The following is a 119,815-nucleotide window of genomic DNA, read 5'->3' as shown; positions in this document are numbered from 1 at the left end:
GCTGCTCCAATCAATGAGGCAGGGAAGATTATGCACATGGCTGCTTCACTATGTTTGTACGAGGACATGACAGATTTATAGTGCATGATGTGATGTTTTGGGCATCTTGTGCCGTCAAACATGGTAAAGGTTGGGCATTTGAAATTTTTTGGCATCTCTGCTTTAGAAATTGCTCAGACAAAATGATCTTCTTTCATAACAAAATATAAAGCATCCTTTTGTTTGAATCTTCTAGCTTTTTCAACTTCTCATCAAGTTCTTCAAACCGCTTATTTACATGATTAGCATGCTTAGTCGAAACTCCAGTTTTATTCCCTTCTTGTGGATCGTTAGTTGGATTAGAGCTACTTCCTTGATCTTCGTAATTGTCACCTAAAGGAGGGTCCTTAGATGCTGCCTCTCATGATGGTCAGAATTTCTCTCCGACCTTTTCATTTCCTTTCTCACAATTTCTCTGAGATGGTCATGATGAACAGTCAGGTTGGAGTGATCGTACCTCCTTTTGCCTCAATGGTCGACCATCTCCATCAACATCTGGGTTACTTGGATTGAACTGTTGGCTGGTTCTCGGCACAGCTACTTGTTGACGGATGTTTGCCCTAATCAGTTCGTTTAGGTTTAAGATTTGTTTATGCAATTCATTAAATTGACCAATTGTTACAAACTGATTGGATAAATCTGTTGGGGTCTCCAATTGAGGAACTTTTTCAATTCCTAGGGGTGCATCCTCTTTGTTAATCTCCTGTTTGCTTCATTCAAGTCATCTCCAACTACTCTTCCTGATCTGGTATGCATGATGGCTTTTCGATCAAGTTACCACACACGGGTGCCAATTGTTAATGCAAAATCCCACTTGACCACCCGAACGAAGGTACCTACAAGCACGTGCTCGACCATGTGGCCGAGTAACGCCTCCAACGATCAAATCAATAAGAAACTATAAGTGAGAAAGCTTAATCTCAATTCCAACCAGAAAAGATGACCTTAGAATATGTGCCTCTCTACAGGGATCCTCTGAATATTTATAGAGTTGGAGAGTTACATTGAAGTTAGAATACTAAAGTCTGAACTGGACTCCAGTTTGGACTCTTTTCCTTTGCGTTGTTGTTATAGAGTTCGATTCGTACTCTATAAGTAATTTGAGTCCAATCTTTTTATCCCTAATTTTTAGGAGACCGGATTACCTACGTTATCCTGGTGAGTCTTTGTTGCTTAGTACATGGTTCGACCATAATGTTGGTTTAGCCAGTTTACAATGAGCTTGACCATGAATCGGGTCGAACCAACTTGTGGAAGTCCAGTCTAACCTGCTCTTTATGGATCGCCCATATCACTGTGAAACCAACCAACAACATCAAATGTGGGTGGGATGGTTCACACATTTGTGAAAGTTCCTCAATTTCATCCAACTAATAATGGAAAAGTTCGGCGATTGAATGATCAAAACAAATTCAAAGAGGTCTTCTGCCTTGCCCAATTTTCATTTTCCATAAGATTTATTCGTTCATGCACCCTATTAGTTAGGGAGAGGCCAGAGAAGGGGTGTCAGTGCCATAAATTAGGGTTGAAGAAGGTGATCTGGTTTTGTTGAAGGTTGGAAAGACTCTAAACAGTTTTAAGGATAATTTGGGTGAGAATCACGGTGTCATGATAGTGGATCTCACGGGGTCTGGAAGGGGGGGTTCACAACAGCAAGGAACTTAATTTCGCCGAAATTCGGTGATTTTGCCCCCCGGTGAACCAAAACCAGGGGGCAAAACGAGATTAGTTAAATATCGCCGGAAAATCAACATTCAGCAAAAAGTGCCGAAATATTGCCGGAAAATCGAGCGAATCACAAGAAAATGGCCGTTGAAAGAGAAGAAGAAAGAAAGAAAGAAAGGGAAAGAAATCTGGATTTTCCGGCGAATCACAAGAAAATGCCGTTGAAAGAGAAGAAGAAAGAAAGAAAGGGAAAGAAATCTGGTAGTCACCGCCGATCGCCAAAATTTGGTGAAATCCGTGCTCGGTTCTGTTTCTTGTTATTGTCTTACTTGCAAGTTGCAAGTAGAACTTTGCTGGAACTCATCCCAAAACACCAAACTTCATCCCTGCAACAAAATGAAGAAAATGCAAACATCTCAAAATGCATTTTGCCTTTTTCTTCTGAACCATCACACGCAAGGTGTCATCTCTCAAGTCTAAATTCTGAACTCTAAAGTTCAAATAAGTTTTTATGTTTTTTATTTTTACATTGAGCAAAATACGTGGTTTATGGAGAACCACGAATTCTAAAAGTAAAAAGATAAAAAATATATATATTAAACTAAACATGAGCATTGATTGAGACGTTTTTGCAAGATATTTCATCTTATTTTATTAATTTTTAAATTTTAGTTTGCAGAGTGTGTAATAATGAAGTGTAACGTGTGACTTATGTGACGTGACTTTTCGTTCCTTGAGTAAAAAGGATATTTTAAAATTTTGAAAGAGGAAATTGGGATTGCGTGTGATAAAAGTAAGAGGGTTTTTTTATTTGGAATCGACACTTGAGAATTAAGTTAAATCGGCGAGATTTCGCTGGATATCACCAGTTCGCCACCAGCGAAATCTCGTTCCTTGCACAGCAGTGGTTGCCAATGATGAGAAAATGGTTTTTTTTTTTTTGGTTGGATGCCAATGATGAGAAAATGACTAGAGAAAGAAATGAGAAGATATATTTTTTTCTTTTTTTAGTAGACGAGCGAAGAAGGAAGATTGACTGAAGGTAAAATAAGGTTTACAGTAAATAGGAACTCTAGCTAAATTAGTGATTTTGGGTGAAGGGAGGTAAGTATGAACCTCATTAAAGTTATTGGGTTTAGGGTAGCGGATTCCCCTTAATCCATTTATATGTGTAAGGTTGAATTTTGAAAATAAGGTCTAAGTTAATAGGTATTTTAGTCATTTAAACATATAAGGGGTATTTTAATTATTTTTAAAAATATCTTTTAAATTTCATAATTTAAAACAATCTAAAATGTGCCTAATAGAGAAAACCTATTTATAGTTTTGAACATTTAAGGACCTGTTTGGTTACATGAATCAAATCTCTGGTTTCACAAATGGGAAATTTATATCTGTTTGGTTGTGTGAATTCTTGAATTCATGAAATCTAAGGACTCTCCCTTTTACACTAAAAATGTGAATTTGTAGATTTATGGGTATAAAGTGAAATCTTTTCACGCATACTATAAAAGCGCTAAACATTTGAACCATGACTCCATAGATGTTTTTTCAAGATGAATTTACAGATTTAATTCCAAAGATTTAGACTAACAAAACAATTAATTTTATGAACCATGACTCCATATAGGGGTGCAAGTTTGGCCCTGGCGGCCTTGACCCGCCCTAAGCCCGAATAGGGCTTGAGCTAAAGATTTTGGCCCTAACGGTTAGGGCCAAAATATTCTTGCCCTGAACTAGGGCCAAGGGCGGGCCTGGGATTACTCTCTGGCCCGCCCAACCCATCCTGGCCCGTCCCTGATTTTAGCCCTAATCTTAGCCCTGATTCTGACCTTGATTCTAGTCCTGATTTTGGCCCTGATTTTGGCCTTAATTTTGGCCCTGATTCTGACCCTGATCTTGGCCCTGATCCTAGCCCTGATCTTGACCCTGATATTGGCCTTAATCTTGGCCTTGATCTAAGCCCATGATTTTGGCCCTGATTTAGGTCCATAATTTTGGCTCTGATTTGAGTCTGGTCCCTCCACCCATATGGAGAGGAATTAATTATAATCCACATGGGTGAATATTTGACACCTGTCAAATTTTAAAAACATGATCATGCTTTGTAAAAAAATAAATAAAAATAAATTATATCTTCATTACCAATATAGTAAGCATCCACCTGATTTTGGCCCGATCCTGACCCTAATTTTGGCTCTAATGTTAATGTTAATTTGACCCTGATCATGCATTAGATTTTTACCCTAATCTTCACATTAAATTGATATAACTATAAATCTCGACTTTGACCTTCAGTCATTTTGATAATATTAGACTATGAGTTCACTTTTTATATTATTTTTATTTTTCGAATTAAGTCATTTTTAGTTCCAAAAAATCATTGATTTTTTTTTTTTTTTGGACTAAGGCGAGATAATATATTATAAATAATAAAAGCTAGTATATAGAGAATTAATATCTAACAAATCTACACCCCAACTTCTCATCATGAATATTGACATCTTTCTTTTGCATCCAATGTGATATTTCAGAGGAAAAAAAAAAACTTATTAAGAATAGATAGCTATGTTTGTAACTAAAATATAATTTTCTTTAACTACGAAAAAAATATCAATACTAAATTATCATTGATTTACTTGTTAACAAAGTTTTGAATATGATTTTTTATTTTTTTTTGTTGAATAAGGATATCAATGGGAGGGGTTTTCAATTTTCATCACCAAAGTAATGGGAGTGGTTTTCAATTTCCATCATCAAAGCAATGAGAGACTTTCAGAGATCAATATAGAATTATGGAGTATGAATTTATTTATGTTTAAAGCAACACTTAATTGACTATTTTTTCATTTTGTATGAGTTTGAATCATCTTATATTTCTATGAATTTTATTTTTAGTTTACTTATGATACTTTTATTTATTATTATTATTATTTTTTTTTATGAATTTACATTTGTTATTTTAGGTCCAATAATATGACCAATTAAGGCTAGAGCCAAGATAGGGTCAATCAGAGCCAAGGACAAGGCTAATTAGGGTCAGGGCCAATTAGGACCAAGGACAGGGTCAATCAGGGTTAATCGGGGCCAATCAAGACTAGGGACAGGGCCAATCATGGCTAGTCAAGGCCAGGGCCAATTAGGGTTAGGGCCGGGGCCAAGGTCAGGGCCAATTAGGGCCAATCAGGGCCAACCCATCCCGACCCGGCCCAATTAGGGCCAATTAGGGCGGGAATGGGCTTGGCTTGGCCCTGTAGAGCTTAGGGCCGGGGACAATAATCCTTGGCCCTGAACCAAGGTCAGGGCGGGAATGGGCTTGGCTTGGCCCTGTAGAGCTTAGGGCCGGGGACAATAATCCTTGGCCCTGAACCAAGGTTAGGGCGGGAATGGGCTTGGCTTGGCCCTGTAGAGCTTAGGGCCGGGGACAATAATCCTTGGCCCTGAACCAAGGTCAGGGCGGGAATGGGCTCAGATTAGAACATATAGGGCTGGGCTTGGGATTGTAAAAGCCCGGCCCAGTTGCAGCCCTAACTCCATAGATTTGAAATCTCTAGATTCAAGTAACCAAACAGCCCTAAATGCACACCCCCCCCCCCCCCCAAAAAAAAAAAAAAACACACGAATTATCTTACGTTCAACTAGGAATCTTGCACACGACTCTAGAGCAATGTAGACTCGCAATGAATTGGGAGTTGATAATCTCTTCAAGGAATGTTTGGAAAGAAATTGGCAAGTGATTGATCAAACAGGTTTACCACTGGAGACACTCCGGAACTAAAATGCCTCATCGATACAGGTAGGCAGTCATGTATAACATAGATGCGATGGAGAGAGATCGTTAGTGTGAAGCATTCAAAAGAAAACAGCGGCAGGCGAGTTTTTTACCCTAGCCCCTTAAGTGGGGGTAAAACTATAACCTGCAAAAATACTGAATGACCATTTTTTACAAAAGCTAAATTGTTCATTACCTAAGGGCCTATTTGGTTATCTGGATTCAAAGATTTCAAATCCCTGGATTTATGAATCAGATATTTATGCCTGTTTGGTTGTAAAACATCATGGATTTCATGAAATCTAGGGGTTTCACTATTTTGCTTAAGAACGTGAATTAAGTCATTCTTGAGTATTGAGTGAAATCCATAAATTCCACCATAAGTATAAAATTGATGAAATTTGCGAATTTATGCAGAGTAACCCAACAGAACTCTATGAACTTGATAGATTTAAGGTTAACTAAACATTTAGTTTTTTGAACCATGAATCCCTAAATTTGAAATCCAATTTCATTTCAATTCCTTGGATTCGTGTAACCAAACTGACCCTAAAATTAAATCTTTTGTTAAGCTTGAATCCAAAATGACAAATTTGACCTTATATGTGGAAAAATGACATTATTGTCTTTTCATTCTCACTAACAAGCTCCTCTTCCTACTCAACCCTTGGGTGAGGTGAAAGGACCAGACCATCTTTTTCCTACACCTCACCAAAAACTATCCACCATTGTCAAAAATTGCCAAGCACCATTACCACCACTTTCTCCCCTCCCCTGCCAGAAATCATTCACCACCCATTCAAATCCGGTTCCTACTTCCCTTAATTTAATCTTCTTCCCACCAGCATTGACTAACATCACAAAAAAAAAAAAAAAAAAAAAAAAAAAAAAAAAAAAAAAAAAAAAAAAAAAAAACAAAAAAAAAAAAAAGGGAAAAAAAAAAAAAAAAAAAAAAAAAAAAATAAAAAAAAAACACCAAAACACCCACCACCACAAAAAAAAAAAAAAAAACACCACCCCCCCCCCCCACCCAAAAAAAAAAAAAAAAAAAACACCACCCCCCCCACCCCCTCCCCCCCCCCCCTTTTTTTAATCACCTCCCCCCCCCCACCCCCCCCGCTTTATCCCCCCGTTTTCCCCTTTTTTACCCCCCGGGGGGGGCCCCCCCCCCTTTTCCAATGCCCAAGTAGGGGTTGTATGGTAACCATTCTGTGCCAAAATTCCCACTTCAGCACAGAATCCATTTTTTATGCTTCTGTGCTGAAGTGGGCAAATTTGGCACAGAATCATTGCCATAATCTTGTATGGTAACCTACAGATGGGCACGTTTCTTTGGCCCATCTTGGCACAGAATCTTGTATGGTATGTACAACTTCTGTGCCAAAATGGGTACATTTTTTTAATAAAATATTTAAAAAGATAAATATAAAAGACATTAAAAAAAACTAAACATGCATGTTCAATTCATACATAAGTGCTTATATAAAATCAAGTGAGATTACAATTGATGTTTTCAAGTGATTAATGGGAGTCTCGCTCTTTCTGCCAATTCATTTGCAATTTTCTTCTTTTTCTCTTCCATTTGTCTTGCTTCTGATTGGGTGTTATCAGGGGGAATATCAGGATCCGATATTACTTCTTCAGATATCCAATGCGGGTTTCCGAATTCTTCAAACTTTTTGTCCGCAATTTGCTCATCGCGGATGAAGTTATGAATAGCACAACAAGCAATGACAATTCTGGCTTGAGTACGTAATGTGAACCCGTGACGCATTTTACTCAAAATTGGGAACCTGCTCTTTAAGCATCCAAAAGACCTTTCTATAATATTCCTTACTGAAGAGTGCCTGTGGTTGAAAAGTTCAATAGCAGTCCTAGGCCCTCGACCTCTCCCCCTGAAATCTCGCAAATGATACCGAGTACCCTTGAATGGTGTCATGAATCCAGATAAAGTCGGGTATCCGGAGTCAACCACATAATACTTACCTACGACAATTTAAGATAATAAAAGTTAGTCCCATAAGTTTAAATATAATGAAGGGATAAAAAAATTATCGATGAAGTAGTTGTATTAAATTTACCTGGAGGAGGACGAGGAAAATTTATCACAGGGTCTGTAATCACTTGTCTAAAAATTCTGCAATCATTTGAAGAACCTTCCCAGCCAGAATAGACAAATGTGAATTTCATGTCAAAGGAACACGCACACATGACATTTTGTGTGGTGATTCCTTTCCTTCCACGATATGGTACTTGTTTTCCAGCCGGTAACATTGCATGCACATGGGTACCATCGATTGCACCAATACAATCCTAGTACAATGAACATTCTCAAACCCATTAATAGAAGTGGTGAGGAGCATAAAGTATGCATATGGGAGATTGTATTCTAAGTACGTAAAAGCTTGTATCATACCTTAAAGTAAGGAAAGTGTTTTGGATTTGTGAGTATCTCTGGCGGAATTGCATCAAGGTTAGGAGGCATTATGTTTTCTTTGCTTAACATCACAAAAGCTTTTAACACTCTCTTGAATACTCTTGTGATTGTCTCAGGCGAACGTTGGAAATCTTCGGCCACATCTCTATATTTAAAGTCTCGACCAAGTAATGTCATAAATATACCAAGTTGCTCATCAACACGAATATACCTAGTATCATCTAACCATCCTCGATGCCGCATCTTCACCTCTAAGTTATAAAACACATGTCGTTCCATCTTGAATCTCTCGAAGACACGATCTACGTGTCTGTCTAATATTTCTCTAACACGTTCCGGTCCCGTGAGTTTACTATCTCTTATTGGCTCAGGGACACGGGTCACTTGTGTTTGATCCGTCAGTAGCAATTCCAAACCTAATAACTCGATAAGATCATCTTCATCAAAAGAGGAAGAACTTGACATATTATGACGATAGTCCCTGAAAATAATCATATAAATCATGTTCAAATAGAAAGCACAATTATTATCTTCACAATGGAATATCCTCCATACCCTATTTAAAAGCAAACACATGCATACACTGCAAATTCAAAGTATGAAGAGCCATACCATATTTCAAAATACTTATCATCCATACAATCCATAACTAAAAATGAAAAAAACACACCAAAAGAGTTCTAGAAAAATATAAGTCCAAACATAAAACACACCAGGTCTGCATATAATATTATCCTCAAAAACATACTAGCAAATATGTCATTAAAAGCAAACACAAACGGTTCAACTTTGAGTAGGATCACGGGGTGGCTGGGTAGGCTGAAGCAACCTTGATAGTGTAAGATGTCTGACTTCAGGGGGGGGGCACATATTATAATTTCTCTGAAAGTTGGATCCGACTTAACATGCAAGATTGCATCGCCTAATGTGTCGGGATCCAAATTCATTGACATCAGAACATCAAAGGTCCTAACAATGCTGAAGTCATTACTAATAGCGGATGTTGCTGTAGTCTGAGCTAGGTACTTGTCCCGCTTTGCCGAACACATCTCTAAGAAGCTCTGAACTGCAGTAGAATTGCTTAATCATGGGCCTGAGCTCTTTCTCTTCCTTCTCTTTGCATTTGGAGTCTTGTCATGTCTTTCATTTGGAGGGACCGGTCCACTGGGTGTTTGAAGCTGATGGGAAGATGACATCTGAGGATTGACATTAGAAAACATATTCATGTTATCTTCATCTGAGCTAGCAACACCCACAATGTCATCATTATCCATGCTCAAGTTCACTGAAGGCTGGTATGCAGTCTCAGGAGTCATCGCTTCCTCACCGGTAGCATAAGTACCTCCAAAAATCTTACACAAGTCTTCCCACTCGGTAAGGCCATGCTTCTTAAACTTAGCCCAGCCTGGATTGTCCTATCATAAACATTGCAAGTCATTGTACATTAGCATACGGTTCATATTCAATTTACGAATTTTAATCAAATATTATAAACAGTGGCACCATAACCGAAATTACCTTGATGTGCATTTCCCATAATGAATCGTCCTCAACAGTGGCAATTTTGGGGACAGGATTCCACCCAAATCCTGATGTTTCCATCAATTTCTTGAAACTAGCATACTGCTGCCTTAATTTGTTGAATTTGTTTGTCAGTTGCTTCATTTCATAATTGATGTTTGATCTACTTCGAAATTTCTCCAAAATATTTTTCCACCCTACCTTGTTGAATGTGGATGTTGTTCTATTCCCTGCCTTAACCTCCTCAACCATTATCTCAATAAAAATCTGTGTATTTTGTTGGCTCCAAGTGGCAGTTTGAGTGTTTGATGTTGCCATTTTTGAAATTACTAATTCATACAAATAATGATGATATGTTATACTACTTAACAACTAGTAAAGGTGCTGACAATGATTCTAACATTTTAAAAAATTACATAAGAATAGTCATAATATCAGTTAAAAGTCCATAACAACATCACAAACTACTACACTGCAAGTGAACCAAATAAGAAAAAAAAAATACACCACATAATACAGCTACTCCTATCACTAAATGTTTAATTAACATTACATCCTTCTCTATGCTCTCCATGTGTTTCATTCCCCTCTTTTGGGACTTCAACAATTCCCTAACTAGTGGGTCATCTTGGCTTCTTTCAATCCCATGTAAAGGAGTTGTTGTCCGCACTTCTCCTATTGGTTCACACCACTGAAAAAAACTACATCCCCTAGGAAATGATGCACATACTTGATATAACCTATTAGGATGTCGGACTGATGTTGAAATTTTGACTGCAGCTAGGTGCCCACAATTGCAATTTGTATTGTTGAACTTCAAATAAGAACTTCTGACATCATTGACACTGGATGTTGACATCCTGATACAAAGTTTTTGTGTTTAAAAAATAGACCATAAAGTAAACATTTCACCCTGTCACCTTCAGAAGCCATAGCTTATATAACCCAGAAAAAAGAAACAATGGAAGGACTACCAGAGAAATTAAAGTCAATTGTGATTGTTTAAGAGCTTCGTTCACATGCAATTTAATATACTTAATAATCAAATATTGTCTTATTCTGTATATATATATATATATATATATATATATATATATATATAATATATATATATATAGAGAGAGAGAGAGAGAGAGAGAGAGAGAGAGAGAGAGAGAGAGAGAGAGAGAGAGAGAGAGCCTATGAAGCTCTCTTATATTTAATTTTATATCTTCTCTTTGATGATCTTACCTACAAGATGACGAACATAAAGAGTTTAAACTAATCATAAGGACAGACCTATAGAACAAAGCCTTGGAGGAGAAGGAACAATAGAGAGGAGAAAGAGAGAGTTAATACTGCCACTTCAAGCTACCCGGAAGGAAGGATTAAGAAAAATAGACCGACTAATTACTTTAATGAAAAGTACATCCAACCTTAAGATGGTGGGTTTCCACGTTAAAGTACTTTTGCCACTGCATGCCCATGCAACATTAAAATTAGGTTAAAAGGGTTCAAGGGAACATAACCTTTTCAATTCTATATGATATTTGGTGAAAAGAAAAGAAAAAGTTGGTAAGTGGCCGTACATAAAAGAAATAACTCACCCCTGATCAAGTATCCTTCATGCCTTTAATTCGTTCTCACCTTTCTTTCTTGATCACATAGTGATTTTTTGGAATCCAAGGGTTCCATTCTTGTGGTGATCAATACCTTAGTTTGAAGTGCATTATTGTTATCAAGCACGACTTGGTCCTATTCTATTCTTGGTGATAATTTCACAACCATTTCAAGTGGACCTTATCAGAAGAAACCATTTAAGTGGATTTATACCAAAAAATGATGATTTTCCTCATAAGATTTTTATCTTTTTAGTTTTCGGTTAATCAAAAATATAAAATTGATGATTCTTATCCTAAAATTTTTTTACATTGTTGGACCTCATAGGGTAAAATCCAAGACTCCAAAAAAAGAAAAAGAAAGTCATTTCATCATGCTCTCAAAATAAACACTAATTTGAAAAACTTTGAAAATGCACCATCTCAGATTAAGCAGGACCATGATCAACTACTGCTGGTCTCAATTTGGATATGTCAAGCTTATTAATTCAGATCTAATATTGATGATTTGAAACTAAGATCACCAAGAATCTTGATTAAGTGGATAATTTAAGAGAAAAAAAATACAGTTTTAACTGGCAAGAAAAGAGAAAAACAGTTTATTAATAGAAACTAGACACAAAATTCCTTAAGCTCATAGTGTATAATCATATCTTAAGACTCAGAAGGGGGTGGGAATTTTGAAACCATGCAGATAATTGAGAGAATCCTTCAATTGTAACAGAGCAATCCTCTCCTCCTTCAAACAGCTTTTAGAACCATAAGCATCAAAACAAAAACATAAGAGACTTACGAGAACTGCTGCAGAAATCACACTAGAAGAAGAAATAAAAGTTCCCATGACTAATCCAATTGCTACTCACAAAAGATTAATTTCCGGTATAACAGAAGATCATTTTGAAGCTACATATATATAGCCAGCCAAGTCAAATCAAGTCATCATAAATTTGTATAAAATATAACAGAAGATTCAAGTTTATCACAGCCTCTTGCAAGAATATCGACCTCAAGTTACACAAGAAACGATCAAAAGTGCAGAGTAACAAGCAACATCAATTTAATTAAGTTAATCAAAGAACATGGAAAAATTCTAGCTTTCTACTGTCCAAATCACACTATTAAAGAGCCGTAGCAGCAGTAGGTACAAAAGCTTAATTCAGAAACAAGGAGCTACACTAGCTCAATAGTTGAGCTGGCACAGCAGAGTCATACACACCTTAGAGTGAGATGAGAGAGACGAGGTGAGAGACCTTGAGAGCAGAATCCACAACCAAAAGCTCTTTGGTAACCTTGCTCGAACTACAACGCAGAATCCACAACCAGAGATTAAGGTAAGCCCTAATTTCACCCCACCCGAATCCGAACATAAATTACGGCGAAAAAAAGGACTAGACAAAAACATACCACGGGCGAGGGCGATCCACGGATGCAAGGGCTCCTCTTACTGCGAAATCGGTCGATGCTGTGTTCTTCAACCTCCAATACAAAGCGAGCGGACAAACTTGAGAGAGTCCAGCAACCCAAATACTTAAGCGAGACGAGACAGAGCCAAAGTGCCATTGATGGAGGGGCAGAGAGAGACGACAGAGTCGAGAGATGGACAGAGACACGAGAGAGACGAGAGGGCTAATCTAGGGCTACCAAAGTGCTGTTGAGAGATGACCGTTGAGAGATGACAACCAGAGTGCAGAGAGATGAGAGAGAGCAGAGAGAGACGACAGAGTCGAGAGATGGACAGAGACACGAGAGAGACGAGAGAGAGACAAGAGGGCTTATCTAGGGCTACCAAAGTGCCGTTGAGAGATGACCGTTGAGAGACGACGAAAACCAGAGTGCAGAGAGACGAGAGTGATGAGGAGCTTTGAGGAGCTTTTAGGGTTATCGTGAAATTACATCGATAACCCTAATCAGCGTCACGGGCTTCACTTGTGCCCCGCAAAATGGTAGAGAATCACTTCTGTGCCAGAGAAGCTCTGACACAAGGAAAAAGTGTGCCCATTGCCTGGTTCGGCACACATTTGCTGAACCAAAGCACGAGAAAATCCGAACCGGTTTACCATACAAGATTCTGGTCATACGTACCAAAACGGGCAAATGGCACAGAATAAGTGTGCCAGAATGGTTACCATACAGGGGGGGTGGTGGGGGGGGGGTGTGGGGGGGGGGGGGGGGGGGGGTGGTGGGGGGTTTTTGGGTGTGTCGCCCCCGCGGGGGGGGGGGGGGGTGGGTTTTTTTTTGGGTTTGGTGGTTTTCTTTTTTTTTTTTTTTTTTTCCCCAAAAAAATTTTCTTTCTGTGGGGGGGGGGGGGGGTTTTTTTGGGGGGGGGGGGGGGGGGGGGGCAGGGGGGGGCGGGCGCACCTATTCGAACCATGCTTCAAAACCCCCTTTACCTCTCATCTTCCTCTTTCGATCTTGAACGCGACTGCAAGCGACACAGAGATCTGACTACTGAGAGCTTGGAATCTTTGACGGTTTTCGGACGGTTTGACACAGAGGTGCTCAATCAGGTTTATTTCTGTTTGTATAGGGGTTTTGGTTTCGTAGATTTGATTTTGTGATGGAAAAGATTTCAAGTTTAGGGTTATCCATTTTCTTTATTTCTACTTGTATTCTCTTTGATTTTCATTCTGTTTTATATTTATCTGAGCATAAGAACAACTAACGAGGAGTGAGGGAAAGGGACCTTCTATCTTTTTGTTGATGTCACAAAAGAGGCTTCTGGGTCATATAACAGTTTGGTCCTTTTATGAAACGATTCCCCAACCCATCCTTCTGAGGAGATCGCTCACTTTTCTGTATGCTTGATTTCTTGTTATCAAATTGCAACATAATAAATAATTAAATATCGTTTTTGTGAATCGAATTGGTTGGGGGAACATGACTACGTAAGTGAGTGGTTTTTTTGTTATATTAGGTGTAGGAACTCCATTGTATCAGTTACTGTCACATTTTAGTTTTGAATGCAGTTAATGAATGGATGTATGTCCATGCTGTTAAGTATCAATATTCAACAATTTTCAGTTTATCTGTTGGATTCTAATTCAGGTAGAAACATGAGTCCCAATTAGAATTGGATTTTGCAGGGAGGTTTGAATATTGTAATCTTGTTTCATGGAGGAAATGATGGGAACAACAGTAGTTCCATTGTGAAAAGCTGAAACTAATTTGTTATGTTTACATTATTGTTATTACCTTGTTTTCCAATTGACCTTGGCTCATTAGTAAAGTTTAGAAATTTGGGCTATCTTCTTCCTTTTAATTAAGATTGAGTAAATGATCAGGGAGCTGATGAAATAACCCATGATTTGACCCTTCTATTTGGCATTCTAAACTGGATAACTTACACTTGTTCTATAGTTGCAGGTCGGTCAGATGATCATTTTTCCCCCTACAAAGGTTCTGTTAGGTTGTTTCCTACAAAAAGCTCGGTATCTCTGGGTGCTTGCTCCCTTCTTTTATTCCCTTTCTTATTGTTTTTTATACCTTTCAATTCTACATCCCTTCCCACATTCCTTTAGAACTGAACTGGTGTTTGTCTTGCTCTAATTATTTCAGTATTGATGAGCTGAAACTCTGTTCAGACATGTTAAACTGAAAATTTAGGACTTTCATGGAGCTGTTGGAAGGGGAGCTCGGTGAAAAGCCTTACTTCAATGGGGACACCTTTGGGTTTGTAGGTGTGAGCTTAATCCCCTTCTAACAGGGCGAAGAGGTGCATGGAAAGGGAGAGTGTGTTCAAATCCTTACCTGAGCCTCAGAAGATTTATGAATATGCTGTCAACATGAAGAAATTTTATGGTATTGAATGAGTGAGGAAGAGTGATATCTGGAATTACAATTCACCTTCTTTGTGAGGAGATGTGTTGTTACATAGCCCTCTTCCCTTAATGGCATGACTATATATATTTAGTGGAAAAAAAACATTAAGCTGGATGTTTTGGATTATAACAACTACTTGTTATTTGATTTGGCAAGCAAGGAACAATACTAAGTATCAAGTGTAGAATTGAACTAGATAGACTAGACTATATGATTACAAATGGTCATATTTAACAAGGGATCTTCTACGCTATGATAATTGGCCATCAGCTTACATTCACACACAAATAGACTCTGGATTGTATAATACAAATAAACTGATTAAAACCTCCTTGCTTGTGGCAGGTATCACAGGGATAAAAATTAAACCGAGTCAACGGATTTTTTGCCTTGTAGATAAAGCTAACTATGCACAGGGAAGATGCGACCTCAAAAGACAGACTACACCTTTTGACCCTTGCTCTTTACGATAGTATCCAGCATGCAAGATTGCCCAATATCAACCTTGAATGGGTTCTCTCAGATTTCAAGGAGTGGGGAGACTTGCCATAACCACTTAAAATGTGGCCTCTGAAATATGTGCCTTTGTTCTTTTCTATATCTAGCTTCCTGTTACAGTCTAAAATTCAGACATCATTTTGTTATGATGAGCATTTTGTGGGTGCTCTGATATCATTTTTTGAATGTAATGCCTGACCTCTATAAATTCGTATCACCTCAGCTTGTAATATAAGTCTTTCTTTTATGGATTTCTTCTTTTATTCTCATAAAAAATAAATAAAATTGGGAGAGCTATCTCTAGATAAACACCAAAAGGATGCATCAATAAGATACGGTAAAATAGAATAGTAGAACAAATTTGACTGCCTGAATATGTCATTTAGGCAATATCTAAATCTGATTGTGTACAAATACAAATGTGGACAAGAATCCATTGACACATGCAAAGTTCTGAACATCAATTTCACTAAATTACACAAGGTCATGCTCTTCCATTTTGTTCCCTGCTTAGCTGCTAAGCTACTACTTGTACTGCCTTTTTCTTGAGTTGAACGATATTCATCAATTAAGGCAATCCAACAACCTAACTGCACTTAAAGGAAAAACTATATTCTCAAAAGCTGTCGATAGCCAAAATATACTTACTTGTAACATATACAGGCCTATAGATCCCAACTATACATTTTCCAAAACAACAACAATTTTAGTTATGATTAGATTCCTCCTCAGATGGTGAATACTTTGAATGATCATCAATCCTAAAAAGCAGAATCATATACTTACTTTGGCTGATCAAAACTAAATTTCACTTCTTCATCCAAAATGGAAATAATAATAATAATAATAATAATAATAATAATAAATAAAAAGTCAGTTGCGGTGTCAGATGACTCAAGAACTACATAGATCAAATGATCCTAACACCAAAGACAATGAGGAAAATTAACACAGTAAGTTGGGCCATATAAAATTTAAAAAAGCTTGAAGTTTTCTTGTCCTTATGCTCTGCTTGCACCAAAAAGCTCTCCACCATTTGAATACCTCCTTCACTGAGATGCCTTTGTATCTACCCCCTCATGCCCAGCTTTAACTCTCTAGTCACCATGTTCTTTTGTGGTTTTCGGTTCTAACTGTTGAGGTACAATTTTGCCTGCAAAAAGGGAAAAGAAAAAACAAAAAATCCTAATGTTAAAACAGCTAGTCAAACAACCAGGATGATGCAATTATAGTCCTAAAATGACAATGTTATAAGCCAAGAAGAATCAATTTCTTTCATGGTGATATGGAGAAATTATGATCAGACCGGGTTCATACGTGGTTCGACCCTCGACTCCGGTCGAGACAGAGGGAACCGACTCGCTCCCGAGCGAACTGGATCCAGAAGATGGCTTGCTGAGGAAGAAAACTTATTCAGCTACAAGCACGCCCTAATCCTACTTATGGATTAGGTTAATTACCCTAATGATGGCAGACTCGAATTGACGGCTGCGGCTAATCATTATCGAAGGGATAATCATCATATAACCTAAAGGTTATCTCAGGAGTCCTCTACTAGTCCAAACTAGTAGAAGTCGATTGCTCAACAGATCTAACTGTTAAGATCCAACGACTACCCGAAGAAGGCTCAAGTGCATCCAACGAAGGAGATTCGAAGGTACACTCTATATAAACCTCACTACCATACGAGGTGAGGGGATGGAAAAGACACAATCTGAGACTCAGGCTCAGATTCAGATACATACTGATAGACGAAAACTATCAGCGGCTTACGATCTAGATCACCTTTCCAAGTTCTTTATTCCTTAGCTCTGTGCTTCTAGCAGAGCCGTTTGTGATTAAGTTCATCAACTGACTTAGCCTTCGGAGGTGGACTCCCGACCCCCGCGGTCGGGCCACATCTGACACTTTCGTTTTGCAGGTCATCACGAGGAGATCTAAGGGCTGAGCAGATTTTGGATGCATCATTTGGCGCCGTCTGTGGGAAACGACTTGAAAAGCCATGGTGACTAGATCAGCAGCAGCCGCTGCACAGCGCAATTCCGGTGTTCAGATCCCTGGAGCGAATAATCCAGATATTCCCCAGGGAAGCCAAAATCCTATCGAGGTAGATGGTGGTCACGGAGGACGTAATCCTCCTGATACATTCCAAGATCAATTGGATCAGGTAAAGATTCAACTTTTGGAGGTGAGCCAAGCACTCCGCCTGCTCACCAGACGAGTGGTTTTACCACAAGAACCTAATCAACGCGATTCAGGGAGACGTGCGTTGCCACGTGATCAAAGATTGGCTGAAGACCGGAATATCGGTCAAAATTTTCGTGAAGGAGACCGAGGACCTAGGAGGATTGACGATCAACCTAGGCGAGACGATCGGTTCGACAGACCGCAAGAGAGTACAACTGATTCAAATACAAGGTTGGATACAGGGGTAAGAACTCAGTCACCAACTGTCAGAAGAACCGTTCGCGATGATCGAGCAGTTCGCGACGAGCGGAATGTTCGGGAAGGACGGGCTGTTCGTGATGATCGGATAGCACCGGATGATCATGTTAATCGAGGTCGTGATCATATCGCTGAAGATCACCCGACCCAGATTGGTCAGGAATTGGCCAACATCAATGAGAAATTAGGGCAGTTGGATAAGGGCAGGATAACTGAGGATATTTACTCAGTCATTCAGAAGACCCCCTTTGCCGAGCCAATTGCGGGATATCAGCTTCCCCATAACTTTCGTTTGCCTACCTTTTCTACATTCGATGACTCCGGAGATCCAACAGCTCACATTGGCTATTACCAACAGACCATGGCAGTTTCAGGTAATTCTGATGAAATCTTATGCACGGTTTTTGGTTCATCTCTAACTGGAGCAGCACAAAAGTGGTTTTCGAACCTCCCCTCTGGAAGGATCGTAAACTTTGATGAATTGGAGCGCAAATTCATAGGGCGATTCCAGAGTGGAATACAGGTCAAAAAGATTAAGGAAACTTTGTTTACTGTCAGACAAGGAAAAAACGAATCAATCAGAGAGTTTCTGAAAAGATTCAACAAAGTAACGATGGAGATAGAAAATTTGGATGAGCAAGTAGCCAAAACTGCTCTATTCACGGGACTCACTAATTGAAAATTCCTGGAGTTATTACTACAGGATATGCCTGCGACTTATGCTGAGTTGGTACAGAGATGCCAGAAGCAGGCTGAAGTCATGGAGATTCTAGATGCGCGCCAAGGAGATAATAAAGTCTCCAATAAGGAACAGTAAGGCTCTGACGAAGCGAAAGCGAAGCCAAAGAAAAATGTCCGTGATCGGGTTGGAAAATCTCAGGCTTGGCGCCAAAGGTCTCCCGGTAAAAGTGAGTACACTCCATTGAATGTTCCTCGGGCTGATATTTTAAATATCATCAAAAGAAAAAATATCTTGAAGTGGCCGCCTAAAATTCTTTTGAAACCCGGAGAGCAGCAGGATCGAGAAAAGTATTGCCGATTCCACAACTGTCAAGGGAGGCTTCGAAGTCTAAGAAGGGCAAGGAGGTGATTGAAGCTACTCGGTCACCGATCCTTACCATCTTCGGGGGACCAGAGCCCGAATCACTCCGGAGTTTGAAAACAAAATCCAAATTTGTCGGAACCGGAGAGACGCAGAAGCGAAAAAAGCTGAATGGTGAAGATTTATCACCTTTAGCGAGGAGGACGAAAGAGGCGTTTGTTTACCTCATGATGATGCCATAGTCATCAAGGTAGAGATTGCACGTCGGGAAGTGCATAGAGTTTTGGTTGATACAGGGTCTGCAGCTGACCTAATTTCTTATGAAGTGTATCAAAAATTGAAGGTGGATCAGGACTTGATGGAACCTTCATCCACACATCTATATGGTTTTGCAGGGTCATCTGCGGTGGCAGAAGGATCGGTCCAGTTGGACTTATCTATTGGAAGTTTTCCTAAGGAAACAACCGTCCGAATCAATTTTTTGGTGGTTCGGGAACTGCCAGCTTACAATATTATCATCGGGCGACCATCTTTATCCAAGTAGGTGCTATTGTTTCGACAAAACACCTGAAGATAAAATTCCAGACTGATATGGGAATTGGTCAAGTCTCCTCTGACCAGAGGATCTCTCGGCAATGTTACGTTGCCTATTTAAAAGACAAGGAGGGCCCGAAGAAGGTAACTGCCCTACCTATAGAAGTTCGAGACGATCGGGAAGAAGCAGAGATGCAAAGACCCGAACCAGTGGAGAAGCTGGAACAAATCCAGCTGTGTACCGATGTCACGCCCTCCCAGCCGGTACCCTATCTGGCATACCCGAGAGTGTGATCCACAGCCCGAAGATCAGGTATCGAGTGATCAACCTCCCACATAAACAATAACATAATCATGAACAATCATAACAAGAGTGCGGAAGATAAATCATAGATCCAATAAAGAAAGAATGAATCATAAATGAATCAGAATAATAGATATAATCAGAGTATCAAACAGATAAGTAAAGTGAGGCAAAAATCCCACTTTACAACCAGCGGAAAAGTAGCTCTAAAGAATAAACTAGACAAAACCTAATCCCAGTAGCAAGTACATTGGGTAACTAAATTGTTCTCCACTTTATAAACAACATCCTTGTAAGTGTAAATCTCATAAATGGCACAAGGACGCTTCCACTCGATGGTCGGACTAAGCATCGTACGGAGCATAACCACTCGCGGGATCTTCAGAGTAATTGTGGTAACCGCAATCACCTTCCTGGAGATATGCCTCTTCGCCTTGCGCTTCTTCATAGGGACCGTCATAGTACTCGGTACTGCAGGATAGTCTAACAACATTGTACAATAAAGGAATGAGTTTCAAAGAAACTCGATGAAGGCGATTAAAATCCATAATAACATAAATGGCAGGACTCCAGAACAAACATAAATGCAATATGATATGAGACAAGCAATGAATGAATGAATCTAACTCTATGTATGCTGGTCTCTATTGGCAGACATGCTTTAAGTCATAGCACCGTACTTCTTTAGGAAAGTCCACTCACATCCTCAACCATTTAAGATATCTTGGATTCTCTCACGGATCATTTCACCGGTCTTGAGCAGCTGATTGGTAATGGGTCCTTCATCCCTCGGGACAAACCATGGCGGGGGTTAAGTCAACACACTCTCTCACAACCATTTGGTATAAATCTTGGCGCATGTCGGGGGTAAAACCTAGCCAAATGCAAGTCTTCTACTTAGTTACATCAAGTCAGATCCGGATACTTCCATTCCTCGTCCCCGACGATCCTTTCCGGTATCCTTCACACTAGAGTCCTCATAGTCCCTGACTACGGACTCACCAACCCTATTGATCATCCACATATGGTAAACGGGAAGCTCTCACGTCCTCTCACGGGTTGGTTACCGGTCTTAAGCGCCCGTGAGCCCAAGTCTAACCATATGCAACCCTACCAATAAATGGCCCCCACAATGTGATTCCTGTCCTCTCACGGGTTGGTTACCGGTCTTGAGCGCCCATGAATCCCCATTGCTACCACGGGTCGTTCGGTCTCAATACCCCTCCGATTAGGGTCGACATAACAGGACATCCTAGCCAAACACTACTAGACAATCCTAGATATGTCATCCAACGAGTTTAGGAAGGTGTCCAGGAGGGCATCTCCGGAAACATCCCATAATATTCCCGTAGTAGTCCAAGAACAGAAGTGTCAAAAGGACACCTCTCCTTTCCAAACCATACTTAAGCATACACATGCATCAATTCATATCATCACATATATGGTAACTTCATATATGGAAAGAAATCAATAATTACAATCACTTTTATAACATTGGTAAGTAAATCATACATGAATCAATTTAATATGAATAAGTAATGCTACTATAATCAAAGTTATGCAACAGTAGTATATCATTGTAAGAATCTAATTTAGGAATCATATCTATGATATTCAAATATAGAAACTAGATTCATGCTATCTATGTAATTAAGGAAATAACCATCCTTACCTTTTATAACTCGCAAAGGAATCCTAAGAAATCAAGTAAGATCTCGGCAAACTTGAGAAGAAGGTCCTAAACAAGTATATACAACATATTAGGAAAGATCCCTAACAGAAAAGATACCAAAACATCCAACATAGACCAATTCGGAGTTGCTTGTACTCATTGGTCGAGTGGATTGGTCGATCGGTCCAATCGACCAATCAATCGACCAATGCGACGATAAGCCTAAAAAAACAGAGTTTTAAGATATGAAATCCGAATTTGGTGGTTCAAAAGGGTACTAGTCAAGGGGTAGATTACATCAGTAGTATTCTAACATATAGGGGACCTCAAAACACCAATCAAATCAAGATATCAAGATCCAAATTAGGAAACAAAAAGTTACCATAATTAAATCAACCATGGATCTTGATGAATTTGAAATAGAAAACAAAGACAAGAACAATAGGAGGATAGATCTTTGCTTCAGGTAAGGGTATCATGAAAACATGCGTAGATCTTCATGGAATAAGGTTTAGAAGCATAAATCTAAATAAGGAAATAAAACCTACCATATATGTAACTACCATGCATCATGAAGAACACATAGTATGGTAGAAGAGAACAACTAAAAATTGATAGATTATGGATCATGGAAAGAAAACACAGTAATTAACTACTAACATGATCAACATAGAAGATCCAAAGAGATCAGAATTCAGATTAGAAGTTTAACAAAGATTAGATCATGGTTTGATCATGATTCCTTCAAAAGCTTGCAATGATCATGGTTAAGATCATTGTTCTAGCCTCAAATCCTTAGGATGATCATGAGAACATGTTCAAAGATGTTTGCAACAGAGAATGCAGCATCTCTTCTACTGTCTCAACTCAAAAAGGAAAGAAAAACAAAGATGGAGGAGAAGAAGAGAGAGTAGACATACCTTTTGATGCAAAAAGAAGAGTTTCGACGAAGATCCGTCAAGAAAACACCAAGGATGCAAGAGAGATGACTTGCAGAGGTCTTTGGTTCGTTCTAGAGAGTTTGGAGGCAGCAAATACGAAGTGGACTCGAGATTGGACTTAAATAGAGCAAGAACAACCTAATTGCCAAAGACAACACTCATTGGTCGAGTGGATTGGTCGACTGGTCCAGTCGACCAATCAGTCGACCAATGCTGACAGCAAGACCAAAACAGGGAATTGAAGGTCCAGATCAAATCCAATCCTAAAGGGGTTTTGCACACAAGTCAAGTGACTTACCTAATAGGTAGAAATGCCTTCAAACCAAGATAGAGAGCACTCCAAGTCCATCAACTAATCAGATCTTCATCAGGATTCAGTTTCCATAAATAGAACTTCATCATCAACTTTCATGGATTCAAAGCCAGACACCAAGTCCTCTACTGGGATGGCCCAAAGCTGACTTCTTACTTTACTTCGGGTCATCGGACCTACAAATAACAAGGTTTCCGGGTCAAGGTTAGGGCTGGGTTTTACAACCGAGGATGAGAAAAAGATTACTTATATCGGGTCTGAACAGCTGGAGGAATTTAAAGATGAGTTGAAGTTATTTCTTCAACAGAATAAAGACGTATTTGCATGGTCTGCTGAAGACATGCCAGGAATCGATCGGGCTGTCGCAGAGCATAAACTCTAGATAGATCCTAAGGTGAAACCAGTGATACAGAAAAGGAGAAATTTCTCCATTGAAAAGTATGAAGCCATTCGTAGTGAAGTTGAAAAACTTAAGAATTCTGGTTTCATAGAACCAATCGAATGCCCAACTTGGTTGGCCAATGTGGTAATGGTAAAAAAGGCGAATGAGAAGTGGAGGATGTATACAGACTACACAGATCTTAACAAGGCTTGCCCTAAAGATTGCTATCCATTGCCTTGGATTGACCTCTTGATAGATGCGACTGCAGGATATGAAACTCTAAGTTTCATGGATGCCTACTCAGGGTATAATCAGATCCTTATGAATAAGGAGGATGAAAAGTTTACAGCTTTCATGACTGATCGTGAAAGCTATTATTATAAGGTCATGCCTTTTGGCCTGAAGAACACAGGAGCAACATATCAGAGGGCCGTCAACAAGGTTTTTAAAGACCTGATAGGAAAGAATGTTGAAGCTTATGTTGACGACATGCTAGTGAAGAGCTTTACAAAAGCAAATCATATTGCAGATTTGATTGAGGTATTCTCAGTACTGCGAAAGTATCAAATGAAGCTGAACCCAGAAAAGTGCGCCTTTGGAGTCTCCTCGGGCAAATTTTTGGGCTTCATGGTATCACAGAGAGGAATTGAGGCTAATCCTGCCAAAATACAAGCTTTGGTTGATATGGAGGCTCCCAAAACTATTCGTGATGTGCAGTGTTTAACAGGGAGAGTTGCTGCTTTGAATCGATTCATCTCCAAGTCTGGAGAAAAATGTTTGCCTTTCTTCAAGGCACTCAAAGACTTGAAGGGCAGCAAGGAAGCAAAATGGACCGAAGAGTGCCAGAAAGCTTTTGAGGAGTTAAAAGAAGCACTTGGACAACCACCGATCTTGTCCAGACCAGAGAAGGGGGAAATATTACAGCTATATCTAGGGACGTCCCTTTCAGCGGTCAGTGCAGTACTTGTTTGTGAAAAAGATAAAAAACAGTGGCCGATTTACTATGTAAGCCACGTGTTGCTAGATGCGGAGACAAGATATTCGCAGATTGAGAAGCAAGCTCTGGCTCTCATGATGGCCGCCAGGAAGCTAAGGCCTTACTTTCAGGCTCATCCAATTGAGGTATTTACAACTTTTCCTCTTAGTAAAGTTCTTAATAAACCTGATTTATCTGGAAGGATGGTGTCCTGGTCGGTTGAACTCAGCGAGTTCCAAGTGAGCTTTAAGCCCAGAACTGCAATCAAGGCTCAGGCGTTAGCCGATTTTGTAGTAGAAACTACTGCACCGGTGGAATCCACCATCGAGGATCCAATTATACCAACCACTTGGGAGGTATATGTGGATGGTTCGAGTAATAAGGATGGAGCAGGAGCTGGAATTCTATTAAAAAGTCTAGTAGGATTTATTATTCGATATGCTTTGAGATTTGCATTTGAAGCAAGTAATAACGAAGCAGAATATGAGGCTCTGATAGCTGGACTTCGGTTGTCAAAAGCATTGTCTATTGCAGATGTTACTATTTATAGTGACTCTCAACTTATAGTCAACCAAGTCCAGGGGGGAGTATGGTATTAAAGAACCACGCTTGCGAAATATCAAGAGATAGTGCGGGCATTTCAAAACCAATTTCGGAATTTGAAGATATCTCAGATTTCGAGGAATGAAAATTCAGTGGCAGATGAGCTATCCCGACTAGCCAATGCCAAAGAAAAGAATCTAGACCCTTCGGTCTATATTGAAGAAATAACTTTTCCAAGTTATCATGAGAAAGAAATTTCTTATATTGAAGCAGAGCGTTGCTGGATGGATCCGATAATCGAGTATCTGAGAGATGACAAATTACCTGAGGATCCGAAAGAAGCAAAGTTGATCAAGATACAATCAGCTAGATTTGTCATTTAGAATGGGAGACTATACAAAAGATCTTATTCTGGACCCCTTATGAGATGCATAGGCCCCAAAGGAGCAAAATCAGCTTTGGCTGAGGTTTATGAAGGAATTTGTGGAGCTCACATGGGTGGACGAGCCCTGGCTCACAAAATTCTAAGACTTGGGTTATATTGGCCTAAGGTCCAAGAGGCTGCTATGGAATATGTTCGTCGGTGTGGTAACTATCAAATTCATGCTACAATATCGAAGCGCCCGGCGGAGACCATGACTTCAATTCTAGATCCCATTCCCTTTGCGATGTGGGGAATTGATATCATGGGCAAATTCACCAAGGCGTCAGGCGGACGGGAATATCTGATAGTAGCAATTGATTACTTCACGAAATGGGTTGAAGCCAGTGCACTGGCAGCAATTAATGAGAAAAAAGTGGAGAAATGCGTGCTTGAGTCAATCATATATCGCTTTGGGATTCCAAAGATTATCGTCACTGACCATGGTACTCAGTTCGACTGTCCGCAATTTGAGCAATTTTGCAGAACATATATGATCGAGCATCGTATGTCCTCAGTGGATACCCCCAGAGCAATGGACAGGTAGAGGTTACTAACCGAACGCTACTGGAAGGAATAAAGAGAAGACTCGAAGCTGACAAAGCTTCTTGGGTCGAAGAACTTCATAATGTACTGTGGGCCTATAGAACTACAGTTCGAACACCCACAGGAGAAACTCCATTCAGGTTGGCATATGGATCCGAAGCATTGGCACCAGTGGAGATAATGGCGGGGACATTACGGGATCGAGAGTTCGAGGAAAAAGCAAATGAACAAGGATTGCTTGATAGTCTTGATCTGTTGGATGAAGTTCGGGCAAAGGCAATAGCATGAACGCAACATTATCAAAGAAGGATAGCATCTCATTATAATACTCGAGTGAAGAATCGAAGGTACTTACCCGGAGATTTGGTGTTGAGAAAAACCTTAGCTTCCGACCCGCGTCACCAAAGAAAATTGGACCCTTCCTGGGAAGGACCTTATATGGTTGTAAAACCAGTTGGTTCAGGAGCTTACAGGCTGAAGAACATCAACACCCAGAAAGAGTTGGATCGGTCGTGGAATGCCAGGCATCTCAAAAAGTTTTATCCTTGATGATGATTTCAATTTTGTTCACGATGTAAACATTTTCAACTCAATCAATGCAATTTTTGGCTTTCAACAAATTATCTTTTAATTGGGGGGCATCATACACCACATTCAAGCACAAGATCCAACTATAAGGCATCGGATGAAAATCCGTGTGGGTCCTTCAACACTTATGGAATTTTTTCAGATCTTCTTAAGTTGAGGCATCGGATGAAAATCCGAGTGAGTTCCTTTTGCAAGGCGTCGGTTTGAAACCCGAGTAAGTTACTTCAACACTTATTGAATTTTCGAATAATCCTTAAGTAAAGGCATCGGTTTAAAACCCGAGTGAGTTCCTTCTCAGACTTATTGTATTTCTCTGGAAATCCTTAAGTAAAGGCATCGGTTTAAAACCCGAGTGAGTTCCTTCTCAGACTTATTGTATTTCTCCGGAAATCCTTAAGTAAAGGCATCTGTTTAAAACCCGAGTGAGTTCCTTCTCAGACTTATTGTATTTCTTCGGAAATCCTTAAGTAAAGGCATCGGTTTAAAACCCGAGTGAGTTCCTTCTCAGACTTATTGTATTTCTCCAGAAATCTTTAAGTAAAGGCATTGTTTCAAACAACTAAGACCTAATGCTACAGCGATTCAAGCGGCTAGCAAAGTTCAAGATGAAGTTAATTTCTTATTTCTTCAAAAGATCGAAAGAGGCCAGTATCAAAACAATTACAAGAGCTAGATACAATCTTCGGTCAAAAAAGAAAGTCATCATCGGTGATTATTAAGTTATACAAGATCGACACAACTTTGCTAGAACAAACATATGAGTCAACCATTGGTGTGGATTCAAGGAAAAGAAGAGGAGAAATGAGGATTACAAAAAACATCTCGGTATGCATAAGATCCTCCGCAATTTCATACTCTTTGTTCAGCTTGTCCAGGAGAAGTATGGTCCTCGACCAAACTTGCATTCAAGATGAGCTCGTCATAATTGACTTCTTCCAGGGGAGAATAAACAGGAGAATCTTCCAGATAATGCATAATATCTGGATCGGAAGGTGGAGGATCAATCTTATCTTTGGTCCAGTCAGGAGGAGGAATACCCAAGTCGGTAAATACTTCAGGATGGCAAACAGCACTGTAGGGAGTCGTATCAAAATGAGGATCCTTCCTTAATATTGATTCCCATACTTCGTTCTCACCATCCCGGTACGCCTACAAGTTATAAGCATTCAGCATATCAACAAAGGGCTTACTGTGTAAATACTTGAAGACGCAGGCTCTGCGAACATCAGTTGGAAGGGATTCGGGCAAAGGAACGACAGCTTGCCTTTGGGGTAACGTTTCAGATCCTTTGGCTCCGACTTTCCAACTGCTCGCTCCGATTGCCGGATCTTCTCCCCGGCATCATCCAAGTCCGATTGAAGACGACCGATCATCAAATTCTTTTCTCCTACAACCTCCCAAGCTAGTTTCCGAAGGCGAGCAATCTCAGCATCTTTAGCTTCAGAGATTTCCCGAAGCCTGGAAACTTCATTGCTCAACCTATTGAGCCTAGAGGCTGCTTCCACTTGGTTGTGGAAGTTACCAGTAAGACTCCTGCAAATAACTTCCAAGTTAAAAAGGAGCAGAAGAGTAATTTTTCATAATCAAAAGATAATGAAGAAAGACTTACATCACCAGTGACTTCATAAAGACTTCATCTGAGAGTTTGGAAAGCACTGCGCTCTCAGAAGTCATTCGAGCAGCAGTGCACCATTCCAATGCTCTGTCAAACTCGTTTGACACTAATTCAGACGAAGGATGAGAAGGATGAGCTACATCAAGAGAAGGATGAGCTGCATCACCTGTCACCCGACGACGCTTCCTGGTGGCAAAATCCTCCAACTCCAAAGGAGAGGAGGAGGATGCCAAACAAGCACTGGAATTGGAAATAAGAGCAGCACCTGCTGGGACCACACCTTCATCAGACGCCAACATAGTTGCCTCAGATGCCCGAAGAGTCTCCTTCGGGGGTGCACCAACGGTCTCTGCAGCAGGGGCGTCAGTAGGGCCATCAACAACGGAGTGATCAAGATCTTCCTGGGAAAGACGAGCGATCACTTCTGGCAAAAGAGGCGTATGGGCGGCATCAATAGAAACTGTGGGAATCTGACTTGAAGATTCACCAACAGTAGTCGCCTTACGCTTGGAGGATTCACTAGCTGAAACCACCTCACTGGCCCCAACCACCGCCGACGGAACGATTTTCTTGCTAGACTTCACTCTGATAAAGTTCGGGTTGATCTTGGGAGCCACTATATAAACAGAAAAGCCGTATCAGTACAGATATCCAATGACGACAAAAAAGAGGGAAAACCCTAGTTCTCTAACACTTATGAAAAACCCGATTAACTAAACCCCAAGTACTACTATTGTGCAGTTTACTCAGGGGGGAAGTGGGGAAGGAGATGAGTAATCAAAAAACTCACTTGTTCAGAAGTTGATAGAGCTAGTGTTGGAGTACGAGGAATACGGGAGTAGGCAGAAGGACGGAATGTCACTTTAGCAAATCTAACTTGCAGATAGCAGGATAGATGGACCCCACGAAGGCTTTAAATAGCCTCAGGTATTAAGACGACGATTGAAAGCTAAGGACAACCAATGGCCCAGATCAAAATGACGCTTCGAAATCCACAGAAAGCAAGATCAACGGTCGGAGGGATGCCACATGGAAACATGTGGAGGCGAGCACCCGATGCAGAGATACCTCCAATCATCGCACCGCCATTATAATAATGGGTGTATTTCCGATTCATTGGAAACAGTGAATGGTATACCAAAGCAAGAAAACGTTTGGACTTCGCAAATACGAGAAGGGAAACGTATGGACTTTGCAGTAAATGAAGTAGTGGGGAAGATTAATGCATCTTTCCGAAACGCATCTTCACAATATCTCTACAAGATTATTATTCGTCGAAGAATGTGAAGTTAAGTGATAAGTTTTATCATTTATATTTTGATATTCAAGACAAGATTTCAGCAGGAGACAGGGAAGGCCAACATGAAAAAGAAGTGTCTATTCATTAGCAAGGAGGTCAATCTTTACAAAAAAAAAAAAAAAAGATAACTCCCTAAGCCTCTTCTTTATTGTTGCCCGAGGGACCCTGGTCGGGAGGACTTTTCTCAGGATCTTGAGAAGAGTCTCCCTCAAGAATGACATTGTCAGAGTCCTCTTTAGCAGCAGCTTGAGACTCGGTTTGTGACTTCTCCTCTGGAAGTGCCGGCTCATCAGCCAGGTATGCCTCATATTGAGGGTCAGCTGGAAAAGGATCATTTTCTTCCCAAGCCCAGTTTGGGAGATCCATGCCTAATTTCCCGAAGACCTCTTTATGACACACCTCACGAAAGGGAGCAGTATTGAAGGAAGGGATTGATGCGAGAATTCGCTCCCAAACGTCATTCTGCCCCAAGCGATAAGCTTGAATGTTGTAGGCACCTAGCAGCTCGGAGAAAGGTACGTTGTTCAGGTATTTCCGAACACACTCCTTCCTAAGCTCTGGCTTGATATGCTCGAGCTTGCTAGGGACCGCCCACTTCAGATATTCTTCGTTCTTCCTACATTGAAATTCAAGCCTGTCACCGAACAACGTGGCAGCTTCTTTTTGCTTCCTGGCCTCGCGCTTGGCAGCAGCGGCACGAGCCTTCGAAGCATCAAAGGCATCCTTGAGGGAGATCACTTCTTCCTCATGTTTTCTCTGTACCTCCTCAGCAGCTGCAGTCAGCCGGTCTATCTCAGAATTGGCCTTGGCCAAATTCTCTTCACAGGTTTGCAGCAAAGAGCTGTTGCGGCCAACCCAGCTCAATGCTTCCATGTGTTGATAGAAGCTCAACACAACATTCCTGGGAAGGCGGAAAATATTAGAAGAAGTCATAAGAAATTATGAAAAAATAAGTAAGCAAGAAGACCGGTACCTTGTGGATTGACTAACAAGGGCAACGTCATCCAGGTTTTCAAATTCCTGGGCGATCGAAGGAACAAGACTGAGGGAGCTCCACTCTGCAGCTTTCTCAGGGTCCCGAGTCACCCTATTGGTCAACTTCAGGGTCCACTGAGGGGTGAGGACCTCCTCGCAATCCGTTGAAGTTTTGGATTTTTTATGGGAGGAAGCATCAATTGTATCATGCCTCCTTTTGGTTCGGGCGGAGGAGAAGACATTAGACCTCTCCACCATTAGCTTCTTCCCTTTACCCGAAGCATCAGCCACGGGCCTGATATTCCTGATATGTTAGTCTCACCTGACTTGAAGACTGAGATGGATACACCTGATCAGAACCCTGATGTGATGGTATTCTAGACACTATTGAACCTTGTGAGGCATCTACTTGCTGTGTATTCCAACAATGTATAGAAGCAATATTATTGTAGTTTAAAGGAAAATATTTTCTTACAACTTAATTTTAAATAACTTTTTCAGAATATACCTGTAACAGTGACATAAAAGTAGACTGTGGCATAACTTCAGGTCCATCATGTAAATCTAATGTGCTCACAAAAGATGATAATCCAGATGATGTTACATTAGTGGAGCCTTGCCCTTCCAACTTTTTTTTTCTTTTATTCTTGTTTGCAACTTTTTCATGCCAGAGCTTTTGCCTTTTTGATCCACCTTTCTGACGCTCTTTCTTTTTGAGCTGTAATTGTTTATATGTTTCAGCAAAATCTTTTGAAACATGTTCAGTAGGTTCCACATCAATAACATCTTGGAGCTCTTTGCATATCTCTTTAGCCTTATTTTGAAGTATCCTATAACCAACTTCTGTATTACAGGCATGGTTAATAAGTTTCAGATATGTGGGACAAAGCATCCTACATCGCTGTAAATGACTTAATTGGCCACCTACCTCAGTACCTTCCCTTTCTCTCCTATCATCCATTGACAAACTTCTTATTGCCTTATTCCATCTCCTCAAAACATATTTCTCAGGAATGCACTTGATTTGAAGAGGTTCTTCTAAGACTTTTATGGCATGGACACATAGGATGCCAAAACTCTCAAATTTTTTACAACTACATATTATGCTCTGCTCAATTGGATTATGCAAGATTTTGTATTCCCTACTTGTATGATGTTCGTGCTCATCCACCAATGACATCACATACTCAATACATCCATGATTTGCATTTTGGCTTTTGAAAATATAAGCATTTATCAACTCATGCTCCTCCATAAATTCTTTAAATATGTCTGGAGTGTATACTTGATAAGCTTGTTTCACCATCGGTATCATTGATTGTGAACTCCCAAGAACTGCATTTCGTGCATCAAACTCTTTTTTTAATTCGTTTGCATGTTTATTCTCCACAACCATCTGAAATTGATCCATAAACCATATAAGATCATAACTGGGTTTTAGACAAGCTTTCAGATCAGCATTGATGCTTTCAGCAAGTTGTGTGTTCTGCACACCTATTGTGAAAGCATCTTTCATATAACAACATGCCCATTTTGCTTTCAATGCATATGTCCGATCCAACCAATTAGTGTCATGGATCCTATAATTCTCTCTCAAACTCTTCCAAGCATTTTCAAATTCATCAACTTCTTCATAATGCCAAATGCATTTTTGCAAAACTCCATAGAATGGAGACTTTTTATGCATCAGATATCCAAGATTTTTTTTTGCATTTTGCCAAATGTGCCAACTGCACAATGCATGCCGCGTGCACGGTGAAACCTCAGCTATAGCCCTTGCCATTGCAGCATCTTGATCGGTGAAAAAGGTCTTCGGCTTCTTTCCACCATTAACTCTGAAGAAGGTTTCAAATAACCATTTAAATAATTCGGTTGTCTCATCATAAAGCAAAGCAGCACCAAAAATAACTGCAGTCTTATAATGGTTGAATCCTACAAATAGACCAAAGGGCCGAAATTCTCTATTTGTACAGAAAGTAGTATCAAATTCAACCACATCACCAAATAGTTCATAATCATATCGCATCCCTGGATCAGCCCAAAATATATTTGTAATCTTCTCCTCATTGTCCATTTGCATAGAAAACACAAATGCAGGGTTTAACTCATGCTGTTTTTCAAAATAGTGCATCAAACTCCCAACATCGCCATAATCTAACTCACGTTGGCGTTTGGTGTTGAGATAATTCTGAAGATCTTTCTTAGTGGATCCAAGGTTTTCTCTACCCCCTGCTTGCAGACCCAATAAATTAAATGTTATCCTAGTCCCCACTCCAGATTTATCAGCCAAATCTATTTCAGTAGCTTGGCTGCTAGATATTGCACGTTGCGACCGCATCAAATGTGTGGTATCTTCTGTGTGAAGATCATGGTTGTGCTTTTCAACAAAATCACGACATTCATATTGTCCATCGTCCAATCTTGATAAGTTCATCTTTGCTTCACAATCAATCCTAGTCTCTGGACAATTGAGCTTTACCTCTTTATCTCCTTTTTTTCGAAGTCCTTGTTTATTACAAGCAAAACACCTTGATGTGATTACACCTTCTAAGTTCTGGTTCTTATAGAATCTCTTCACACTAAAACCAACAGTACGTCCATATTGATTATAAAAGTCATAAGCTTCTTAATCTGACTTAAATCTCATACCTTTTTTAGGCATATAACTATGTTGATGACCATCCATGTTCAACCTGCAAAATGACGTATGACAGAATGAGGTAACTTAAGGGGTATCGGCTAACATTCCATGGTAGAATAAAGAGCAGAAACTTAAAAAGAAAAAGGGTAAGTTACAAATCTAGCCAACGAATATAATTACGATAGGCTTCATAACCTTTTCCATTACATTTCTAGTCCTCACCATGAAATAAAAGTGGGTAAGTTACAAATTTACCTATATTTTTGCAAATACCAAATCAACAACAGAATTTCATTTCAAATGAATGGGTTGATGTTTTGCTCAAAAGGAACTGAACATTTAAGGATATCATCATATAAGGCAATAGAGAGATTAAAGCACAAACAAAAGATGCCTGCAGCAGTTGTTCTAACTCATGGGCTCTATATCATCCCTCATACCATCTTTCAATGGCACATTCACCTAACTTAACCCTTGAACTTTCATAGTTATCCTGAAATAAATCAAAGTGAAGAAATTAATCATTTTTTCATGTGGCAGATTACAGTTTTGGCTGAAACTCACATTTGAGCTGTTGATGTGTCAAAACATGTAGTTTCAGGTTGCAATCTCACTCATTGACACTTTAGTTCTACTACAAAAAAGGCAAAATTAAAAACATTTAGATGATCAAAATTATCATCTCTCTCTCAATCATTTTATAACAGTAACATGAATGAAACATGAATTTATAGTTCTATACCAGGAGGAAGAGATAAACAACCATGATGGTTAGGGCTCAATTTCTGTATTGCCGACGATCAAAACAATCACTTTTTATACTGTGGGTATATAGTCACCTGTGATAATGCAGGGAAGAAATGGAGGTGGGTTTCTTATGTAACTCAGAAATTTATTATTACAATTTTTTTTCTTTGGTTTTACTATCACCTCTTTGTTGTGGGTTTTCTCTCAGGGAAAAGAATGTGGAAGGAGAGAACGATCTGAGGACTGTAGAGTGCCTAAGAGGAAGATTGCTTGCAGAGAGAACGGCTTCAAGGGTTGCTAAAGAAGAAGCAGAGCTGATGCAGAACAAGGTTTATATCGCCTTTCAATCTTTAGTTTTAATTTGTAGAATTTATGCTGGAAATTGACTATAATTACCAATATAATGCTGCAGCGTTTCATTGTTTATTTGATTTGAGTCTTCCTTACTTGATTGGTTCTCTGTCTATAGTTAATAGAGCTGGAAAGACAACTAAAAGCAGAGATAAAATCAAAGAAGAGAGCCGAAAAGAAGCTGAAATTCCTGACAAAAAAATTGGAATCCCTGAAACTTTCAACGATTCTGCATTGACGACGATCGAAACAATCACTTTCTAGTTGCAATCTAAACCGCAAAAAAAAAAGAGGGAGATTGAAAGAGAAAATTTAAAAGAAAAATGAGGAGAACCTGCAATGTTGGAGAGTTCAGCAGTTGGGATGAAGAACAATTGATTTGCAAGTGGATGGCACCTTGCTCAGTAAAATGCAGCAGAGTCTCTTCGACTTCCCGCCCGAACATAGATTAAATGATCCGAATAGTTGTGATTTTGAAAGAGGGAGATTGAAAGAGAAAATCTAAAAGAAAAATGAGGAGAACCTGCAATGTTGGAGAGTTCAGCAGTTGGGATGAAGAACGATTGATTTGCAGGTGGATGGCACCCAGCCTCGCTCAGTAAAATGCAGCAGAGTCTCTTCGACTTCCCGCCCGAACACAGATGAAATGATCCTAACAGTCGTGATTTTGAAAGAGGGAGATTGAAAGAGAAAATCTAAAAGAAAAATGAGGAGAACCTGCAATGTTGGAGAGTTCAGCAGTTGGGATGAAGAACGATTGATTTGCAGGTGGATGGCACCAACCCTTGCTCAGTAAAATGCAGCAGAGTCTCTTCAACTTCCCGCCCGAACACAGATGAAATGATCCGAACGGTCGTGATTTTGGTTGGGAGGAATTAAACAGGAAAGAAGATTTTTATTTTTAATATTTCGTTTGGTTTGAACCGAACTGGTCCGGGTTAAAGCAAGTAAACCGAGTGACTACCACTTAATGTTGCACATGGGTAATATCTACGGTGAGGATTTAATGAAAAACCAAGATTTAATCCTCACCATACGCTGCTTGGAGCAGTGCCACGTAGGAACTGCTCCCAAGTAAAATCCGTAAATTGGGGCTTGTGGATTGCTTTCGTCCTTCCATTGTGTTGACCTATCGACTTGTCCTCTCAAACCGTCGAGATTTAGACATTCAGCAATGGCGGATGTTTGTCCTGCAAGGTTATCGTCTCATGCTTTAGGTAAGACTACCAGAATTCTCCCATTTCAGAATCTTAAACGAGTTCAAAGTTGATTTAGGCTCTTTTTGGTATCAAATCCTTTATTTTTCTTTTTCTTTTTTTTTTTTGGTACAAAGGCGCTTTTTATATATAGGGCTATTATATTACATATGCCACCGGTAGGAGTTGAACCCATGACCTCTCCACTGAGAAGCAGGTTTCTAACCATCCTACTACTCCTCCATTGGCTTTTTGGTATCAATTCTCATTCTCTATTATGAGATTTTTTCATTGTTTCAAATGATTTGGCATCTATTATCATTTTGATTTTTATTTAAAATAATAGAAAAATCTCAAAAATCTATAATGAACTAAAAGTCCATTGTAGATTATGGGGACAATTCATTCTCTTCATTTATGCGGTGGCAAACTTGAAATTTTAAAATCAAGATGGGGGTATAATGGTAAAAATACTATTTTATAAAAGCCCTCCCAAACCCTAACGCAAGCTTTCAATTCCTGCAAAAATTCTTCTCAATTCTAACGGGCGGCTTCTCAAACCCTCCTTCCCTGTCTCCAACAGTTTAAACCTTCCATGGATCACTCGCCATTCTTGTTACCATTCTTTTTTTTTCTTTTTTCTTTTTTGAATCCAAAGAGTTTATATATAGGGTGGGGGAATATTACTAATATAGGTGCCGCCGGATGGGTGCGAACCTAGGACCTCCCCATGGGAAGTTGGGATTTTTTGGTTACCATTCTTTTTCTTTATCTCTATTAGAAAAGTTGCAAAGCACCCATCAATTAAATAAAATCCTCTCTCAGGCTATCATCAACGGCAAGGACATGTAGTTCTTGAGAATCTGGTGATGCTGAATCGAAGAACTCGTTCATCTCCGGTACAGAAACCTGTGGAAGCACATCGCTAGTCGCCATTGCAACCAAAACTCCTTGTTTAGACACAACTGAGTGACCGAGTGACCTAATTTATGGAATGATCTTCTTTTTTTTTTTCTTTTTGCAAATGGAAGCAGAGACTGTATTGGGTCCGAGACTTGGTGTCCTAGAACAATATGATTTCAGGGTATTTACAGGGGGAATTTTGTGGGGAAGCACTGGAATTGTTTGGTGAAATGATTGGGGGTATTTCAGAGAGGCCGAACGAGTGATCGCTAGTCGCCATTGCAACCAAAACTCCTTGTTTAGACACAACTGAGTGATCGAGTGACCTAATTTATGGAATGATCTTCTGTCTGGTTTTTTTTTTTTTTTTTTTTTTTTTTTTTCCTTTTTGCAAATGGAAGTAGAGACTGTATTGGGTCCAAGACTTGGTGTCCTGGAACAATATGATTTCGGGGGTATTTACTGGGGGGAATTTTGTGGGGAAGCACTGGAATTGTTTGGTGAAATGATTGGGGGTATTTCAGAGAGGCCGAACGAGTGATCGCTAGTCGCCATTGCAACCAAAACTCCTTGTTTAGACACAACTGAGTGACCGAGTGACCTAATTTATGGAATGATCTTCTTTTTTTTTTTTTTTTTTTTTTTTTCCTTTTTGCAAATGGAAGCAGAGACTATATTGGGTCCGAGACTTGGTGTCCTGGAACAATATGATTTCAGGGTATTTACAGGGGGAATTTTGTGGGGAAGCACTGGAATTGTTTGGTGAAATGATTGGGGGTATTTCAGAGAGGCCGAACGAGTGATCGCTAGTCGCCATTGCAACCAAAACTCCTTGTTTAGACACAACTAAGTGACCGAGTGACCTAATTTATGGAATGATCTTCTGTTTTTTTTTTTTTTTTTTTTTTTTTTCCTTTTTGCAAATGGAAGCAGAGATCGTATTGGGTCCGAGACTTGGTGTCCTGGAACAATATGATTTCGGGGTATTTACTGGGGGGAATTTTGTGGGGAAGCACTTTGGAATTGTTTGGTGAAATGATTGGGGGTATTTCAGAGAGGCCGAACGAGTGATCGCTAGTCGCCATTGCAACCAAAACTCCTTGTTTAGACACAACTGAGTGACCGAGTGACCTAATTTATGGAATGATCTTCTTTTTTTTTTTTTTTTTTTTTTTTTTTTTTCCTTTTTGCAAATGGAAGCAGAGACTATATTGGGTCCGAGACTTGGTGTCCTGGAACAATATGATTTCAGGGTATTTACAGGGGGAATTTTGTGGGGAAGCACTGGAATTGTTTGGTGAAATGATTGGGGGTATTTCAGAGAGGCCGAACGAGTGATCGCTAGTCGCCATTGCAACCAAAACTCCTTGTTTAGACACAACTGAGTGACCGAGTGACCTAATTTATGGAATGATCTTCTGGTTTTTTTTTTTTTTTTTTTCCTTTTTACAAATGGAAGCAGAGACTGTATTGGGTCCGAGACTTGGTGTCCTGGAACAATATGATTTCAGGGTATTTACAGGGGGAATTTTGTGGGGAAGCACTGGAATTGTTTGGTGAAATGATTGGAGGTATTTCAGAGAGGCCGAACGAGTTAAGTGCAGTTAGTGCCGTAACGGCTTGTTCAAGGATTGGAAACCTAGATTTAGGTCGGAAAGTTCATGGGTTTGTTATAGTTAATGGGTTTGTTCAGGATGTTTTTGTGGGTTCATCGCTGATTGATATGTATGCCAAATGTGGTTGTATACAGGATGCTCAGAAGGTGTTCGATAAAATGACAGATAGAAATGTGGTCTGTTGGAAGTCTATGATTGCAGGTTATACGCACCTGGGTCTGTTTAAGGAAGCAGTTCAGTTTTTAAGAGATGCTGATACAAAATATGATGTCGAAGGAACTGACAATTGCTTGGGTTGCTTCTTCGTGTGGACATTTGGGTGCACTTGATCAGGGCAAGCAGGTACTTGCATATTGTGAAATTAATCAAGTCGAAGAATTCACTTGAAACTTTTCATAAGTTGATTAAACGGGATGTGTTCTCATGGACTGTTATGATTTATGGGCTTGCCATGAATAGTAAGTAGACCTGTAAACGGATTGGATTCGGCTCGAATACACCAGTATCCGAATCCGATTAGCAAAGCGCTATCCGAATCTAGTAGAAATTTAAAGAAGGCATTCGAATTCGGATTCAAAACTTTATCGGATATCCGATAATATTGCGATTCGATAAACTATCCGATTATTGATTGATGAATTTTTTTAATATTTTTTATTTCTGATTACCGATTACCGGTTTCCGAATCCAATTATTAGCCCATTTTTAGAGAAAAAGTGTTTAATCCTTTACTTTAACCAGATAATTTTCGATTTTCGATTATCCAGTTACAGACTACCAGTATCCGAATCCGATTATCATTCATTTTCAGAGGAAAAAATGTTGAATGTTTTACTCTATCCAGATAAAAATTTATCCGAATATTATCCGATCTGATAAGCAATTACCCGAATCCGAATCCAATTTTTTAGCGAACGGATGCGGATATTTTTCGGTAAGAAAAATTCCGAATACGACTACACTTAAATGAATACAAATGTGAATTTGGTAGCAGATTTCGGTTATCCATTTACATGTCTAATTGTAAGTCTCATGAACTGCTGTAATTATTCTTTGATATGTTATTGTCAAGTGAAGTTCGACTGAATGATAGGAAGCATATTGAAAAGAAATTGCAAAACAAATCATGGAAGCTTATTAGGATAGATGATGAATGCATGGATACTTATTTTCCTTATAAGTGTTTGGTGAAGTTTTAATTTTAGTAGACATTACATTGATATTGTAGTTAGTATGATTGTTTTTTTGCAAAACTCATAGTTTATATGAATATTGTTAAGCTAATATTTTGTTTGATGCATTTTTTTGTAATTAGTTAATTGTTGATAATTAGATTAATAGAATTTTTTTTATATTAGTTTTCATTATTATTTTCTAACAAGTTTTCATTTTAACATACCAAACTTATTTTTCATTCCATAATTTATTCTCGACAAATGTCACCAAACCTTTTTTCATTCTGAACCAATAATGAATTCTTGTACTTATTTCTTTTAAATAATCATAATAGAGAATGAGAATTGATACAAAAAAGAGCCTAATTACTAATTTTAGAATCTTAGATTGTGTTTAAAACCCCATTTCAGAATCTTAGACGAGTTCAAAGTTGATTTACTAATTTTAGTAATTTTAGAATCTTAGATTGTGTTTAAGGTTTTAAACAGGCGGAGGTGGGTGACAAAGGGGAGATAGGTGAGGGTGGGGGGGGGTTTGGCGGTTTCAGCGAAGTATAGGAAGAAGTTCACCTAAGGGTTGGGTAAGAAAAGTGGGAGACTGAGTGAGAATAAAGGGCATTACAATCATTTTACCACACAAAAGAACAAATCTGTCATTTCAGCTTCAATCATTTCAGTCATACAAAATATAACTCTGAAAAAAATAATTTTAGCTTTTATAAAAATGGACATCTAATCATTTTTACCACTTAAGTGGACAATCATAATTTTACCTTCACTTAAATGGGCTACTAGTAAATAGCCACATTATTTGAAATATGGGCTTGAAATTGCACTTTTATCAAACATATATGGTTATTGACTTGTTTTGGTGATTATATTCTCAAGGCCCCTAAAGTTGGGTCTAATTCTGGTTCCATAGACAAGCAAATCCCGCTCAATGATGGGATCCCATTTTAGCTAATGACATCTGAAGAACCATGTTTCATCTTCTTACACAGCAAACTGAACCAATCTCTCAAAAAGAGGTTTTTGCTCTCTTCGAAGGTGGAGACATGAAAAGCTTCCGGACTGAAACAATGGGATCATCAGCCTGTCAAAAAAAATTTTGAAAGGTTCAGGACAAGGAGAAAAATGAGGGAACAATTCCACAAATTGTATAGATTTTAACAAGCTAACATACATCAGCGAATCAGTTATGACATACCTCAAACACTGAAGAAGATGGAGAATCTGCAAGCATAGGTTGAGAAGGCTCTTTCCTGCGATCTAAAGCAGACAGTGTTTGTTGCCACCCAGGTGCAGCATTTCCTGTTGACACAATCCAGGGGCAAAAGTGTCTGTGCTGTCTAATTGGGTCAAAGGTTAAAGCTCGATCTACTTGTGCCTGCTTTAAATCCTTTCCTGCAACTGTAAGAGAACCAAAGTCGTGATCACCAATAAATAAGCACAAACTAGTTTTGTTGCAACCTATGAAGTTCTATCAATTTAAATAATAAGACTCCACACAGTACAGAGATCATTAATCTATAAAGGGATTACTTGCAGTCATCAAACTGGCAATTAGATTGTAAACTAAGATACTGCATTAAGTGCTGAAATAATTCAAGCCCTTTAATCCTCCCCTACTACCGTTTTTCAGTTTAATGCAGTTATGGTTCTTTTTCTTGGCCAACCCCACAATTGAGTTCTTGAGTTCAATTCTTCATAGGCACTTGAAACTGTGGATACAACAAGTTGGTTTATAAATAAATAAATAAATAGAAATTACTGAGCAGAAAAATCCGTTTGGTTTTACTTTTGTAGTTTCTATTTGTATAATATAAACAGAAATTTCTACGGATTAAATTCTGTTTTACTAAAATATAAAACAGAATCAATTTTCTGGAACAAAATGGCCACACATTTCTGCAAACTGTGCTGTGCTACAGAAATGTTACAGAAACGTTTCTAGAAGTTGTTGTGTTACAAAAACCATTCCGCAACCTATTTTGTGCTACAGAAATGTTCCTTGAATTAATTTTTGGGACACATTTGGTAAAATTGCAAATGTGCATTGCCATTCATTTGTATTGAATAAAAGGATCCCATCGAGCATCGCCATTCATTTGTATTGAATAAAAGGATCCCATCGAGCAAGCTGATCATGGAAACAAAAAATTTCAATCCACAAAAGAAGCAGTGATATGTGAGCCATGTGGCCAAAGAAACTAGGGTTTCTAAAAACTTTGATTAGGGCAAATTTAGGGTTTGATTGGGGAGGAAAAGGGTTAGGGTTGCTGGTTTTATAATTCAGAACTGTTTCCTATCTTATTCTTCCAACTAAAATACGTTCTAGCTGCGAGAACTTGATAAAATTCAGTTTCTTGCAATTCTGGAATTTGTGCAACTTCAAGGAAGAAGACGAAGTGCAGGGGTTTTACAACTTAGGGTAATATGGCTGTATTTGCAGAATTAAGAGTAGAGATGGATTATTGAGGCTTATGTGATCCTAAAAGGGATGAAAAGGGGCTGAAAGGGGCTGGGTTGAGGGTTTCCTAAATGGGTTAGGACAAGGTATCACTGGGAAGGGGAAGAGAGAAGGATAGGCTACGGTGGTGGGGAAGGGCTGCAACTGTAGGGGATGGGGTGGGGCTTATTAAATTGAAATTGAGGGAGTTCGCTGCAATTCACACAAGGAAACTTGAAGATGAAGCTGGGATCTGATAGCACCCTAGGGGTAGCCACATGGAGGGGAGAGAGGGTTAAGGGAATGGGAGGGGATTATAAATAGAGGGGAAAGGGAGAGGAAAGGTATCAAATGTTATATGAGTGATGTTTGGGCAGCCGTAGGCTGAGGGCCACCGTGAGGCGTTGGGGGTGATTGGCACCATTAAAACCAGCATTATCTTGTAAATTCCTCTGTTTTGTCATTGAATTCCATTGAATTTCATAGAGGATTTGAGGGTTCTTATCAACTGGTATCAGAGCATTAATGATCCCAAGAAGGAGTTATGGCACTGTCTTGGTTTTCTGGTGAAGAACGAGCACAAGAATGGATGACTGAAGTCGAACTCTTCTGTTGACAACATCAGATTGAGCAAGAACATTGGCTTGCAATGGCTGTCGAACATTTGGAAGGATTCGCGTTGGATTGGGTATACGAAAGATCTTTGGCCGGAGTTTACCTGGATGAACTTCAAGAAGGCACTGGTCATCGATTTTGGAAACAGGAAGAATGCAAATATTCCTCATATCGAATCTGCATCGGTCTTTGGGAAGGAGGAATCACAGCACCACATCAATCAAGTGCAAGGAAGTGCGCAGGAAGTGGCTGCTGGTTGTGGCCGATTAGTTGCAGAAGCTATTTCTCACCGAACCACGAGAATAATGCCAAAGAGAGGCTTGATGGTTGAGGCTATTGATTCTAGCAATGGAATGAAAAGTGATGGTCAGAAGGGGAGTGGAAGATGGTCGGAAGCGCCTAGCAGAAACCAACAGGCGGCAGCTAAGGTTTCTGTTCGCAAAAAATGGAGAAGACGATACTAGAGTTTGAGGGTTTTTGGGGTTAGTTTGGCACACCTCAAACCGGTTTACGAGTTTGGTTCACACATTAAGGGCCAAGGGTCATATAATTTGGGCCCAACTCAAGTATGCATAGTATCAAACTTAGAGCCCAAGAGAACCAATTTCAAAGATTGGGTTGTCAATTTCCCCAAGAAACCCCCTTGGGCCCAACCCATTCCATTAACCCCAAGCCCATCTTATTTCATTAACCCAATATCCAACTCATACTTCTTAACCCACAATTTTAAGTGCTTATGCCTAACCCCATTCAAAAGAATTATCTTGGGCCCATTCCATTTTCATCACCCAAAGCCCAATCCATTCCATCAAACCAACGCCCAACCCATTTCTCTTAACCCATGGTTTGTATTTGGAAACCACCCATTTAAAAGACCCACCTCGGGCCCATCCTATTTCATTAACCCAATTTTCTACCCATTTTTCTTAGCCCATGGTTTTAAGTGGTTAGGCTTAACCGATTCAAAAGCAACACTATGGGCCCAGCCCATTCTATTAACCAGCTCAGCCCAGTCCTTTTACTGGATATCCAGCCCATCCTTTTCTACTCTAGGGTTTACGTATTTGAGCCCAACCACTTCAAAAGTCCCACTATGGGCCTGGTCCATTTTGTTACCCCAAAACCCACTTTTTATTATTATTACTTTGGGCCCAAATAACTCAAACAAACCAAGGCTCAACCCAAGGACCAGTTCGAACCAAAGACTCACCAAACCAACGGTCCAACCAAGCCAAGAAAGGGGGAAGCCATCGTCTTCAACCTCTCCATATCGAGATGGAAAGAGAGGAAGTGATGTTGGGGCTGCAGCAATTGAGGTACGTCCTAACCAACAAGGGAAACCACCGTCTTCTACCTCCCTCTTGAGAAAGCCTTCACATCTGGTTGTGCAAAATCCCAAGGCAGAGACACATTGGACGCCGGTGAGTGGAACTCACCTCCTTCGTTTGAAATCTAGTGCAACTCGGGCTTCCAATTGATTTGCTCTCCCAACATCGGCAATATTTACAGGGGTGCGATTTGCACCAACACTTGGATTGGGAAATCTGCCGAAGAAAACCACTGTTCAGTATCGTTTTCTTGATTTTCCGCTGAAAGTCTTTCTCGATTTGCTTGGGGGTCTGTCCTAGGGTGGATTCCGTTCACTTTTTCTTGTTTGTGCTCTGGTGCTTGACTTAGAGGACCTGCGATCCATCACTGCCTGTGCCATGACATCATTGACAGAAATAGCTTACCTCTATGCTGGATTTCAGGCAGGTATAACTTCTGAAGAGTCGCTTCTTGGTCTTCTCTGCGACCCCATTTTGGTAACAGCGGCATTGTGCCTCCTAGGCTCCCATCTACCTGTCTCTAGTGTTTGGCATATTGTTCGAGAGGAACTTAAGTGCGGCATCTCTGATTTTTCATTTGAGGTGTCAGTGGAGAACGCAAAGCATTGAAAGTTGCACGCCATTGGTCAATTGCATCCTTGGAAATGGGCTTGCTGTTGGGTCTCTGAGAATATTGTAGAATTGGCCTAGCTGTGTGGCAAGCATGTGAAGACCAAATTTCAATCTTTCCTTCACCATGAGGACAAGGTGAAATTTAAGGGTGCAGCAATGATAGGACCCTAGGGGTAGCCATGTGGAGGGGAGAGAGAGGGTTAAGGGTATGGGAGAGGATTATAAATAAAGGGGAAAAGGAGATGAAAAGTATGGAATGTTATATAAATGATGTTTGGGCTGCTGTAGGCTGAGGGGCACCGTTAGGTGTTGGGGGTGACTGGCACTATTAAAACCAGCATTATCTTGTTAATTTTTCTGTTTTGCCATTGAATTTCATAGAGGATTTGAGGGTTCTTATCAGGTTCTCGAAGTTGAAGTATGAAAGCACACAAACCAGTTGCAAGGTACCCAAGAGCATGGTGGGAGATCTCGGGATATCTCGCCTTTTTAGAGAGGCGAGACGAGATCTCTGGCGAGATCTGCGAGATTGCAGATCTCGCTCGAAATCTCGCCAATATCTCGGCGAGATCTCGCTAACGTTGGGTTTTTTGCTGCTTTAGGGGCTTTTTAAAGGCCCTGTCTCGCGAGAGAGAGGCATAATTGGCCGGAAAACTCCATTTTTGGCCGGAATTTGTTGGGGATTCAACATAGCAACATCATCAACTCATCTACAACAACAAATTGAAGAATATTTGTAGTGATTCAAGCCTATTTCCAGGGATCTTCAAGAAATGTAAGATTTTCCCCTAAATTTGATTTTTTTCAAATACAAGGTTCTACAATGATTGTATGAGTGTGATATAAATATAAGTTGATGATCAAGCTTTGATCTACACTTTCATGGAAAAAAAATTTAATTTTCTGTTATTAAATTTTTTTTTGAATTTTCGTATTTAAAAAATATATTATCTAAAAAATTAAAATTAAAATTAAAGATTATAAATAAATACTTATGATATGAATGTGATTATTATTTATGTTAAACTACATTTAGAGGGCTACAATCTCATGTATTAATATTTTGATTATCATGCTTGTTGTATTTATTTTTATTTTTTATTTAAATAATTAAATAAAATAATTATGAAAAATAATATTTTATTAAAAAATTTTCTTTTCTTTTTTTTTTATTTATTTATTTTTAAATGATGCTTATATTATGTAGTTTATTTTAAAAATACCAACATGTCTTATTGAGCATTGTATATATGTTATCTTAGAACAAAGTGTGTGTTTTGTTGTTTTATAAATTATTTTTATATAAAATAATATGTTATTAAAAATTTATCTGTTTTTTTTTTTTTAAATGATGCTCATATTATGTAGTTTATTATAAAAATACTAACATGTTTGTTTGAGCAGTGTATATATGTTATCTTAGAACAAAGTGTGTGTTTTGTTGTTTTATAAATTGTTTTTACATGTTTTTATGTATCTAAAAATTATTCTATTGATTATTTGGGAATATTCATGACTCATGTATGTATTTCAGACTTTCAGTGATGTACATTTGAATCTTAAATGGCAACTAGTGGGAGTGGCGGCACTGGTAGTGGGACTCAGGACATTGCTTGACAACATGGGGATCCACTAACTGCTGACAAGAAGAAATCCCAATGCAAGTATTGCCTCAAGATTTTGAATTCTGGTGGTTCAACCAGATTAAAGCAACATTTGGCTGGTGGTTATAAAGATGTTGCCAAGTGTCCCAAGGTTCCTTATGAAGTGCAAAAAACAATTGCAGCAACTTTAAGGGGAGGGAAACAAAAAAAGGAAGAGATGGCACAAAAGTAAAGGGAATTTGAGGATACAATGCTATCTAGACCTACTCTTGATGTTGATGAGGAGTCAAGCGATGATGAAGAGAGGAGGAGGGTTATGGGTGTTGAGTCATGAGCCGAATGGAGACAAATGAAGGCTACAATGGAAGCTAGCAGACAGTCCTTACATGCTGAGAGTGTGAGGCAATATGAACAGACAAGGGGAGCAGGAGGTTCGGGGTCAGGGGCATCCATGCCACCTAGACATAGTTTTCAGGGAACTGAGACTGAGAGGACCGAAAGGAGGAGGAAGACTAGACATTATGATTCCACATTTGACCAAGACCCCTCCCTCTTCAACGAACGAGACATCTATTAAGAAGCATTCCCTATATGTTTGCTGGAGGTAAAGAATGCAGTAGGGAGGAGGAAGCTAGGTTATCAATCACCAAATTCATGCTCTATAACAACATTGCAACCAATGTAGCCAAAACATCATACTATCAGGGGATGATCAATGCAGTTGCTAGGGCAGGTGTAGGGGTTAAAGGCCCAACAGCTTGGGAAGTAATGAATAAATATTTACCCAAGGTAAAGCAGGAGGTGGATGAATACATTGGTTCGTTAAAGGAAAAATGGAGTACATATGGTGTTACTGTGATGGCTGATGGATGGACTGGTCCTACTAGATAGTCCATCATTAATTTCATGGTGAGCTGCAATGGAAATACATCCTTCCTTAAGTTAGTGGATGCCTTAGATAAGATCAAAGATGCTGACTACCTTTACAAGCTTCTTAGGGAGGTGGTCCTTGAGGTAGAGCCAAAGAATGTTGTCCAAATTGTCACAGATAATAGTGCTAACTTCAAAAAGCTAGTGAAATGTTGATGAGGAAGAAGAGCAGCAGGATCCACCTCTTTTGGACACCATGTGCTGCTCATTCGATTGATCTTATGTTGAAGGACTTGGGGAAAAGAAAGTCAATCAATACTGTGGTTGAGAGGGCTAGAAGGGTAAATAATTTTATTTATAACCATGGTTATATGCTGAAGATGATGAGGAACCACTGTAAGGGTGATCTAGTCAAACCTGGATTGACCAGATTCGCCACCAACGATGTAGCTCTGAAAAGCTTTCAGAAGAAAGTGGTGGGTCTTCGGCACATGTTTGCAAGTGATGAGTGGTTTGGTTGGCGTGGATCTAGCTATCCTGATGCAGTACTAGCCCAACAAACCATTGCTGATGATTCCTTTTGGAGGCAGCTGAATAGGACACTGGGCATTATAGAGCCTATTGTGTTTGTTTTAAGGATGGTGGATTCGGAGAAGAAGCCCACAATGCCCCACCTATATGCTGCCTTCCAGCAAATGAAAGAGTTGGTTAGAGCTGCTGCCCCTAGCACCTTCAAATCCTACGAGAGGATCATCGATAATAGATGGTGAGATGCACTTGGCTGGTGAGTCACTTTTAAGTCTATAAGTTTTTGTTGTATACTTTAATTTACATTCTTTATTTGTTATAACTTATAATTTATAAACATGTAAACAACCAAATCATTAAGTCACTAACCAAATTTTTTATTTCCACAATGCAAGCTTACTACCTCAACCCAAAGTACCATTACAAGAATGATCTGGGGCTTGATGTAAAGTTGATGACTGCAGTGCAAGAGGTGGTGGAGAAGCTTGTGTCAAATCCCGTCATGCAAGGGACAATTAATGGAGAGGTGAGAACTTATTCAATTGTTTCTTCAACTTCTTGCATTAGTGCATTAACTCATTAAGCATATACATAATACAATAATTGAAGAATTGGTGTACAGATTAGGGAGTTCAGGGATGCCTCTGGGAGTTTTGGAAAGCCTTCTGCGGTTGTAACTAGGAAAAAAACTGATCCTGGTAAATAGTTCACTACTCTATAAGTCATTAAATCTATAAGTCTATAGATTATAACTCTACAAATGATAACTGATAAGTTATATAAATATAAAGATTTACTTGCCTAATGCATTCTTATTTTTGGTTATGTAGCTGACTGGTGGTTTTTATATGGAACTAGTGCGCCAAATCTCAAGGACATAGCAATTAAAGTACTCTCACAGACTTGATCATCCTCTGGTTGCGAGAGGAACTGGAGCACCTTCTCGCTCATCCATAGTAAGGTACGGAACAGATTGGGGAGTAACAAGCTCGAGGACTTAGTGTATGTGCATTACAACATGAGATTGAGAGTAGGGCACATACAAGATAATATAGATGACGACAATCGTGAACCGATTGAGTTGACTGATATATTCCACGAGCCCCCCGTAGAAGATGAGGAAGATGATGTCATATATCAGTGGGTTAGGGATCGAGGTGGCCCAGTGTTGGATGGGCCAGAAGGGCAGCCTGATCCTACCATTGCTGCTGCTATGGGCCCAGATGCTGTGGCTGAGCACCTATCTTCTGATGAGGGTCAGGCTGTTGTAGCGGCATCAGAAGGATCAGCTGTACCATTTGTGGAGCCACCTGGTCGACTTGAAACAACTGAGGTGACAACTAGTAGTGGGGATTCAGATGATGCTGATGATACCAGACGGCCAAGTGGCCCAAGTCAGTCATTGAGTTCAAGTCATGGAGGCAGTCAGGCTGGTCGTGTTTCTGGTGGAAGTCAGCGTCAACAAAGGGAGTCACCTGACTCACCTCCACCAGGTCCGAGTCATCCGACACATGTGAGCCACAGTTCCCCTATCTCTCGGACTCATAGTAGGAGTAGGAAGATCATATCAAACCAGGGGTAGGGGCAACCGAATGATGATGCGAGCATGCATGATCTTGAATTGAACATCGGAAGCATAAGCCTAAATCAGAGTGATTCACAACAGCAGAGCCTGTCATCGGGGTACCAATACGGGGATCACAGCACCAGGTCAGATTACAGTGGGTATTCTTCTTATGGAGGTCATACGATTCCTCAAGACCCTTCACCTGGAGAGTACGCATATGGGAGTGAAGGTGGGTTGTTAAATGAGTGGTTTAGAAACCCGTACCCAAATACTCAACAACTATATGAACAACAACAACAATGGCTCTTTCACCCACCCACGATTGACGGTTATCCCAGACTGCTATTCCTCCAGTTTTCTAACATGCAGACATATAATGATCATATAAACCGATATGTGACATACTTCATTGATCAATTGACTTGGGAGTCATATGTGGCCACCGTTCAGAATCAATTGATGTGGAATGTTGAGTGATACTCTTAGTCTTGTAAGTTGTAAGTTGTAAGTTGTAATCTTCTTAATTCTTATGGTTGTAAAATTTTGAAGACATTTAACAATTTATTACTTTGAATCTTTAATAGTTTGAACTTTGAACTTTGATCACTTGTTGACTTGAATACTTGATGTGTAATGTTATTGTATTTGTATATTTGTATTTGATACTTGATAGTTGATAAATGATAACTCATTAACTTGAAGTCTTGAATTACTTAATATCTTTACATAATTACATTACATGTTGTCTCTGACTCTCTAAGACTCTAACTCTATATCTATAATCTCTATTCTCTAAGACTCTAACCTTGCATTTCATAGAATTTCGGTTTTACACATAGGGTCGACTTAGGAGACATAGTTAGGGTTATTTTCTCACAAATATAAGGCCACCAATGTGTTCAAAAGGCCTTAAATATGATAAATACCAAGTTTCAGCCCAACCAGAGCCCTAAAACCCACCGAGATGGGCCACCGAGACTACCGCCAATTTTTTGGCATATCTCGACCGAGATCTCACCATCTCGGTCGAGATCTCGGTATTCTGAGTGGCAAGATCTCGCTCGAGAGCGAGATCTCCCACCATGCCCAAGAGGGATCCCACGACCTTTCCAAGCCAATTCTTAATTCAATTCAATTCAATAATCAATTACTGAAGAATTACATGAAAGACTAGACTATTTATAGCCACCACAAACCATTCTAGACTCAACTAATGAATCCTACCAAATTGGGATTCAATTACTACTAAAACAGGACTTAACTAAAATAGAACTCCTTCTAAGATAAGGTTCCTAAAATTAGGGAGCCCTATCCTCAGCTACTAGCAACTCTAACTAACAATCAAATACCAACATTAACTCAACAACTAGGACTCCAAAATAGAAAACAATAACAGAATTAATTTCCTAAAATAAAACTGGACTTGGTCAACCAGGTATGGCTTGATCTAGTGTAGGAAAATGACCATTTTACCCCGCGAAAGATTTGGCCCCTCCAGGTGGGTTCTTGCCCTCGGATAGGCTTGGGCCTTCTTTGGGGGCTGACTAGGGCTGGTTACATCAAGAATGCTCCCTTGTGGTCCCTCCTAGGAGAGTAGGGAAGAACTGTGGAGAGACTGGTGGCTGGTGAATCCCTTCGATGGACAGTACTCTGACTAATGTGGCTGATGTGGTCACCCTATTTCGTGCTCTTCTGTAGCAGTCCTGATTTCTTGTATCAAATTCAGTGAACTTCTGGGAGTATGCTTGTTGGGGACGATGAGTTGTTGGTGTCGCCTGACTGGATGTTCTTGTGGGAAAAATAATTGGCTCAACACCTCTGACATCTCTTTCCAACTGTCGGGTTCAGTGCCTTCATACATCAGTTGCCTCCTTTTGCAGTTCCACCGTTCACAAGCATATCCCACCAAGTGCCTATATGTAAACCCATCTTTCCATTTTCTGAATAATAATGCCATTCAAAATAAAGATCAAGATCAAAAAGCCACTTATAGAATACCTAAAGATATCTAATGCCATCAAAAGTTCTCAACTCATGCATCTCAGGAGGTCTCTATGGTGGTTGTATTCCTCTATAGATACCATGGTGTGACTGGAAGTAGTTTCTAGCTGATTCCTCTGTAGCCCTGGTGACTACTGATTCATCTAATGATTGTGGATTTGCTTGAACCAGCAGCTCAAATACCACTGATGTAACCCCAAAACTAGGATTAAGGGTAATTTGGTAAATTCCTTGGATTTAAGGGTTGCCCAGGACTTTCCAGCAAAAGGGGGAACTGTTACAGAGGTCTTAAGATCTTCTAGGGTTGTAAATACCTTGCTGTAACTGAAAATTAGGTCTGAAGAGTACTGTAATTGAATTTCCAGATTTAAGATTCAAATTTAAACTCAATTTAGGGTTGGGGAAGGTTTGCCATGGTGGGTTTGGGGTTTCTATTGCTGGCACTGCAAGTTCAGAGCTGGTTCAAGGGTTTTAGAGAGTTTAAGGTGGTCTGGTTGAAACTAAATAAGGGTTTAAGATGTTTTCAAAATTTTGCAGAAGTCTTCCAAGGAAGAAGATGAAGTGCAGAAATTTTCTGGGTAAGGGACCTGTTTCGGAAATAAGTGAAGCGGAATGTTCTAAAGCCTACTGCAATCCTACAGGAAGGGAAGGGGAATGGGGTCTACAGGGGATGGGGAAGAAGGCTACGGTCGCTATGGGGAATGTGTAGGGGTTGTACTTGGAGACAGGGAACGAAAGTTCGGGAAGTTCGCCCGGTTCGCTACCCTGGCGAACCGGGCGAATGGCGAAATATCGCCGAGATCTCGGCAATATTTCGCCCCCCCATATATAAAATTTCGCCTCCTTATTTTTTGGATATTTTTATTTAATAAATTTGATAAATTTGATGTCTATCCTAATCTAATGCAAATATGTGGTAAATTTGAATTATTTCCTAAAAATTATTCTATTTTAATTCTCTTACCTAGCCACATTTAATATGTTACCTTCTGAAGCCTACATCATTCAGACATAATTGGAATGATTATCCATTCACTCTAAAGATTCTATTACAAGATTCATTAATAATTTAAATTGTTTCCATAAATTATTTCATGTATACATTCTTCCTAATCACATTTGGCATGTTGACTTTCGATAATTCTTGCCCACGAGTTTTAGGGGTATTTTTGGTCATTTTGAACCCAAATTTGATGCCTATCCTAATTTGATGCAAATATGTGGTAAATTTAAATTATTTTCTATAAATATTTCCATTTAAATCTCCTGCCTAACCACATTTAACGTGTTACCTTCTAAGGCCTAAATCATTCGGATATAGTTGGAATGATTAACCGACGATTGTATTACAAAATCCCTTCATAATTTAAATTGTTTCCATAAATTATTTCATGTATATACTCTTCCCTAACCACATTTGGCATGTTGACTTTTGAGGACTAGATTACTAGAATATAGTTGGTAAGATTGATCATTAATTTTGAAGATTTTGCTATAAAATGTCTTCCTATTTATAAATTATTCTATGTATATTGTCCTCCTATTTACATTTAGCACATTAAATTTTGAGTCTTGAATCATTGGGATAGAATTGGTAAGATTGTGATAGAATCGCGAGAGAAATCGCCTAAAAAGTGCAAGAAATAACATAAAATCACAAATAATAAAATTTCCGAAATATCGCGATATTTCGCGATATATCGCCAGATATCGCCGATTTCTCGGCGATATCTGGTAAATATCGGTTTCGCCCCTGGTTTCGTTTCGCCAGGGGGCGAAACAGACGAATTTCGCCGATATTTCGGCGAATTTCGCTGATATTTCAGCGAAATTCGCCGAAATTTCCTTCCATGCTTGGAGAAAGGGGGGGGGGAATAAAAATAAAAATAATAAACTAGAATTAACTTGGTGCTGAAGTTTGAAGAGGAAGAAGAAGAAATTAATCACAGAAAGCAATGGCCAACTATCCAACCACAAGTCACCCCTTGGGATCCCCACAACTTCTCAAAAGTCTATTTTCTCAACTCATAATTTTCATTCATCAAAACTTAAAACTACATTACATGAATAGGCTATTTATAACCTTAAAACAAGAGGGTTGGGAATCCCTAATAGATAATGATCCCAACTCACCAAAACACTTAAAATAGAATCAAATTACTATAACACCACAACCCTTAGATTGGAATCTTACTATAACACACTTTAAGTTAATCTTAAAAGCACATGCTAACTAAGATAACTTAGGATTCAAGCAACAACTTTAACTCAAAATAGAACTCTTTAAATACAACCAAACTCTTAAAAGTTAAGAACCCCCATAGATAAGGAATCTTATCTTATCCACAACTAACTTATAATGGACTTGAACTCTTCATAACTCAAAATTTATTAACCCAAATAAAATAAAAATTATATCCATGACCCTTGGATCAAGGGGATCGATGTAGACACATATTGAGCCCTAAACGGCTGGAAGATGACCAAAATGCACTTGAGGGGTCAGCCAACTTTGGATTGGCTTCTTTGGTTTGAGCTTTGGGACCAATTATGGGGGGGTCAAGCATGTTAACATCAGTGGGTCTGATGAAACTAGCCAAGGACAGCCCAAGAAGGGCCGAAGGAGTTCCCAAGCCGATTTTAGTTCTTTAGCAAGCCCAGTGGCGGTCGAACCAACAAGGTAGTCTGGTCATTTTCCACACCCTGGATCAAGTCCTAATTATCTGGGATAAATCTAGTTATTTTTTTGGAGTCCTTATCTATTTTTCTTTTGTTATTTGGAGCCCCATTTTGAGAGTTAATTAAGAGTTTTAGTTTCAGTAGAAGTGTGGATAAGATAAGATTCCTTATCCAAAAGGGTTATTATTTTTTTCGAGTTTACTTTTTTTAGAGGGTTCTAGTTTGATTTAAAGTTGTTGCTTGAGTCCTACATTTTCTTAATTAGCATGTGCTATCAAGTTAACTTAAAGTGTGATTCCCATCTAAGGATTGAGGTCTTGTAGTAATTAGATTCCCTTTTATAGTGTGTTGGTTAAGGGGTGGGATCCTTAGCCTTTAGGGACTACCAACCAAGTCAGTCTTCTTTTAATGCTATAAGTAGCCTATTCATGCAATATAAATTTTAATTTGATGAATGAAAATTATGAGTTGAGAAACTAGAATTGAGAGAAGTCGTGGGATCCCAAGGGGTAAACTGTGGCTGGATATTTGGCCATTGTTTTCTGCAATTAGGTTCTTCTTCCTCTTCAAACTTCAGCAACAAGTTAGTTCAAGTTCTCCCCCCCCCCCCCCCCAAAAAAAAAAGTACAGCCCCTACCCATTCCCCATAGTAACCATAGCCTTCTTTCCCAGACCCTTTGATGTATCCAGCCCCAGCCAGCCCCCAATTAGGGCCCAAGCCCACCCGTGAGACAAGGCCCAACTAAGAGGAGACGAATCCATTCCAGGGGTAGAGTGGTCATTTCCTACGCCTGGATCAAGTATTAATGGTGACCAAGTCCAGTTTTATTTTATAAATTAGAGTCTTAGAGGTTGAGTTCTTATTGGTAATCAATTATTAATTAGAGTTGTTAGTTGGTTAGGATAAAATTCATAACTTCAAGGAAACTATATCTTAAGGAGTTTGAGTTGGTTTAAGAGTCCAAATATGGTAACTGTCAGTCTGCTTAAAAGTCAAGATATTTCCTATTATGAAGTCCTACTTTGAGGTGCCTTAAATTAGGAAAGAGTTATTTCCTTTTTGGAAGTCTTGTTGTGAGTTTGTTCAAAATTAGGAAAGAATCTTTGAGTTTAGTTGGGTTTGAGTGACTATAAATAGCCAAAGTCTTTCTTGTAATCGTCAGTTTGGATTAATGAATTGATTTGAGTTTGAGAATTTGGCTTAGGGAAAGTCATGGGATTCCCCTTGGAATCCTGTGGTGGGAAACTCTTGTTTCCAGTTTTGAGATTCCTTCATCATTTTCAAATTCTTCTGCAGATTTCCATAAAGCACACCACCCTTCAAGTAAAAGTCAAGACACACACCCAAACCTAATCCACTCCCTCTCTATCCGAAGCCTTCACAGGCCCATCATCCCCTCAACCTCTGACCTCCAAACCAGCCCCAACCCCAACTCAAGTTATCCTCTTCCCCCTTCCCCTTCCCCTTCCCCTTACCCTTCTGCCCTAGCAGCCCCAATCCCCTGCCCTTGGAGTCGAAAGCCCTCCCCCCTTTCCCTCTCTGTCTTGCGGCAGCAGCAGGCCACTCCCTCTCAAAACATAACCTCACCAACCCCTGTTAAACCCATCCTACCCCTCCTAGGATCACACCTAACCCCTGAGCAAAAGCCCTCATGCAATTGGCCCACTTAACCCCTTTGGACCCTAATTGAAGATTTCTGCATTTCTTCTTCAACCTTAGGAATTGCAAAAATTTTGCAAATTTCAGAATTTGAATTTTATTTGAGCTCCAGCAATTAGAGTCCATTCTAGTTGAAAGGATTCACTAGAATTCAGTTTTGAAGAGCTGAACCGGCAGCCCTAGCCTTCCATACCTCCCCAGCCAAAACCCTAACTACCTTAAAAACCTAATCTGAAACACTAGAAACCCTAATTGAGTGCTGGACCTATTTCAGAAGATCCTAAAATCTAACCTTAAATTTCGAGATTACATCAGTGGTATCAGAGCTTACAGTCCAGCAGTTATTTGAGTTCGTAAGTACCATGGACAATCCAGAAATAGGGCAACAACTGCAGCAGATCTTTGCGTAGCTGACTGAGATGAGCAACAAGCTTACAAACCTAGAACAGTCCAAGGCAACAGATCAAGCACTAACTCCACCTCCTACACCCCCTAAAGTAACTTCGCAAGTATATGTTCCACAAGGGGAAGAAGGAAGTGAAAGAAAGTATAGAGGAGATGATCCAAAGTACGACCATCCTCGGAGATCGAGAGAAAGGAATAGTTACACCAGAGAATCTAGGTATGAGAATCCACTTTATGAAAGGAATGAAAAAGACCATGAGACGTATGAACTAGATAGAGTTCCACCAAGAAGGCAGCCAGCACCCACCCATCAAACCTGTGAAGATTATATGAGGGCATACTTCAATGGCGGACAAGAGCCAAGAAGTGAAGCAAATCTTCACAAGGTAAAGCTTGAGTTTAAGGACTAAAATGGGACCCTTGATCCACAGGAAAAAAAGAAAAGAAAATAAAAGAATTAAAAAGGCTGGCCAAGAAATTTTCCCTACCCTTACCGCAAGCTTCCCTTAGCCTATTCACATAATTTTTTAACGGTACCCAACTATACTAATGACGTAAAGATGCCTTACTAGCTAGTTGAGCTAAAAAACGAGTGAAAAAAGACAGGTTGCTTGCTCAGTACGAGAGCAAAGGAGGACTTGGAGTAGAAGACTAATCATTGCCTAAATTCCTTTGACAAAACCCTGCAACTTTTTCCTTGTCAACCCATCAAGGTTTTTGTTAACCAAAACCACCCCTAAACCATTAAACAACTCAAAATCAACCCAAGTAAACAATTTTCGATGGCCTATCAAACCCACCCTTCCTATTCCCAAAAACTAACAGTGTGCTAGCGAGTATATGTTTTGTACCACACAAATCCCATCCTCCTTGGTTTTCATCAATTGGTATCAGAGATTCTTTTTCCACAACCCATAGTGACACTCATTACGAAGTTCAATAATACTCAAGAAGAGCCTAGTCTGATTTTGAATTCTCAAGTTGACTAGTGTTTGAATAGGTCATAGCCTCATAGGAGTTGTGTTTTGATTAAAATTTGTTTGGTTGAGTCCTTAGTTATCTTAAATTGGCACATGTGCTTAAGAGTTCTAACTAAAAGGGAATTCGGCATATGCTTATTTAAGTTAAAGTCTAATTATTAGCATGTGTCTTTTACTAGATTCCAAATCAAGGGTTAAGGTCTTTAAGTAATTAAACTCCAATTCAAGAGTTTTGGTCAAGTGGTGGGATCCTTGTCTATTAAGGATTCCCACCTAAGTTAAGAGTCTTTTGAAGGCTATAAATAGCCAAGTATTTTATGTAATTTTCAGTTTTGATTATTGAATGAAATTGAGTAGTATTTCAATTCAAGTTGTAATAGGAAGCTCTTTGATTGTTTTAACATTCTTTAAGAGTCCAAATCTTCTTAGGAGTCAACTAGGTGGTTGGGATTGGTTGAGTCTTCTTAGGCCTCTTCTCATTCCTCTTGTAAGTCCCTTAGGACCTCCTTTGCATGACTCACACAGCCTTATTTAAAGCCCTATTGTGGAAGAATTAATTAGCATTTGATTATTTTCACCCAAAAAAAAGGGTAAATATCACTTACCTCCCCTCTTACCTAGCAAAGTTATCAAATGCCTCCCTTCTGTCAGTTTTTTCCATTAAGTTCAAATTTACCGTTAAATTTTTTTTCTAAAATCCCAAATTACCCTAAATTAAAAAGATATTTTAGTTTAAATTCTAAAATACCCTCAAGTAATATTATTGTCAAAATCCAAAAATACCCTTAATTACCTTAGTAGTTAAAACATTAAATTACCCTTTATTAATTTTATTCCAAGACCCACAAATATCCTTATGTCTTTTAATTTAGATGCATATCTTTCATTAAGAGGAAGAAAGAAAGAAAAAAAGGAAAAGGAAACCTAAGAAAGATGTTTAATTTTTTTTTTATTGATTTCCCTTTTCTTTAATTCTAATGAAATTATGAAAAGAACGTATAGATAAAGAACATAAGAGCATTTTGAAATTTTAATAATAAAACTAATTGAAGGTACTTTAGGATTTTAACTATTAAAATAATTGAGAGTATTTTAAGTTTTAACAATAATATTAACTGAGGGTAATTTAAGATTTTAACTACTACAGTAATTGAGGGTAATTTAGAATTTAAATTAAACATATTTTCAATTGAGGGTAATTTGGGGTTTTAAAAAAATATTTAACAGTAAAAATAGAATTTAACAGAAAAAGTTACTTTAAGGGAGGTGTTTGATAACTTTGCCAACTAAGAGGGTAGGTAAGTAATATTATCCAATTAAGAGAGGGTCTAAGTGTCATTTGGTCAAACTAAGAGGGGAGGTAAGTGACATTTACCCCCCCCAAAAAAAATAGCATCTCATTATTTTCATGAAAAAATTAGTATTTGATTATTAGTGAGCTCTCTGGCTGAGCTCTTTATTTCGGTTGCAGCAGTCTAAACAAATTTTTTTCCATATTTGTTCGTTCTTGTGCTTCCTTTCACTTCCTCAGGTCCTTGTATTCGTAAAGTCATGGTTATTTAACTATAAGTTGTTTGTTTGTACCCCCCCCCCTTTTTTTCTCTTTTTCCCTCGTAATAAATTGATTTGAACCTGATTTTAGGATTAGGGTTTCTAGTTAAGGGAACCTACGGGTTGTTACGGTTTTAACAAAATCTATATGGGTTGGGTGTTACAAGGGAAAAAGTATAAAATTAGGGATTGATCAATATGGACTAGATGTTGGAAAATCTTCCTTGGATCTTTTCCTTTCTCTTCTCCTTCCTTTCTTTTCTTTTCTTTTCTTTTCATTTCATTTTTTCTCTTTTCTTTTTTGCTTTCTTTCTTTCTTTTTCTGTTTTCAGGTTTTCTGCCCTTTTCTGCCGCAAGAGATAAGAGAGAGAGAGAGACGGCCGAAGGAAGAAAGAGAAGGGGGAGGGGTGCTGCAAGGTGGGGGTGGGGTTGCTGCCTAGGGGTATTGCAGGGCTGGAGGAAGGGATCTAGGTTGTCGTAGGAGGATGGGGATGCTGCTGCTGTGATGTGGCAGCAAGGGGGAGGGGTCTAGGTTGTAGCACAGAACAGGGAAGAGGAGGGAGGCTTGTGCAGGGTTCAGGGAGGGGCTAAGGTTGCTAAAAATGGAGGAGAAAGGGTGGGCGGCTGCTGGTACTTAAAGTGAGTGCTGAATAAGCAGGTGGATGCTTGCTGGCCATGCTAGAATTGCAAGACTGAATTGATGAAAATAAGAATCTCTAGATAACCGCAAGGTACTACCCAAATAAGACCCTGCCACACCTTCCTTGGCTGCAATTCTTAAATAAATTTTATTAATCTAGACTTAATGAATACGAAGCAAGAATAGGCTAATTATAGCATACTAAAAGACCCTAACTCTAAGCATGGTGGGAGATCTCGCGAGATGGGAGATGGGAGATCTCGCCACATCTCGCCGAGATCTCGCCTCTCTCTCGTTGCAACCATAAAAACTTGCCAGAAACTTGATTTTTGGCCGGAATTTGTTGGGGATTCAACTTCTAAACATCTTTAAGACATCTACAACATCAAATTATCGTCATTCAAGCTTATTTCAACTAAATTTTCAACAAAGGTAAGATTTCCCCCAAATTTGAATTTTTTTCAATCAAATAGAATGTTCTACAATGGGTGTGTAAGTTTAATGTAAATATATGTTGATCCACAAGCTTTGATCTACACTTTCATGGAAACCAATTTAATGTGACATTTAAACCGATATGTGACATACTACAGTGATGAGTTGACTTGGGAGTCATATGTGGCCACCGTTCAGAATCAATTGATGCAGAATGCTGAGTAATACTCTTGCTGTCTTGTAGTCTTGTAATCTTATTACTCACATACTCTTGTGATTGTGAACTTATGGATTATGATTTATGACTTACTAGAAGTCTAAAACTTCTTATGGTCGTAAAATTTTGAAGACATTTAAGTTCTTTGATAGTTTGATGTGTAATGTATTTGATACTTTATAGTTGATAACATGAATTACTTGATATCTCTACATTACATGTTGTCTAACCTTGCATTTCACAGCACTTTGATTTTACACATAGGGTCAACTTAGAAGACATACTTAGGGTTATTTTCTCATAAATCTAAGGCCACCAATGTGTTCAAAAGGCCTTAAATAAGCTAAATACCAAATTTCAGCCCAACCGGGGCCCTAAAACCCACCGAGATGGGCCACCGAGATTACACCAAAATTTTGGTAGATCTCGACCGAGATCTCGCCATCTATGTCGAGATCTCACTATTTTGGAGTGGTGAGATCTCGCTCGAGGGCGAGATCCCCCACCATGACTCTAAGTAAGTGGGATTCCTTTATAGATTAGGATCCCACCACAATGATCACAACCGTTGAAACAAAAAATAAAAGATCTAATGGACCCTAATTTATATGTTAAAACATTGCTTTCTATTTTAGATTAGGTTTCTATTTTTGGTTACTTTCTATTTTAGTTATTTTCTATTTTCGTCACTTTTAAATTTTCTTATTGTTTGGTTGATGATGAGCACATTTATGTTTGAAATCTTAGGGCATAAAGCATGCATTTTATACACTTAGAGTGGAGTTACCTTGGGTTTTATGTTGTTTTTGTAGATTTTAGGACTTTTCAAGATTTAAGCAAATATTTGGAGTTTTGGGCTTGAATCATGCAATTTTACACGTCAAGAAGTCAATTCAAATTCTCAAATGGGCCTGATCTGGAGCATGATGGGCTAGAGATGTGTGATTATGGGCCAACTCCGAAATATTGAAGAGATAAAGAAGGCAAATTTTATCTACGGCTGAGATTATAAATTATCAATCAAATCTACAGAGATATTATTGAGAGAGTCCAAATGGAGAAAAGAGTCCTTGCATACTTCAATATCTTATTTCCTATTTGAGATTTAATTAAAGAAAGAAAAAGAGGAAAAAGAATTATATTTAGAGAAGGAAGAGGCAAAAATCCCGTTTTTGAATGTCTCTGTCCAGTTTTGATCAAGCCCTTCATTGAACAGTCATTCGATGTCCGATCGTGCTGATTTTTGGAGGAGAGCTTCACGACTACTTAAACCTCAAATCCAACGGTGGAATTATGTATTTGATATCTTTAAGTCCATCCGATTGGTACGCCAAAACCCTAATTGGTTGAGTTAGATAAGAACTTTGAGTTTTATTCAAATTCAGTCGTGCCTCATATCTCATTTAACTCTATAAAATGAGAGCATACTCCATCAAGGGAGAACGTGTTCTAGAGCTTAGGAGAAGCAATTTTTCAATTCTCTTTGGTTTATTTAGGCTTTCTCAAGTTTTCTTTGCTTGCATTTGTGAGATTTAAATTTTCTAGATTAAATGTTTAGGTTTAATTTGTCTATGTAATGCAAATCAAGTTCAAGTTTCAAGTTCAATTTTTTCTTTGGATCTAGCAATTGCAGATTTAGATCATTCTAGATCTAGATCTGGTTGTTAGGGTTGGTTGAGATTTGAATTGTTTGTTCAATTCGCAAGTAAGTAACCTTCTTTATTAATCTTCTCTCCTCCCTCCATTCCCGTTTCTATCTACCCCTCCATATTCTTAATTTAGGATTTACTTTCAGCATTAATTTATTGTTCTCCCTTCCCCTGGATACTTGATCAGAGATGCCTACAGTCGTGCCTCTCTTTGGTTAAGGTTTCCATTTTACTTTCTGCAATTTACTTTCTGTTATTTACTTTCTGCAATTTACTTTCATCATTTATTTATTGTTCTCCCTTCCCTTGGGTCCTTAATCAAAAATGCCTACAGTTGTGCCTCTCTTTGGTTAAGGTTTCCCTTTCATTTTATTGCTTTGATTATTTCTTTTCTGCAATTTCTTTTTCTCTAATATCCATTCCCCTGATCGGTGGACTGTAAGCTACGGCAAAGGGTCCACGGACAAAGTCATTATTATTATACTCCCCTTCCCTCGATCCAAAGCTGACACTTGGATCACTTCCCTTTTCCTTTTATTTTTATTGTTTGCAATTGTTTTCCTGTCTTTTATTTACGCATTGATTGTGTGCTTTATTTTTCATTTCAATTCGATTGCATTAGATGTATGGATTAGGATCGTTTAGTTTAGTTAATTAGTTTAACAAAAATTGAATCAATGCACTCTCGCATTACTATTAAGAAGTTGAATTCTAAGTGGCATATCTCCTTGAGATCGACCAGTTAGCTACACGATACCGTATGCTTGCGGTTACTTTTAATTTCACAAACAGTTAACAAGTAATCTCCCAGTGATAGATTTTGGGAGATTCCATGCAATATGTAATTTTCCTTTTTGTTGCAACTCAACTTAGGAATTCCTAACTGGTATTTGATTTTATATTATAAATAAAGTACCAGGAGAGACCCAACACACACATGCAAGCTCTCTCCCTTTTTCTTCTCTTATTCTCTTTGTCTTCTGCTATTCTTCTTCTTCTGTCTAAATTTCTTTTCAGTCCCTAGGCAGATTACAGGTACTGAAATTCTAACACAGTACTAGAGTTTCCATAATCAGCTTAGGGACTGCTTCTTCTCTGTCAACTTCTCAGCCCCTCCCCCCCCCCTCCTAGTGTGCAACTATTGTTGTCCTATCTATGTAGTATAGATCCTTCTAAATCAATGTATGAAGGGATTTCTATCTACCTATTAATACTACTGAAAACCCATAAATCATGGAGAGTTTCAGATTTTGCAACTAATTCATAATCGTGGAACTCTCAGCCCACAGTTTCTGTTCAAATCAAAGGTTTCTTTTCTTTTTCTGTGAATTTGATCTGTCTTCTTCTAGTTCTCTAGGATACTTATTAATTTTCAAAAGTATGGACAGCATATGGTTCGATTATTCAAATAATGTTGCCGCCCTTTTGGGCCTTTTATTTCTCTTGCACTGCTTTTGTGTGCAAATCTGAAGTTTGATCCGTCCTGTGCTCATGTCTTGGGGTTCCTCTTGATTTTTGCAAAGATATGCCCAATAATTGGATTGCAAGACCTAGGTATCATCCTCCATTGTATATGCTATAAATTAGGCAGCAAGTAACATACTAGTACCTATGTTTTATTAATTTTTCTGTTCTGAAAAATTGTACAGGAGCCATATTGCTTCACCACTGCTTCCATTGTTTGTTTCATAATCAAGTTCAGCCTTTTCCTTGTCTAATACTTTAAAAAGACCCGAAGGACTAGGATTATTTTCTCTTCAAATCAAGATCTGTTAGAGTTTCAAATCTAGCGAAAGTTTGTTTCCATGGTCTCAGATACAGCGCAAGATGTCTCTTTTCTTCTGAAAATCAAACTGCACTAGCAAAGACCTGTTGATGTTTTCTTCATGAACTATGAATTTAATTCAATCTGCACTAAAGTGGCTGCTGCTTCTTTTTTCTAGTAAACACATCTGACATTATCTGCTACCATGGCAATTGTTATTGCACTTTGCTGAGCTACTATTGTCTAAGGTTCAAAGCTGGTTCAGTAATATTTTCTAATTTAATTTGCTGCTGCCCTGTTTGAGGGTTATCGGTGGTTCAGAATTTCTTTTTCTCGTAAACAAGACTTTGTCCTGTGAGACGATTTAATGATGCCTGATCAGCTTTATTAGTAAATAATACACTGCTCTATGGCTACTGTTGTTCCTTCTTGGATTTCTTTTGTGCTCATACTTTGAGATGTTGGTCGTTGGTCATAATTATTTGTTGACATGTAATGCTACACGTGAAGGGGAGATTGGAGTCTCTTTCTATATCTACTTAGAATTTGTTAAAGAATATTATTGGTGAAGATCTTTATTCTCCTAGGATGGTATTCTATAGTAACACCTAACCACATAGTTGACTTTTGTCTACCTACTTGGTCCACAATAAGCTATATTGCATTTTATCTACCTACTTAATCCATAGTAACTCATACTACCTTTTACCTACCTACATGGTCCGCAGTAAACCATACTGTCTTTTGTATACATACTTGGTCTACAATAACCCATACTACCTTAGTCCATAATAACCAATATTGTCTTTTACCTATCTACTTGGTCTGCAGTAACCTATTCTGTCTTTTACCTACCATTCTTTTCCCTACACCTGCCTTTTTTTTGCAAAGACCTTATGTGTGACTTTTGGCTACACATTCTATCTTCTTGTGTGGATTCCTACCTACTACTAGCCTTATTTCGATGGCGCCCTTGATTTTATTGTTGCTAACTAGTTGCTATACTTATGGATATGGTTCGGATTCACCACTGCCTGTTATTTTCGTTGTTGGATGGTTCGTTCGACATGAAGATTGTTTACTTAAGTTGCTGTTAATTATTTCTTGGCCGAATCACTTTTGGTGTCTATCAACATCTGTTATTGCTACATGTGCTCAAGTGTAATTTCTTGATATATTCTTGTTATTCCAAGCTGGAACCCTTGATATGCATACACCAGCATGAGGGGGAGTGCTAAAATATTGCTTTCTATTTTAGATTAGGTTTCTATTTTTGTTTACTTTCCATTTTAGTAACTTTCTAATTTTCTTATTATTTGGTCAACAAGTAGTCTCCCTACAATAGATTCTTTTTTAGTATATTTTGGGAGATTCTATGCAATATGTAATTTTCCTTTCGCTGCAACTTAGCTCAGGAAAGTTTTCCTAAATCAAATTTGATTTTACACTATAGATAGAGTACCATAGAGAGCCGACACACACATGCAAGCTCTCTCACTTTTTCTTCTCCTCTTTGTCTTCAGCCTTCCTCTATTCTTCTTCTTCTGTCTAAATTTCTTTTCAGTCCCTATGCTGATTATAGGTACTGAAATTCTAACATGACACATGCTAAAATAAAATTCTAAGTAACTTAAGGAACTAAGGACTCAAGAACTCCTACTCAACTTAAACTGGACTTCTTAACTGACAGAAACTCTTTAACAAATTATAAATAAAATTCTGAAAATTAAACCAGCAACTGAATTAGGTCTAGAATGACCAAAATACCCCCCTAGAGGGTTCGGCCAGTCCTAGAGGGGCCACTTTAGGGTTCAGCCGGGGCAGGAGGGTCAACCCTGTTCAGTGTTCACACCATAAATAGTTTATTTCATCCAAAACAAATTCATGAATCTCATACTGAACCTAAAATCCATGGACCCAGTCCTTCATATGGGTCCTCCAAGAAGATTAACGAGGTCGAAAAAATATGTTCCTGAATGAGTTGCAGACACGGATGATCAATCGCACAACCCAGATTCTTTGGGGCATGTAGATAATGCTCATATTGGTCATCTGATTCTCTACAACAGAACTCCCAATATTGTGGACCAAAACAAGACCAATTAACCAAAGACATTGAAACTTAAGCAGTGACAAGATACATTAATATTAGACATGCAAGCAAAAATTAGACTAACCAAAAAAAACACATTTAAAGATGAATAAAAAAAACCGGGTACCCATATTTCCTACAGTGAAAAATCAATAAATAAACAAATATGAGTAAAATTTTGCATGGGCGTGTTTGAATTCAAAATTTCAACTCCTAACCGGAAAGCATATGCATTGCAAGCGGTAGTGGAAGATCAAAGAAATACCTCTGCTTAAAACAATAAAAAGCGGAAAGCATGAGAACAATTTGGCTTACCAAATCCTCGGGCAGAAACAATGCCATTATTGTTGTCGGTTTCTCTGTTCTCAATATAGCCATTAGCATCTGAAGCTTTACTACAGGGCTCTCTAACTTGACAAATATTGTCGACCTGTATGTCTGCACTAGCCATTCTGGTATTTTCAGCATCTAAAAGCAAGGCATTATTTTGAATTGAACTTTGTGGTGTATTATTTGTGTTCTCTACTGAACATTCAACCCCTGAGTCACAGGAGATTCTAGCTCCCTGAATAGCATGAAGTCCTAACTCAGCAGTATTTCCTTCTGAAAACCCCTTACCATTTTTCTCATATCCAATTGTACCCTCTACTTTACTGGATCCCTGGGTCAAGCATAATCGCTGATCATCTATTTTAGGCAAACTAGTTTGAACCCCATTCCTATTCTGTGAATCAGAACCAACATTCTCTTGCTCCATCGGTGACATGTTAGGCGAGTCATTATATCTAATGTCACAAATAGAAGAGAACCCAACCCTCAGATGTCGGCTGATAATAGGCAGAGACACTGTTGCTCTGAAGTTCTGTTTTGTCGGTGGAGGACCTCCTGCAATACTCAAACTTAAACTTGAAGATCTCTCCTTTAAATTCGTAGCACTGTCATAGTTAGTAGTGCTTGTATCCTTGCTCTGAATATGACTTTCCCTGCCTGATTCATCAGTTTTTGGGGCTACAATGGCACAGTTAATGAAATTTCCAGCATAATTATCAGATTCAATCTGACCATTAACCTCTGAGGATCCAACAAATCTGAACAATTCTAGTGGCCGCGGAACGGTAGAGAAAGCCCATAATCCAACTCTGGCACCACAAATCTTGCATTCTAGAACAACAGAATCTGGATCTGACCGGTGGCTGCCCAAAATTAAGGGGTTTTCTTCCACATTGTTGGCCTCATCAGAGGTAACACTTGAAATCTGTGCACTTGTATGTGTGGGTGGAGGCTCTACAAGATTAGCATCATTTGCAGACTGATTTGATCCATCCTTGCAGTCCACTGCATAAGGTAAGGAACGAGGTTCCCATCCACATAAACTGATAAGCTTTTGTGCCTGCAAATGCTATGATTCTTAGCACTACAAAAAATATATGAAGGTGCATATAGCTTACAAAAATGTCAGAAGGATTCATAACAGGAAAATATTGGTAACCATGTGCAACTCAAATATTTAAATAACTTAAAGAACAGAACATAGAATTTCATTGTGTCAGAGGTAAAGAGAGTAAATATGATGTAACACGATAGAAAGACTCCCCCCATTGTGGTTTCCTTATTGGTTTGGGTCTTTGGTGTTAGTGTTTTCCTTACTGGGTCTATGGTCACTAGTGTCCTAGTCTAAGTTTTTAGTTTCCTACTAAGATATAGGTTTAATTAGGGAAGTATCAAGAGTTATATTTAAGTATCCTTTTGTAATCCTCCTTCAGTTTATTATAAATATGTGTTTGCTGTTACAGTAGAATACACACAGATTCTATTGCCCAGCCTTGTTCTCCAATTAGTCTCTCTTCTTCTCCCTCAATCTCTCTTTCTTCTTCTCTCTACCTAGTACTTGTTGCAGATCTTTACACATTGAAACCTAATAAAGAATATTATTTATAAAAGGCCAAGCCTTGGTGCAATGGTTAAGCTGCAGCATTGCAACAAGGGTAAGGCAGCTGTGGTGTGTAATGCTAGACTACGATTATGAGGTGGTGAATACTGATGAGAGGGAGTTTTTGCAAAGTGATTATTTTAGCCATTCAAGCTCAATCTAAAATACAAATGTGATGCTGGGAATAATGTTGCAAAAAGAACTAAAATAGGATGGATAAAGTGCAGAGGTGCTTATGGAGTGATGTGTGATTGACATAATCCTTTAAAACTTAAAAAGCAAATTTTGTAAGAGAATCATACAATCCGCTTTAATGTATGGTGCGGGATGTTGGCCTGTCAAGAAGCATTATATGGATAGAACTCAATGTGACTGATATGAGGATGATGTAAAGAAGGATGTGAGGTAAAACTAAGAAGGATAAATAAGGAGCAAATCAAACTAGTATCTAATTTAGGATATCAAGGATATGTAGCCCCTTCCATGGGAGACATGGATAAATTCCTTGAGATGGGAAACTAGGTTGAACTTGGAGGGAATGTAGGTAATAATATAAGGCTAACGATTCCCAAATTTGGTTGGGTGTGGATGGTTAAAATAGAAAATATGAAGGTTCTTGTTTTGGGGGTTTTAGAAAGCGAGAAAATTCAAGAAAATATGTATATCATCAAATTTAATGGTTAGAACGGGAACAAACTAGGATCAGAGGTCACTAGGGTTGACGGGAAGACGTAACTAAAGTGTGGGACAGATCTAACAGTTAGATTGATGTAGATTTAACCATGAAGTTTGTGTCTCTCGAAAAGTCTTAAAATTCAAGAAAATTCAAGAAAGATAAAAAGGGTGATATGAGAAGGGGAACAAAGTGTAGGCTACCAGATGCATGGATCAGGAACCTTGTAGACCTTTGAAATGAATGAAATGGCTTCTTGAAGGCCGTTGACACAGCAAGGGTCTGGCTTAACTTTCACCAAGAACCTCAATGGAATACTCAACTCTTGAACCTTCTCTGACCAAATTTACATTAAACAAAACACACACACAAAAGCACTCGATGCTTGAAGGGAAAATAATCTATTAATCACCTGTAGTCTATTCTAATTGATGGGGGCTATTTATAGTTTACATAGGAACTCCCATACCTATATCTATCAACCCTAGGTTGATTTCAAAGAAAAATAAGCCAATTCAGTGCCAGATCTGCATCAGCAACTCCTAGGAATTACAACCTATGTTTGATCCAAGTTTCAGCCCAAACAGAGAACTCTGAAGTCCCCAAACCATCAAATGGAATTTATCCCATATCTCCCACGGGCTAACTATCCTGGAAACCAAAACCTAACCACCCCATATAAGATTCACAGGAGTTTCCACACTAACCACCCATCTCTTTACAGCTCTTAACACAACAACACTCACACTGCCATCACACCCAACCCCCCCCCCCCGCAAGGCAAACCAAAGGAAGAAAACCCCAAAACAAACAGAAAAAAAGAGCCTATAGCCAAAATTTTAAGAAACCCTTTCTTGGACCTGTTTGACACGGTTCTCTCAAACATAGAAAAAATTTCGGTCACAATCATCGAAATATCTGCAAAATTTGAAAACGAAATGAAACTCCAAGAATTTCCCTAAAGTTCAAAGTTTCGACCAAAATTTTGCAAGTTTCAACACTAAAACTTGTTTTTCCTTGGTTTTTGTTATTTTCTATCCCATTTTCACCTTTTCCACAACTACTTTGCCTTCAAACACCTCTTTTGCTCCTTTTTTGCCTTCAAACACCTTTCAAGCCACAACACCTATTCACGGGCCTAAGCCCCTAAACTACAAAGGAAACTCTTCAGCAACAGAATGTAAAGCATAAGCCATACCCAACAGTTCCAAACTTCCATTTTTTTCATTTTTTTCATTTTTTTCATTTTTGTTTTCTTTAAGCCTTAAATGATCTTGTATTGTTTTGAAATTAATTTAGGTGTAGTCTAGGACTATTGATCTATGATTGTGTGTTGTTAAACTTATACTTAGATTATTGCAACTATTTTTTTAATTTTTTGATCTTAAAAACTATTTTCTAAATTTCAAAATACATATGTATACATGATATATGGGCTTGAACTTAATACATGTGAGACACAATCATTTGATTTAGTTAGTCATTGTATTTTGTTGTCTTGTTGTATATATAACCATTCTATCAAACAATTCATGTCTGCTGATAATTCTATATGCATGTATTCAATACAATTTGTACTTCTCGGAACCAATCATTTGTTAGTATTCTTGAATGATAACTTTTGAGTGATCTTTTTGGGGCAAAATACTAGTTTCATTGTGTTTATTATGCTTCAAATATGCAAAAGGCAAGAAATCAGATGAAATGGATGTCATATAAGGCCTGAAACTTGGGGTCGAAATTACAAAATAAAAGTACTAGGTTTCTACCGAAATTTTGGTCGAAACCTGAAATTTTCGGTTTTTTGCTAGGCCAAAACTTAGGTTTCGGCCGAAATTTTCTCCATGCAAAGATCTCAGTTAACTAGCCCTTGTTCATTTACGGCTATTTCACTAAATTTTGGTGGGATCCAATGGCTAGATAAGTGTAGACCTAGGTTCTCAAATGGGAGTTCTTGAAAAGATTATCCCAAGAAAGATGGCTGAATTTTTTGGGTTTTCAACGATGGGAGTGCAACTGGATTGCATGAGAAGGGAAGTGAGAGGAACTTGTGGGCTCAATCGTAAGGTAAATTAATGGTTGATTTGATGGATTGATGGATCTGCAGGTCAGTTCTTGAAAGGGGGGGCTTAATGGGGGTTCTCGGGCTTTAAAAAACCAGAATCTAAAAGGCAACGAAAGGGAATGGGATGGCTGGATCTCCTAACCAAGTTGCAATCCTCCAGTCGCAACTGCCGAGTAGGCCAAATCTCAATTGAAGATCGATTCTAAAACCAGAACAGGAGTTAGAATTTTAAGCACCTCAGACCAAACTCCTGCACTTTAACCACCAGGAAAACCAGCACTTGCACTTTAACAACCAAGCACAAATCAGTAATCTGAACTTTAAATACCAGAAAACACTCGCACAGAGAATGAAGGCAGCAGCCAAGGTTTTCTCCATGCAGAATTCAAATTCTCAGTCTGATTCATTCTTTCCACTATTGAGGGTTAAAAAAAAAGAGGGCTTACCAGCCTGCATAGAAGTCCTATTACTATGTGGACTAACCCTAATTTTGATATTAAAAAAATAAAAATAAAAATAAAGAAGAAGAAGAGAAGAAAGAAAGAAAGAAAGGAAAAGAAAAGAAATTTAGTCCTTGAGTGGAGGCTTAAAGCTGATGTTAGTTACAAGTTAAATAAAGACTGACCTAAATGTCTAAACTTACATTAGACCAAGAAATAGAACAAAGGAACAAACTGTCCGGTGTTCACTTAAAAGATTAAAGGAATAAATATAAACTAAGCATAGAAACTACCATAATACTACCCCTAGTATACTCTTTGTAGTGCCCAATGAAACTACCATACTACTACCCCTAGTATTACTCTTTGTAGCGCCCATTGGGCATCTTGTTCTTGGATTCCTTGCAGATGTAGTTCTTTAAATCTGCATCAAGAACAACTGACAGAATATAATAAAATAAAAAGTGCAAAAAATAGGAGATAGGGACTGGAGGGGTTTGGTATCACAGACCAGGCATTTCAAGCTTGATCAGGTTTTTAAGTTCTATATTGGCTAGAATCTAACCTTCTATTTTATAAAGCTTTGTTTTGTGCCTGGATTTTCTATCGAATGTTTGTGGATTATCATCGTATTTCTGATTGCTAGCCCAGGGTTTGCATTCTTTGATGAAGAAATCAGTCCTATGGAACGACCGTATCAAGTATATCAAAGGTGCGGCATATAGATTAGCCTACTAAAACACAAATATGGATGGACAACAATCAAAGGCTACTACATCCCAGGGTCCTTTTGTTCTACAAGAAGCCTAGCTCCTAATGACAGCCCCCATTAAAGCCTTTTATAGCCTATTTTGCCTATTGCGTCAAGAGATTTCTACCTAGATTGACAAAGTCCATGTGTATTTCTTGCGTGGATTGATGAAATGCACATGCAGTTTGATGGAGGGTTTCATCCAGCGCTAGTGGATTTCTTTGCACGTACTTGATATGAATGAGCTTTTTTTTAGATACTTATTTTACTTTACTCAAGGGTCATAACCAGCCCATGTAATTTTCACTAGACTCTACCTATTAAAAGTTACCAATCTAGGCTTACTTATTCTGTTAATATCTGAAGATTAATTTCTTTTCAGTCTTTGCTTATAAATAACATTGTAACTCACGATCAGGTTTTTAAATCTCGGTTTTGACACTACTTTTGACCAGCATAAATCAAGATGGTTTTGGTTTCAACCATCATTGTCAAAGCGTCCACCTACGCAGCAAAGCGGTTTTTCAACCGCTTTGTTTTGAACCACTTAATTGATGTCCAATCTACAAAGGAACTCCAAGGCCCAAAGTGACATAGAACCTATTTTTTGCTCCAACGGCGCTGCCTCCACAACCCCGCTTGGGCGGCCTCCCTGAACCCCCGTACTCGTTGGCAACAGAATGTAAAGCATAAGCCATACTCAACATCAAGAATCAATGAATCAGTAACTGCCTAGGCGGACGCTTTGACAACCATGGTTTGATGAGATGAACTTATGTTCGTGTTCTTTTTTGAATAATTTTTCATAATTATGATTCTTGAATGCTTTTTTTTGGGGATGATGTGACTATTGAATATTTGTTTAGCTTATTATAGAAAGTAATTGTATTGAAAAGTAGTTTAAAATAATTGTATTGAAACATTTTGACCCAACCGCTTTGATCACCTTTTGCCACCTAGACACCGCTTTGTTGAGCCCCAATCACTTTGGTCGCCTTGCCGCCTTGACAACCATGGTTTCGATTGTATCTCTATGCATTAGTTTCACATGGAGAACCCTCAAAATAGTATGTGGTTTAGACCTAAATTTGATATTGTATATTTTTTATGGATATGGTATCAAATAAGGTTTGACTGGAACATGAGTCTCTAAATACAGATTAGATTCAAGCAATTTAAAATTTTCCCAAAAGCTTGTTGGAAAGCCAATAAATCCAAGATTAATAAAATCTGATTCATGTTGGGGAAGTTATGTTTCAGTCAAATCAAATTTGGTACACACTAATGCTGTCAAAATCAATCTGCATGAAGATGTTTTTAGATATCAAAACAAATAGATATTTTATCATATTAAAATGTATGAAATTTTTATATCTTACTACTATATAAAAGGAAAACCTCTAACACTTGTGGCACGTAAATTAGTTAGACCAAAATACCCCTCCTTAATAGACATGTACCTTTATCATACTATCATATCATACTACTATATAAAAGGAAAACCTCCAACACTTGTGGCACGTAAATTAGTTAGACCAAAATACCCCTCCTTAATAGACATGTACCTTTACATACAACCTAAAACTACCCACCACACTCCTTTCATACTATCATACTACTATATAAAAGAAAAACCTCCAACACTTGTGGCACGTAAATTAGTTAGACCAAAATACCCCTCCTTAATAGACATGTACCTTTACATACAACCTAAAACTACCCACCACACCCCTTAAAAACTGGACAAAAGTGACAAGCTACACAGCCCTTTTGAATAGATATGTACCTATTCACTATTTATTTTGGTTGACCAAAATACCCCCTAAATGGACATGTATCTATTCATAGAAATTGTGGTATATATTTTTGTTAACCAAAATACCCCTAAATAGACATGTACCCGTTCACAAAAGTTGTGGTATCATACTGCTATATAAAAGGAGAACTTTAACATTACCACACTATTACCATTACCATTATTAAAAGAAAAGAAAATGAAAACACACCAATTGCCAACCAGTAGGGGGCGTCCTTGCCCAACCAACCCAACACACAAATGATACCCTCAGAAATGAACCATGAGAAATATTGACCTCCGCCTCTTGACTGATAAATAATTAAAAAAAAAAGGGCTTTTAACAGAAATGGGAGCGTTGTTAGCCATTCAAATACCCCCATTAAACATTAAAGCTCCACAGACACATTCGTTAATGTTTAGTTCTAATACAAAGAGACACGTCTCTTAATTTTGCTTCTAGTGGACAAAACACATTTCTTAACATGGGAGAGTCGTGAAGGGCTACAATTCCATAAGAGACACGTCTCTTGAAATTATTCCATTCAATGGGTTCCAATTCTCCAACCAAGTTCAAATTATGCATTTCATTCCCCAAATTGAATTCTTAGGCAGAACCTCAAAAAGTAGCAGTCTGGATACCAGTTTCACCCAAATGCTGAAGAGCTTCTACGCCATTTCACTATGCTAGTAATGACGAATCCGGATCATCACCCTGTCAGGTGTAGGGGAGCACAGAGTGCTCCCTGACGGTTTTACCACCACAAAATCGGTGGGCCCTACAGGTAAAGAATATTAAAAAAAAAAATTTAAATCCCATCACCCAACCCCTGGGCCCCCCTATAATTTGTGGTGGTAAAGCCGTCAGGGAGCACAAAGTGCTCCCCCGACGGGTTGAGGATCCGGACTCAGTAATGACTTCTCTCAACTGATCAACGAACTGCTATTGTTGCTATGTTTTCCTCCAACTATGTCAGATTGTAATTACGAGCACTTGTGGCTGTTGCGAAGGTTGGGGAACATTATCTCTCTGGTTACTTTCTACAGCCTCTGTAATAGGAAAGTAGGAAACGATTTTCACTCTGGTTTTCTTCTCTTATTTCGCTTAAAACCAAAAAGCATGCGGAAAGGAGTAAAGAGAATGAAGATTTAAACCCTAATTCTCACTTCTCCTACGTTATCTTTGTGAAGGATTTACCATCTGTCTGGATTTAGGTAGCTGTTCAATATCGTTTCCGACGTATTTTTTATCCTAAAATATTTTGCCCTAACCTGAAATTCAACGAAATGGAGATGAGAGCCTGCAATTAATTACTCAATATAAATTCTTCTTTTGGCAATTGTTACATGTCATAATTTTAGTATTTATGATGATATTATCCTTGGTGGGGATTTAAAGCTATGATTCCGGATTCATCCTGTTTATGATGGCTATAAACTATTGATCATTTCCACTGTTTTTGAATTCTGAGTTTGATATTTGAGGTCGTTGTTTCAGATATATTTGCTGAGGTGTTGCTAATCGAGTCTTTGTACTTCTTATGCTATCGATTTGACATTAGGCATCTTCGCTGGAGAGTGATCAATGATACAAATCGTAAGACCAGTCCTTGTGAGACTGTAGTCGAAAGTAATTACGAGCCTTTGTCCATTCTTTGAATTTTACAAATGAATTATCACCTGCTTGAGTAAATTCATTAACGGGTTTCTTCTCAGATCCGACAGACTCCTGTTAAGTTGAAATTTTACTTTCCTCTGTGTGTGATTGTACCATTTACATGTTCACTCTAATATAATGTTTTTCCTACCTGCTAGAACTTTTTAACTTGCTTAATTCTCTCACCTTTCATTAAGACCCATTTATTGGTTCTCTCTAATTCAGTGGTTTCTCTTTTCTTCAACTTTAAATGTTTCCAACTTACCTGGATGCATTTGGATCGCCAAGGCGTTCATCTATAGATAGCATTTTCATATATGTATTTTATTTTTCTGATTTAGTAAATTATATTTCTTTGTTATTTGAAATTAAAAAATTAGACCTTTGATGATCAAGTATATTTGATTCCCACTAGGAGTGTGATAACTGCTGAATATTGGTTCTTTAGACTTTGCATTGCTGATCCAGAATATGGATCAACTGTGTGTTTGTTTTCTGGTAAAGGTGGAATAAGATTTATAGTTTTCTGAGACAAATATTGAAATTTGAAATGTAAATTTTTGATAAAAAAAATTTATTGCATCTGGATTAATTAATGAAATTGCTATATCAATCTTCACTCTTTCAGATTGATCCAATGTCTTGGAGTTTGGAAGAAGCCATTGGTTTGGCTTTCAGATTTGACATTGGGAGAAGCAGAATCCGTCCAAGATGTTAGAACTTACAAAGGAGGTGGCAAAATATAACAACTTTTTTGTTGTTGGATATTGTGGATGAGCATATCAGACTTCCACATAAAACATTAGTGAAAGGTAGTCGAGTCTTTTTTCTTTTTTTTGGCGGGGGGTGTTATAGGTTAAACCTAATTCTTTAGTTTGTTATTGATAGTGTGTTTTTTTGGCAGCTCAGCATAACATCTCAATAGAGTCCTTAACAAACTCTTTTTTTTACTCTTGTATAGCCACACATGCATTTGCACAATCAAAACAAAGCACTCACCCAAGCAACATACCCCCCGGTGCACAAACAACATACCACTCCCCTAATCAGAAATGCCCCCTTGAATAGACATGTATCCGTTTACAAACAATATAACCCTCACTTAATCAGAACAAAGCACTCCCCCAACCAACATACCCCCTCCCTAAATAGACATGTACCCGTTCACAAACAACATACCCCTCCCCTGATCAGAACAAAGCACTTCTCTAAGCAACATACCCCCGTGTCCGTCGGCAACAATATGTGAAGCATGAGCCATACTCAACATAATTGTATAATGAATTGTAAACTTTAGTACATCTCTTTACTAATTGTGTTAGTGTATTTGTGTTCTCTTTGCATATTTACATTAGTTTATATGAATTTTCCAAACTTCCAGTTTTGCCCGCATATAGCCGGACATGTGCCAATTATAAACTTTAGGTTAGGTGATGTTTTAGGTCAAAATAACACTCCCAATGTGTTTATTGGCCTCAAATTAGGTTACACGTCAAATTTTAGGTCAAAATGACTTGAAATACCCTTCGAAACAGGGGTTCGATTTTAATCGAACCCCTACCAAAAGTCGGTCGACTTTCGGCAATATGTCGCCGTGTCGCTGGGGGGCGACACGGCGACATGGGTCGACATTTCGAACTTTGGGCAGCAATAAAACATTTGCAAATCAGGCTATTTTAGATACTCCAAGTACTCCAGCACCTCTTTCCTCATATGAGCATAGTTTGTCAAAGTGGCAGGGAGACTAAAGCGATTGGGGCCCCATCTAGGCAATTAGGCGACAAAGCGGCGCCTAGGCGACAATAAGGCAACCAAAGCGGTTGGGTCCAAATTTTTCAATATAACTACTTTTCAATACAACTACTTTCTATAATAAGCTAAACAAATATTCAATAGTCACATTCATCCAAAAAAAAATTCAAGAATCATAATTATGAAAAATAATTCGAAAAAAGAACACAAACATAAGTTCATCTCATCAAACCATGATTGTCAAAGCGTTTGCCTAGGCATTTACTGATTCATTGATTCTTGATGTTGAGTATGGCTTATGCTTCACATTATGTTGCCTTGGAGCAAAAAATAGGTTCTATGTCACTTTGGGCCTTGGAGTTCCTTTGCAAATTGGTCGTCAATTAAGCGGTTAAAAAAAACAGTTGAAAAATCGCTTTGCCGCCTAGGCAGACGCTTTGACAACTATGCATATGAGGTTCAACACCTTCGTCAATTGATGTCCAAGCTTGATGTATCCTCTTCAGGACAGATTCCCAATGCAAGTGTTGCCTTTGCCATTAAATCCACTATTCATTCCCAGCATTCCATAGGTATTTTGGTTGTCACAGTGTCAAGTCCCTTTATCCCTCCTGGGATAATTGACTCGGGCAACCGACCACATGACAAGCTCATCCTATTTAATTCATACTTACTCAACTATTCCTTTTGCTCAAGACGTTCAAACAACTAATGGATCTCTATCTCTAATCTCTAGAAAGGGTTCCATTATCTATTCTCCTAAACTTACCCATTCTTCTTTTTTGCACAATCCAAAATTTTCAGCTAACTTTTCATCTATTAGTAGCCTAACCCATGATGCATTGCAAAATAACTTTATTTCCTTCTTACTGTGTTTTTAAGACTTGGAAATGGGGCGCACGATTGGCAGTGATAAATAGAAAGGGCGCTACTTATTGGATGGGTCTCAATCAGCTTTTCTACGGCATCTACATCGTCCACTCTTGCATTAGTGTCTTTATTGTAGTGTGGCATAATCGTCTAGGCTGCATTCTTTTACCAGTTTTGTTTAGATTATTACTCGACTTGGTTAAACAATGTAATATGAATGATTTTCATTACAAGAAAATTAGACATGTTTATCCAGTTTTATGATAATTGTAGTAATGTTAATTTTTCTGTTATTAATTTTAATGTGTGGAGTCCCTCTCGAGCTATGTTTACATCTGGTCATCGATGGTTTGTTACCTTTATTAATTGTTGCACTAGAACTACATAGGTTTATCTTCTTCACCAGAAGAGTGATGTGTTTTCCTATTTCCAGAATTTCCACAATATGGTTAGGACTCAGTTTGGGGCTACTAAAAAAATTCTACAAAATGATAACGGGATTAAATACTCCGGTGGGGCTCTTCCATCCTATCTAGCTGATCATAGGATTATGCATCAAACCAATTGTGTGGATACCTGATAAGCATGCATTTATCATTATTTATTTATTTTAATTTCCCATACTTAATTAAAAGAGAGCTAATTGAGTATTTTTGTGTCTTTTTCAGGAATAAGGTGATTTTGGTTATTAGAGATAATGTGGAGCAAAGTTGGCAAATATATTAGAGGATCTTAATTAAAATAAAATCATGGGATGCAATCTTGCTGCCCAAGAAATCATGAATGCTGAGATCCAACTTAATTAATGTAAGGAGAGCATGAATCTTAGCCAAATTGGAAACAGGTGGAGGTCCAAAAAACAAAATTGGTAATAAGATCTGAAAATCGTGTAAACAGACCCACCTTGAGTATTTTGGGCATATATCTCTCGTTGAACTCGGATTGAGGTGATTCAAGATGCTATGGAAAGATGAAAAAAATATCTACAACTTTCTAATTTTGAGTTTTTCCAGAATTCGAACGAATAAAGGTCGAATTGATGGGTAAAGATGACAAATTCATTGTGAGTGGGAGACATAAAAGAGAAGCCAGCCACAGATAACAAGGAGAGACAGCGAACACGGATCTTGGCTCTCATCTCTCTCTCATTGCACAAGAAGAAGACCACAACCCTCTCTCTAAATTTCATCTTTATTAGTTTTATGAGCTTTGTTATAATAAGTAGCTAGTTCCTATTCTTTGGGAAGTAAATGAACCATTGCTTGTTTCATTAAGTTGATTGTTCTATGTCTTCTAGTTGATGTTTTTAGTTGTGTTTGAGTCTGACCAAAGATGCTCTATAGCTAAGCAAACTAAGCATGCCAAGCTTCGGCGAAGGACGATAGTCTTGCGAAGATAGGGCATATCTAGGAAAGACCATCTTAATTTGTTTTTAAGCGTAGAATTATATCGGTTAGTGAAAAGCATTGGGGATTCGAAATCCCAAAGATCCTCATGTATTCATAGTTTTTGCACTGATTAATAGTTTAGTTTCTTTGTGTTTTTCTTAAGTAGGATAAAAACAATTCAAAATGGGGTTGCTAAGCACAAAAATAGACATCTTCTTAAGGTAGCACGATCTCTTATATTCACTATGCATGTGCCTCCTCGTTTCTGGGTGATACAGTTCAAACTGCCACCTATCTGATTAAGAGGATGTCTTCCCGTGTCTTGGATCAGCGCTATCCTCTTGAGGTTCTTTAAGGAACAGCCAACTTTACAGTTCCCCCTAGAGTCTTTGGGGGTGTTGCCTTTATCTACAACCAACATAGTCATGGTAAGTTAGATCCCCAAGGGATACGATGTGTATTTTTCGGTTATCCTACTACACAAAAGGGGTAGAAGTGTTAACATCTTGGCCTTTCAAGAACAAGTTCCTTTCTTTTCCCCTACTCTTCTTTAGGGGGAGAGTGTTAGTGAAGAAGCCCCGGTGTTCATTGAGATTCCTCCTGAAGGTCCTACTGTTGAGACTCCTTTAACAAATTCTCCTTTGGAAGATATAAGAGTGAAGGGTCAAGAAAAGCTAGTGGATGATGTGCGGGGGGAGACTAGACCTCTGAAGATCTACCAAAGGAAGCAGAAAAACCCCCTTCTAAGCCATACTAGTTGGAAGCACTGACTTCTAGTCCTAAAGAATCCATTCCTCCTGGTAAGTCTGTCTCTGACCTTGATTTACCTATTGCATTATGAAAGTAGCCACATACTTGCACTACACACCCTATTTCTAATCATGCCTCATATCAATTCCTATCCCAAGAATTTCAAAGCTTTATTTTCTTTTTTGTCCTACCCCTCTATTCTCGTGGCAAGAGGCACTGTCACGCTCAAAATAGAATAAAGCTATAGATGAGGAAATGTAATCCTTAGTGAAAAAACAAACGTTGGAATTGGTGTCTTTGCCTGCTAAGAAAGTAGACTGCTGGGTGCAAATGGGTGTTTGTAATAAAATAGAAAGCAGACGGAACCATTGAGAGATATAAGGCAAGATTAGTAGCCAAAGGACTCACTCAGACCTATAGCATTGACTACCAGGAGATGTTTGCCCCTATTGCCAAGATGAACACAGTTCAGGCTTTTCTCTCATATACTATGAATTAATGGTGTAATCTATATGAATTAATGGTGGAATCTTCAGCAATTGGATGTGAAGAATGCTTTCCTACATAGAGAGATTCAGGACTAGGTGTATATAGATGTGCCTCCTAGCTATTCTAGTCTCGAGAATTATGGGGAAGTGTACAAATTAAGGAGAGCTTTCGTATGGACTAAAATTAGAATCATGGAGATTAGCTTTGGAATCAAAAGGCTTTAAACTTAGTAGATCGAAGACAGAATATTTAGTTTGTAACTTTAGTCATGATCAGCCAAATGATGAGGTGGTGATACTTGACGATAAAGAGATTTCTTAGAGTGATTGTTTTAGGTACCTAGGTTCAATCATAAGTAAAAGAGGTGATTTGGAAGATGAGGTTTCCCAAAGAATTAAAATAGGGTGGATGAAGTGGAGAGGTGCGTCCGGGGTCTTATGTGATCGGCGTATTCCATTAAAGCTTAAAGGAAAATTTTATAGGACCGTTGTTCGACCAGCTATGATGTACAGGTGCGAGTATTGGGCTGTTAAAAAGAATCATATAGATAAACTCAGTGTAGCAGAAATGAGGATGCTAAGATGGATGAGTGGCAAAACTAGGATGGATAAGATAAGAAGCGATCATATTAGAGTTGGGCTGGGAGTTGCTCCCATAAGTGATAAGCTTAGAGAAAGTCGTTTAAGGTGGCACGGCCACGTTCAACGGAGACCTATAAATGCTCCTGTACGGAGAAGTGATATAATCCATATTGAAGGAACTAGAAGAGCTAGGGATAGACCTAAGATAACCTTAGGAGAAGTGGTGAGAAAGGATATGTATAGCTTAGGCCTTGTATCTAGCATGGCCTCGAACAGAACTGATTGGAGGGCAAGAATCCATGTAGCCGACCCCATTTAGTTGGGACAAGGCTTATTGTTGTTGTTGTTGTTGTTGTTGTTACGTATGGACTAAAACCCTGAGGCATGGTTTGGGAGATTTCATAAGGCTATGACCTTCAACGTATATAAGCAGAGTAATGTAGACCATACCCCATTTGTTAAGCGGGATGGTTCTCATACTATAGTATTTCTAGTGTATATGGACGATATTGTTATCACAGGAAGTAGTGAGGAAGAAATTACAACCTTGAAGACCTTAGTGTGGACTGAATTGTTATCTCTCTCTCTCTCTCTCTCTCTCTCTCTCTCTCTCTCTCTCAAAGGAAGTATACTTTGGACCAACTAGAAGATACTAGGATGTTAGGTGTAGACTTGTTGAGACCCCAGTGGAGCCTAATCAACACTTAAAGGCAAAGGAGATTCAGTTGATAAGACCATGTATCAAAAAGCTGGTAGGGAAGTTGATTCATCTGTCACACACTAGGCCAGATATTACTTATGCAATCGGCTTTGTCAGTCAATACATGCACGATCCTTACTCTTCCCATCTTGATGCAGTACATTGCATCTTGAGGTACTTTAAGGCCTCTCCAAGAAAAGGTATCTTAATTTCTTCTCATGCTTAGAGTTGAAACATACACAAATGTAGACTAGGCAAGATGTCCAGATGACAGGAGATCTACCTCTGATTATTGTGCTTACGTGGGGGGTAACATGGTGTCTTAAGAGAAGCGAGAAACGGCCAGTAGTTGCACTATCTAGTGCTGAAGCGGAATTCAGAGCTTTGGCTCAAGGCATTTGCAAGGTATTATGGTTGATAGGTCTTCTTCAGGAGCTTGGGACAGATCTAAAAGAGCTTATATAATTGCATTCAAACAACAAAACAACCATCAGTACAGCTCATAATCCAGTACAGCATGACAGGACTAAACATATAGAGATTGACAGGCATTTTATCAAAGAAAAGGTCGAGTCTGGTCTGATTCAGATCGCCTTTGTCACATCTGAAAATCAGCGTGCTGATATGTTTATGAAGAGTTTTGAGTCAAGATGTTCACTGGCATCATTAGCAAGATGGGCATGATAGACATCTATACACCAACTTGAGGGGAAGTGCTGTAAGTCAAGAGTTTAAGTAAGAAGGGTAGTTTTGTCGGTTAGGATGCTTTCATTATTTTAGTCCCACATCAGGTATATTTTTATTCTTTCTTGCATACTATTATTATAAATAAAGGCCTGCTATGTCACATTGGCACAAGTCCAACATTCAAATTACATAAGGGGTTGACATTGCTTCCAATTGTCAAAAATCCAATTTAACTATGGGGTTGACATTTTTTCCAGCTAGAATTTGATTCTTTAAAGGGAAATTTCCCAAATCTACTAATTTTGAAAAAGATTTACCTAATAAGATGTTTTTTAAAAAGGTTTACTCAAATGGATTTTTATTTTTGAAAGAAATTATCAAACCCCTAATTTAGTGCTAACTCCTAATTTAGTGCTAAGTTTTCCCACCCAAACAATATTTTACTTTAACCTACCCAAATTACCCCTATACAAAATCAAGCATCAAATGGTTTTTAGCAACTTACTCCTGAAAGTTAGTTACTAGGATTCACAATTTTTTTTTAAATATAAACAACAACAACAACAATAAGTCTTGTCCCAACTAAATGGGGTCGACTACATGGATTCTTACCTTCTAATCAGTTCTATTTGAGGCCATGCTAGATACAAGGCTTAAACTATGCATATCCTTTCCCACCACTTCTCTTAAGATTATCTTAGGTCTACCCCTAACTCTTCTAGTCCCTTTAATCTGGATTATATCACTTCTCCGTACAGGGGCATTTATAGTTCTCCGTTGAACGCGGTCGTGCCACCTCAAACAACTTTCTCAAACCTTATCACTTATGGGAGCAACTTCCAAACCAACTCTAATATGATCATTCCTTATCTTATCCTTCCTAGCTTTGCCACTCATCCATCTTAGCATCCTCATTTCTACTACACTGAGTTTATCTATATGATTCTTTTTAATAGCCCAACACTCTACACCGTACATCATAGTTGGTCGAACAACAGTCCTATAAAATTTTCCTTTAAGCTTTAATGGAATACACTGATCACACAAGACCCCAGACGCACCTCTCAACTTCATCCACCCTATTTTAATTATTTGGGAAACATCATCCTCTATATCACCTCTTTTGTTTATAATTGAACCTAAGTACTTAAAAAAATCACTCTGAGGAATCTCCTTATCATCAAGTTTCACCACCTCATCATCTGCCAGATTATGACTAAAGTTACAAACTAGATATTCTGTCTTCGTTCTACTTAATGCATAGCCTCTTGATTCCAAAGTTTCTCTCCATGATTTTAACTCAGTATTAATCCCCACTTGAGTCTCATCTATCAACACAATAGCATCAGCAGAAAGCATACACCAAGGGACCTTGTCTTGAATGTCTTTGGTTAATTCATCCATTACAAGTGCAAATAAATATGGACTTAAAGTTGATCCTTGATGTAGCCCAACTGTAATTGGGAATTCATTACTTTGTCCCCCCTATTCTTACACTTGTCGTTGAACCATCATACATATCCTTAACTATGTCTACATATTTACTTGCAATACTTCTTTTCTCTAGTACTTGCCAAATTAACACTCTAGGAACTCTATCATAAGCTTTTTCTAGGTCAATAAAATATACTCTTAAAAATTCATTTTTTTCTCACGGCTTCTTTTTTTTGGGTAATTCTCACGAATTTTGTAAAACAAACTTCTAAAAAATATTAATTGTGAATACTATAATTAACTTTTAGGAATTGAATTAGAAAAAAGAAAGTTCTCTCAAAAGGTAAAAATAATCACTAAATTTTTATTTATAAAAAAAAAATTATTAAGAAGGTAATTTGGGTTGTTCAGAGTGAAGTATTGGTTGGCGGGAAAAATTAGCACAAAATTACAAATTTGGTAATTCTTTTCAAAAATAAAATCTATTTAAGTAATACTTTTTAAAAGCATCTTATTAGATAAAAAAATTTCAAAATCAATAGATCTAGGAGATTTTCCCTTTTTTTAACGATAGTATGAAATTTTGGGAGATTTCGGTACTAAAAGAAACGAAACCACAGCCAACATTGAGCCTGCAAAGTTTCACTAAAGTTTCACCAAAAATTTTGTAATTTCGAAAATTTTGTCAATATCTCAAATATTTCACCAAAATTTTGAAAATTACTAGGGGTTGTACTGTACAAGGCTTATGGCTATGGATATGAATATGGCGAAGCATATAATGGTTCATTTACTGATTTCAATAGCATGTCTACATATGGATATGGAGATGGAAGGTGCATCATTCGTGAACTCCGTCTTTGGATATCCATCAAGACTAGCACAGCCAATAATGCAAATTTCATAACCGGGTTACGGTCTATGGCCGTACTACACATTCTCTAGGGTAGAATATCTACTTAATCTTGATGATGCTACCTATAGAAGGGCAACAAAGGACAACATGGATAACTTTATCCCTACCACGTTACGGCCTGCAACTTGCTTATGTCAAAATTTAGAGTACTCCATGGCCCAGGGGATGGATCCAGCAGACACATCCTTGTATATTAAACTCTACTCGTATTTGTTGTTGCATTTTAATGAAAATCTTAGTGTTCTTTTATATAATATCCATATCTACATTCGTGAAAATGCATATTCCAGACTTCGAGTTTCGATCACATACAGGGCATATGCCAATTAAGAACACCACTATGGATTAGGTTTTAGGCAAAAACAACACTTTCATTGTGTTTATTAGCCTCAAACTAGGCTAGACACCAAAAACCAACCCAAAACCCCACCGAAATCTATCATTGAAATTTGAAAGAAAAAAAAATACAAAATTCCAACATTTCGGCCATCATGCCCAAGGGCGAGATGGCTAGATGAACCGAAATTTTGAACTATGCTTTCAACTTTATTTATTTGACTCACGAGAGTGCTTGCTTATTATAAATTACATCTTAAGTAAATGATATACAAATAAATAAATAAATAATTACTATATTACTCATAAATAAGGGTCCAAACAATCAAAACTAGATAAAGACAAGGGAATTTTAAAACTCCGCATACGTTTCATCTCAATTTCCTGGAAAGCAAGATATTTCTGAAATTTCAACCCAACCCAGCTGAAAGTTGTACATGCTTACGGTTGGAGAATGAACTTGAATAAGAAAGAAAAAAAAAAACTCAAAAAGGAAAAGTGATAACTCCACAATTGGAACTTCTCCCTTCCTGCATGAAGCTCCCCTCCCGCAAGGTAATATTTTGCCTTTTTTCTCTTGGTCTTGTTTCTTGCATGAAACAAGCCCCCCCCCCCCGACACAGTTTGGTTGTCTAAAAACAGCTTCAGGTGTTGGGATTCTCCCTACACCAACACCATTAGGAGTTTGGTTGTCTAAAAACAGCTTCAGGTGTCGGGATTTCTCCCTACACCAGCAGCTAAAATCGTGGATTTAGGTTTAGGGTTATTTTAATTTTTAATTATCCTATTTTAACAGTTTTATCCGAGTGTTAATTGGAGTTGTAATCAAGTTTAAAAGTTCATCTCATCTTGATGTCTTGACCATATAAATAAATTTTGGCGAAATGTTCCGGTGGGCTTTCAGTGGTTTCATTGTCTGACTTTTTGTGTACAATCTAATTTGAGGCCAATAAAAACAATGGCACTTTTTTTTTTTCTTTTTTTACTAAAACCTAACACAAAGTGGTCTTCTTGATTTGCACAAGCCCCACTTACGCAGACGAAACTAAATCATGTATTTTCACAACAGTAATCATGAATATACAAGAGAACATGTAAACTTTCATTAGCAAGCTATGTACGGTGACATATATGCTCCAGCTTGAAGTGTAGTGTCAATCATATACGTATAGGTATATAACAGTACCATGGGGATACACTTGGTTATGTACATTTTCCTCTTTACCCCTATTGCTTGGGCACTAAGTCACCAACCTAGGCATGTTAGCATTTCTTTATTTCAGTTATTTACTTCCCATTTGGTGTAACCAATTTAGCGAAGTTAAACTGAAGATATTACATGATATAAATATATGCTACGTGAGAGAAGGACTTTATGCATTCTACACAACCCTCTCCATACTAGATGTAAAACCTAAACTGAAAAATAATCAAATAGGAGCTAGTTCTTCCAAGATCTTGATCAAAACCAGCTTATGGGACAAAATAGGTTAGGTTAGCAAAGGCTATTATGATTAAAGTTGAAATGAGATGGATCTACAACTATTGATGGTGATGGCTAATATATAATAACTTGGATATCTTAAATGGGATTGTTATTTGTTAGGTTAAGCTTCAAAGACATTAAGCGAAGTTTCAAGGCAAAAGGGAGATTTCTTGGAAATGAGATGAAACAGAAATTATTTCTAAGTGATTCAGTTGGGAAACTCTAGTGTAGTATGAGATGGAACTTGGAGGAAATGTCGGAAATGATGTAGGACTGAAGGAGTTCAACAGATCTCTTGATCTATAGGTTTTCTATGACTGAAGAGCAGCCCTACATGACTACTTTGAATGGTATGACTTATCTAAGGACTGGAAGATGTGGCTAGCCAAGACTAAATTAGTTGGCGCTGCCAAAGATTGGTGGAGCATTTTGGAGAGGGGCCTATACTACAAAGGCACCACAGGAAACCAGATTTGCAGAGAACTTACAAAGAGGTACTAATGTAGATACCGAATTTGATTGATCAAAACAGTACCCAAATAGGACCTTTTCATAGGGAGTCAATTGCAAATTTGATGGACTTAAGGTGAAACAAAGTTTAGATGGGAAAGAGGGCTAAAACTAGAATGGTATTATAACAGGTTGAATAGATCTTCAAATAGGGGCAGAACTATAATGAAGAAAGTGACAATAACAATGTAACATGTAACACCCGGGCTTTACACCGCAAGGTGGATCGATTGGACAAACACCAACCTACCTTGATCAAACACAAGGGTTCTCCACAGAGGAGGAATGCTAGCAAGCAATTTGATTTCAATTCATAATTTGTCTTTTAACCTCTTACATAAGTCTCTTTATATAGCATTCTAAATAGACATAAACATTAATGGTAACATTCAACCACTAGCTAACACAACCTACTACAAACATTAATGGAAACATCCAACTACTACCCAAGACCACTAGTCAAAACAATAATGGAAACATCCAACTACTACCCAACACCACTAGTCAAAACAACAATAGAAATATCCACCTACTATACCCCACCACTAACCAACACCACCTACTAGCTCCTTTTGTTGACTTTTCAAAGCTAGACTTGGGCTTAGTTCAAAATAGTGGGCTGATATTCTCCCACTAAAGTAATCCAAGCCCATGAAACCATGGGCTCATTTTATCCCACTACAATAGTCTTAGCCCATGTAAGCCATGGGCTGTTTTGGATCATATCCTTAGACTTTGATGGGCTTGACCATTGGGCTTTTCTCTTCCTTGTATATGCTGCCAATTCTGCATCAGGTACCTTCACAGAACACTACAAGGCCAGGTTGCAAGAAAAATTCCATACACTCAAGAGAGGTACAATGTCTATCGCTAACTACATTCAGCAGTTCGATTCCATAGCTTCCAGAATATGCACAAGAGAAAGCAAGCTCCAAACCATGACTCAAATCAAAATTGGTCTGAAATTTGACATCCAGTTAGCCTAGGGAGTCACAGACATGGTAGATCTAAGAGACCTATTCGATAAGGCCCTCCGTGTAGAGTCCCTTTTAGCAAAAAGAAGCAAGGGCAGTCAAGATTATAAAAGAGACCCACCCACCACCAAACCCTACCGTCCCGCTACAGATGTAACACCTAAGGTAACAAATCCTATCAGAACAAAAAATGTGGGCCCGTGTTCAACTACAACCCTAGTGAGTGTTTTTACTGTCATGAAAGAGGTCACTTCGCCAAGGAGTGTCCTCAGAGTAGAGGACTTGCAGTCCTAGAGGTACCCCAGTCAGATCCAACTTCTGAAGAGACCCACAGGGCCACAAGCGTCCCCCACTAGAGTTCTAGAGTTTGAGGAGGAAGAGTACAATGTAGATAAGATAGATCCATGCACAGGCCATCATGGACAGTGGTAGTAGCATAAATGCAATCTCAGAGAGTTTCATACAAAGGGGAGGACTCAAACCAGAGAAGCATCCCAAACCCATAAGATTGCTTTACTAAACGATTCCAAGTTGAAAGTGGTTATCAGGTGCCTCACCCCATCGCCCTACACTCCTACTCTGATGAGATTTGGTGTGACATAATCCCCATGAAGATGATTGGCATCATATCAGGAAGGCCTTGGCTATACGACAAAAACATAATTATCCCTTGCCAAGAGAACACATGCATCTCAAGCATAAAGGACAGAAGATCATACTCCTACCACTGAACATTGCTGAAGATGCCAAGAAGAGGCAGGCTAGGCGCACCAGGTCCTCATCAAAGTCCTAGTCAGATCCAACAGTCATGATGAACCAGTACAATAGAGTTCCCACGTGGCCCACTGTGAAGACAGTCCAACAGCACCCAGAGTTCCAGTAGAGATCAACCATTCATCAGGGATGAATGCCATCAAGAGGGGGGAGAACTGAAGTAAACACAAATTCTCTCCTTGGCCAAAACCATAAGTGGGGGCCACAAGATCATCTAAGAAGCCTCCCTAGGCTGGCCAAAACCTCTAGGAGGGGTATTTTGGGCAATTTAAACCCTATTTAATTGCTAGAATTAATTCCAGAATTCAGTTGTCCTTTCAAAGTCCAGTTTGGTTACCTAACCTGAGTTAGTAATTGAGTCCTCAATTCTTTTAAATTCTAACATATTCAATTAGAGGTTTACTTAAGATTTATTTCAGCATGTGTCCATTAGGATCCATTAGATCTTTTAATTTATTTCAATGGTTATGACTAATGTGGTGGGATCCTAATATATAAAGAAATCCCTCCAAGTGTTAAGGTCTTTTGGTAGGATATAAATAAGAGCCTACTCTTTCATTGAAAATGAAGTCTGGATGAAAAAATTTATTGATGTTTGCAGCTAAAGGTGCTGCAAGGTCCTATCTGGATAGGACCTTGCGGTTGTTTAAGATCTTTGAATTCTACCTCTTCTTCCTGCGATCCAGAAAGTAATCCAGTGCACTACAGCAGCTCCAAGTAAGTACACACACCTCCACCCTCTTCCCCTGCATCTTACGTCCATCGCAGCCTTTCCACTTCACTCCCCTCCCATCGTAAGGCCTTGGAATCCCCTCCCCCACCATCGCAGCCCACCTCTTTCCCTTCCCCTGCAATTACAGCAGCCCCCTACCCCTTCTCCATCTACCCTAGACGGCACCCCCACAAGCACTCCCCTGCCCCTCCCCTGTTCTGTGCACCTCTTTAGTTCCCTCCCCCTTGCCGCCGCATCACAGCAGCAGCATTCCCCACCCACTGCAACTCCCTTAGCCCCTGCCCCTAACCCCCTGCAACCCTTCCCAACCCATCCCTCACCCTCCCCAGCCCTTGGGATAGCCCCCAAATGCACCCCTCCTGACCTGCAGCATCCCCCCCTAGCGGGGGGGTGGGGGGAAGGAAAGAAAGAAAGGTTGTCCAAGATCTTCAATCCCATCCCATCCCACAAACTGAATTATTTTCCCTCCAAAGTTTTATCTGTTAGGAATTGCTTATTTGTCGAAGAACCAACCCATCCCATAGTGATCCAAATTATCCCATTCTTCTTCCCCATCAATTCTAGGGTAATTTTGGATATCTCAAAACCATCCTATAAAGATTTGGGTAGAATCCTAATCATCCCAAACCCAACCCATGCAAAATTAGTTAAATCCTATCTTCCCTCTGGAGCTCCACAACATTCCAAAACCTTCCCAAATCTCCTACCATTATTTGCTGGAAGATTTTGGATGAATCCTAAATTCTAGGGAAATCCTCTCAAAAACCTAACCCTAGAATTGGGTTCACATCAGTACCCTACCAAGGGCTGAGGCTAACTGAGAACAGAGAAAAGTCATTGATTTTGGGTAGCAAAGATGAGAAATTTCATACAGTGTTCAGTAGTCTTCATTCTTCCCACCACAGGGTATAAATGGGCTAAAAACCCTTAAAACCCACAATAGAAATAAGAAAGGAAACTCCTAAAGAAAATAAAACCTTAAAACCTATTATACCTAGGATTCCTTAAAAACTTATTGACTTGAACACCTAAAACTATATAAAACATAAGAAAAGGCTATTCTGCTCTTAGCCTCTTATAACTTAAGTTGCACAGAATTCACATAATTTAGCCAACTAATTAATTCATGCTTAAGCTAGGTCATCCCATAACAGTCCCATTAAGAGAGGCTCAAAGGCCCATGACCTGTAACACAACCCTAGGCTTATTTTAAAGAGAGAAAAAGTTGCCCAAATCGGTTCTGATCCTGCATCAATTCTCTTCTCCTCTCCTGTTCTTCTTCTCATTGTTCAGCTGATTCTCTGGTTTGCTTGTTGTCACAAAACTTTAGAAAAGAAGCACAAATGGAATAAATATGGTTGTCTAAGCTTTTGTGTAGCATACAATGCTCAAGCTTCACAAAGTGATTGGACTAAATTGGCTGTCTTAATAGAATGCCAAGTGTATGCTGACCATGAAGTCATGAACTATTGTCCATACAATATCATTGGTTCTAGCAGGTGAATAACATGAAGCAGCTGTTAAAATTGTGTGGCAGGTTGAAAGAATATGTTTAAGAAACCAGTAAAATCAAACCCTAAGTAAACAAAAGTGACAACATATTGTTGCAGAAATATCATATGTACATCTTATCCATAAGACTATAACAACCTAAACAATCATATGTTGCCTAATGTGTCATCAAGACATTTAAAAGAACACTATACATGAAGCCACAAATCACAACAATAGCTTGTGCTGGCATACAAGTGTCAAACCTGAAAATACAATCCGGCAGATAAAGTCTCACTGTTGTCTAGGAACTCAATGTGAGAATTGTGAAAAGCTCCAAAACTATAATCTGCCACTGAAGAGTGCTCCAGAAAGCGATCTATCTGAGGAATTTTCATGTAATCAATGGTTGATGGCAAAATTACAGGAAGAGCTGAAAGTCTCAAGAGTGCAGAAGAACGCTCTTGGTATGCATCAACCAGAGCTGGAAGAGGCATCGGGGGAAACTGTGCTAGGGTTTCATCGCAGGCATTGTCAACCCATGGGCAAAGTTGCTTGTGTCCACTATCCAGCTTCAAGCTGAAAACTGCTGCTGCCTTCTCAACTGAGAGGTTGAACGATAAAGTTTCAAGTTAATTTCAACACAAAGAATATTCTAAAAAATTTAATGGCTTTGTATCAGACTGACTACCATAGCATCATGAATACCTTGTTGCTGTGACCATGAAGAGGGAGTAGAAAATAGAAGACGTGCTCCACATGACTCACAAGCTATGATGTCCATCTCTACATTAATCCAACCTCTCCTAGCGCAGTTGACAGCACTTACTACCTGCATAAAATATGATTATCAGTAACATAATAAGTTTGCTTCAAGAAGACACTGAAATAAGGAAATATTTTCTACCACTTCCCATCAAGGCATGGATTATAAACACATAGATAGCACATTACTCAAAAAATCATGTAAGTTTATGCTGTCAACATTTCCCATGCATAAATTGTGGAAGTTTCCTGGTAGAATTCTGACCATCTAGTGCAGATATGAGAAGGGTCTGGTATGCAGGACTTCACTCAAAGAGAAGTAAGAGAAAAAGAAAAGGAGAAAGGAAAACTCTATCACAAAACTCATGTTAGAAAGAACTAAAACTTCAATATTCAAATTCCGTAAGACAGAGTTCCTCATAGGCTGACAAGAATAGGCTTATGCCTTGCCCCAAAAAGTAGAAGCTTCTCTAAAATAAAAACTAGCTGAAATAGGGAACTACCATACTAGGCTATAATACATTAAGTAACTATAATACTTTTAAGTAAACTAATACTAGTGCTATTACTAATTTAGCTGGAGGAATGATCCTGTTGCTTTCTTGAGCTTATTGTTGGGGAGGTCCTTAGCAGGAAGAAACTTCATTGCTTTTTTGACATGTTTAAAACAGTAGGTATTTGCATATCCACAATGTTGGACACTCTTATCGAACAGTCATAGTCACCCAAGATGAATAAGATAGATCTTCAAACAGAGAATGACACACTCCGTGTATCCTTGAATCCCCCAATAGAATAGGTGATCAAACATTTATCAATAACCTTGTGGTTAGTGTTGTTCACATAAGAAACTTAGTAGGGTTTGGAAGTGGCTCTGCCAGCAATCCCAACTCACAAACAGCTTCTTCAAAGTCAAATTTAGTGCAACTACCACTATCAATTACTAGACTGTATAATTGATCCTTGAACTTCACAAGGGTTCAGAAAATGCTGCTACAGCACCGATAGGTAGTCATCATTATCATTATTGGCTGCTCTACGTGTAGATCAACTCTCTTAAATCAAATCGATGATGCTCATTTGGAACATAAGGAATACAAGTATCATTATCAACATAAGTTTCCAAACAGGATGGACACTAAGCACTGATAGGTCCACAGTCCTCACAAGTAAAACACTTAATGGCAGCCACAGACACCACAAAAGGTGAAGATCGGTCTGAACTGTGCTGAGGTGGGGAATATGGTCTACTAGGCCTTGTGGATGACATGGAAAAATCATGCCAAGGTGGAGAAGATGGTTGATTAGGTCTTGAAGATGCCATAGACTCCATTATCAGGTGTCAGCTAGGCATTTTATGGGCACCAACACTACTGTCCACCTTTTGTGCATGCAAAAAAATCCATGCTTTATTCTCTAGGCAACGCCTTGTATGCCATATTGATGCCTTATGGGCTGAGTGGTCGCTATTTTGACATCTTGTATTCAGATTTCTTACTTTCTTCTTCTTTTCTTTTCTTTTTTTTTTTTTTTTTTTTAAATGAACAAACTTTATTCCATACCCCCAAAGATTATTGGTTAATGTAACAAGAAGAACGGGATCATTTTAAGATTAAAGGGTAAAAAAAGTAAAAATAAAAACCTAATCCTAAAAGAGACCAAGTCGACTGGGCCTTATTTGACATAATACAGATCAGTAAATTACTTTCATCAGCAGAATGAAGGTTCTAAGCACAAGACACCTATTTGACATCATAGAGGATAGTATCATTACTACTTCCATTTTCTTATTTATATATAAATCCTAGTCATATGTAAATATGTATTATATTATGTTGCTTTGTATTATTCTGAGAAGAACTTATGTTTGTTTTTTTATATATAATGATTATCTTGCATTATTATGAATTTTTAATATCTGTTTAGCTTATAGGTTGAATTATATAAGTTTTAGTTGTGCACTAACTTTGCCCTATTACATTGCATACTAGAAAAATGTATACTTAAACGCTCTATTTGTCAAGGCGATGCCTTACAGCTGATTAATCGCAATTGATGGCACTTTGGAAGGGCCCCTAATAATGCCTTGGTCGCCTTGCCATCTTGATAACTATGGCCATAGAGGAACCACTAGCTTGTGGTTTAACAATGAAATTAACTTCTCTAATGTAGAAGGCTTCAATAGGCATAAGTTATCATCCATAGAATATGCTTCTGTAAAGTTCCTTTAATTATATGATCGCCTAAAATTTTCCTCAACCTAATATGCCACTGGATTGCTTCCTCCATGATAGACAATCTACTGGCTCAAGTGGTAATAATCCGTGCCACTAGGACTTCCTCGACCCATTCAAACTCCAAACGAGCGGCTAAGTAATAGAATTTGGCCACATACTCCTCAACTGACAAACTTCCCTGTCTCAACTGCGTAAAATTTAAGCTATATATGCTACTTGTAGTCGGTTGGAATCACTGATCCGATGCAGTTCGTATCATAGTCCATATAGTAGCTTCACCAAGACCACAAGTATGGTTTTCTTGATGATGTTTGATCCACCTGACACGAGCATTTCTTTCAGTTTACCCTCTGCAAATAGCAATTTTCCAGGCTTTAGACTGTTATAGTGTTATACCATCTGAAGAAAATCTCCAAGCTATGAACTCAGTTGAGATGTTCTTCTGCTACAGTAACCATAAGAATCAGTGACTTCTAACTTGTTGCTTTGTCTTCCTCCATCATATTCTCTCCTACTGCTTGGGGGGGGGGGGGGGTTAGACAAATCCAAAGTGCATGGGACTCTTTCCTTTATTTGACAGCGCTAAACAGTCTACGGAAGTTTGCATAGATGCCGTCATAGTTCGAAAGGGAAGTGATGGCTGTAGTGAGTGTCAAAGTTACCATTTGTTTCAGCCTTACATTAATTGCTGAAGAACTTCACCATTGGCTGCCATGGTGAGGGAAAAACAAGAGAATACTCAAGAAAAACGGTGAAAGGCAAAACAATAAATAAATAAATTTTTATAAGTGAAATAGCCAACTCAGAATCAAGGTAAACTATAAAAGTGGATGGATGTAAATATTGGAAGCTAATGTTTGGGAAGGGGAAAATTGGTCACAAGTGGGAAAACATAAAACAGCAGGGAAGGGTAGTCGAGGAAAATAAACTAATAAAGGGAAGAAATAAAGAGGGACTGTGGACTCGGGGGGGTTATATTACTGTTGTAGAGAATCTAGAGATACAGACGAAGCAATGGAAGACTTCAATGGACTGTGAGTTCGATGCCCAGGAGAAATTTACAGCTTGGGATGGAGGGTTGAAACATGGCAATGGGTCTTATCAAATCAGGTATTTTCTACCCCTTGATGCCCCGTTTTCTTCTTCTATTTCTTAATCTGCCTTTGTTTTATTCATTTTTTTTTTTTTGGGGGGGGGGGGGGGGGCAGTTCCGGATCCCTGCCTCTCGATGTTCTCTTCTCTGTTTCTTTTCTTTTTCCCTGATTTTCTTGCAAGATCTCTCTGCTCTTCTTCTCTCTCTCTCTCTTCCTTCTTCTTTTTTTCTTTTTTCCTGGTTTTCTTGCAAGATCTCTCTGCTCTTCTTCTCTCTCTCTCTTTTTCTTCTTCTTCTTCCTTTTTTTTCCCTCCTCTTATCTCTCTTCTGCTTCTGCAGGATCACAAGAGGGTGTGGGTCAATGAGATTGTAAGGAAGAGAAAGGGGTGGGGTTGTCACTGAGTTTCCTTTTTTTTTTAACTGCTGTATTCACAAGGCACCATCAGTGGAGGAAAAGAAATAAAGGAAGAAGAAGGTTGTTGGGGTTCTTTTTTCTTTTCTTTTTTTCTCCTCTTACCTCTCTGTGGGGTTCTGCTTCCGTGGGATCACAACAGCGTGTAAGCCTGTGAGGCAATGAGATTGTAAGGAAGAGAAAGGGGTGGGGTTATCACTGAGTTTCCTTTTTTTCTTTTTTTTTTTTTTTTTTTTTTTTTTTTTTTTCCTTTTTTTTTTTTTTCTTTTTAACTGGTGAATTCACAGGGCAGAATCAGTGGAGGAAAGGAAATAAAGGAAGAAGAAGGTTGTTGGGCTGGGGATCTTCGTTTTGATACCAAGTTGATGCAGACCTTAGAAGGGCCTGCTATGGTGGGCTTCACTGAAAGAGAATTAAGAGAATAGGAAGAAGACAGGGAAAGGTAAACTGAGTCACACAAACTCAAGCTGGAGCTTTCTACTAAAACTTCAATATTTCAAATTTGATAACTCAAAAAAAACTGAGAGTTCCTCGTATGTCATGAAAGTAAAAACAAAGTTCTCTAAAATACAAAGTAGCTGAAATAGGGAACTACCCTACTAAGGCTGTCTTTGAAAAAGTCTTTGGCATGGTTTTTCTTTTTTATATCATTTTCAGCCCTGTTTGGTGCCGTTTATGGGAGAGCTAATTCTGTTTAAAAAGGACTGAAAAAAAAATGTGGAGGGTTTAAAACCCACTTGCTATTATGAGAATAAAATTTTAAGTTGTGTAGAGCTATACAAAATTACTTCTCTTCTCTCACTTGTTCAGTTGTTCCTCAACACCACGAACAGGGCCTGAATTGTTTGAAGTTAGGTGATCACCAGAGGGTTTCCAAACGTTTTCTGTATTTTAAGCAAAAATGGCTTCACTACTGATTTTCAAAAACTAGGTAAAAATCAAAAAGAAAAACCATGCCAAACACAGCCTAAGTTAATGCTGAGAAAAAGGAACAAAATAATAAATACAACAACAACAATAACAATAAGCCTTGTCTCAACTAAATGGGGTCATCTTAGGTCTGCCCCTAGCTCTTCTAGTCCCTTCAATCTGGATAATATCACTTCTCCGTACATGAGCATTTATAATCTCCATTGAACGTAGTCATGCCACCTCAAACGACTTTCTCGAAGCTTATCACTTATGGGAGCAACTCCCAAATCAACTCTAAGATGATCATTCCTTATCCATCCTAATTTTGCCACTCATCCATCTTAGCATCCTCATTTCTACTACATTGAGTTTATCTATATGATTCTTTTTAACAACCCAACACTCTGTACCGTACATCATAGATAGTCGAACAACGGTCCTATAAAATTTTTCCTTAAGCTTTAATGTAATACGCTGATCACACAAGACGTCAGACGCACCTCTACACTTCATCCACCATATTTTAATTCTTTGGGAAACATCATCCTCTATATCACATCTTTTATTTATGATTAAACTAAGGCATAAAAAACAATCACCCTGAGGAATCTCCTTATCGTCAAGTATCACCACCTCATCGTCTGCCCGATTATGACTAAAGTTACAAACTATATATTTTGTCTTCATTCTACTTAGTTTAAAGCCTCTTGATTCCAAAGCTGCTCTCCATGATTCTAATTTTAGTCTGATCAATCAACACAATATCATCAGCGAAAAGCATACACCAGGGGACCTCATCTTGGATGTCTTTGGTTAATTCATTCAATACAAGAGCAAAAAACAAAATAATAAGATATTCCTATATAATCGAGCCAAGCAATCATAATACTTAAATTGAAGTAACACTAACACTAACACTATTACTAACTCCACCCCCTCCCATACCAGGAAACCTATCCTTGGTCTGGGTTCCCAAAGTGGACCATGTAAAACAAGCCAGTCCACGGCTACATGATGTGAACATGATTTTAGGGTTAGGGTTTTTTGGAGGAATTCCCTAAAATTAAGGGTTTACTAAAAGTCTTCCAACAACTAATTCTAAAATCCTATGAGAGCGTATGGGTTTATGTTGAGATGGTTCAAAATTTATGGTAAACTATGGGCCTATGGGGTGGTTTTGGATGTTTGTGGATATCTAAAGAATTTGTGGGAGGATCCTAGAGACAAGCTAGGATTTAACTAAGTTGATATGGGCTGGTATTGAGATGGCTAGGGTTTTATCAAATCCCTATGTGATGGTTCTGAGATACCCAAAATCGCCCTAGGGTTGAAAGGGAATCTTGGGGATTGACTGCGGGAAGAGAAGGGTTAACTAAAAGTAGTTGGGAGTGGTTCAGGAAGGTTTTAGGGATGATGGAGAAGGGTTGGATCAAAGTTGGGAGGTTTCTAGTATTTCTTGGATCCTTCTTTTATTTCTCTTTCTTTTCTTTTCTTTATTTTCTTCTTTCTTTCCTTCCTTTTCTTTTCTTTTCTTTTCTTTTCTTTTTTTATTTTTTTTCTTCTCTTTTTCTTTCTTTTTTTTTTCTTCTTTTCTTCTTTTCTATTCTACTGAAAGTCAGAAAAGAGGGGGCAGGAGGCCAAGAGAGAAAAGAGAGGGAATGGTGGAACCATGGGGTAAAGGAAGGGTGGGGAAGGGGGTAAGGGAGGGGTTCTAGGGTGCTGGAAGGAGCAGGAAAGAGGGGATTAGGGGCTGTGATGCAGGGGGGTGGGGTTTCCTTGGTGCACAAGAGAGAGGAGGGGTGGGTAGAGGCTGAGATGGGTTGGCGGTGGGGGAAGGGGCTGGGGTGCTTGATATTTACTTGGTTTGCTGCTGTGGAACATGGAGGCTGCTGGTTCTTCAGTCTTGACACTTGAATGCTGCAATTGAATTCAAAGAACTGAAAATCCACCATGGCCCTCCCAAAGAGAACCAGACCTGTTTCCCACAAGTAATCTTCAATATTTATTCAATGCAGATTAAATTTTACAATGATAGACTGGCTTATTTATAGCCTTACATTAAGAAAGAATCTAACTCTAATTGGGAGACTCTATTCGGACTCAACTCAGACTTAGAAACCAACTTAACTAGGGGTTCCTTTATAACTTCGGATACCCCTTACAATTAATAGAAACCATATAAATTCAAAAAGCATTTCTTGAAATAAAAGACATATTTATCCATAAAAGTCCTACTTTAAAGAAAGATTCCTTAAGACAAAAGAAAACAACTACTAACCAAAACTGAGATTTCAAGACATGACTGGACTCTAAAAATTAAAACTAAATTCTGAAACTAAAATCAGCAGCAAATTAGGGCTAGAAAATGCCCAAAATGCCTCTTTTGGGGGATTTGGCCAGCCCTAGGTGCATCACCTTGGTGGGGTCTTGGGGCTGACACCAGGTTTTTGGCCAAGGGGTGGGCCCTTGTTGACACCATCACATCACCATCTCTCAAGTAACAAGTTAAAATAGAAAACGCAACTTTTGAACCTTTCATACCCATCCCCCACTGCTCAAAACAACAATTATGAAGGAGAAGAGGCTCTATCCAACACTGATGCTGCATAGCATGTTAAACACATCCATGAAGTTAAGATGGTTTCAGCTTTTAGAGATTCTGATACACTAGTTCAATAGGCATGCATTTACTTCTCCTTCGCACATTGATCAGTCACTGTATCCTTGCGTCTTCTGAATCTCCTTCCCTTTATTTAATGAATAATTTCATAGGTACCACGCACTGCAAATGAAATGCCATCCACCGCTTGTGATTTAAGAAAATGCCTCTAGAGAATCCCAGTAACGTAACTGAACTAAGCAACAGGAATCACCCAGAGTTACCCATAGAGAAATATTGCATCAATCAACATTGCACCATTTAGGGTTTCATTTTAATTCTAGAACAATCAATTACAGTGACAACCTAAAAGATGAGAATGCTGCAATCGAACCATAGGAGCTCATCAAACAATACTAAAAGACAAAAAGATTTTTTTCAGTAATGTATCTAGACCAGTTGTTTCAGTACAATATATATTATCAAAAACAGAAGACGAAGAGGATGACAATGATGAGAATGCTGCAATTGAACCTTAGGTTTTCCGAACCACGTCATCGACTTGAATGTAGCTAATCTCCTCATAAGATCCCCACGATCCCATGGTCTGCACAGTGGAGTCTGCTTTGACCCAACAGAAACCACCTGACGCTTCAAACCTCCGACAACATCTCCTTGCGAAATAGATTCCGTTATCCAATCTGTACATATCGAATGCCCGCGTTTTTTACCCCTCATAGGCTGTTCGGCTGCAGGTGAACTGGAAAATTTTGAATTTTCAAGCACATCGAATGAGATAATGAACATCATGACGTCTAAATCGATCAAAATATGAAACAACAATAAGAGAGACGCATGGAAAGATAAATAGGATTCGGGGAAGAAATTACAGATTGCTAGGTCTCGGAGAATGGAACAGCTTGTCCATTATTGAGTGGAACCTCTTCTCCGATTCTTCCGCCATCACTCTTGATTGTGTCTAAGCGACTGGTTCGATGCAGCTCTTCGATCTTAACCTCAGACCGACATGTTAACCAGCTTCTGTTGCCTCTGCAAGGACGGATTCATTAAAATAAAATTGACGGGCATCTGGCTAAAAATTTAGTAAGACATTCGGCGAATTTCGGCCGAAATTTGGCAAAATCAATCTAGTTCGGCATGTACCGAAATTAAAGCTTAACGGTGTTAATTTGGGTATCGAAACCGTTTAACTCTGTTAAACCGCATGCACCGTTCAAAATTCTGTGCATACCGTACCGAAACCAAAATTTTACTGTAAAATATCGGTTTCAGCATATCATCGGTATATACCAAATTGATAATGTATCAAATTAAAGAATATAAATATAATTTTACAATTAAAACACTTTATTTACCTAGTCTTTAATTCTCTGTTTCAATCTTTTGTTTCATCCTTCACTCTCTTCTTAGTTTGTTTGTTTTGTCTCTATTAATATCATATTCTAACGATTGTTTTATCACAATTTCATTAGGATCTTAATGAACTAATATGAAAAGTAGCATGGTTTTGCTTGTACCTGATAAGGAAATTATAAGTTGGATCGGACTATCATGGTTGGACCACGATTTCGACCATACGATGGTCGGACCACAGAGAAGATTCAAGATAACACCTTTGTAGTTATCTATTAAGATAAATTCCCAATCATGGAGGAGTTATCTACCGTAGTTCGAAAATAAACTCAACTAGTAAAGTCCAAGAGGGAATCTAAGTAGGGTTTTGAGTTCCAGATAAACTCAAAGACCTAAAGATCTAAAGATAGGAGGTACGTTTTCAAGAGAATAATCATTATCATTGTTTGTTACATTCATGAATACATTATTTTAAGGAATTCGTCTAACTTGATCATTGGAGGTGCTACTCAACCACCCCGATCGAGCACATTCTTGCACCAACTTTCCATTGATGAAGAGCAAGATTACGTAGCAACAATTGGCACCGTCTGTGGGACCGCATCAAGAAGTCATGGTGCGAACCAGATCGATGATCTGAGAGGAATCCAGTGAAGGTGAAAAAGAAATTGGTACTGGGGGTCAATCACCCCAAGTTGCCAAGGTTCCTCGCCACGAAACCGCTCCAGAACAATCAAATCAATTTGTTACAATGAATCAATTCAATGAACTCCATAAACAACTCCTGAGTCTAAACAAACTGGTTCGAGAGAGCATTCACCAATAGATAGCCCCAGGAGCAGGGCAGCAGGTTAATTTAATTAACCCTGATGAAAACAGACCGCCAAAGGCAGAAAGAAGTTCCTAGTTCCTTGCCAGACCACTCGGCAAGACCGACCTCGAAAAACCCAAACAAGGGCAAGGGGAAGGTTGGAGAAAAGGGACGAGCATCGAGAGATACGGCGTCTAAAGACCCTCCTCCCGGTTACGAACAAGAAGATCGACACAGCAGTACACGTCATGCAGGTGACAATCAACACGAAGAAGTAAATAAAGAATTCATGCCAAACACATTGATTATGTCAATAAACGGTTCGATGAACTAAATGAAAAGTTGAAGAAATTGAAAGACTCAGGGAGAGATGCTCTGTCACATCCACCCAGGGGGTACCCTATCTGGATTACTCGGTGGAGTGATCTACAGCCCAAAAGATCAAGTTTAGGAACGATCATATCCACTTAACACAATAATATAATCAAAAGCAAGAACAAATCTTTGTATTCAAATAATTTAATAAAGAAAGTTGAGAAAGGATCTCAGAAGAATCACAAGAACATCAGAGTTCGGAAATGATACAAATAGGATAAATAGTCAAAGTGTGAAAAGGAGGGGGAAACCCATTCTATAATAATAACAGGAGGTAGATCGACTAAAATAAGGGTTACAACCGGTTCCCAAAATGACAAGGGAACAAACTAAACTACGATCTCAACAAATCAAATAAAATGTTAAAAAGGGAATGAGAAGATATCCCATCTCTAGCACCCACGTGCAAAACCGAACTGCTCCAGATAAGTCTCAATCTCGGACTACTAGTCTTTATCAACTTGTTCACCGTAACCAGTGTGGTACGAGTCATCAACTTGGTCTTCAGAGTGTTGACTGTCATGGTCAATAGTAGTAGTACCTGCAATAGAGTCTAACAAAAGATGTTGCAAAAAGGAATGAGTTCAAAAGAACTTAGCAAGGCAGTTATTCCATAAAACATAAGCCATATGATACAAACCATAACATGATGCAATATGATATGAAACACATGATGCAAGTATGATTCTAACTCTGTGAATGCTAGTCTCTAAGGTAGACATGCTTTAAGTCATAGCACCATACTTCTTTAGGTAAGTCTCAGTCACTCAATCGCCGGGGGGAATTGGGTCCTGCATCCCTCTCGGACAATCCATGGCTGGGGTTTCGGTCATCGCTCTCTCACATCACCATTTGGTCTAAGTATTGGCGCATGTCAAGGTAAAACCTAACCCAATGCAAGTCATTTACTTAGTCATATTGTCACATCCTCCCAGCCGGTACCCTAACTGGCATACCCGAGAGTGTGATCCACAGCCCCGAAGATCAAGTATCGAGGAAATCATCCTCCCACATATTCAATAGCATAATCATAAACAAGAAATAATCAAGGTTTAATATTATAAACAAGGTTCAAAACAAGAAATGAATAAACCATATAGTCAGAGTGCGGAAAATGATACCAGATATCTGTAGATATCAAAAGAAGTAAAGTGAGGCGGAAACTCACTCCACAAATACAGCGAAACGTAGTATAAGTCTAAAAGGAATAATAACTGAAATCAAAGGAAATAAGAAAGATAAACTAAACTAAGAGTCTTTTATCCTATAGATGACATCTTCAAAATAGTGGACTTCATCAATCCAACTGAGATGTTCCACTTCCACGTTGCCTTTAATCGTAGTACGAAACTTGATCAACTGAGGGATAATTAGAGTAATCTTGATTGTCACCAACACCTTGCGTGTAGTACGCTTCATCGGCTTGCACTTCATCGTACTGTCCATCATAGTAATCAGTACCTGTGGGATAGTCTAACAAGAGATTGTACAAAAACGAATGAGTTTCGAAGAAACTCAGTAAGGTAGTTAATCCATAACAACATAAATAACATGTGGCAGAACATAGCAAGATGCAATGCAATATGAAACAGATAATGCATGTATGCATCTAAACTTTATGTATGATGGTCTCTATTGGCAGACATGCTTTAAGTCATAGCACCGTACTTCTTTGGGTAAGTCACGCGTACGGCTCCTGTTGGTAGTGGGTCCGGCATCCCTCTCGGACAATCCATGGCTGGGGGTTAAGTCACCGCTCTCTCACATCACCATTTGGTCTAAGTACCGGCGCATGTCAGGGTAAAGCCTAGCCCAATGCAAGTCATCTACTCAGTTACATCAACTCAGGTCCAGATACTTCCATTCCTTCCCTCTCGGGATCCTTTCTGGTATCCTTTCCACTAGAGTCCTAATAGTCCCGGACTATGGACTCATCAACCGTATTGGTTATCCACATATGGTAAACGGGAAGCTCTCATGTCCCCTCACGGATATAACTCACCGGTCTCGAGCGCCCATGAGCCCAAGTCTAGCCATATGCAACCCTCCAATACATGGCCCCCACAATGTGATTCCCGTCCTCTCACGGGTTGGTTACTGGTCTTGAGCGCCCGTGAATCCCCATTGTTGCCACGGGTCGTTCGGTCTCAATACCCTTTTGATTTGGGTCTGATATAATGGGGACATCCTAGCCCAAACACTGCTAGACAGTCCTAGGTATGACAGTCAATAATTCGGGAAAGCGTCGATGGGCAACCCCGGAAACATCCCATACTATTTCCGATAATGTCAAGGACAGAAGTGTCAAAAGGACACCTCTCAATCCCAAATCATACCTAATCAGATACAATCTCAGATCAGACATGACATACACAATCAATCAGTTCATCATATACAAGAGAGTATACAGTCATGATCTAATCGTTAAACTATATAGTAATAAGCAATTCACATAAGCTTAAATAATAAAAAGAAAACATAAGCAAGTGCTACTGTTCTCACAGTAGTAAATCAGAAATATAAAGTACAACAACAGTAGGTAAACTCATAGTTTCATAAGGTAGAAACCAGAGAGTATGCGATTTATGTAATTAAAGAATAATTGTCCTTACCTTCTAACTCGTAAAGGAACTTAGGGAATCAAGTAAGACCTTGACTAAACCTGAGAAGAAAGTCTTAAACAAGTGTATACAACATGTTAGGAAAGATACATAGAAGGAAAGATATCAAATCAATCAAAGCAGACCAAGAATGAGGTTGTTGTACTCATTGGTCAATTGCCTCAGTCGACCAATGAGTCGACCAACAGAGATAGTGGCCTTCAAGAATCCGAATTTTTAGAAAAAGAAACTGAATTTGGTGGTTCAAAAGGGTACAAAATAAGGGGTAAACTACAATGGTAGCATCCTAGTATATAGAGGACATCAAACCACCAACCAAATCAAGTTTCCAAGTCACAACTCAGGAACCAAAAAGTTAACCTAATTAGGTTAAATCATGGATCATGAAGAAAACATAGTATGATCAAGGATAAAGAATTAGAGGATGATAGGTTACAATTCTTGTAAGGAAAACACATTAATTGGCTATTAATAGGGTCAATAACATATATCCAAGAAGTTAGGGTTTCACCCTTTTTGGCTCCCATGAAAAGGTTGAAATCACAGGATGAAAGGGAATTAATGATTTGCCAATAACAACAAGAAAAACCATAGAAAGATCAAATTTAGATTAGCATAAATATTACCCATGAGGTTTCCCTCACATGGGAGGTTACCAAAAGTTTCCAGAAAAATCATACAAGGGTTAGGGTTACAAGAATTTAATTGCCTAGGGTTTCAAGAGTTCAACTGGTTAGGGTTAAGATCATGACGATGATCATAGATCTTAAAGAATCAAATGAGATCATGGAATAGATGGTTGCAAGAATGCAACATCATCTTCCTGATCTCAACCAAGATCAGATCAAAGAAAAGAAAATCAGAGATGGGAAGAAAAATAGAACATAAACATACCTTTGTCTCAGGAGGAAGAAGATCACATGAGTTCTTGCGAGATATCAACCAAGGATGCAAGGGAATTGATTAGAATGGAGTTCTAACTCGTTCCAGAGGCTTAGGAGGCAAATGAGGCGGAGTATTCTCGAGATTAGACTTAAATAGAGAAGCCACGACCTAATTTACAAAAACAGAATCAATTGGTCGATTGATTGGTCGACTGGTCCAGTCGACCAATGAGTCGACCAATCAGAACAACAACTTCAAAATAGGGAATTGAAGGCTCAAATCAAGTCCAAACATCAAGGGGTTTTGCACACACCTAAAGTGACATACCTAGTAGGTAGAAATGCCTTCGAACCAATATAGAGAGCACTCCAAGTCCATCAACTAATCCGATCTTCAACAAGGTGCAGTTTCCATAAATGGAACACTGACATCAACACTCAAGGATTTCAATCCAGCCACCAAGTCTTCTACTGAAATGGCCCAAAGTTGACTTGTTGCCTTACTTCGGGTTGCTGGACCTACAAACAACAGGATTTCCGGGTCAAGGTTAGGGCTGGGTTTCACACATATCATGTCAGATCCAGATCTGTCCATTCCTCCCATCTTGGGATCCTTTCCGGTATCCTTCACACTAGAGTCACGGATATTACCCAATAGACTCACCAACCCTATTGGTCATCCAAAAATAGTAGACGGCAAGCTCTCACGTCCTCTCACGGATATTGTCACATCCCGCCCTAAATCCACCAAGGGGATACCCTATCTGGATTACCCAGGGAGTGAATTACAGTCCCGTCGATCAAGTTTAGGAACGATCATAGTCACTTAGCACAATAATATAATCAAAAGCAAGATCAATTCCTTGTATCGAAATAATTTAATAATAAAAGTCGAGAAAGTACTTCAGAAGGATTCACAAATAACATCAGAGTGCGGAAAGGATTTCATTAGTATAAACAATCAAGTGTGAAAAGGAGGGAGGAAACCCGTCCTATAATATTAGCGGAAGCTGAAACGACTAAAAGTACAGGTTACAACCGATTCATCAAATAACAAGTGAACCAACTAAGCTATAGTCCCGACAATTCAAATAAAAAAGATTAAAAAGGGAATGAGGCGATATCCCATCCCTAACACACAAATATAAAACTGAACTGCTACAAACAAGTCCCGATCTCGGTCTACTCGTCTTTATCAACTGGTTCATCGCCACTAGTATGATACGAGTCTTCAACTCGGCCTCCAGAGGGTTGACTGCCACAGTCAACAGTGGTAGTACCTGCAGAAAAGTCTAACAAAATATGTTGCAAAAAGGAGTGAGTTCAAAAGAACTCAGCAAGGTAGTCATTCCATAAAATATAAACCATATGATACAAGCCATAACATGATGCAATATGATATGGAACACATGATGCAAGTATGGTTCTAACTCTATGAATGCTGGTCTCTAAGGTAGACATGCTTTAAGTCATAGCACCATACTTCTCTGGTCGTCATTCACTCTCCCGTTCCATATCTTGGGAATGCCCGGGGAATATCGGTAAAGTCCTCAAAAAAACCATGGTTGGGGATTTAGTCACCACTCTCTCACATCACCATTTGGTATAAGTATTGGCGCATGTCACAGTAAAGCCTAGCCCAATGCAAGTCATCTACTCGATCATATCAACTCGGATCCAGATACGTCCATTCCTCGCCCCCGGCGATCCTTTCCGGTATCCTTCCACTAGAGTCAGCGTAATCCCGGATTACGGACTCATCAACCCTATTGGTCATCCACAAATAGTAAACGGGAAGCTCTCACGTCCTCTCACGGGTTGGTTACCGGTCTTGAGCGCCCGTGAGCCCAAGTCTATCCATTTGCAACCCTACCAATAAATGGTTCCCACAATGAGATTTATGACCTCTCATGGGTTGGTTACCGGTCTTGAGTGCCCACAAATCCCCACTGGTACCACGGGTCGTTCGGTCTCAATGCCCTTCCGATTCGGGTCTGATACGACAGGGACATCCTAGCCAAACCACTAGACAGTCCTATGTATGTCATCCAATAACCCGGGAAAGAGTCGATAGGCACCTTCGGAGAACATCCCATACTATTCCCTCCGGTGCCCAAGGACAAGCATCAATAGCACACTCCCCAATCCCAAGTTATACGTAGGCAATCACATATTCAAGTTCATCACTTCTCATGCATCCAATACATCTTCATAATACAGGTTAAATCATGATATTGAAATGAATCATCATAGACATAAGTAAACAAGAATAGTAATGTAACATGACAAGAGTATAAAGATTTCAATACTACTGTTCTAACACATATATCACAGTCTTATAACGATTAAAAGAAATCAAGAGATTCTATTCATAAATAAGAACATAAATCATAAGTTGATGATCTATATGTTTATGGAGATAACCATCCTTACCTTAGGTTGAGTTGATGATGAATTGAGAATACCAAGAATTAGTCCAAAAGAATTGTTAAGACCCTAAACAAACATCAATAATAAGTTAGAGAAGAAGTCGGGAAGATCGGATGTCAAATGGATCAAAATAGAGCAAGGTTGCTGTCAGCAACAAGTTTGGTCGATGGTCTTGGTCGATGGTATCGACCAAAAGGATCGACCAAAATTGTCTTCGGGACAGAATAGTGGATTTTGGGGATTTTGGTCCGAAATGGGTCTTCCGGGGTTCGGATCGATCTGAAACTTGGAGGGATGATTAATAACAATGTAAGAACACTACCTAGCAAGTATTATCACAATCCAATGGTCCAAATGAAAACCCCCAAATTGAGGTCCTATATTCTAAAGACAAGAATCCTAGCATTCATGAGAAATTGATGTAATTGAAAGGGAAGCTAGAGAATTAGTTGGGGAATAGGTTAGGAACATGATTACAATCATTTGCAAGCCAGAGATTAGACTAATCATACTCCACATCTCAGTTTAGTATAAGAAATCAAGTTGTTAAGCAAGGAATCATGGTAATGTATATGTAAGGATCAAGATGCAAGTGAAGCATAGCAAGAATGAAGGAAAAGCAAATATAAATGGGAAGAGACGTTCATGGCAAGGTGTTTGCAAGGTTGCAGCACCTTGACCATGGTCTCATCAGTAAAAAGAAGAAGAGTAGTGGGTAGGATAGAGAGCAAGAGAAGAAATCATACCTTAGAAGATGGTAGTTGGAGAAGAGAGACAAGGATTCTTGTAGAAGGTCATCACCCAAGCTAAGGAGGAGCCTTCCCAAGTTCTCAGGTGTTGAAATGAGTGAAATATCGTTCTAGGTTCGAGGTTTCACTTAAATAGATGAAGGAATATCCAAAAAGCATCTTTTTCTCAATTCTGGGCAACTTTGGTCGATGGTCCTTGGTTGATGGCATCGACCAAAGAGCATCGACCAAAACAGGTAACAGGTTTCAGCAGAAAATCCAAAAATAGTTCAGCAACTTTGAACAGGGATTCGGAGGGCTATACAAGGTCAAATTGAGTGAGGTTTTCTCCTACAAGTCAATCAAGAAGTCTAGTTTCTAGAAATACCTTTGGATCAAGCATGGGAGTTCATTAGGTCCACCAACTAAGCTCACCTTCTTCGATGCGCAAGTAGGATTTGCAAGACATAGTTCAACAACTTCGGACAAGGATTTGGAGGGCTATATGGGGTCAAATGGAGTGGGGTTTTCTCCTACAAGTCCATAAAAAAGTCTAGTTTCGGGAAATATATTCGGATTGAGCACAGGATTTCATTTGGTATTTCAACTAATTCACCCCTCTTCGGTGCGCAGATTCAAAACTAACACTGACAATGCTCTCAAGTGAGGGGCATCATCGTCAATGTCCAAGGGCTTGGGTTCCAACACCAAATCAACAAACAAAAGGGCCCACAAGTATATTTTCCCCCACTTTGGGTCTTCGGACCTATAAACATAACAGGTCCCTGGCCGGGTCAAGGTTAGGATAAGGCCAGACAGTATAGGTCTACCCTAAGGGAAAGGTCTGACATGGCTTCCTAAGGTTTTCAAAGATAATAATATTGAAATTAAAGTCCAACTTTTAAGGTCTAACATTGAACCAGTCTTTCTTTATCCCAAAATAAATAGGGTGTCCAGGCTAGGTTTGGGCTGGATGTTACATTCTCCCACCCTTAAAATAATTTCGTCCTCAAAATTGGGAGAGTACTAGGCTTCTAAAGAGATGGAGGACATTGCTTTTATCTTGACCTTTCTTCTCCCAAAATCAAAGGAAAACAAATAACAAAAAGTCTTTTATAAGAAACAAGGAATAAATCTAACATGCTTTGAAATCGAATCAAAAGTATGATCATGGTTTCATGAAGATTTCACAAGGATCATGGTGAAGATCAATATGAAGATCATAAAACCTTAAAATGAAAATAGATTGTAGAGAGATGGTTGCAAGGATGCAGCATCTTCTTCATGGTCTCAATCACAAAGAATAAAACATAGTAAGAGTAAAGTACGATCATGGCTTTATGAAGATTTCATAAGGATCATGGTGAAGATCAATATGAAGATCATAAAACCTAAAAAAAAGAAAAGAGATTGTAAAGAGATGGTTGCAAGGATGCAGCATCTTCTTCTAAATCTCAATCACAAAGGATAAAACATAGTAAAAGTAGATCAATACAATACAAGAGAGGTTACTAACCTTTGATTGAGGAACAGGGGATGAAAAGCTTGAAGTCTTGAAATAATTAGAAGGAATTACAAATCATGAAGATCACACTTGATTTCCCTTCAAAATCGTCATGTGGAGAATTCACAAGGTTATAGGGTGTATGGAGGTCCACTCTACAACAACGGGGTAGAAGGATCATTATAGAGTGCATGGAGATCCTCAATACAATAGCATGTATAGAAAAATCAATCATGGGAATGACTTAAGATCACTCTCTCATCAAAGGGAAGAAATAGAAGGGGAAAAAGATCAGCTTTGAGATAAACTTCCACCAAATGAAACTAGGCAACTCATATGACAAAGAAGAAATCGAACAATGTATAAGGTAGGTATGGATTTGGCACAGTAGCAAGGTTAGGATTAGGCGGGATTTCACAGATATAACAATCGATCTTCAAGCGCAAGTGAGCCCAAGTCTATCCATTTGCAACCCTACCAATAAATGGCCCCTTTCGGGTATCCGTAGTATGGTTTATGTCCTCTCACAGGTTAGTTACCGGTCTTGAGCACCCATCAAACCATACCCTACCACGGGTCGTTCGGTCTCAATGCCCTTTCGATTTGGGTTTGATACGACAGGGACATCCTAGCAAACACCACTAGACAAGCCCTATATATGTCATCCAATAATCCGGAAAAGTGTCGATGGGCACCTTCAGAGAACATCCCATACTATTCCCTCCGATGTCCAAGGACAGAAGCGTCAATAGGACACTTCCCAATTCCAAATTATACCTAAGCAATCACATGCTCGAGTTCATCATACCATAAATAATTCATACATCATCATAATAGAAGTTAAGTCATAACATCGAAATGATTCATCATATATATAAGTAACAAGAATGACTAATTATTATAACAAGAACATATATAAACACAATGTTACTGTTCTAAAGCATGTACATCAGTTCTATAATATCCAAAGAAATAAAGAAACTGTGTTCGCTAAGTTATGAATATCTAGGCATAAGCACATAGCCTATGTATTTATGGCGATAACCATCCTTACCTTAAGTTGAGTTGATGATGATCCAAGAGTCACAAAAGAATGATCCAATAATAGTGTTAAGACCCTAAACAAACATAAATGAAAGATTAGAGAAGAAATCGGGAAAATCGGAGGTCGAACGGGTCAAAACGGCGAAGGATACAGTTCAGCAACATGTTTGGTCGATGCTCTTGGTCGATGGGATCGACCAAGACAGTCTCGGGCTGCATATTGGATTTTGGTGATTTGGAACTAAATCGGTCTTCCGGGGCTCGGATTGATCCGAAACTTGGATGGATGATTAATGACAATGTAAGAATACTACCTAGCAAGTATTATCATAATCCAAAGGCCCAAATGAAAACCCCCAAATTGAAACCCCAAGTCCTAAAGACAAGAATCTTAGCATTCATGAGAAATTGATGTAATTGAAAGGGAAGTTAGAGAATTAGTTGGGGAATGGGTTAGGAACAAGGTTACAATCATTTGCAAGCCAGAAATTTGACTAATCATACTCCACGTTTCAGTCTAGTATAAGAAATCAAGTTGCTAAGCAAGGAATCATGGTAATGCATATGCAAGGATCAAGATGCAAGTGAGGCATAGCAAGAATGAAGGAAAATCAATGTAAATGGGAAGAGACATTCATGGCAAGGTGTTTGCAAGGTTGTAGCACCTTGGCCATGGTCTCATTAGTAAAAGAAGAAGGGAAGTGAGTAGGATAGAGCAAGAGAGAGAATCATACCTTAGAAGATGATAATTAGAGAAGAGAGACAATGATTGCAATGATTGGGGGCAAGAATCCTTCACAAATACCAAGAGAGTGCCTTGGGAAGCTCCACTCTCGTTCTCAATGGCTTAGATGAGTGTAATAGGGTTCAAAACACGAGGCTAGCATATGTAGATGAGAGAATATTCCAAAAAGCATCTTTTACTCGAATCTGGGCAGCCTTGGTCGATGGGATCGACCAAACAAATTTCAGCAGAAAACTCAGCAATAGTTTAGCAACTTCGGACAGGGTTTCGGAGGGCTATACGGGGTCAAATTGAGTGGGATTTTCTCCTACAAGTCAATCAAGAAGTCTAGTTTCTACCTTCGGATTGAGCACGGGAGTTCATTTGGTAATTCAACCCTCTTCGATGCGCAGAACTTTACTAAACACTGACAATGTACTCAAGTAAAGGGCATCATCATCAATGTCCATGGGTTTTGGGTCAAACACCATGTCTTCCATAAAGAGGGCACACAAGGACTTCTTCCTTCACTTCAGGACATTGGATTTACCCTAAGACAAAGGTCGGACATGACCTCCTAATGCTTTCAAAGATAATAACACTGAAATCAAGGTCTAATATTAAGGTTTAACATCAAACAAGTCTTTATTTATCCCAAAACAAATAGGGTGTCCTGGTTAGGTTTGGGCTGGATTTCACATTCTCCCCCCTTAAAATAATTTCATCCTCGAAATTGGGAGAGTACTAGGCTTTCGAAAGAGATGGAGATACATCGCTTTTACCTTGACTTTTTTCTCCCAAAATCTATGGAAAACAAATAACGAAAAGTCTATTGTACCAAAAACAAAGGAGTACATCTAAGATGCTTTGAAATCAAATCGAAAGTATGATCATGGCTTCGTGAAGATTTCACAAGAATCATGGCAAAAAATCAATATGAAGATCATAAAACCTTAAGAATGACAGGAGATAGTAGAAGAGATGGTTGCAAGGATGCATCATCTTCTTCATAGTCTCAGTCACAAAGAATAAAACATAGTAAGAGTAGATCAATACAGCACAAGGGAGATTACTAACCTTTGATTGAAGAACAGGAGATGAAAAGCTTGAAGTCTTGAAACAATCAGAAGGAATAACAAATCATGAAGATCACATTTGATTTCTCTTCAAAATCATCATGTGGGGAAAACACAAGGTTATAGAGTGTATGGAGATCCACTCTAGGATAGCAGGGATAGAAGGATTAGTCATGGGAATGACTTAAGATCACCCTCCTATCAAAGGAAATAGGAGGCACAAGAAGAAATCGTAGAGATAATATATCAGCTTCGGGGTAAACTTCTACCAAATGAAACTAGGCAATTTATACGACAGAGAATAAATCAAACAATGTATATGATAGGTATGCATTTGGCATAGCAGCAAGGTTATAGTTAAGTAGGATTTTACATTCTCTCCACCTTAAAATAATTTCGCCCTCGAAATTGAAGGCATACCTGGGCGTTCAAAAAGATGGGGAAACTTCTTCAGGGGTGTGATCCTCCCACTAAATCTTTACCAAGGGAAAGGAAGGTACAACGAAAAACTAGTCTAATAGGTAAAGAAGTCTGGACTCTTGGCTGACTTCTCAAACAGCTAAGAGGGACTCAAACAATACTCACAGATACTTTATACAGACTAGGCAAACTCATATGGCAAGAATATATCAAAATAATGCATATGGCCTACATGCAATGCATCAGTGAGGATTAAATCAAGCAACGCATATGATATGTATGTAATGCATAAGTAAAGAATAAATCAGGGCAATGCATGTGGTATTCATACAATGCACAGGCAACTATAAATCAAAATAGTGTATATGGTATTTATGCAATGCAAAAATCAAAGAATGGGTGAATAACGAGAGTTGAAGTTAAGAATAACGTCCCGGTTATGAGATCTTGGTTTGGTTCTGACTTGCTTTCAACAATCTTAATCACTTTATTGGCAGGAGGGGCTTGAACTGATTTTGCAGCTAAAGCATCTCAACGACTTAGTTTGCGAGGGCAGCGATGGGCGAAATGTCCTTTTTGATGGCAGTAAAAACACACAAGTTCTCTCTGTCCTACAGGTTGTACTGGCTCTATAGATCTTTGATTCACTGGCCTCGGGTCTGCAGCAGTTTGATTGAGGTTTGCATTCCCAACACTTTGTCCCACAGTTCAAGGCTGATAAGTCGAAGTGGGATACGGTGCAGGCCTAGTGAACTTTTTGTCGGTCCTTTTAGCGTAGCTAGAACTTCTACTGGGTAGGGACTTCTGGTGACCTAACTTCACTTTTCCAACATCCGGCACAGTAGCAAGGTCAGGGTTTGCCTGGGCAGCAGCACGAGTCTCGCTATGCATGGCCATTAACCCAGTCAAGATTTGGTTGAAATGCACACTTTGCTGTTGCAACACTTCTCCCATAAGATTAATGATTTCTTGGTAGTTGACCACTGGAGGAGCACCGGATAGATTACCGGTAGCTTGACCTTTCGAAGGGTTCTGGACTTCAACAATTCCAGAGGACACTCCAACTTTAGGAACAACTCTCTTTCCATTCCGACTTGAGGGAGCACCACAGTTCCTTCTTCCGGCCATTCTAACAAACCAAACGAAAGTTAAAAACCTACAGGAAAATGTCCAAATTCAAAATCATACTTCCAACATGACAAACATACTTGCTTTCAACTGTACAAGTCATCAAAAATCCAAACAAAGCATCAAAATCAAATTTTTCTCAAAACTGGCTAAAGCAGCAAATTTTCACTTTCTTGGTCGATGCTCCTTGGTCGATGGGATCGACCAAAGAGGATTGACCAAAGAAATTTCTGCGCGAAAAATCAGTTTAAGGGCCCACTTCTTCATTTCATTCTCATTTCAAACACTTCCACTTCGGGTTTGGCTCTGGGGAAAAAGAATTTCTAGGGTTTCTAAAGGTTCTAGGGCTGATTCAAGGCTTCAACAACACTTGTAAACCTTCTTTGATCATCTACACAAGTAAGTCCTCTTTCTTCTTCTCTTTTCTTGCAATTTTCATTTACCATTTATATGATTTTCTTCAAAACTGAATAATGTTTGTTGCTAATGGTTAGAATCATGCTTAGGGATGTTTAGAAACATGTTCCCATTGGTTTCCAAACAAATCCAAGTTTAAATCACAAGATTGCACACACTTTGGTTCCAAAATCACTATTCATCTCGCCAAAATCCCAACTTTACAAACACTTGTCCCATTTTCAAATCAATTTGACACCAAACCAATTTGTGTCAAACCAATTTCTGCAAGACTGATTTACTATGGGGAAGAGGCTCTCACTCTCCGTTCGGTCAAATTCCAACTTTTGAAAAATCCCAAACTCTAGCCCACAAGAGGGTTTTCTCCTTCCTTCTTGCTGAATTTTTACTTCCACACATCAAAATTTATTGATTTTCACCAAACAAACTGTGAAAACCAGCCCTAACCTTGACCCGGAAACCCTGTTGTTTGTAGGTCCGACAACCCGAAGTAAAGCAAGAAGTCAACTATGAGCCATCTCAGTGGAAGACTTGGTGTTTGGCTTAGGATCCATGAGTGTTGATGACAGTGTCCCATTTATGGAAACTTGTTTAGGACTGAAAAGGAAACTGCACCCCGATGAAGATGGAATTAGTTGATGGACTTGGAGTACTTTTTGACTTGGTTCGAAGGCATTTCTACATACTAGGTAAGCCACTTGGTGTGTGTGCAAAACCCCTTCAAGTTTGGAATTGATCTGAGCCTTCAATTCCCTATTTTGGACTTGCTGTCCTGATTGGTCGACTGCTTTGGCCAGTCGACCAATCAATCGACCAATGAGATCTGTTTTGTTGAATTAGGTCTTGGCTTCTCTATTTAAGCCCAACTTCGAGTCTAATTGGTCTTTTGTGCCTCCAAACTTCTTGGAACGAACTAGAGCCCTCTTCAAGTCATCTCCTCTGCATCCTTGGTGGTTTTCTTGTCGGATCTTCGTCAAATCTCTTGCTTTTGCATCACAAGGTATGTGATCATCCTCCTCTCTTCTCTATCTTTGGGTTTTTATAGTTTTCTTTCCTTTTCTGTTTGAGAACAGTGGAGTTGATGTTGCATCTCTGTTGCAACCATCACTATACTCATCTTCTCTCTTTTCCTAAGGATTTAAAGCTTGATGGATGATCTTCATCAAGATCATCACTTGCTTTTGAAGGAAACCATGTCTTCATCTTCTTTCCTTTTTAGATTCAAAGTTCTTCAATCTTAGATCTATTTTTCTAGAAGATCTATACATGCTTTTCATGAATTCTTTATCAGATTAGTAAGCCATCATTCTATAGTTTCTCTTCCATGAATTTGCCATAATTTCTCCAAGAACCTTGATTGACCTATTTATGGTAAGTTTTGCTTCCTATTTTGTGACTTGAAGACTTGATGTTATTAGGGTTTTGAAGTCCTATATAGACCAATACACTATCATTGTATATTCCCTCTTGTTTGGTGTCATTTTGAATCACAAAATTCGGATTTCGAATCAGAAATTTCTGATTTTGTCTGTCACTGACTTTGTTGGTCGACTGAGTCAGTAGACCAATCAATCGACCAATGAAGATAGTAGCCTCTGTTTTGGTTTATTTTTGGTTGATTTGATTCCTATCTTCTGGAGATCTTCCCTAATAAAGTATGTACACTGTCTAGGATTCCTTTCCAATTTTAGACAAGATCTTCCTGGATTCTCAAGATCCTTTGCGAAGTAATTAAGGTAAGGATAGTTATTTCCTTAATTACATAGATTGCATGATTTAGCTTCCATATTTGAATCATAGATTGCATGATTTAGTTTCCATATTTGAATCTCTCTGATTTATTTCCAAAATAGATTCTTATATTGATGTACTACTGATGCAACTACTCTAATTATAGTAGCATTACTTGTTTATGTTAACTAGTTCATGTATGACTTTACTTGCCAATTATATATGAGTTGGATCATGTTCTTGATTACTTTCCATATGGGGAGTTACTATATTTGTGATATGATTGATTCATGGTTGTGAATGATTAGGTATGGTTTGGAAAGGGGAGGTGTCCTTTTGACACTTCTGTCCTTGGACATCAACGGGAATATTATGGGATGTTTTCGGAGATGCCCCTTGACACCTTCCTAAACTGTTGATTGTCATACCTAGGGCTGTCTAGGAGTGTTTGGCTAGGATGTCCCGTTATATCAGACCCTAGTCGGAAGGGTATTGAGACCGAATAACCCATGGTAGCAATGGGGACTCATGGGCGCTCAAGACCGGTAACCAATCCGTGAGAGGACATGGATCACATTGTGGATACTCGAAAGAGGCCATTCATTGGTAGGGTTGCATATGGATAGACTTGGGCTCATGGGCGCTCAAGACCGGTAACCAACCCGTGAGGGGACATGAGAGCTTCCCGTTTACCATATGTGGATAATCAATAGGGTTGATGAGTCCATAGTCAGGGTATGAGGACTCTAGTGTGAAGGATACCGGAAAGGATCGCCAGGGGTGAGGAATGGACGTATCTGGAGCTGAGTTGATGTAACTAAGTAGAAGACTTGCATTTGGCTAGGCTTTAACTTTGACATGCACCAGTACTTAGACCAATGGTGATGTGAGAGAGCGGTGACCTTAACCCCAGCCATGGAATGTCCCGAAGGATGCCAGACCCACTACCAAACAACGTTGTGTGATGAGACCTTCCTAAAGAAGTACGGTGCTATGACTTAAAGCATGTCTGCCAATAGAGACTAGCATACATAGAGTTAGAATCATAATGCATCATATGTTTCATATCACATTGCATCTTACTTTGCTTTGAAATCCTGCCATTTATGTTATTATGGATTAACTGCCTTACTGGGTTTCTTTTGAAACTCACTCCTTTTGTGCTATGTATTGTTAGATTTCTCTACAGGCTTAGAGTATTATGACTACTCGTATGAAGAAGTGCAAGGAGAGGAGACATATCTCCAAGAAGGTGATTGCGATTACGACGATTACATTGAAGATTCCGCGGGTGGTCATGCTATGTACAATGCTTAGCTCGTCGATAAAGTGGAAGCGCCCTTGTGCTATTTTTGAGATTTACACTTATAGAGATGTCCTCTATAAGATTGAGAACGATTTAGTTACTCATTGTACTTGTTATTGGGATTAGTTTGATCTCTTTTCCTTTCTTTTTGGAACTACTTTTCCGCTGTTGGTAGAGTGAGATTTCCGCCTCACTTTACTTTATGATCTTGACATTTTGTTACCTTTCGTACTCTGATGATATATGACTTTATTCCTTCCTTATTTGGATCTCTCATTTATACTTGCACATCGATTATGTATGTTCTTGATTATGTTATTGCTTATGTGGGAGGATGATTTCCTTGATATTTGATCTTCGGGGCTGTGGATCACACACTCGGGTATGCTAGGTAGGGTACCGGCTGGGTGGATGTGACACAAACCATCACAGCATGTTTATCCAAGTTTTATGCACATGCTAGTATGTTTGAATTGCAGTTTCGCCAAAATCGAAATTTTTCAAAAAAATTACGAAAATGCCCTTCATCTATCCAATACACACAGGGACTAATCCAATTGTAATCTTCTCTTGTCTCCACAGGTTGACTATGCCTAGAGGTGGGCGGTGGGTTGATAGGGGTTGAGGACAGGTCCCACGGCCGGTGGTTACAGATAGGGCTCGTTTCACCACTCCTTAGGCCGGGTTCCTACATGAGTACTACTTTCATGATATACCGATCGAGCATGGACGGTTGGTTGTCTTGGGGGATCTAGAGACTTTCTGCATCAGGGAGAGGTTGGAGACTATGGGTTAGCTACACTTGTATACTACGGCATACCCAGTCTACCGAGACCTTGTCAGGTGCTTCTACAGTAACCTGACCTATCATTTTGTCAACCACCCAGAGGATGGTATTAGGTTCATCATTAAATCCTCGGTTAGAGGTAGGGGAATTCTCTTCAACACCAGGACGTTATCTAGCATCTTGGGTGTTCTGTACGTAGGGGATTCTCGCTGGTGGATCCCAGCTGGCACGGACATCACCGAGGCTCTTCTTCCACACGAGTCTCACAAGGTATGTATGACTCTGTGGGATGATATTGAATGTTACAGGCTTCAGAGCGGTACTACGATGCGTCCTTCGGTTCGGGTTATCGCTCGCATCATCGGGCGAAATATTATTCCGAAGGCAGGGTACCACAGCAAGGTGTCTGTGATGGAGGCATTGGTCATCTACAGTATGTACACTGGATTGCAGATAGACTTAGCCTACATCATGCAATAGGTCATGATAGATCAAGTGGAGTTTCCTGGGATCAGGTACTTGGCTTTTGGTCGGCTGTTGACACTTATCTTTCAGCACTATAATGTCAGACTTGATGACACTCCAGTGATTCAGGGCCGAGATATAGGTGAGGACATCTGTGGATGGTTGATTCGGAAGATGGGGCTTCATAATGCAGCTAGATCGGAGGATGAGGGTGACGTTGCCAAGGCTGCCAAGGATGATGACTCAGAGGATGATGATGCCAGAAGGTCGAAAATCTTAATGCAGATTAAAGATCAAGGTATACTCAATTGGCTGAGCAAGCTCTATTCTCGACTAGAGGAACATGATAAAAGCAAATACTATGAATTTCATAAAGATCACAGACATTGGATAGATGATTGTCGGCAACTAAAAGGAGAAATCGAGAAGCTAATTTCTCAAGGGCAGCTAAAGAAGTATGTTCGGACAAACCAGAAAAATTGACAGCGAACCGAAGGAAATAAAAAGAGATTGAGATCTCCAAATAGGGAGAGGTACCAAAATCCTAACAAAAATAGACCAAAGGATAGGGAGGATGACAAGAAACAATCACCAATATATACAGTGTTCGGTGGCCCAACAGTGGAATCAGCTAGACAAGCCAAGAGAAAGGCTCGATATGTAGGAAATGCTGAACTCGAAAAGCATGGGGCTAAAGTCATATCAGAACCAATCACTTTTTCTGTCACATCCACCCAGCCGGTACCCTACCTGGAATACCCGAATGTGTGATCCACAGCCCCGAAGATCAAGTTTAGGAACGATCATATCCATTTAGCACAATAACATAATCAAAAGCAAGAACAAATCATTGTATTCAAGTTATTAATAAAAGTCAAGAAAGGATCTTAGAAGGATCACAAAAGAATATCAGAGTGTGGAATAACAAGATACCAAATCAAAAGACAACTGTAGAGTATAGCGGAAATATACCCCACAAACATATGTGGAAGGTAGATCGAAATATAAAGCAAAGCTCTAAGCTAATACAAGTAAAAGGAAAAGACAAGAAGAAATAAGAGAATCTAATCAACATCTTCCATCGGCTCTTCTTCTTCTTCAATCTTCATCTCCTTCACCTTCGGGTTATGCTCTTGAAGCTTCAGATCAACATCTAGCACACGATCCCATCGGTGAACGAGACGATGCCGACTATCCTTAATGGGAGCCATCAATGCAGTCCAAATCTGAGTGTTGGCTGCCTCGCTGGTCATGACCTTGTCCAGAGACTTCTGGAGTTGTACCATATAAGGAAAGGTCCTCCGTACTGTGGCACGGGTTTTCTTCCAGACCTGCAATGTCATCTAAAAATAAGTCCCCCGAAGGGTAAGCTCAAAAGAACTTAGCAAGTATATCCAATCACAATAAGCATCTTCACATGCATTCACAAGCAAACATATATGCAATGATATGAAACAATATATGCAAGTATGCTTCTAACTCTATATGTGTATGCTGGTCTCTATTGGCAGACATGCTTTAAGTCATAGCACCATACTCCTTTGGGTAGGTCTCACTCTGTTTACCTGTTGGTAATGGGTCCTGAAACCTTCTGGACAACCTTGGCTGGGGTTTAGGTCAACACTCTCTCATATCACCGTTTGGTCTGAGTACTAGCGCATGTCAGGGTTAAGCCTAGCCCAATGCAAGTCTTCTACTTAGTTATATCAACTTAGCTCCACGTACATCCATTCCTCGCCCTGGGCGATCCTTTCCGATATCCTTCTCACTAGAGTCAGCATAGTCCCGGACTACGGACTCATTAACCCTATTGATCATCCACAAATAGCAAATGGGAAGCTCTCATGTCCTTTCACGGGTTGGTTACCGGTCTTGAACGCCCATAAGCCCAAGTCTACTATTTGCAACCCTACCAATAAATGGCCCCTACAATGTGATTTCATGTCCTCTCATAGATCATTTCACCGTTCTTGAGCGCCCACAAATCCCCATTGCTGCCACGAGTCACTCGGTCTTAATACCCTTCCAAATCGGGTCTGATATAACAGGGTATTCCTAGCCAAACACTGCTAGACCAATCCTAGGTTTGTCAACCAGTAGTCAGGAAAAGAGTCAAAGAGCACCATAGGAAAGCGTCCCATACCACTTCCACTGGTGTCCAAAGACAGAAACGCCAATAGGGCATTCCCCATTCCACGACTACGACCTAGGCATCCACATCATGATTCCACACAAGTCATATTCACACTCATATCCACATCATAGTCCATATCACATTCTCATAATCAATAATCAATTCTAAAATGTAAATCACAATATGGACAAGCTACTATAATTACAGACATATCATGATGTAAAGAAATTGGAACAACAGTAGCTAGGTCATTCATTCATGTCATAATACAATAAGACATGTAAATAGGCATATTGTGTGTTGGAATACTCACCTTGTAATCTGAACGTATAGTCTTCAAATAAGAGATCAGAGATCAAGACCAAAATCACCTAAACAAGCTTGACAAAATATGTATAGATCATAAGAAACAATTCCCAAAAGATTGGAGTAGA

The 119,815-nt window shown here is 38.9% G+C and overlaps 5 protein-coding genes across 5 annotated transcripts; 1 reads left to right on the top strand and 4 right to left on the bottom strand.

Moving 5' to 3' along the window:
- Nucleotides 1-6,989: 6,989 nt before the first annotated feature.
- LOC149029061 (uncharacterized) lies at nucleotides 6,990-8,962 on the bottom strand. Its single transcript, XM_089141904.1, has 5 exons — nucleotides 8,782-8,962; nucleotides 8,496-8,562; nucleotides 7,893-8,394; nucleotides 7,558-7,789; nucleotides 6,990-7,462 (listed from the first exon to the last, which is right to left on the bottom strand). The coding sequence occupies exons 1-5, from the start codon at nucleotides 8,960-8,962 to the stop codon at nucleotides 6,990-6,992; spliced, it is 1,455 nt and encodes a 484-aa protein (XP_088998030.1).
- Nucleotides 8,963-8,998: 36 nt separating this feature from the next.
- LOC149029060 (L10-interacting MYB domain-containing protein-like) lies at nucleotides 8,999-9,752 on the bottom strand. Its single transcript, XM_089141891.1, has 2 exons — nucleotides 9,432-9,752; nucleotides 8,999-9,328 (listed from the first exon to the last, which is right to left on the bottom strand). The coding sequence occupies exons 1-2, from the start codon at nucleotides 9,750-9,752 to the stop codon at nucleotides 8,999-9,001; spliced, it is 651 nt and encodes a 216-aa protein (XP_088998017.1).
- Nucleotides 9,753-30,430: 20,678 nt separating this feature from the next.
- Nucleotides 30,431-32,380, bottom strand: LOC149029059 (protein FAR1-RELATED SEQUENCE 5-like). Its single transcript, XM_089141884.1, has one exon. It carries the CDS (start codon nucleotides 32,378-32,380, stop codon nucleotides 30,431-30,433), a length of 1,950 nt encoding a protein of 649 aa, XP_088998010.1.
- A 4,905-nt stretch (nucleotides 32,381-37,285) lies between these two features.
- Nucleotides 37,286-37,729, top strand: LOC149029058 (pentatricopeptide repeat-containing protein At3g28660-like). The gene has a single exon (XM_089141874.1). The coding sequence runs from the start codon at nucleotides 37,286-37,288 to the stop codon at nucleotides 37,727-37,729; it is 444 nt and encodes a 147-aa protein (XP_088998000.1).
- A 1,367-nt stretch (nucleotides 37,730-39,096) lies between these two features.
- On the bottom strand, nucleotides 39,097-98,499 carry LOC149029057 (C3HC zinc finger-like protein). Its single transcript, XM_089140313.1, has 7 exons — nucleotides 98,313-98,499; nucleotides 97,957-98,182; nucleotides 90,113-90,236; nucleotides 89,671-90,008; nucleotides 64,538-65,612; nucleotides 39,783-39,985; nucleotides 39,097-39,668 (listed from the first exon to the last, which is right to left on the bottom strand). The coding sequence occupies exons 1-7, from the start codon at nucleotides 98,384-98,386 to the stop codon at nucleotides 39,594-39,596; spliced, it is 2,115 nt and encodes a 704-aa protein (XP_088996439.1). The 5' UTR covers nucleotides 98,387-98,499; the 3' UTR covers nucleotides 39,097-39,593.
- Nucleotides 98,500-119,815: the final 21,316 nt, after the last annotated feature.

Source organism: Hakea prostrata, chromosome 1, assembly GCF_041222555.1.
Source record: "Hakea prostrata isolate BN-2017 chromosome 1, UWA_Hpros_2, whole genome shotgun sequence".
Classification (NCBI taxonomy): domain Eukaryota; kingdom Viridiplantae; phylum Streptophyta; class Magnoliopsida; order Proteales; family Proteaceae; genus Hakea; species Hakea prostrata.
The sequence above is the reverse complement of the archived record's forward strand: the minus strand, read 5'-3'. Positions and strand labels throughout refer to the sequence as shown.

Coding starts and splice junctions, on each gene's coding strand:
- LOC149029061 (XM_089141904.1), bottom strand. CDS start 8,962: ATGTGTTCGGCAAAGCGGGACAAGTACCTAGCTCAGACTACAGCAACA. Junction 8,395..8,495: donor TCATACTTTGAATTTGCAGT/GTATGCATGTGT, acceptor GATTATTTTCAG/GGACTATCGTCATAATATGT. Junction 7,790..7,892: donor AACACTTTCCTTACTTTAAG/GTATGATACAAG, acceptor TCATTGTACTAG/GATTGTATTGGTGCAATCGA.
- LOC149029060 (XM_089141891.1), bottom strand. CDS start 9,752: ATGGCAACATCAAACACTCAAACTGCCACTTGGAGCCAACAAAATACA. Junction 9,329..9,431: donor TATGGGAAATGCACATCAAG/GTAATTTCGGTT, acceptor TGTTTATGATAG/GACAATCCAGGCTGGGCTAA.
- LOC149029059 (XM_089141884.1), bottom strand. CDS start 32,380: ATGAACTTATCAAGATTGGACGATGGACAATATGAATGTCGTGATTTT.
- LOC149029058 (XM_089141874.1), top strand. CDS start 37,286: ATGATTTCAGGGTATTTACAGGGGGAATTTTGTGGGGAAGCACTGGAA.
- LOC149029057 (XM_089140313.1), bottom strand. CDS start 98,386: ATGGCGGAAGAATCGGAGAAGAGGTTCCACTCAATAATGGACAAGCTG. Junction 65,613..89,670: donor CTGCCGGATTGTATTTTCAG/GTTTGACACTTG, acceptor TAGCATTTGCAG/GCACAAAAGCTTATCAGTTT. Junction 39,669..39,782: donor CATCTTCTTCAGTGTTTGAG/GTATGTCATAAC, acceptor TTTTTTTGACAG/GCTGATGATCCCATTGTTTC.